The sequence below is a fragment of the Macaca fascicularis genome, chromosome 11 (genome assembly GCF_037993035.2).
Source record: "Macaca fascicularis isolate 582-1 chromosome 11, T2T-MFA8v1.1".
Taxonomy (NCBI): domain Eukaryota; kingdom Metazoa; phylum Chordata; class Mammalia; order Primates; family Cercopithecidae; genus Macaca; species Macaca fascicularis.
Window position 1 is genome coordinate 36,034,600 of NC_088385.1, and position 144,179 is coordinate 36,178,778.

Here is a 144,179-nt window from a genome sequence, read left to right on the forward strand (position 1 = left end):
TTTCCATATCTATGTGGCATGTTTTTACTCTCTTTATTTTGTCAGTTTGCCTAAGTTCATACTGTACCACACTGTTTTGACGACTGTAACTTCAGGAGAAGACATGATTTTTTTTTTTTTTTTTAGGTGAAATCTCAACTCCTCTTCTTCCTTTTCAGCAGAATGTCTGTTCATAGACCTTTACTTTTCCATATGCCATTTAAGAATCACCTTATTAGGTTATTCTTAAATTAAATTAATTAGGTTAAAACAAAAACAAACAAACAGAAATCTTGTTGCAGTTTTGATTAGAGTTGCTTTGAAACTCTGAGTTCTTTGTGGTCCATCTGGAGGAAATTTAAATCTTTTCTTTTGTTTGTTTCTATAATTGTCTTTGCTCAGTTCTAAGAAACTAGAAACTTTTGGCCAGGTTTACCTACTCCAAGGTCACGAAGATATCCTGCTTTGTCATCCAGAAGATTTATAGGTTTAAGATATCCATTTAAGTGTGATGTAGATGAAATTAATTTTTATGTATCATATGAGGTAGGGGTCAAATTTTATTTTCTTATGGATTTCCAGTTGTTCCACTATTGCTCATTTTCTTTTAAAGATCCATATAGGGTTTTTGAGTAAAGATATGGGATGCTCAGAGATGCATTTTCTGGAGATGGAGCTGTATAGTGGAGAGTGAGTGGCCTTTAGGAGAATCTAGACATTTTTAAACCAATTAGCAAGAGTTATAAAATTCAGAAAAGAGGTTTCATAGCCTCAGCTATGGTAGTGGCAACGGGAGAGGTTTTTTTTCTTTTTTCTGAAGATGATTAACAGGAGTCTATAGAACTTGAACCTATTGTCTAGGCTCCTTCTCTACTCTTCATTGGTTTTTTTCTTTTTCTTTTTTTTTGGTCAGGTCAGGGTCAATTTGGCATTTACTCCCTTCTTAGCCACTTCATCTGCACAAACACCTATCTTACGGCTTTTAAAAATATCCCATCCATGGGTTTTTCCTATTAATGACAGGAATGAAGTTGGTGCAAAAACTAGTACCTACTATTTGCAGAATATTTTACATATTACAAGATGGCACATACATTAACTAAGTGGTAGGTCAGACAGAAATTACTAATCTCAATTTATAGATGAGTAAAGTAAGTGTTAATGAGGTTTATATAACTTTCATCAGTGATTTATCTAAAGAGGCAAAATACCTTTAAGTCTTATTTGGTTTCATAGTATGAAGGCAACCAGAAAAGCAACAGGTCACAAAATGTGCATGTAGTTTGAGGATCAAAGACCTAGATTTGAGGCCCCATTCCACAGTCTACTACAATACGTTGGACTTTCATTTAAACTCTATTAACCACGATTATCTTCTCTGTTAAATGGGGGTGATGAAATCCACATGGCTTGTGGTAAGAATTAAGAAGCAATATATGTGAAAGTATTTTAAAATTGTATCAGTATTAGTTGTTATATCTCATGTCCTGTAGAGATTAAAAGCCTTGATTTAGGAATGAGTTAGCCATGTTTGCAAGATTGTACTCTGCCATTGACTACAGGTGTATCCACTTAATCAATCTGAGCCTCAATTCCCCCATCTTTAAAAAGGTCACAATAATACATCACAGACATTTTGTACACATAGATTTGGAATACAATAGGTAATAAGCACAGTGCTTGGTGCATAGCATGTATTCTGTATGTTTTAGGTAACATGTCCAATAAAAAACAATCTCTCCTTTAATTCTCAACTCTAGCTTTCAATTTTAGCTTCTGGCTGAGTTAACTTTGTACCTATTAGTGCTACTTATATCTTATTATTTACTAATTAGAGGTGGTTAGAGTTGTGTGTTCCTGGAAGCACCATTTACATAGACTACAGGCTGTTTTATTCCTCCTGGGGTTGTGCAATTTTGTGGCCTGTTTGTGCCTTGTGTTCTTTGTATGATTTCTATCTATTAGCTCTTTCACTTTCTGGCTTGAGTTTCTGTTACTGACTCAGGTCTAGCTTCCCATTTAAGGTAAGTTTTTTACTCATGTATGTTCTAAAATTAATTAAAAAATTAGTTGCTCATGAAAATGCACACGATCTAATCAGACTCACTAAACGCATTCATAGTGGGAATTCATTTCTCTTCACACAATTTATACTCATAGCTGGAACTTGAATGACTTTTTTTCACTTGGAGAACTTTTTTTTTTAATTCTAACTATAGCATGAAAATGGAAACTTCTTGTCAAGTGTCCTATTTGTGCTTTCTATTTAGATTTTTGGTTTTATTCTCTGTGGACGTTACTGGATACAACTTTACCCCATTCTGTGTCATTGTACGAGTGGATAGAATCAAAACTATTCAAATTTAGCACAACAATGGATTTTTAAACAATAGCATAAATAATGGATTATTTTTTTCTGCTTCTTTCAGACACACTGGTGGAAATCATCCTGGAAACTGTCAAGATAAGAACTTGTGCTTTTCAAGAGAAGATAACTTTTGTTTAAACTTTGCTTTACATTTCCTCATACATATATTTAATATGTATTTTTTATTGATATATAGTATAAATGTCCTTTATAGAGTATAACCTAATATTTTGACATCTACTTTGAAGAATGATTAGTTTGAGATATGCTTATATGAAAAATTTATCTGCTTTCAAAAATGAAATAAAAACCTTTAAAAATAAATAAGGAAGAAAATCCCAATGGAAGAATGGGAAAAGACTTAATGAAATCCAAATTGCCAATAATTATGTAAAATATGACCTATCCCACAGGAAAAAAAGGAAATAGAAATTAAAACATTTTTTCATGTTCAAATTGGCAGATTCAAATAATAATGCCAATTGTGGATGAGGGTACCTGGAAGCTCTCATATATTGTTAGTGGGAATACACATTTTAAACCAGTGGGATTATGAACACTTCCTGGGGAGAAATTTGGGAACACTACCAAGAAAATCTTTAAAAGTGGCAATCTGGCTCCTTTTCTAAAGCAGTAACTTAGATTTCACTCAGGCTCATCATACTGCTTGGATATACGGATTTAAACAAGGCCAGACAGGTCAGGTCATTGAGTTTTTATCCTGCATCATTCTGGGAAGAGGCATATATATATATATACACACACACATACACACACACACACACACACACACATACACACACACACACACACACACACATATATATATATATATATATATATATATTTTTTTTTTTTAGGCGGAGTTTCACTCTTTGCTCTTGTTGCCCAGGCTTGAGTATAGTGGCGCAATCTTGGCCCACTGCAACCTCTGCCTCCTGGGTTCAAGTGATTCTCCTTCCTCAGCCTCCTGAGTAGTTGGGACTACAGGTGCCCACCACCATGCCTGCCTAATTTTTTTTATTTTTTATAGAGACAGGGTTTCACCATGTTGGTCAGGCTGGTCTTGAACTCCTGACTTCAGGTGATCCACCTGCCTCAGCCTCCCAACGTGCTGGGATTACAGGCATGAGCCAACACGCCTGGCCATATATATATATATATTAATAAACAATGACTCTAGGTATAGAACATCTGATTTGCCAACAGTTATGATTTTCTTTGAGTTAGTGCCCTGTTTACTGTCTAAAACTAGTAGCTACGCCTATATTCTTGATGAAAATATTTTGAAAATTGGAGGCAAAGCAGAAGCAGACAAATGATCCAGCAAAATATCTGATACACCCCAACTGCTGAATCACCTGCTAAGGTATTTCTAGGGGCTTGGGATTTTTTTTGGAAGGTAAAACAAATTTAGCTAATGTGTGTAAATGGCATTTACGGCTTTTAACACTTGACTCATGATTGTTTCATTGCTTCTTAGTGGAAATAATAAAAAATTTAAATGAATAATTTTGTGATAAAAATGACATATATTGCAGAAGACCTTTAACATATATTCAGTGCCTGAATTATTGGATTATTGATAAACATATCATTCTGCACTACTAATGAATGCCACAAATAATGTCTATTAGAGAAAACCTTAATAATATAAAGGTCACAAAATTAAATCTGCAAAATATATTTTCTATAAACACAGACAAAGATAATTTATAATCACTTTATTTCTTTTGCAAAGTACATATGAAACAGAGTAAAATTATATTTCAAATGCTTTCCATTTTCTTTTACAAAAGTAATCATAAACTGTATACTTCATAAGAGCTTTGAGGTTTAATTGTTACATAATTCATCTGAACCTGACAAATATAGTCACACATTCTAAAGAAGACATTGTAAAAATACTGCATTGTGTAACATCTTTTAAAGGTGGTTGCAAAAAATTTGTTCTAAGTAATACAATTATATGCTGTCAAGTTTCACAAATGACTGTTTACAATGTACAAAAGCCAGAAACACGAATTTCAAAAGATTTTAACATTTCTGTTCTATAATACGGAAATCAAAGATACTGATTTGAACAATGGCCAAGTATCAAATCACAAAATTCAGCTGAAAAGTCACCTAACGAACAAGGACTAAAGGTACAAAAAATCAGATATAATGGATCCAAATAATTTGATGTTATAAGTGAAATGACGGATTTTAGTGGTTCCTGGCAGTTTAGAATAATTGATAATTGGCAACATCTTGGACTATTCGTTAGTGGACTCATCACATTTACAATGTGAGGCAGTTCTTTTCGACTTTGACTTCTTCATCCTGAAATAAAGGTTTCGCTTCATTGTCCATAATTTCTCCATATTTTGCAGGTGAACCCGATCACTTCTTTCAGTCGGAAAGGTCAATAACAAGCTACTGTGAATGACACCTTTTGGGCTGGACATTTTGTCAATAAAACAAACTATAAATGCAAATATTTTGTATATTAGAGTTGGTCTACCTGTTTATTCATACAGTGATAAAATTTATGAAGCTATTCACACTGGAGATTACTATGTTGTTTAAGTGGAAAACTTCCAGGGTATTTTTAAAGAAAAACAAAAATTACAATGAAACTCACAAAATGATCTATATAAATATAGATAGAACAAATCATGCAATTTTTATACAGAATAATTCAATGACGAGTTTGTAAATAACCTAGGGATTATAGGTTGTTTTGGGTCCACAAACTTTATTCTATGGAAAAATCATAGCCAAATATAATTCATATATGGATGCTCAGATTAGGAAAATTAAACAAAAAATTTTGAAAGGGTTGATGAAATAAACAGCTAATGCATTAACCTTCCAACATTGAGATTTATTTCTCTTAACACTTTTGGCTTATATCTATAATATTCATTAATATCTAATAAATTATTTTTGAGGGAACAAAAACGTGAAATTGAATAACTGAAATCCACTACCCTGTGCAGTAAATAAGGGGATCTGTATACATACAACCGATTACACTTACAGCGAAATTTCAGGAGAAAATGGCTTACTTTTACTCTCTGGTGACAAGATCAGGCATAACTTTGCTTTTTGGAGAGGGTTCTCATGGTCCAGGTGAGTTTAGAAGAAATTATTGTCAGTTTGAGATAAAAATATTTCCATACAAATGTGTCTATCAATAGCAAGTCATTTCTAGTGTCGCAGTATAGTATCATCCTAATCAATTCCTCCAGGCAGGAGTGTATTTAAATCATTTCAGGCATGAAAAAGGCTACCCTTTCTCTTAAACATTGTCTACTTATTTTTCAGTCACCACTTTTAGTATTCAAAATGTTTGCATTCAATAAACTGTTAAGTCCCACTTCCACTTCAGCCTTTAATTGAGTGCTTTATTTTTTTAAGTCTCTGTAGCATGATGTCATGCCACCAAATTATACCCTGGTTTCTTATGTTCAAGATGAACAGGGTGAGAGGGAAAATAACTTTTTACTTTGATGAGAAGACACTTGAACTGAGTATTAATTAACTGCCACTGTTCAAATACACATCTTTTTGGTTAACTGTTAATGGTAGATGACAACTAATTATTAATACATCTTTTATTAAATTACCATTCACTTTAATTAACAGAATATTGAGTACATATATAGAAGTCTTTTAATAAAACATAAAATTCTTACCTAAAAGGGTATCACTGAATAATGTATTGGAAACAACATTTAGTTTAATTAACTGTTTCTCATAGAAAATACAAGCTCATTCTTTTCTTTGAAATAACGGGTCTTTACAGCAGGTTCAGATGAATGGTATCCTGACCCATGTCACTGAGTTAACAATTAAATGCTCTGTCATAGGTATTTTGGGAACAATGTTAAATTATATACATTTCTCTAAAAGTTAAAACACACACCTCTTTTGATTTTGCATCTCAATATCATATTTCCATATGCTTTAGCTTCTTTTCTCAACTGTCATGTAATTATTTTACTTTCATTCTTTGAATCATGTCTCATTGACAGCAATATATTTTAAGCCTAAAGTTTATAAAAATTTAGATCAAGTAGAGTACCTCAAAACAACAGAGCAGCTTCAAAAACAAGTGAAGAAAACTCTGCATTTTCTTTTTATTTAGTAGAGGTCAAATGACGCTCTCAAATCCTTAACAACTTCGGGTATTCTTTATTATCAGGCAATTAAATTACCTGGTAAGTATTACAACTAAGGTGGCAAAAAAAAAAAATCAGACTAAATTCTATAAAAATATACATTCTTAAATAATTTCAAGTACTCTTTTTGAGGAGCTAAAGAAATTACCACATGTTCAATGTTAAGATTTTGTGTCCCTTTATTTGTAATAGTCTTTGGCTCTTTTGGTAACTGATCCTCAAATAAGGTATATTTTGTTTTATGGATAGTGAAAGTTGACCACAGGGTTGGAAGTCTGGCTTTTTCAATTTTTAGTAATTAATCATTAAATGAATTCTTTAGGAGATTGATACCTCTATATTGAGTTGCAAAAATTTATAATAATAAACATCAGAGGAGAATAAACACAGTTGGGAATGTCAATGAAATATCACCACCAAATAGGTTCAAATATATTTGCTTTTATTTATCAAAAACCTGAGTCAGTATTGATCAGTTGTGATCTCCCTGCAGTGACTACACCGTGCACACACTTCCCAAAACTGCATCAGAAAGTGAGTGCTTGGCTCTGCTTTCCTGTCTTTATTCCCCTAGCACTAGTCTTAATGATATTTGTTGCTGAACTGTGAATATATTCAATATGGAAATGTTTACATGTTAAATGAAGTATCAGAAACACAGGGTTGGCCTGATAAAAACAATTGTTGGGAAAAATATTATTAGGAAACCAGTGTGAAAAAAACAATGTTTTGAGTTTTATGAAAAGATATACTCCACAAACATGAATGTTCTTTTCATATTCAATTTCCTCATCCCCGTGATTGCCTGGTGAATCAGGTAAAAACAACAACACATCCCTCCCCTAAAACTAAAAAGAATATCAGTGTTGTTATGCTAATGAATCAACCCTTACTCTTTTTTTCCCTAGATTTATATTTGGTAAGTCCCTGAAGAAGTCCCTGAAATTAGATATTCATTATATACCTGAACTGCAACTTCATAATGTGTCAGTACTGTCATTAAAATGTGATGTCCCACACAAATGAGAGGAGATTTGTAATATCAACCTTATTTTAAATACTGAAACTAAAAATATTTCATCTTCACTTACAAGCAGAAAGATGGTAAGTTATGTGTATATGAATGTGTGGGCTGTAGAGAGTGAGGGTGTGTTGTATTAAAAGTGTTAGGATTACATTTTAATAATATGAACTGTCATTTTTAACAATCATGCCTTATTAATCTGAGCATAAACCTACCTCCTGAATTACATGAAAGATCAGTTGTGGTGAATTTCCTCTTCTTAATCTCTTTCTCAGGATTAACACATATCCTTGCATGATGAGTTTATTCTAACTTCAAGGAAACATTTAAAAAATTATTTTAAAAACTTATTTTAATCTACAATTCCCATATTAGAGTCTTCTGATTGGCCAATGGGTTCACATTTTTTCATCACAAGCATTGGCTTTTTCTCCTTAGGAAGTAAAGAAAAGCGAGTTTCTAAGAATCAACAAAAAGTCCTTCAAATATGTTTTTGGGTGAAAAGAATTATACTCACTTAGGAAATGTAATTGTTAATTTACTTTAAGCTTCAGTTATATCTAGTAATAAAACAATTGTCTCTAAAAATGTCATTCTATTAATAGTATAACTTTGTCTTCCCATTTGAAAAGTTTTATTTCCCAATAAAACAAATAATTTCAAAATGCAAGTGTCATCTTTCATTTTACCTATAGCAAATAATCCTTTTAGGCTTGACAAGGTAGCCAAGTGTTTCCAAACAGCTTTCTTCTATTATTTTAAATGAGAAAATGTTAGCTAGGTGTACCTGTTTTCCCTTAGGGTGGTATAAGCATTCTTGAAAAATCTGAGGCAGAACTATGTTTGCCTTTAAAATGTTAATGTGCAAAATATTTACCTCTTAATTAATAGTAATGCCATCACTACAAGAGATGTCAACAAAATGTTAATGCTTTTAAAACTTTTTTTTTTAGAAACAATGAGATTTTACAAAATAAAAATTTCATAACCGCTGATAAAATTTTCTCATCCAGGTAAATATGTTTTTATTTTCTTGCCTTTTTTAAAAAAACCATCAATTTTGAAATAAGCTTGAAATATATACTATCCACACCACACATCTCAAAAGTAAGGATGGGGTAATTTAGTATAGATACTTTCCAACAGGGCCTGAAAATGGGACAAAATATGTTGACCTGATTTAAAAGAAAGTTCTGTTTTGTAAAAACATTTGCATAGTTTTTACATGTAGTGGCCTGAACCTTGATCCTTATGAAGGCAAATGCCTTTCATGCAAGGACTGGAGGCCTGGGCCTTTAGAATTAATGTGTTTATTATTATTAAGCGTTGAAGGTGTATTATTAATATTTATGGTATATTTCTATATTTTGCTGAAAATAAATCATCTTTTCTTTATGAAAGTACCCAATTCCAATGATTAGCTTCTGACTGGGTTTAAGAGTCACCATTACCGTGTACAATCTAAACGATGATGAACACAGACAGTGTTGTTGTTCCTTTGGTGTCTGTTAGTATGGTCTATCCGAAATACAGGATCTATATGATAGCTTCAAGTCACAAAAAATACATGTCACAGTACTTGAGAACCTTACAAACACTTAAAAAATGAACTTCTGATTCTGTTCACTTAGAAATACTAATGCTACATTTGAGGTGAAGATTATTCGAATTAAAAAAATATCAGTTAAACAGTGCAACAGATATTTGAGCTAATGTTACAGTAAAACAGTATAAAATGGTAGCCACAATGGCTCAGCCTCCATTTTTCAGCCAATAAGCATTACTTCTTAAATTTATATTCAAAATGATTCTTTAAATTTACAGCTTTGTCTGTGTGTTTTAAAGAACAAGCTTGAGAGACAAAGTTTTGAGTTTAGCAGAGCCAAACCTCACCAAGAAAGTAATTTTCTGGGAATGTAAGAAAGTATTATCAGAGAAGTAACATTAATTTGATTGTGCAAGGATTTGTTGTGTAAGTTAAGTTCAAAATCTCCTTTTAAGTTTATATAGAACCACATGCACAATTAGAAATGAACACAGTATAACAAAATCAAACCCATACATATGTGACATCTGCTACTTTATACAATAGCAGCATAAACTATATTTAATTTTAGATAAATATGAACTGTTTAAAAAACCATTTCTTTGCTTATGTAAAGAATTACAACATAGTAAAACACTCTGTGCTAACAGGCATTTGACGCGAAGGATAAAATGCCTTATGCAACTAAGGACTATATGTATTCAAGTAAAATGTATTGATGTTCAAAGTTAAAAAATCAACAATAAAAGTAAATAAAAAAGTGCACATCAAGTTCGTTGATTACTATGGATATATTTTAAATGAGGAAATCAAACCTTCCACTTTTTTTTTCTGATTCAATGAGCACATGATCCTAGGTTCTTAATATCATGGTCTTATTTTGGAGGCATTATGGTGTGGAAGGTGGTTTAGGAGAAGGGCAGGATCCTTGACTATCAAAACTGGTCGCCCGGCCAGGTAACTGAAAGACAATAATTTCATAACATATGATCTAGTACAGAAACAGAATACAGTGGTTAATCATTGCTCCCTTTTAGTAGTGAATATTCAACCATAATATGTGAATCTCTGAAGAAAAGAAATACATAACTCCCTTTGGCCTTCAGAACTTACCTTCTCTGCTACCATGAAGGGACATGGATGTCTCATAGAATGTAGGCAGAGCATGGTACACAGACGTACATGGAGCAGCCCTGTGTAGACAACTATTTACAACTGCAGAATAATTTCAAATTTTACAACAGGGTTTTAGCTTTTCTCCTACAAAAAATAAATGGTTTACTTTAGTAAAGTAAAGCCCGGCTAATTTTCGTATTTTTAGTAGAGACAGGGTTTCACCATGTTGGCCAGGCTGGTTTACTTTAGTGAGGGGCAATTTCTAGGAAAGAGCAGTAAGAGACTAAACACAAGAGAACTGAAGTAAACACAAGATACTGCATTCCACTTGCTCTAAGGCAGGAGGTGATCATGGGGGCAGTTAATGAGATGAGAACTGCATTTGGCAGATGGGAGCCCCAAGTGACAGCGATACTTTCGCACAATCCTTCAATGCCTATGTGTATTTAAAAAGTTTAATTACAACAAAATGAATGATTATCTAGATTAAAGGGAACCCGATTTTCTTTTTCTTTTCTTTTTTTTTTTGAGATGGAGTCTCACTCTTGTCGCCCAGGCTGGAGTGCAGTGGTGTATCCTGGCTCACTGCAACCTCTGCCTCCTTGGGTTAAGTGATTCTCCTGTGTCAGCATCCCAAGTAGCTTGGATTACAGGCACCTGACACCAAGCCTGGTTAATTTTTGTATTTTTAGTACAGACGGGGTTTCACCATGTTGGCCAGGCTGGTCTTGAACTCCTGACCTCAAGCGATCCACCCGCCTTGGCCTCCCAAAGTGCTGGGATTACAGGCATGAGCCACCGCGACGGTGGAGGAACCCGATTTTCTACATGATACTTTAGTCTTTGTTGTACCAATGGACACAACTCTCAAATAACTCTTCCCTTCTCATATTTATGCCTTCTGTGACAACAACATATATAATTACATACTTATTTTTCTTATAATGCACAATCCAGCTAGTTCTTAGGTCCCTAGTCCATATATTCTGTTTGACCAATGAATATAGAAACAGGGGTTAAAAGGAGCTATTTTGCTGGAGAATGTATATTTACACAATCTTGTTCTCAATAACTATCTGGGATCTTTTTCTGATGACTATATTGTAGCTTATCTTCCTGTATATTCTATTATGACAAAAAAAGTGTCCACACACTCCCAAACACAAATATGTGCCTATTACAGAATCCCCCTTCATCAGAGAAATGTAAAGCTGCTTATTAAGCACTAATAAATAATTACTATGCCTTGGTCATAAAGCACCTTTCTCTCATTCCTTAAGAGTTCTTGCTCACATTATCTCATTTCTCCCTGCATCATCCCTGCGCAGCCTGTAGAGGCATGCAGTTCTATTTTTGTGAAACATGGAGAAGTATAGTTGGGGGCGGAGTAAACAGCCTGCTCAGAAGTAGACAGCCAGAGAAACAAAATTAGAATCCACCTCTCCACTCAGAGTGAGTTCCTGCCCAACATGGCTTTACTCTCCTTTTTAGATTTTTAGAATTAATGTTCACTTTTCACACTAAAGATGAGAATCAGGAAAAGAATACTAATCATACAATAAGCAGTAAAGTGTACTTTAGGCAACATTCACCGTTTGAAACAAATAATAACTTTCTAAGATGTGAGCTACTCAGAGAAGACACGTCTACACTTATGAAGTTCTAGGGGAAAACACCAAGTGACTGGGTATCTCTCTCTCTGTGTGTGTGTGTGTGTGTGTGTGTGTAGATGCATTTGTGTGTGTGTGTGTCTATCTTTTATGATTTATACTGAATTATGAAGTCAGATAAAGACTTGACACATTCACATATAAACAGATACTGACGACGACAGTTCACCTGTGTGAACATGCAATGCTCATTCGGTGTTCATCCTATTTCCCTTACAATGGCCTTAGTAACACAGCCGGGGTCGCGTTTTTTTTGTGACCAAACTGAGATTAGAACCTGGTCCCACTGATACTTAGTCAATTATACTGCACAGTCTCTCCCATTCAATCCAGTCCCTAGTGCTGGAACAGGAAGCACTAAGCACTTAATATTCAGCATTTCTTTAGTTTTACTCTGAGTTTACCACTATTTCAGAGTCAGAGCAGAAACACAGAGGGTAAAGCAACTTGCCTGAGGTTTTACAATAAGCAGTCACACAGCAGAGCCAAGCCTTGAACTCGACTAAACTGACACCTCAATATTTTTAAAACCTGTGGGCAGTTTTACTTCCTGATCAGAGTTGAGGGAGACATATCTTCCCCGTTACGCAGAAAAGTTATATTAGGTGACAGCACTTTTATTTAGGGATTGTGGAAAACTCTGGGTAAGGTGACTGTTTCTTACAGAAGAGAAGGACAAAAATGCAGTTTCCAGTTAGTAATAAACTTACTAGATTGCTCCAGCATTCACAGATGTAAGTTTTCAGACTATGCAAAAAAACAAAACAAAACAAAAAAAAACAAAAAACAAAAAACAAAAAACAACTTGCAAATGGCTTACTGTCCAAAAGAATACGAAGCCCAGAAAATGTAGTGTTTTTTAAAATCCAAGAAGGCACACAGAACTTTGAATATTAAATGTTAGAGAATGTGGGACAAAAGCAAGAACAATCTTTTCTATTTTTTTTAACCAGGATGAATACATAAAATATCAGATAAAGGTTAGCAGATAAATACTATGTAAGTAAAAGAGACAACAAAAAGAGCAGATGTAAGGAACTCACAAACTTACCTCCAGCAAGGGGTGCCAGTGTGTTATTGGTTTTCGATGATAGGCCAGCATTTCATTCCAGTGGTCTCGCCCAAGACCCTCAGCATCCAGTCCTGTTCTGCATACTCCTATGACCTCATTGTGTCCTACCCTATGATTTGTGGAATATTATACTTTCATTTCCAACATTCAAAGATAAAGGGAGCTTCATAAATCTTGGTAGAATTTTAAACATATGATTAAAACATTAGATTCTATAATTTTGCAGATTATACTACTTCAGACCGAAAGAAATCTCTTAAGTAAATCAACATTTACTAAACAGTATCAACATTCAAAAAATGAATGTGTATAAGAGGCACACACAAACCATTTCAGTGCTTTGTAGTTTAAGCATATTTCATCATAATAAAAATGGCATGAATGAGAAATACCAGTAGGTCTTTAGCTATATGAGTGTCTTTCTTGCAAACAGTCTTATTTAATATAAGTGGTGTGAAGCAAATCTTGTTCTTTCCACGAGGCTTAATGTTTTATAACGATGTTTAGATTTCTCACCAAGAAATACAGTACCAATTTTCTTTAATTGGCTCTAAATGATATGTCAGTGTGTTACCACTTGTATTACAATTAAATAGGGCAGGATTATGTTCAGTTGCATGGCATGTGATTTATTTTTGCATAACAGAAAACATACTGGACAACATTTGTGTTTTCTATTCAGGTCCTGCTTTCACAGCAATGAATCAAGATGATAATAATGACAGTTAATATTTTTGAGAGCTTATTATGTGTCAGTGTTCTAAGTAGTTTAAATGTACTGACCCACTTCATTCTCCCACCATGACCATGAATATCATTATTATCATTCTCTCGTTTTACAAATAAACTAAATGCCCAGAAGGTTAGGAGCTGGCCTGACTTTACAACCTTAGTAAGAGGCAGAGACAGGAACTGAATCAAATGAGTTGTTGACTGAAGAGCACATGTGGTTAAGCTGCTTCTCAAGAATGGAATGTCATTGGAAGGAGCTTTCAATTTTGACAGACATCTCCAAAGATACTTCTGAGATGATTTTAGAACAATTTCATTACTTTTTTCCCATCACTGATGTAGATATGTATATGTAGTATTATTTTCTTTAATATGAAATTTCCCCAACAAGCATGTTTTTAGGTACAAAAATTTTGTCTTCCTGTGCATATCTTGTTAGCATCCATTTCCATAAAACTGCCCAAGTGACAAATGCTCAGTTGCATCTACCTGCACTTACTGCTGTGAGAAATCAATGGAGGTAACTGGCAAAGCAGAATGGGGCTCCTGACAAAAACATCTGCAGCTTTTTTAGGTTTGAAATTCCAACTACTTCAAGAGTTCTCTCTCTTTCTAAATAGTAGTCACAAGTGAACTTTTTAAAAATTATACATTTTTTAAAAATTATAATTTAAATTTTAAATTATAAATGTTCTAATAGATGGTGCTTGCAAATGTTATTTTTCAGTGTTTTTTCCCCCTAGCTCTAAGCCAGAGCTGAGCACATTAATTTCTCTCAGTTATAGGGTCCTGGTGATGATACTATAAAATGGACACTTCGTGTTTGTTTGTGTGTTTTAGAACAAAATAAATGTACTAAGCTACTCTTTATGCGCTGATAATTTTGTAGGTTAAAAACATAAGCATTCATTTCCAAAAACTGTATAAATCTAAAAGGCAAAATAATAAGAGGAAGTATACAGTAAGGCCCAAATAAGAGACACAAACTGTTGATAGGACAAGAGTTCAGAGGAAGAAGAGGATTGGTCAACAAAGCAAGACTTACAGAGGTGCTGACATAAGCAAGGATGTGGGGTGTTGATGGGACAAGATACACGAAGCTGGAGGACAGTCCAGGCAATGGGGAGAGTGGGAGGGCAAAGGTAAGAGCTGCAGTGGGAAGGATCTTCAGAGCTGCATAGGGGAGGCTGCAATGTTTTCGTGAAAGCAGGAGTGACTCAAACTGTGTGATCTGGAAGCACTATCCATAAAGCAATGCTTTAAGATTAATGTGAAGCCATCAAAGCTGTATCCTTATGGCTACTATTCACTTGCCACTCTTATTCCTCATTGTTTACAGTTCTATAGGATGCTTAAGTTTTACAAATGGGAAAAGTGATTCTCAAAGTGATTATGTAACATGTCCTCTCATGCGGCTAGTTAATGAGAGAGCTCGGGTAAGCACCATGATATTCATATTCCAGCCTAGTTGGTAAAACAAATTCTGTTGATTACAATCTCTGTTGTTACTGTAAAAAGACTCCACGATAGTGCTTTCCTGAATATGTTCTATATCACTTCTGGACCCATTCTTTCACCAGTCCCAGGTGAATTTTAATTTAAAGATGACTTCTTTTGGAAATGAAAATCCAGAACTCTAACACAGAAAACAACGAATTTTGAAGGAATCAATATTCCCTCCTCCAATTTAAATTAAAACCGTTGTAGCAGTAAATGACCTGAAAAGCTGAGTTTGGCTTGTGCATGACTACACGTGGCTGCCGTTCAGTGAGTAGAGAGATACACATACCTATCGTAATCCATGACTGCAATGGAGAGGCTGACCTGGTCCACGTTCTCTGGAGGGATGTCAAAAATAATGGCCTCATTGTACACAGGGTTTAGAGTGTTTTTCTTTGTAGTTGTTTTCCTCTTTTTTAATCTTCGACCTTCACACATCAGGGACACTTTGACATAAGGATCTAGGAATAAGAAGATAACTTTATTAGAATAAAAGTAATAGTCCAAAGTATGAATAAAACTGCAGTTTATTTTTACTAAATAAGACATACAGTACTAAGGCCTATGTTAAGACCTTTAGTATTACCAATTTTAAATTTGTCTCCAAAAACAGAATAATTCTAGTAAGGTTAGTTTCTTTCAAAATGGTCTAGAGTAAGAAGATCAAAACTTGGGAAAGACTTAGCAACACTATACCTAGACAGATAGAGATCACAATAAGCAGCAATTAGAGAGCAAAAAATATACTCGGAATTTCCTTCAAGTACTGGAAAAGGACCTAAAATTAAAAATATCATTTGCTTAATAAGGAACTTCGATTGAAAAAAATGATCCTTACAAGTGATTTATTGCACACACAGCAGGAAACGATAAAAAAAGGGATATTTGGTTTAAAGATGGCCACACAGGAAGAAGTCTCCTGATAGGACATTGTCTACATCATGCCAATTACAGGAGAAAAATTTAGTTGGGCTACATTTTTATAGGCCAAAGGGAGCAGATAATTGTTAACAAGTTCTGCTACAGCTGACTTGATATCTCTCCTATTACCCTTACCATCTTAAATTGTAAAACTGCTATAGTATTATAGAAAACTATATGATGATTATACAAAATTTCCAACAAGCCTTACTTTTGCACCTTCTATTCAAAGCAGGTATGGTTTTGGGAGGTGATATTGACATTGGGTTGAGCACACTAGATAGTTAAACAATCAATGTCTGCTATCTTATTTTTTCTTCATTCTGACCATCCTCTACCTGTAGCACCAATATTTCTTTTTCCCTATTTCCACAGTAATACATTTTATTTCCATAGAATAAACCAAAATGATGACAATATTAATTTATTTGAGCATGTGAATGCTTCTTAAACTCTTGAAATATGTATCTGTATATTTCCAAAGCATTCCCATCAAGAAGCAAGGTATTCGTGGCTGGAAATGGGGTATATAGAGGAAAACAAGATAACAGGGTAATGTTAATCTCTGTTTCCTATTTATTTTTAAATTTTTAAATAACAGGAAGTACATCCTAAGGAGAAGCTCATTTCTGTGATACAGCTTTGTGTTTGAGCCCACAGGCCCAGGCCTTCTAATGAACCATGGGAATGAGAGGCATGGATTACCCTTTGTAACTCCCATCACGTCTCCGACTGCATTTCTCTGCTTGTGACAAGGATAATTTACTGGCTCTTTAGTGGATTCACAAGCCTGTTGTGAGGATTAATGAGGAGGTGCTCTCAAAGCAAGCGTTTCTCTGATGAAAAGTTTCATATAAGTAAAATGTAATCTTGCACTTAATTATAACTTTGATGTTGTTTTCTTGTCTCAAAATTTGATCTCTTTTCATACACGGTAAAAAAGAGTAGAATAAACAATTTGCAGAGTACACTGTTTATCTTCAATTCTTCAACATTTACTGACCCAAGACTTTTTCACCAAAATTAATGTAGAATTTACTTGTTGTTCTACTTTCACATGCACACTATGTATTGCAAATTTTAAAAAATGAACATCATGACATAGTTCAAAAATCCATGATAGATATACAATAAGTAGTCTCTCTCCCATTTGTCTTCATCCCTCTTCATCCCTTAGTTTTTGTATATCACTTCAGTATTTTTAATACAGATATTAGCAATATGAATATATATATTCCAAATTTCCCCATTCCTACACAGAAGGGTGCATAATATTCATGTTAATTTTTTACCTCTTTTTAAAAATCCACTTGTACATCCTGGAGCTATTTCCACACTAGAACTTATAGTTCCCTGATGTTTTTTGTGATGCAAATTTAGATTTTGTTGTTGTTCTGCAAAACCACAAATTATAGATCTTCCCCAAATGTCATCCTTTATTTCCACCACTATTTCTTATTTCTGTTTAATACAACAAATGCCTACCAGTCTCCCTACTCTTCGTTTATCATTTTTCTTCCACAGAGTTGTGCCAGTGCTTATGTATTAAATTCTAAATAATTACCCAGAACTGCAGTGAATTAAATAAAGGGATGAAGAAACACGATGTGTCTTTATCTTTTTATCAGAGTTAGCACAAGAGGCATTTCCTTCAAGAATTTCTTTCAGAATCTTCAAGAAGCATTGATTTATTGTATTATTTATTTCAGACACTAGAGATGCACACATTTTTAGTTAGGTGGCAAAAATGCAAATGCAAATGATGGTCGTGGAACATGGTTATTTCTCTGCAGATCAGGTGAGGGGAATAAGTTCAGACTAAAATATATCTTCAATGGCCTCACTCACCACTTAAAGCCTAAGAATCTTCCTTTATAAACAACTGACTAGCTGAAAGTAGGGGAGTAGATGGTAAATTACGTATTTTTGAGACAGTACTAAATTGGTAGAGGAAGAAATAGAAACCAGAACCCAAATTCACATCTATTTGATAACATCTTTTAAAAATTTCATATTGATAATGTAAATAAAAGAGATGAATTGGAACATTTAAATTTGTAATCTTGTTTTTTCTTTTGTAGTACCCCATTATAGACAAATAATTCAACAGTCATGTATCATTTTAGATACATGAAATATTTTATTTGGGATTGTGCTCTTGGTCCTATGGCCATTGTGTACATACCTGATGAGCCAGTAATATCCATCGCCTTCAGATTTCTGCACTTAATGACTGTCAATGTCATACGCCCTGCTGTCGGCAAGTAACAAAGGGAAAACATGATTTCACCCAGGTCTACGCTTTCCTAGAAAGGCAATCGGAATGTTAGCAATTTCAAACACTGAAGGGTGAAAACAAAAAATAATGAAAGATGTTGAATACAAAATCACTTTAGTAGAATACTGGAGTGTCATTTTAAATTGTTTTATTGAGGATAATACAGATAACATTGCAAGAAAGCTATTCTGAATGCAGTAAGCAAAATGATTGTATCCCAGCTGCTTATTTGCTATCTCCACTTGTATTTACAACAAGAATCTCAAACTTAACATAGTCAAAACCAGACTACTGATTCCACCCGTGCCCCATGATCTTCCAAAACTGATTCTCCTGTCAGCATTTCCACAATCAACAAATGGCATCACGATTCACCCAAAGGCTGAAGCCGAAAACCCAGTAGTGACTATCATTCTTTTATCCTCACCCCTATGAGCAACCTATGGGTAAGTCCTATCTACACTATCTACAAAATATATCCCAAATCAGTGACTTTCTTTTCGGCTCTATTACTGCCATTCAAGCCACCATCACTGCTTGCCAGGATTACTTCACTAGCCTCGAAAACAAAACTCTCATTCCAGAAGTTAATCTTCACACAGCAAAGTGAACATTTATGAAATGCAAATCTCTTGCTTAAAACTCTCTAAGGGATCACAACTGTAGTGGAATAAAATCCAAACTCCTTACTTCGGCATATAAGTGGAATAACTTCAAGTCCTGGTGTGCCTGGGACATTCCTGGTTCATACCTATTATTATGGGGGTAATTATTAAGAACATCCCCATCCACATTTGTTTTTTGAGACAGAGTCTCGCTCTGTTGCCCAGGCTGAAGTGCAGTGGTATGACGAGTGATTCTCCTGTCTCAGCCACCTGAGTAGCTGGGATTACAGGCATGTGACACCACGCCTGGCTAGTTTTTGTATTTTTAGTTTCGACTGTTGGCCAGTCTGCTCTCAAACTCTTGACCTCAAGTGATGTGCCCACCTCAACCTCCCAATCTGTCCACACTTAAATATGTCTTTGTGTGGCTAATACATTAGAACGTCACACATAAGGTTTATGTCTTCCGGGCCCTACCTTTCTCTCTAATATTTTCTCATTCCTCTCCCCTCCAAGGTCTGATGCAGACACAAATGTCTTTCTGTGTGTGTGTGTGTGTATGTGTGTGTGTTACTCAAACAAATGAAGTTTGTTCCTGCTTTGGGGCCTCTGTTTGTTTTTTTCCCTTTGACTAGCACTTCTTTCTCTTAAATCTTTATATGGCTGACTTCTTACCATGCAGAACTCAATTCAAACAGCATTTCTGTACTTGGGCCTTCCCCCATCATTCATTCTGACACTGCACACCCTTCATATCCTATACTCACCCCACTCCCAGACCCTTCACATACTTTTGGTAGTACTTATTGTCTGATATCATCTTTTAGATTCTTTTTTGTTTCCCTGACTCTCACATATAACACCCAGGACAGCAGGGTTCTTGGCTGTCTTACTCTCTACAACGTACTGAAGAGTATGGTGCATAGCTGGTACATACTAGTACATATTTTTTGAAGAACTGAATATATTATTTAATTAATCTGGATAAAACTTGACCTGTTTTGTTTCATTTTTATAAAGCAGAACGGTCCACAGTACCCTGATGTCGATTTATACGTGGTCTTTTACTGCATAGATGGTGGACAAATGAAAATGAATGTGACAATGGACAATTTAGGATGCCCCTTAAAGAGCGGTTTACAGGATTCAATGAAATCATGCCTGGTAAGAAATTCGTGGCAGGTTTACTTTTGAGGGAAATGACTTGCTGATTATGCACCCAGGTCCACAGAGCTGGGGTCTTAAACTTTTTTCATGATACACTATTAACATCTATTGGGCTTACTCATATAGCTTAGGTTCTGATTTACATGATTCTCATTTCTTTATTCATGGTCTAGAAGTTGGAAAGACAAGTAATTCAGAGAAATAACTTTAATTAAATTTGTGTTTGACCCCCAGTTTTCTACTTTCTAAAAGTGAGATCCTGGGAAATTCAATTAAGTTGTTAATCTCCAAAATTTCATTTTCAAATTGAGAAAAACACCCACTTCACAAGGGTTGTAAGCATTAAAGGAGATAATGTAAATAAAGCATAAGGCATTTTATACAGTGTTTGGCATGTGATAAGGAATGATGTTTTCTTTACTACTGTATTGCTAGCACATAGAGCAGTGTCTTACATATATCAGGAGTTCAGTAAGTACCGGATAAATGAAAAGCTTAATAATGGAAGTGATTATTATTTTGCAAGAATATTAGCAAATAAAAACTAATTTGAAAGAAAGGTATATCCAACTGGATATCCTTTGGGCTAGTGGATTGCTGTAGACCAAAAATCCCATAGAAAAGCATTGAGGAAAAACAGGAAGAGCACAACCTCCTGCTGAAGAAGGAACATCCTCCTCCTTCTAACCTTTTTTTTTTTTTTTTTTTTTTTTGAGACAGGGGCTCTCACTCTGTCGCCCAGGCTGGAGGGCAGTAGTGCAACCATGGCTCATGGCAGCCTCAACCTCTCCAGCTCAGGGGATCCTCCCACCATAGCCTATCTGGGATTACAGGCATGTGCCACCAAGCCCGGCTAATTTTGGTATTTTTTTATAGAGACAGAGTTTTCCCATGTTGGCCAGGCTGGTCTTGAACTCCTGGGCTCAAACGATCCACCTGCCTTGGCTTCCCAAAGTATCGGGGTTATAGGGGTGAGTTACAGCGCCCAGCCACCATCTAACAATTTTTGAGCATTATTTGCCAGGCGCAGTGGTAGGTGCTGCAGACACCAAGATGGACATGGCATGGTTCGGCCCTTGGAGGTCTCAGTTGAGAAGGAAGTGAGTAGGCTTTAAAGGGCTAAGAAAATATGTCTGAATGCCATTTTTATCTGTTGATTCTCTCCTTGTTTCTCTTTCTGCTTCTTCGTCCAAGTGTTTCTTCAGGCTCACTCTAAGGGCTTAAATTTTCCGCCTGACAGCCATTCCCCTTTCCCTCATTGGGTATGTCTCTTTTCAGTTACTATAAATAAGTGTAGGCATATTTTGTTGCCAGCTGGTCAAATAAACGATCTCTTAATGAATGTAGATCATGACACCAAGTTCTACTGAGAAACATGGTGGGGGTGGTAATGGAGAAGCCAGAAACAAAAAAATAGGAGACATATCTCAGGCACGAAATGCTTAGATTCCAATAGGATACAAACCACATGAAGAGAGGGGAAAAAAAGCACACAATGTAATCTATAGGAATTAACAAATAAAACATATTTCACATATCTGACTTATATGGTTTTACTTTTGCACGTTAAACCATCTATGAATGGGATTTTTTTTCTCCTCTAGATACATTACATGCTATTAGCTGGAACAAAGAAAGTTCACTATGTTTAGTTCCATCTTTTAAAGATCTTTTATATGGATTCAGTTGCAAGTTAATTTTGACCATCTGCTATTAACAGGTATTTGATAAACATGGAGAAGTTTGAGGATTGGCCAAAACACTAACCCAAATAAATTTAAAGCACAGATCATCATTAAGGGGCATCTTCCAGCAGCTCTTTAGTACAAGGTGGTTGGCTTTACGCCTATAGCACTAGGAAGAACTCCACTTAAATATTAAACTCGGCTGGCATGGTGGCTCATGCCTATAATCCCAACACTTTGGGAGGCTGAGGTGGGCTGATCACTTGAGGTCAGGAGTTTGAGAGCAGCCTGGCCAAAATGGTGAAACTCTGTCTCTAGTAAAAATACAAAAACACTAGCTAGGTATGTTGGTGCACAACTGTAGTTCCAGCTACTCAGGAAGCTGAGGCAGGAGAATCGCTTGAACCCGGGAGGTGGAGGTTGCAGTGAGCCGAGATTGGGCCACTGCACTTCAGCCTGGGCAACAGAGTGAGACTCCATCTCGAAAAAAAAAAAAAAAAAAAATCAGTTAGAGACCAGTCTGGCCAATATGGTGAAACCCTGTCCCTACTAAAAATACAAAAATTAGCTGGGTGTGGTGGCTCATGTCTGTGATCCCAGCTACTCAAGAGGCTGAGGCAGTAGAATTGCTTGAACCTAGGAGGCAGAGGTTGCTGTGAGTCGAGATCATGCCCCTGCACTCCAGGCTGGGGAATAGAGCAAGACTCCATCCCAAAAAAAAAAAAAAAAAAATTCAAACTCCGTGTAGTCAGGAGTTTTTAGAAAATTGAAATGAATTGGGTGGTAAAAATTAACATAAGGGATGCATACATAATAACTACACAAAAATTTAAGTCTTCATTAAACTAATTTTTTATTTCAAGAAGTGTGAATGTGAAAGAACAAACTGCCAACATATTGCAAAGGACAGAGTACTCTCTAAGGTAAATATCAATATTCTTAAGCTTTCAAAATCTGGAAGTGATCTAAAAGATTGCCATGAGAAAATGAAATTAATGAAGGTAAGTGGCTGCATGACCTTAAAAGGGCCCTATAACATATGTAACGCAGAACTCTAGAATTTGGTAACTGCTCTGAGCTACTATGTGAGCTTATTCTCACTACCCTCCACTAAGTCTGTGCCCTTATTGATAGTTCAACTCCAACGAACAGGTAGAGTCTTAAGGGCTGCCTCTTCTGTCTGCCACATACCACTGTGGTTTAAAAGGTCATTCTCATCCCCAACAATCCAAGCACTTTAGTGACCAGTCAAGAACCAAGAAACAAATTGAAGGGTCTCTAAACATATAGCATAAATATAAGGAAATTATACAATAAAGTTATTTATATAAGGAGTTTATATCACTTTTTTCAACACCCATTTGCTATTATTTTAGACAAAATTATAGCAAGAATGTTTACTTGCTATATCAATCTACTGCAGGTCCAATCTCACACATGCAGTGTGGAGATGGGGAAATTAACAGCAGTAGGTCTAGTGCAGACAGCAAGAAAAAATAGCTACAAAGACACAAAACTGCTAAAAAAAGAAAAAGCAGATATTCTAAAAAGAATAGCAAATTGGAATCATTTTGTATTGGGGTATTAAACAATAATAATGCCTCAGCAACTTGAACTCAACATTTTATTACAGACTTGAACAGTAATTAATATTTAAAGTAATGACCTTGAGTCATCAAGGTAAGGAAATATATCCTATATGTTCTGTTCAAGAAAATAGAGACATGTACACTATTTTTCAGGATTATTTTTATCCAAAATGCTTAAAATGTTTAAAGTGGTATTATATTTCAGCTCAAAATGAGTAAGGCTTTGAGTTTCTGAAAATTGTGTGTAGTCTCATTTTTCTACAATTTTATATAAACATGAGTTTTCCATATCAACCTCTGAAAAATTCTTGTATTTTGGGGCAAATAACCATTTGAAAGCCTATTACAAAGTCTAGGATGCAGTGTTCCATAAAATTTATTTCGGGTAAGAAGATTTTTATTCCATTCTCATACACATTAATTTATCTGGCTGAACAATCACAATAATAATCTTCAGAGTTCCTACTTGGAAAAGGGGCATATGAAAAAAGGGTAACACTGAAGCTGGTTTAGAGGTTATAAATTTGATTTCTTCATGCTGGCTCCACCAAAATGGAGTTGGGTAGATAAAGACCATTTTTTGATGGTTGGCTAGTCAACCTCACAGACCGAGTCACAGTTATACAGTGTTTTCCATGTAGTCTTTTTCCAAAATAAAAATAAAAGTCACTGGAAAGACAAATTGACATGCAAATATTTGCACTGCACATCCTATTACAGGACTAATAGTAAAATCAAGCTGTAGCAATGGAGTGTAAGAGATGGAGAGAAGGGAGATTAAAGGCTCCATAACTAGAAGGTCTATGAACCAAGAGAAGTATTCCTGGAGGGCAATAATGATTAGGTTGGGCTTGAAGAATTAACCAGATGGGATTTCACAGGGTAATGAGGAATAATGTTGTATGTGAGTACTATGATAATACTCAGAAATAAAAATGGTCAGTATGCATTGAGAAATATGGAGTTTGGAAACATGTTGGAGGAGGGTTAAACTTGATGTAGTTGTTTGATGTCTTCTGTGGGCAATAGGGATACCAAGGTGTTGGTGACATGAAAGTGCGGGAGCTTGGCAGAGTGGAAAGGGCGTAGGTTCCTGGGTCAAAAAAACGAGTTAAAAATAGCAAATCTTCCATGTTCTATTCCCAAGTACATGGCAAAAATACTTGACTTCTCTGAGCTTGAGTTTAATTACAAACAAAATGGAGACAATAATAAGTAACTTGCAAGGTAGATATCAAACATGTAAAGTGCCTGGTGTAAACAGGTACTCAAAAACAATAATGATGTTAAAGAAAATAATATTTGAAAAAAATTTTCTTTATCTTAAGTAGGCTAGATTAGAATGAAAAAAGACATGAGAGAGAGAGAGAGAGGTCATTGAAGTAAAGTTGGCGTGGGAAGATGTTGGCTGAGGAAAAGTTTGAATTCAGTGATATATTAGGAAGTTAGAATCATTAACATGTATTAAAAAAACTAAACAAACAATTGGTTGCTATGGTGATAGCAGTCATCACATCAACTTAGCATCTTAAACACAGCCTGTCGTCCACATTTCCTTGGTGGTAAGAAAACAGATGGTTTTCTTCACACTGTTAAAAGTGAGATGTAGAACTAGATCAAATGAGCTTCTTCATCAAGTTACTAGTCCTTCATTCACCTGCCCACAAAATAAGCTACAACAAAATACAGACCCAGAGTGGATCTATTGGATTCAAACTACTGTAAAATATATTTCTCCCTGACCTACACTTCTCATTCACCTGAGAAAATCATGGAATTTAACCTTGAACAATCTACTTAACCTCACTTGACCTCAGTTTCCTTGGTATAACATGAGGTGCTCAAAGAGATGAGCTAATTTATTTTCCAGCTCTAAAATTCTGTAATTTTAAGCACTGGTGAAAAATGAGAACTAAATAACACATATAGTTTAGGCATGTTCGAGAATGTCTGGACAAGCCCTTTCAGGTCCGGTTTGTTATAGTCTGGGTGGAGCCTCCTTGAAAAGACCACAAACAATCATTTGGTGTGAATAGATAAATTTAAAGGTCAAGAACAAGTAGTCATAAAAATGGCTATCATTTAAACTTCCAGATAATATGCTAGAGGAGGAAGGATCCAATCCTCAAGGCTGAGAGTGTCAGGCTTGATCTAGTTGGGGATTCATGAGGAAAGGCCATACAGGATAATAAACGTGCGATGTCATTTATATTATCTTCTGGCTCCACTAAAATTCTCAAGAGGATTATCTGATGATGTGTGCTGAACACACAGAGCATACAATATAAAGTCCAAACTATTTGATATGACACATGTGGCCCCTACTAATATGGTCTCTACATTTTTTTTCTGCCTTCATCTTACAAATTTTTTGTTATGCTCCCACAACCCAAAACCTCTGCTCTCCATATATATAAAATAAGTAACTTGCAAGGTAGATATCAAACATGTAAAGTGCCTGGTGTAAACATATATATATGTATGTATATATGTATGTGTACACACACACACACAATGTCTGGTCAATCTCTAAACTTTCATTCGTTCATTAGCACGGTCATGTTTACTGAGTGCATAAATAATGCCAGGCACTCTTCTAGTCATTGAAGAAACACTGATGACGAAGACACAATTTTTCTCCTCCTAGGGCTTATATGTGATTTCGGACAAGTTGCTTAACCTTGAAGAACACCGTACAATTAATTAGGGGACAAGCTTTAATGGTAACATAGGTCTGCATAATTTTAAATTACTTTTTTTTTTTTTTTTTTTTTTGAGACAGAGTCTCCCTCTGTTGCCCAGGGTGGAGTGTGGTGGCAAGAGCTTGGCTCACTGCAACTTCTGCCTCCTGGGTTCAAGCAATTCTCCCACCTCAGCCTCCTGAGTAGCTGGGATTACAGGCACATGCCACCACACCCAGGAAATTTTTGTATTTTTGGTAGAGATGGGGTTTTGCCATGTTGGCCAGACTGGTTTTGAACTCCTGAGTTCAGGTGATCTGCCCACCTTGGGCCTCCTAAACTGCTAGGATTACCTAGGAGCCACCACCCGGCTGCTTATTTTTTAATTTAATTTAATTTAATATAATTTAATTTAATTTATCTTGTGTTGTAAATGTTTTCTAGAGAGATGCTTGGATTTTAATTATGGGAACAGTGATGAAAGATATTTGATTCTTTCCACGACGATCGAGGAGGGCATTAGAGGTGGGTAACAATCTAAATGTTGAAAAATGAGTAAAGGCAAAGGGAATTAAAAACAGAGGGGTCAGCTTATAAGAAGGCTGTGAGGGGAGGCTTACAGTGCTCAGTGATGACCAGAAGGCCAAACAGAAAGCATTGGCTCTGGCAATGCCAGACTATGATTCGAATGGCAACACAGTGGCCTTATTCGAAATGGCCTCTCCTCAGGAGCACATAATCAAATCACCTCTGCAGTCAGGACGAGATCCATTTTTATGGCTAATAACAATTACGTGGAGGGGTTGCGGTTATATTTAAAAGGGATAATACACAAAGATAGCATACGTCAGACTACAGTTTGCAGCCTGACACACAGTACGTGCCAGAAAACATACGGCTTTTCTTTTTTGCTCAAAACCATGTTTCTGAGGTCAGTGATTAGCATAAGGTGAATGTTCATTCAAAAGCTTACTAAATGAGTAAATAAATAATAAGGTGTCAGGCCAGGTCATGATTTCCGTTAGTTGCAGGAGAGGCATCTACTGCTTGAAGGAGTGAAAGTTATCGGCAACTAGACAACAAGTGACAAAGACACTTTTTACGGGTGTTGTGGTTTGTGTGAATGAAATTGCCTACAATTGTGCAAGTGCTTGCCCACACAGGATGACCTTGAGAATACAATAAACCAGTCATAATAGTTTTGAGCCATTTAAAGATACATGCAAGGTTTGGGGAGCTACAGTTAGAGGATACTTATCTATTAGCTTTATTGGACCTTATTTCTCTATAGAGCTCTCTAGTCTTGTGTGACATGGGATTATGTTTGCTGTAATTCTATAGCACACTAAAATTTCAGAATCAAATGCATCCCTAAGGTCTGTAAATTGCTCTTTTTCCTTACATATCTGGTAATTTCTCCCAACCAGCCAGCACATGCAGCCTAGTGACTAAAGATGGCAAATGGGAGGGAGGAAGAAGCAATTTGATGGAGTACAATTAGGAAATGTAATTAACCTTGTAACCCTTTTCCAGTTTCTAGCCCACTTTCTCTTTTTCTTTCAAAGAACCACAATTTTTGCACAACAAGCCCTCCCTGCCTTTCCTCTTCCTCCCAGTGATTCTGATTCAATCAGGTTTCATTGTGTTCCACAGAGGTCAGGGAAGAAACAGGAAAAGGAGGCTTCTATCACAAAACCTAGTGAGATTCCTGGATTTTTACATCATATTTTCATTATTCACTCTTTTCTGCCTTCTCTACTTGAAGATAAAGAAAATGCTCACCAGGTGCCTTTTAGCAGGACTTCCTTGTATTTCTGCATGAAAGAAGCAATGAATTTTATACTAAGCACATAATCTTAAGCATTGTGCTTGGCCACGGCACTAAATTCAGTTGAAGCATAGCTGAGGTCAGGGCAGGAACGGGGCAGAGAACATGGCTGTGTTAGAGACAGTATAATTACAAAACCCCCCTGGACATTAAGCGATTAACAGCAACCACCCAGAGCTACTATTGCCAGCACACTGTTTAAGAGTGCCTGTGTCACTGCTCAATGGGAGATCCATTTTCAGTTCCCTTCCAAATGGGAAACAACTACTAGTTTGGTGCAAAAATAATTGTGGTTTCTGCCATTAAAGAAAAATCGCAAAAACTGCAATTACTTTTGCACCAACCTCATATATGCCAGAATGGCTTAGCTTTTGTCCTATCCAACACAACCACGGACTGTAGCTATCGGGAGCCACAAAGTGACAGAGCTGAGGCCTTAAAACAATCCTTCCTTGATTTAACTAATCAAGTCTCAAAATTAGCTGTGTAATGAAGACAGTGAAGTAGGAGGGAATAGCCCCACATGGATACTGAGACAAGAGCAACTTGAGACACAAAAAGAGGATACAAATTTCGTAACAACTCTTCCCTTCATCATACTGGATAAGAGATAATCATAAGCTTATTGGTGCAAAAAAACAGAGACTTATTCTCAAACTTCCATCATCATTTAAACAAGGGCATGAAAACCTGTGCAATCAACTATATACAACTCTCCTTAGAGTGTTTGATGCTTTTAAATATATTTACAAAATTGTTAATTAAAGGAGTCCCTGTAAGTATTGCTGTATATAGACACCTAGACTGGATGAACTTGGCTTCACTATTTTAGAGAATTGATTGACATTGTTCCACTTCTGGCTCTCAAAGTTTATTCTCCACATAATAGCCAGAGATCGTATTGATTCCAAGGGAGTCTATGGCTCACTTCCCAATAAAAGCCATCAATGGCCTCAAACGTAACTCAGAATAAAACCCAAAGCTCTTTCCATGGCCTGAAGACTCTAGATGACCTGACGCTCGGCTATCTCTCTGATTTCATCTCCCATCACACCCATCTGAGAGTTCTTATCTGAGCACTCTATCTAGGGTGACCTCCACTCCACTACCACTGCTTACTTCCTACCCTGCCTCATGTTTCATATAGTACATGCCTTCATTCATGTGCATATTGTATATTTGCTTCATTATTATCTGTCTTCTTTTCTAGAATGTTGGCCTTCTAGAAAAGGAACACTTTATGTCCTGAGATGCTGGGAAGAGTGTCTGGTAAACAGGAGAACTAAACAAAAGTTTGCTGGGTTGATGGGGGTAAGATCCTTGCTCCTCTCTATATAAACAGATGCAGTCTACTTGTTATGATAACATTGTGTTTGGGCACAATTTTCTGTGTCCAGTTATCTACATTTTTCTGTAGACTGGTATTTGATAGGGGCCAGCTTCCTTTTACTTACCATAGGATGTGAGACGATAGATATTGAAAAATCTGAAAGCACTGTAAAAGCATGAATAAAATGGGTATCCAGTCAGTAAGGTCTCTGGTTTACTGAATTAAATGTGCAGGACTTAATGCAATATATTTCATGGCATAGTCTTGAATAATATTGTCACATTTTGTTCTATTTTTAAGATTTAGGAAAAGAGTTAAGGCATCAGTATCTCTCATTCATTTTTTCAAAATATGAGGGTAATACATTTAAGAAATCTAAATACTATGGCAAGAACTTTAGGACGTAGAAGTAGCTGGGATATTAGCAGTTGAGTGGATAACAAGGTGTTTTCTTTGTGTGCAGTATGGTAGCATGTCAGGGATAACTGACAATTAGAAACTTTAAATTTTACAAATATTTTACATTTATCATCTAATTTTACTTTCAAAATATTCCTGTTGGGTTGATATTATTATAAATCTCTTTTGGTGGATGAAGAAACAATTTCAGAAATGTTCAGCAACTTATTCTAAGTGATACAGCTAAAGGTAACCATCCCAGGATTCTAATAAAAGTATACTCATTAGCATTTTAACTCCTGTACTTTCCTGCTTCACTCTGTGGCTTTACCTAATAGAAATGGTGCCTACAATTTTAGTGGCCAGAAAAATAAAATTGTTTTTGTGGTCTTAGATTTCAAAGTCAGCAGATAAAGTACCAAAAATTTTTTTAGAAATTAGAAAATCAGATACTTAATTTATAGCAAACTCCTTACTGCACTCTGTTATAGAGAAGGAGAAGAATTATTCTGAACATTTACATTTAAAAAGCATCTGCATATTCTTGTCACTATATAAGAGTGTGTTAATAACTAATAATTATACCGGTTAAATGCAAAGGAGATATAGAACAACTTTAAACAGTATCTTTGGAACCACACTAAATTCCTAGAACTTATAACAGGCCCAGCTATGCTGCTGGAGCATTAGGGAGCTAAATATCTTCTCTTTATTTCCTACAACCTTCAAGCATTAACATATACCAGGACACAGCTGATAGAATAATAACCCAAATATGAATTTTTTTGTTAATTCCATCTAAGAGAGAAAAATTACCTGGATATTTTCTGAAATAATATTGACTCCAATTGATTTTTAAAACAAGGCAAAGAGAAGCATTGCTTAGTTCTCTATGCATATCAATCACAGTTTTACAAGACAGATTTGACAGGATTACAAGTTTTAAAGGCCTTATGCATACGTTTTTGCCACAAATATTATGTTACAAATTTCTGTAATTCAAACTATATTAGTTTTAGCGATTCCAATTCTGTAAGCCAATAGTTGAACTTCCGTGTTTCACAAAAAAATTCATTTCTTTTCCTTTCTCTTTAGTACATTTCAAGTATGGTAAAACTCTAATATCATTCAGGGTGAACAACTGAACTAGGAATGAAAGATGTAAAACCTAGTTCTGGCTCTTCTACTAATCAGCTTTGTGAATTTAAATTATTTTCTTAACATCCTTGGGCTTCAGTTTTCTAAACTATAAAAAGAAAGGATTAAACGTGGACTCTCTACCAATTCTAAAATAATGATTATGTGATCTAAACATAAGACTCTCAAAATCCTGCCCAGAATATGCCCATGAACTTTTAAGGTAGTATGAAAAGACTTCTGACCGATTACAAATCTTACGTACTTTACTCTGAGCGCAAGATCTCAGGTCATTATTTAAGATATTGATCTTATTTATATACAATTATATAATTTGGGTATTTGATTATTCAACCTGAAAGCAATGAATTGGAGCAGTAAGGAATGCAGGAAGCGTGCAAACTTAAAATAGAGATGAGATATTTTAAATATAAGAGAGCATTGGACAGAAATGAAAATCTGCTTTTTAAATTTATATAGTTAATGGTCACAAAGATCACGACTGTTAATAAAAGGATAATTTAAATTCAGAATACTCTAATTAAAAAGCAGAAACATCTGTGGCATTTTATAAGTATTTATATTTTAAATTTCTAAGATAAACTGGGAACATAAAAATATGTTTTGGAACCTATGAAATTAACATAGAGAGCTATTTTTCCAGGCTATTGTATATCTGTGTCTGAAATCTTAATTTTAAGAGGCATAAATTCTTACTTTTTCAATTGCAATGAAATGTGGAATTCCACTTTTTTTTTTTTTGAGATGGAGTCTCGCTCTGTTGCCAAGCTGGAGTGTAGTGGTGTGATCTTGGCTCACTGCAACCTCTGCCTCCTGGGTTCACGCAATTCTCCTGCCTCAGCCTCCCAAATAGTTGGGAGTAGTAGAGAAGAGGTTTCACCATGTTGGCCAGGATGGTCTCAAACTCTTGACCTCGGGATCCACCTGCCTCGGCCTCCCAAAGTGCTGGGACTACAGGCATGAACCACTGCACTAGGCCCAGAATTCCACATTTAAGGAGATCCTTTGAAGTTCTTTAGTGTTTTAGGAATGATCTAAAACACTCTAAGAGTAGAGTGTTTTAGCAATGATCATGGCTCTTTCTTACTTTCTGTGGTTGAAGCCTTGTCTTATCATCAGCCTTTACAGGACTAATTTGATTTCTCCTAAGGTAACGAGCATGTAGACGAACAGTCAGATACACAGCATGGTTCAGAAAGGTTATAGGAAATTAACCTGTTTGTAATTAGGAAACATTTTCTTTCTTTAGAGTATCAGTGAGAGATCCAGTGGGAAACAGATGGCACACACAAATCGGAGTAATTCCAGAGGGCTTCAGGAAGGGCTATTCACAGAGATGTGAGCTGGGAGGAGGAACCACAAGAGACAGCTACCCTGGAGTGGTAACAGCAGAGGTTGTCTTGACCACTAGCACTTAAAGAGCAAGTGGGGACAGTTACCTGGATTCAGAAAGAAAGTAGTCAGAAGAAAAGCCTGCTTTGAGAAAAACCATACCCTCAGATGAAGGGCAGAGACAGCCTGAGGTTTTCTTGCAGGGGAAGAGAGCAATGGACAGAAATATATTTCCCAAGGTCATTCTTCCGCCTTCATATTTCTTGCCAGAAGGCAGAGACTCTTGCCTCAGGACAGAAAGTCTGAACCAAACCAATCAGCCTTTTGAGGCACCAAACAGGGTGGAGAACAGCAGACACTGAACCTAAAGACACACCTAGGAGATATCCAGCATCTTCAGCTTCTGAGGTTTTATAAGATGCAGACTGGTGAAGGAACAAAGAGAGAACAAAGTGCCTAACGGAAAGGGAAGAAGCCCAAGGAGCCCTCTTCCTTGGGAGAAGTCTGACTCTCAGAATATGAATCTGAATTGAAAATGAAAAGATGAGTGAGGCTTCCCAGGCAGAAACAGCGACAATGGACATTTCAGGCAGAGGTATCAGTCAGTAAGAAAGCTTGCGGGCCTGGAAACATATTGCTTTGAGTGAGGTGAAACTGATGCAGAGAAGTCACATAGGAGAGTGGTGGAAATGAGTAGGGAAAGTTAGAAGTATCTGCCAGTTCATAAAGAATAGGTAGAGTCAGAAATCGGAAGGGATAGGAAGGATAGGCAGTGGAATATGCTGCTCAGGAGGGTGATACCTGGAGTGGAAGTGGAGAGAAATGAAGATGCCAAAATAATGAATGTGTGAAAAATAACTGAAATACTGTCTCCAGGTGGGAGATGAGGTCCAGGCCAGATGGCATTATGAGTATATACATCAAACCAAACACCACATGTTCTCACTCATAGGTGGGAACTGAACAGTGAGATCACTTGGACTCGGGAAGGGGAACATCACACACCAGGGCCTATCATGGGGAGGGGGGAGGGGGAGGGATTGCACTGGGAGTTATACCTGATGTAAATGACGAGTTGATGGGTGCTGACGAGTTGATGGGTGCAGCACAGCAACATGGCACAAGTATACATATGTAACAAACCTGCACGTTATGCACATGTACCCTAGAACTTAAAGTATAATAATAATAATAAATAAATAAATAAATAAAAAAGAAAAGAAAAAAAAAGCAGCAAAAGTGTCTACTCACTGAATCACAGCACACAGTAACTAAAAAGATGTAAAGGAGCTCTAACTCAAAACTTTCCAACTTGAATAGAAAAATATAAGACCTAAAATTATCCCTCATGATATTACTATAAGTTTTAGTATCAAGGTCTTTACTCCTATTTAATATGATGCTACCTAAACAATAACCAAAAACCCACCATAAAATACATCCTATGTCATATATGGAACATTTACAAATATCCGACGGTGCTAATCACTTATGTTACTTAGTCCTAACAACCAACTATGGTTAGCCTTCTCATAATTCCCATTTTACAGATACTATAATTAACACTTAAAGAGATTTAGTAACTTGGTCAAGCCATACACAGGTTAAGTGACACAGCAGGAATATAAAGCAATGTGGGTTTGTTACAGAGACTTCAATGCTTCATTAAGCACTTAGAGGCTACATTGCCTCTTAACTCCAGACACAGAGAAAGGGATAGTCCCAAGGATATAGTGGGGAAGCTTGATGGGAGTTATAATATTTACCAGTACAACCATGTAGGAATTTAAATGGGAAATTATACAGATATGATGAATTTAGGCAAAAACCGTCCTCTTGTTTTTCAAACAACCCCAAATATTATGACTAAAATATGATTGGGAGCTATTCCTTAGGTGGCTGCTTGATACTCATTTTTGAATGACACCCTTCCAATGTGTCTAAATATCATACAGTGCTTACCCAGCAATTCTAGATTTATCTAAAAAGTATGGCATCACTGCTGAATTACATTTAAAACTGGTGGCACAAATTTAAGTTCAGATTTGCATTAACTTTGACTTTTTTGTTTTGTAAAACAGAAGCCTGTAATCAATGTTACAGGAAGCTGCTGTTTAAACTGCTAATATAAGGCTAATACAATAATTGTTGTGGGCTATTTTATAGCCACTTACCTGCAATCTTTCCCATGAAAGTAAAAGTAGTCAAAACACACTGATCAGACAACAAAACCTTGTTCTCTAAATTGCATAGATGTGATCTAACATGAAAATAACATAATAAATTATGATGTTACTTAATATTACTCATGAGACAAAGCTCCTTTAAGTAGGCTGGCTGAGTTAGGCACATGTTAAGGCCAAGAAAAATCATACTTTGGAAACTGAATTCCCATGGTCTTATGATAGTATGTGAAGGACTCTACTATTTTTAAACTGAAGTTAAATTTAATTCTAAATTAACATAGATGCTTCCCATCAATTCTAGCAAAATAAAAGACCGTACATACAGGTTCATGGAATTTACTTGCATCATTTGAGTTAAATCTATCATCAGTTACTGGTGGCCCATAAGCAGATGTGTAATCTGTGACACACCAAGGCCAGGTTTATTGCAGAGATGAAACAGAAAACTAGGAATGTTCATAGAGGAGCAGATGTGGGTTCATCGTCCCAACTTGCAGGTCAATAGCTACAATACTGTCTGTTACACACCAGGAAACCTGGTAAGACAGACAGCCCCTGACTAGAAAGGTTTGCTTCCTACTGCCCCACTTTCCATCATACTCTTTTCCTTAAAATAAAACTGGAATTTCACCACTCTTTAAAATGTTCTTAGCTGACACATATTTCATAGTTAATGAACTTTGGAAGACAATTCATTGATAGCTAAATGTGAAAAATATATAGTATTCTTCTGATCCTATGATTGATCCAGGATGATTGAGGGTAGAATTAAAAAGACATCTCTATATTAAAAAGAATTTTAAATATTAAAAAACTTTAGTAATGTGTAATAAAATGTGTTATTTCAAACTGAAGCTCAGCAGGTGCATCCAGTACCCTGAATGGCTGATACGATGAATACAACAGTTCCTTTGTACTTGTCCTGTCAAGGTCTACTCTTTCAAACAATACCTGGCAGATGCTTAGTTAGAATATACTAGATTCAAACATTTTATACTTGTAATCAGGTCAATGTGATATACACAAGCAACTTCCTCACTTGCAAGAACTTTAAAGTGTGTAGAACACAGTTGGTGCAAAAAGAAAATTTCATTGAATAGGTAAGTAAATAAATATGCAAATGAAGGTAGTTCTGCTCAAGAAAAAGGAAATCTTTTCCTTGTCTACCTATCTTTTCAATGGCTTCTTGAGTATGCACAGGAAAACTACATTCAAATATTCCAAATACATTAGTCTTGGTTGGCTGTGGTGGCTCACGCCTGTAATCCCAGCACTTTGGGAGGCCGAGGTGGGCAGATCACCTGAGGTCAGGAGTTTGAGACCAACCTGGCCAACATGGTAAAACCACGTCTCTACTGAAAATACAAAAACTAGCTGGGCATGGTGGCACATGCCTGTAATACCAGCTACTTGGGAGGCTGAGGCAGGACAGTTGCTGGAACCTGGGGGGGTGGAGGTTGCAGTGAGCTGAGACCACACCACTGCACTTCAGCCTGAGGGATAGAGCGAGACTCTGTCTCAAAAAAAAAGAGAAAATAGTCTTTATAGTGATTGACATTTTAAAAAAATTCAACATTCCAATAATATTATGCATAATAGCTTAAATATAAAATGTATATAAAGCAACATGCTGCAAATAATTCTTTTTCTATAGTCATTCATCCAGTTACTACCATATATTCATTCTATCTGGTTGCCAATAGCTAACTCCCACTACTAAATTCTTGTGTGTCTTTACACAGACTTTTTTTTGTATATATAACTGAATATGAATATATATTTCTCCTTTACATTTCAGAAATAGCAGCATAGGGTACACACTGTTTTTTAATATCTATTCTATAGATGTTTCTATGCTAGTATTAAAGGTGGTTGGCTTGCCAGATTTGTGATATATAGTAAGATGATTGCTAAAGTGAAAATGAAATTTTTGCACAGAATAAAGATTCACCTTTATGGTTTCTTTTGTCAATATCAAATTTCAAAACAATTGCTGCTTCCTGAAAAATATTAATCCTTCTTATATAATTTATTAATGAAATCATAAATATGAAATATGTGCCTCTTGTTTCAACCTGATAACATTTTTGTTAATAAATTTAAAATGTTCCCGCTTTATTTCATATATATATGGGTGCCATACCCTGAATATTAAAAAAAAATTGTCTACAAAAAGTAGCTAACATTAGCAAAGTACACCTAAGCATATCCTTGTTTACTTGTAATCAATAGGGTACAACATTGCATTGTTTTCTCCTCTGGTAGTGGCAGATCTGTATTTATACAACTCTATACTTAACCCGATATGAAAATTTGCTATGTTATTTATTCAAAAAGCATTTATTCATTAACCACTAAGCGCTCATATTACGTAAGGGATGCAAGAGATATACAAGATGATTTCTGCTTTCCAGAAGCTGAGAGACTAGTGGCAGACATAAGACAAACATCTGCAGAATGTTTAAATAAGTGCAGCAGACAATGCTTTCATTAGCATATATTAGCTTCTTTCCATTCTCATTGCTACCAGCCTCAATCAGGCTTTGCTCATCTCATCTAGTCTGTGATGTTACATTCCTACTGAGCACCACATTTCACAATCGCCCACTCTGATCCATTGTACGCACGGGTTGCCATATGAGGTAATGGCTTCACTGATTTCACTCTTCTAATAAAAAACAGAATAAATAGAAACTCCTATGACATTAAATGTCTTCTTGATTATAGATAAAATATAACATTCTAGTTTGGGTTCCCTTTAGTCTCTTCATTTCATATTCACACTTTACTTTTCTGCCCCCTGAAAACACGTTACAGTCCCGTTTATTTCCTTTTCCTCATGCTGTTTTTTTCTTTGAGAATCACCCAACTCTTTTCTTCAGAAATCTATCATCATGGAAAGGCAATCTGAAATATTTTCATATGGGATACAGTCAGTACCAAAAAGTGTGTGTGTAGACAAGACCACATTTGTGGAGGCTATCAGGAAACGGTTATATAATAATTTACACTGAGGCACATACTCTATTTCCTTGCTGTTTGTCTCCTTTGTTAAAGTCCTTGCGTAAAACTTGTATTTTACTAGTCTTTCAGTTTTAGAACTAAATATAAACTTCATTCATAGAAAGTTCTCAGTAAATATTTAATCAAATTAAAGTTATTTGAATCAAATGCTGTAGAACAGAAAATTTTGGGGGATGAACTGTTCTAGGAAGATTTTTTTGGATAAGGCCTTGGACAGGCCTTTGCACCTGTGGAAAAAAACATGATAGAGACTCTGTAATGAAAATTTGTGGGAATGCGACACCTAAGACCCTTAAAAACAACAATCACAAAAGCCGCTAGGTCTGATTTTCACTGAGTCTTCTCTGCAACAATTATGAGATATAATTATATAATTAGCATGAAGAAGGAAAAAGACAGCCATGGCATTTACAACAATATGATAATAAAGCAAGTCTTAATGATTCTAAGAAGAATCATAAAAAATTAAAGATACACCAGCTAGTGCTTTTCAAACTGATAGCAAAATGGTATTTTTTTTTTCCCCAGTAAATTTTGGTTTAAATTAAATTGGAGATTTGCAATTATATAAAGGCACTCTTTAAAAATCTCATAAATGATTATTTCAAATAAAAACTTTAGTTATAAGAGTTCTTACAATTACAAAGTTATAAGAATTAAAAGAATATTTATATTTGTCATCATTGTCTTCTAATCTGATAGTTTTTTTTGTTTGTTTGAGACAGAGATTCACTCTGCTGCCCAGGGTGGCATGCAGTGGCGCCATCTTGGTTCACTGTAGCCTCCCCTTCCCAGTTCAAATGATTCTCCTGCCTCAGCCTCCCAAATAGCTGGGACTACAGCTGTGTGCCACCATGCCCAGCTAATTTTTTATTTTTAGTAGAGACAGGGTTTTACTCACCATGTTAGACAGGCTGGTCTCAAAATCCTGACCTCAGGTGATCCACCTACCTTGGCATCCCAGAGTGCTGGGATTACAGGCATGAGCCATCGTGCCCAGCCAATAGTCTTTTAATCCAGTATTTATTTTATTTGTTACATAAACTCTTTTATATCTGTGTCTGCACAGTTTGATTTGCCTTTGTAGGTTTCCACAAGACTTAAACAAGTGAGAGCATATCCTACATTGCTTTTTATTTCTTTCCTCTTATTCCCCATTTTTCTAGAAGACTCAATAATTTCTGCATGAAATTCTTAAAATTAATGATGTGTGAATAGAAAAAGAAAGTTTCTTAATGAAATTTCCACCTACATCTTTTTTTTTTCATTTTTACTAATAATAAGATGTAACATTGCTTAATGATTTTCAAAGGCTGAACAGAAATTTTAATTAAATACTACCCTAACCATAATATTTGGCCACATGGTCTAGAAATTCAGGTTTCATTACTATATTTCCAAGCAAAAATCCAGAAGCAATATTCCGAACAATGTGTGGTTCAATATTCTAGTTAAAGGAGAATGCTCTTTTATTAGAATAATCTAAAAATACGTTTTATTTTCTGCCAACTTCTTTTTATATTCAGAATTCTGAAATGAGAAAGTCTGCAGAGGTGGCAGGTGGAATAAAGGTAGCCCCAAAGATGGGCATACCCTAATTCCTGGAATCTGTGAGTAACGTTACTTAAATGGCAAAAGGGGCTTTGTGGATGTGATTAAGATTATGGACTTTGAGATGGGGAGATTTTCCTAGATTATCCACTGGGGCTCAATATAAGGCAATGAATGCCTGTGGCCTCTAGAATCAGGAAAAAGCAAGAAAATGGGTCTCCCCAAGAGCCTCCAGAAAAGAATGCAGCCCTGTCAACCACATTCATTTTAGTTAGTAAGATCCATGTCAGATTCTTATTTTTATTTTTTTTTTGAGACAGAGTCTTGCTCTGTCGCCCATGCTGGAGTGCAGTGGCCTCGATCTCTGCTCCCTGCAACCTCCGCCTCCCAGGTTCAAGCAATTCTCCTGCTTCAGTCTCCCGAGTAGCAGGGATTACAGGCATGTGACACCATGTCTGGCTAATTTTTTGTATTTTTAGTAGAAATGGAGTTTCACCATGCTGGCCAGGCTGGTCTTGAACTCTTGACCTTGTGATCCACCCACCTCAGCCTCTCAAGGTGTTGGGAATTACAGGCATGAGCCACTGCACCTGGCCCCATGTCAGGTTTCTAACTAAACTGTAAAATGTTTGTGTAAGACTAAATTTGTGGTAATTTCTAACCAAACTGTATTTCTAACCAAATTATAAAAGATTTCTAACCAAATTGTAAAATGTTTGTGTAAGATAAATTTGTGGTAATTTTTATAACAGAAGTAAAAACTAACATTCAAGCCATATGGGAAAGTTGAAAATAAATTTAAGTAATTTATTAATATTAACAAACAATGAATAAATATTATTGGCAATGAGAAACTAAAGTTTCCATAAGGAATCCTACTTTTTTCTAAGTAGAACCAGTTTGGAAAACGTATGAATGTTAAAAAAAAAAAAAAAATTCACTGTCAATCTCCTAGTCGATTGTACTAATTTTTAGATTTTATTGGCAGATTATATACCTCTGAGCCTGAATATATGTACAGAACATACTTCACTTTTTAATAAAAAAATGTGTTTGTTGCAACCCTAGTACTTAGAGCATACCAAACATAAATAGGTACTCAGTAAATATTTGTTGAATAAATAAAAAGTAATAATAAGACTGAGGAATCAAGAGAAATAATCTAACAATTAACTGCCATCTGCATTTCTAGAATTCTAGAAGGTGTTATTTTTAAAAACAATAAAAATCATGTTTTCCCTGTGGGAATATAGGTAATAAAATGAACACAAATGTGAAATCAAAAGAGCCCCACTGTGCATTTGAAATATGATCCACTTCCAAAATTCCTTCTTTGTTCCCTAATAGATATCACAATAGAGATTACAACAGAAAAATTCAACAACTAAAAATGTTATGATGCTGGAATACAATATTGAACTGGCAGCATAAATTTTCAAATTAATTTATCCACATAATTTACAATGACAGTATAATTATCCCACATACTGATTGTAATTAGTAAAACATTCATAACTGGAAAAACACAAAAGGACCTATTTTGAATACAAAAGTATCCTTATGTTTTAAATAATCCCTTGTCTCTGTTCAAAGCTTCAACGCTTTAAACTTATAAGATGTATTACAACTCAAACAAAAGATGGTAAATATGTAAAAACAACCTGATGATAAAAAATTAAATGTCCCCATTTAAAAGCTAATAAACTAAAGCAAGCAATCTAACTTAAGAGATCACTTCTCTAATTCCACTTCTATAATTCTATACCGGATGAATAATCTTGAAAAAACCAGATTTACAAAAAAAGAACACAATTTTTCATATAACAAAATTTATGCCTAACTTAAGTGTCTAACAGTAAGAAAATGGTTAAGTAAATGGATCATGTATTTCAACATCATGCGCTAAAACGAATATAGAATGAAAGAAAATTGGTGTGAAAAAAATTAAGCTTAGTATGGTCTTAATATTCTAAAGTACGCATAGCAAAAAGTTGGAAAGCAATATGCCAAAATATTATATATAATTGGTAGCACTGTAGATTAATTTAATTTTATGTTATGTGCTTTTACTCTGTTTTTAAAATTTTCAATACTGAAGTTGGTATTATTTTATAATCAGAAAAAGCATTTTGTAATGAAAAAGAAAAGTTTTAATGTAAACAATGATTATTTCTTGATCATTGATCATTTCATATATTGTAATTGTGTGTACTCTATGAAAGCCTGTGAAGTAATGGGTTGTTTCATATCAAACCAAGGACTTTTCAAATAGCATCAAAGTACATTTTCGGTTTGATTTGATGAATTATCTTAAATAATGAAGTCATTATTCTTAAAGAGTGAAATAATTTCTAAAATAATGAAATTAACAAAATTATCTTAAATAATGAAAACCAATACTAACTATGAGGAAACTGGGTGCTGTAGATAGGATATTTATATCACAGATAAATATTTTAAAGGAGAAATAGTCTACAAGTTCTGTTAATTTATAAGAGTTTTTTTTATTTACACAATCACTAGGGTTACCAATATATTCAGCATTAGGTGACTGAATTATTAGTAGTAGAAATGAAATCCTACCTTTGCAGGATCTTAGACATAAATTCCATAACTCTGTAAGACTTATCCCAATAATTTGGGTAATAATTAGTCATATATCATTGTAAGTCAAATAAAAAACAATATATTGGTGGAATTACTACTTACTGTGGTAGCACAATGAATATCTTTCCATACTGTGGCTTCCCTGGAGAGATCAGAGACTTCAAACAAATTATCAAGAATCACTTCCCCAATCATGTCATGTCTAGAAAATCTGTCAAAATCATATACACTGAAATGTAGTTTTCGGTTGCTTAGTTGATCGTATGCTACAGGAAATTGAAAAGTTTCATCAAATAGAGGATTTAAAGTCTTTCTGTGCACGCGGGTCTGAAATTTCTTTTTCCTGTCTGGAAGAAGATACATCTTCACATAAGGGTCAGAAGTTCCTGTGAAGTCTTTAGCAGGGAGATCTAAGGCTTTGATAATTTTAACAACTAGAAGTTCATTTTCATAATCATACTGGAGGGTAAAGTTAAGTTTCCCACAGGTTTTGACATCTTCTTTTTGGTTGCCCTCAGAGTCAACTGATCTCTGTTTGTAGAGTTCTGGCTTTATCCTCCCAATGCTGGTTGTTGTTTCTCCTCTTTGTAAAACAGGTTCCGTGCCCATGCTAAAATCAACACTGGAAACCTGCATTTGCCTCGGCAGATGTCTTCGGAAGGAATTGTGGCTGAACACACACACATATACACAAAATCATTGAGGGAGATCATTTCGATGAGAATGTTATACAGTGGCATATAAACTCTCCCCCACCCCCAGAACAGTGAAAAGATATCTATATCTACATAGATAGACACAAACATATACTCAAAGAGGTACTTTTGAAGAAAAATAAAGAAGTACAATATTCAAAGAGAGGTCTCCTAAAATTCCAGAACACCCAAAACACTTAAATGTTCTTTGTGTGTGTGTGAGTGTGTTTGTTTTTTTGAGACAGGTTCTGTCACCCCAGCTGGAGTACAGTAGTGCTATTATAGCTCACTGTAGCTTAAAACTCCTGAGCTCAGGCCATCCTATGGCCTCCACCTCCTGAGTAGCTGGGACTACAGGCATGCGCCACCTTACCTGCCCAGTTAACTTTTAAATTTTTTGCAGAGACAGAGTCTTGCTATGTTGTCCAGGCTGGTCTTGAACTTCTGGACTCACAGAATCCTCTCACCTCAGTTTCCTAAAGTGCTGGGATAACACATATGAGCCATAACATGTGGCTGGCAAATGTTAATTTTCATATGCTTTTGGAATTTTGTACTCTCAATCATAAGCATATAATTAAAATTAAGCACAAAATTAAAAACAGTTCTAAAAAAACCTGATTAGCAAAAAAATTCAATATTCCACAGAAAATTGTGAATGTTATCAATCATCTGGGTCTATCTAGATTGTAAGCATTATACAGACAAAATCATTCAGATGGCTGGTTTCTTTTCATCTGGATATTTGGGTCTCATGAATTTTCACGTTTTAGTGACTACAGTATTAAAACAAAAACATATTATAAGTCCACATTTTCTTATAATGAGTTGTTTCTAATTCTTAATCTTACTAAATTAATATTTACTTTTAAAAAGAATATATGGTTGTGACTGCCAAAAATGAGTACATTTTCTTTTTTTCAACATGCTGTGGTCTTCAGAAACTCTAAGGATAAAAACAAATGTAGAATTTTAGAATTTGAGCCCAACAAAACAAGTTTTTAAAAATTCAGACTGAATTTCCTACAGTCACTATTACTACTCATCTAGTCAACATTTCCAGAATATTAAATATATAAGCTTACTAATGCCTTCTACATGTGACTTGCATTAAAGATCTGCTTCTTTTATACTTCCTCCAAGCTTTCTGGCATGAACTGTGCCATATCTCCTCAAAGCTTAGTCCCAGGTCTTTTGTTACATTTCTCATCAGTCTGTCCATCAGACTAATCATCAGTTCTTGGACTATAATTATTGTCTTGAATCTGATGGTTTCTCAGATAAATCCCAGCTACATAAATCTCTAGTCCCATATGTCTAAATTTCTAAGGAAGATTTCTAAACAGATGTCTTCATTTTGCCCCAAATGCAAGAAAACTCATCATTTTCTCCCTTTTGCTTGCAAATTCGTTCTTTATCCCACAATCTCTGACAATAGTAGTAACATTTTTATCAGTCACTCATGCTTCCAAGCATGAAGTATGCTTTGAATCATTCTCCCTTTACACATAGCATTTACTCGGTTTTCTAAATCCTGTTGCTTTTCCTTTGAAACAACTTATATAATTATTCACTCCACTCCTTTTCCATTGCTATGGAGTCCGGATCCTTATCACTATATACTTTGCTTTCTCCTGTCACCTTCAGCTGGCTTTTTTTTTCCTTCCAGCTCTGTCTTACACTTAATATCCAGTCAGTACACCCTCAGAACACTGATTTCAAAATACTTTGTTCACTTCTGTTGTCTATTGCAGCAGGTCTACACCTGTTACAGCACTAAGTAATATGGATGACATTGCATGATTAATATTTGATTCACTGATGCACAAATGAAGCTCGATTTCTTTTTTTTTTTTTCGAGATGGGTTCTCACTCTGTCACCCAGGCTGGAGTGCAGTGACATGATCTTGGCCCACTGCAACCTCGATCTCCCAGGTTCAAGCGATTCTCCTGCCTCAGGCTCCCAGGTAGCTGAGATTAGAGGTTCCCACCACCACACCTGGCTCATTTTTGTATTTTTAGTAGAGATGGGGTTTCACCATGTTGGCCAGGCTGGTCTCGAACTCCTGATCTTAAGTGATCTGCCCACCTTGGCCTCCAAAGTGCTGGGATTACAGGCGTGAGAAGATTGATTTCTTTTTTTTGTTTTGTTTTTTTGGGACGGAGTCTCGCTCTGTCGCCCAGGCTGGAGTGCAGTGGCGCCATCTTGGCTCACTGCAAGCTCCGCCTCCCGGGTTCATGCCATTCTCCTGCCTCAGCCTCCCGAGTAGCTGGGATTACAGGCACCCGCCACCACACCCGGCTAATTTTTTTTTTTTGTATTTTTAGTAGAGACGGGGTTTTACCATGTTAGCCAGGATGGCCTTGATCTCCTGACCTCAAAGAAAAGTTTACAAATTAGTGACCATCCAGAAGTGAGATGCCTGGGCACAATACCATTTGAGAAGTAGTGACAGGAGCTGAGGATTTTGCACCTAGAAAGGAGAAGCAGTTGAAGAATAGGGTAAAGATGGATTAAGGCTAGCTGTCTTCTAATGCCCGAAGGACTGTCATGACAGCATTTAGGAATTTATGGAAGGGACAGAAGATAAACTTTAGCTTAATATAAAGGAACGTTTAAGATCTAGAGCTCTCCAACACAGTGAAGTAGTGAATTTCCTCAAGCTGGAAATGTAGAACAAAGGTTAGATGCTGTAGAAAAATATTCCTGCCTCAAGTAAGATTTGGCCTCAAGTCTAGCATCACACTTGAGGCAGGAAGCATTAAGTGTTTTCTAACCTTAAGTTTATTCTGTGATTCTCTGTCATTCTACAGTCCTTCAGTAATTTTACGGGCCTAAATGTTTACAACGCAGCATCAATATTATGTGCATAAATACAATGGAATTTGTTAAAATCAGAATTATAATCTAAGGTGTTGCCAAGTTCATTCTCTTACATTTAATTTACTTATTTACTTTAACTGTACTGAACTGTTGAGCAGTAATTCAAAAAACACCATAGAAAATGCTTAGGGCTGTATTGAAACTAATTCAACCTCTCTTTATGGTCCCCTTTCATACAGATAAGGAAGACAAACCAAAATGAGCCGTGAGAGTATCAGTAGCTCTGCTTGTTTCTACTGTACTATTCACAGACCTCTCAAACATGGACCTATGGTTCAGTACATACATTGCAAATTAAAGATTCATACAAGTAAAGTGGTGGAAGGGTGTCACAAGTGAAAGTAAACTGCAGTGTTTTTGAAAGATCTTGTCCTCCACATTCTGCTCTTCACCCCCAGAATGAGAAGCTTTTAGTGTGCTATCACAGAGAATTATATGGATAAAAGGAGAAAGCCTACGGAAAAATGATATTCCAATATCAGATTAGTGCTGAAGTATGCCAAGAATTAGAATATGAAAAAAATAATGTCTAATACAATTTGGAAGAAAATAAAAAGGAATAATAAAAGATGGGAAAAAAATAAAGAAATATACACTACAACATTTTCACGATAAAAAGTTAGGATGCCTTTGCTCTTCAGATTTTGCCAGTAAAAGCTAGTACTTATGATGTTGCAGGTACGGGTGTAAATTCTTTATCAATTCAACTGAGCCTCATGTAACCCAATCAGGCACTCACTATTATGTTCCCAAATGAGGACACTGAGGCACAGAGAAGTGAGTAATGTATTCAAAGTCTTGCTGGTAGGCAGGTGCTAACATTAAAATTTCACTGAGGCAGTCTGGGTCTAGTGGCCACACCCTTAGCCACCATGCTATATATACTGTTATATTAATGGTTATCCTATTTGAATAAATTACTTCAAAAATCAGTTATTCTACTAAATAACCATATAAAATATTAAAGTATCAATTTATATATATTTATATGTTTTCCACTTAAATATTATATATAACATAATTATGTAATCCACTAAGATCTGAAGTTTATTTGGTTAAAATAGCTTGAGATATCTTTTTAGAGGTTTTAACTTATTTGACTTGTTACCAAAAATTGGAACGGAGCACAAGTGTTTAATTTGTAAATGAAAATGATCAGACACTGTGTACAAATTTCTTATTGAGTCTATAGTTATGATACATTTTATTAGAAATGACATATTTTGGAAATAGCAACAAAGTAAAATTTGTAAGGCGATTTGTGGTATATCATATATTAAAAATGACTTTTAAAATTTGACTATAATTGAAAAACTGTTACTATATAGAGAAACATACTAGAATTACTTTATCTCAGGTGAGAAAATTAGCCCCTAATTTAAACTACACTGACTTTATGACTAAATATTTTAGTTTCTGTATCTAAATGAGTATACATGTAAAAAAGTCTTTGCTAAGTTAAATCTTGAAGTGATTTGTTTCTTCAGATATATGTCAGTCTATTGCATTAGGCATGACATGAAATGTATTTTGACCTTGAATCTACCCCAGATATTAAGGATCCGGAGCTTAAACTAGGGTTAGCAAAGGTCAGAGAGAATTTATGAAAATGAAAAGAATAGAAAAAGGAATATAAGTGGTATATATTACTGTGAAATATTAAAAGGGTCTAGTATAATCTAGTTTGCATATTCATTATTCTTAAAATATTTAGGATATTTTATTGAACAGAAAATCAAATATTCTTGCTAAAGTCACTTTTAGTTATGCAACAAGCTTTTGATTTTTGGGAGCAAAACCCCTAAGAAGTTAATTCTTTATTTTTTTTAATAGATTTATTCCATCATTTCACACTCCCTTGTGCTTTTCAATATTATAAAACTTCAATTTTCTATCCTCTGTGCCAAAATTAGTAATTTCTTCTTTATGACTCTGATTATATTTTTGCAGCTGTAAAGCCCCTTATGAGAATAAAAAACTAGTAACATTTTTGTTCTAGTAAGTCAGTGTCCTAATTATAGGGTAAATAGCACATATTCTAAGTCACAGTTTAGCTAGTCAGTTAAGACAAGCTTTAATGAGTACAATGTTAAACTATTGCCATGACAACACAGATCTTTTTCTTCTGGCTTTTTTTTTTTCTTTTATAATGACAGTGATTAGTGGCTATACAGTCTCACACAAATATCCAACCAATCACAGTGCAAGTCATTTGACTGTTACTAACCCCATTCTTATCCTTCAAACCTAGTATTAGGTTGGTGCAAAAGTAATTGCATTTTTTGCTGTTGAAAGTAATGGCAAAAACCGCAATTACTTTTGCACCAACCTAAATTCCATCTTATTCTTCAAACCTAGCACTGTCCAAGCATTCTCCCAGTGAAGGAAAAACTTTCCCCATCTAACCTGGAACTCTGAGGGTAGCTAGATATCGTCAATATTAGTTGATGGCACTGGAATATAATGTATTAATATGGTCACTTTCAAATATTTACTACCAATAGATCCTTTTCTTCCAATAAAATCTGAGGATAGAATTTGACTATGTAAAGACAGAGCTGCTTTGGTTGACATGTGGTTAGAGTCCTGGAAACTCACTGGAATATGAGCAAATTCTTCCCAACTATGAGAAGCAAGTGTTTAAAGATTTTTACAGAGAGATGAGGTGGAAAAAGTGCTGGACTAGAATCTGACTACAGTGTGGTTCCAGCTTCCCTATGTAGTGAAGGCAAATTTGGCACATCACTTAACTTGTTTGAGCTTTATTTTTCTCATTTATAAAATGGTTCTTTTACAGTTTTTGAGAAGATTAAATGATATACTGTATATGACTTTCCCAGCTATCATTTTTCATATTGATATTAGTTATTACTATTATAATTCAGGACACAAGGAGCTGAAGTGCAAATGCCATAATGAACTCTAGTTTTGACAAAGTCAAATCTAGGCTTCCTGGGGATGTACAAAGTCATTTCTATGTAAGCATGTCCTGGGCCACTACCCTGGGCTAAAGAGACCACCTGACTTCAAATCTCAGCATCTAATGGGAAACCTATATCCTCTTGCTCTAATTTGCAATGTCTCTACTATCTATTAAATCAACCTTAGATATTGCTTAAGAAATTACAGAAGAAAAGTAAAAATATCTTTAGCAGCTTTCTATTTATTTAATAATTAAATGTTTAAAAGAAATTTATCTCCATTTTAATATTAAAATCTGCATCAGAAATTCTCATTATATATTCAGTTAGATCCCGATTTCATAGTTAAAGAAGCTTGAGTAGCAAGAATAAATCAAGTTTCTGGTAAACAAAGTTTTTATTCTCAGTTTCCTATTTTCTTCCATTCAGCTTGAAACAAAGACAAGGTGATTCATTCATTACACAAATATCTGAGCATATACCATGCAAAAGACCATAAGGAGAGTAAACTGTATAAAATGCCACAGTGGATTTTTAAAAATAACCCATTGACCTCTATATTCTTAATCCCTTTTTGGAATGTTTTTTCACCTTATTTACCTGGTAGAAATTTGGCTCTTCCCCAAGGACATCATTTCCTATGCGTTCCTCTCACATGGTGGCTGTTATTTCCCATGGCCCTTATTCCACCAGCTTGCCAGTGAAGTAACTGTTTCTTCTTGACCCCCATTATCACTTCACACCATTCTCTTTTTTGTTGTTGTTGAGACAGAGCCTCACTCTGTCACCCGGGCTGGAGTGCAGTGGCATGATTTCAGTTCACAGCAATCTCCACTTCCCTGGTTCAAGCAATTCCCCTGACTCAGCCTCCCAAGTGGCTGAGATTAAAGCCACCACACCCGGCTAATTTTTTTGTAGTTTTAGTAGAGACGGGGTTTCACCATGTTGGCCAAACTGGCCTTGAACTCCTGACCTCACGCAATCCACCCGCTTCAGCCTCCCAAAGTACTGGGATTACAGCTGTGAGCCACCAAGCCTGGCTCACACCATTCTCTTTTAAGCTACCACTCCCATCTCTGAAGCTCAAGTCAAGAAATCACACTCCCATTACCATTTACTGTTAGTGATCTATTGATATCCAAAACCCTCTCTATAAAGTCTTCATTATCTTAGTCTTCTGGTTCATGAACATTCTCTTTTACAATGTTTCTGCTCTAATTCTGGCAATCAAAGTATTTCTTCCAACCCTTTGGCCTCAAGGTTCAATGAACTCCTCTTTTCCAATGATGTTCTCTACTTAACCTCAGTCACTATTATGTAAATAGCCAGATTTTGTCATCATCAACTGCAAGCTCTCCACAACCGCAATTTCAGGCATGCTTCCCTCTGATCAACACTTCCTACCTTTTCAGGTTCCTTTAAGATGGAAGAAATAATGGTATGCTCTTGTGCTGAGAGTACCAATAAAAGAGAGGGGGAGAATTAATAATGCAAACATCAGAGAGGAGGATTCTTAGAAGTGACAGGAGGCAAAATGGGATCTAACATGAAAGTGGAGGGATTAGTTATAGATAGGTGCATTGATAGTTAACATAGTATCAATCAGGAAGGCAAATATATGGGATAGATGCTGGTAAGAGGGTTGATGATGTGGTGGGAATCTGTGGAAGGTTTCTGCCCTTTGCTTCAATTTTCTTAGTAAAATGGGAAATAAGGTCATTAATTAAAACTGAAAACTGAGAATGAGGAAGAAGGTGATAGAAGTTTGAAAAAAGGTGAGAAGGTATAAAATGATGTGGTTTGAATGTTCCTTCCAAAACTCACATGGAAACTTAATCCCTGATGTGGCAGTATTGAGAGGCAGAGCCTGTATTGTAAGATGTGACTAGGGCATATGGGCTCTGCCCTCATGAATGGATTAAATCCATTCATGAATCAATGGATTAATGAGTTAATAGATTTGTGGATGATCACAGGAGTGCAGCTGCTGGCTTTATAAGAAGAGGAAGAGATTGCTGAGCTAGCATATTAGCATACTCTGCCCCTTTGCCTTGACATGTTCTGCACCACCTTGGGACTCTGCAGAGTCATCACCAGCAAGAAGACCTTTGACAGATGTGGCCCCTCAACCATAGACTAAAGCTTTTCTAACTATAAGAAATAAATTAGTTTTCTTTATAAATTATCCAGCTTCTGATATTCTGCTATGAGCAACAGAAAATGTATCAACACAATAGTCTTGTGACTCTCAAAGATTGAGAGGGAAAACAGATTTTTGTTTTAGCACTAGATAGCTAAATGAGGAATGTGGTCATGAATTTCAAGTGGATTCATGAGAGTTGTTTATATTTTTTTCCAGTCACATTGCACATGTGCAAGTGTACAGGTGACAGAGCAATGAATTCAGGTAGGGCTGTGGTTTTGCCCTACAAATACAAAAATAGAAAGCAACAAGATAATTGAGGATGTACACAAGAGTGACTCTGATTGACCATGGAATTGAAACTGAGTAAAGAAGAAAAAATAATAATATCAAGGCTATAGGAATTATGACATAGTGACAGAATCAATGGATTGGAGGTTTTGGTGAGTTGGAAGGGTTGTCTGAATTGGGATGTAAAGTTAAAAGAACTTTCTATTCACCCCACTTTCTCTGTGCTGCTCTGTTTCTCTAATATATTTGCAGCAAAACTTTTTGAAAGAGTTAATTACAGTATATTCACTGTCCAGATTCTATTTAAACTTACTCTAATCAGCTTTTCATATACTGTACCACAATTGCTCTTGAAAATGTGAACAATGTTGCCCCCACATTGCTAAATTCAAACGGGTCCATTCACAATCATTCTACCCAGCCTTAGCACACTCCCCTGACAGCTACTCCCTCCTGGGAGCTTACTTACTCTCCTCATTTGGCTTCCGGGTTCCACCCTCCCGGCTTCCCTCCTACTTTACTAGCCTCTACTTCTCAGTCCACCTGGCTGTTCCCAATCTCTCAACACTCAGAAATTTATCCTTTTTCTTCTTTTTCCCATCTACTCTCAACTATTTGATGATATCATCTCCTGGCTGAGGACATAATCTACATGCTCAGGATCCCAAATTTATATATATATTATAGATTCACTTCAGAGTTCCAGAGTCATTACCTAGTTGCCCACTGAACTTGTCCACTTAGATTTCTAATAGAATCCTTAAATGCCACAGGTCCAGACCTCCTCTTCTTGCCTCTCAAACTCACTCCATTCACAGTCTCATCTGTCTCAACTTGATTTTCTCAGATGCTTAGTCCAAAATCTTCAAGTCATTTTTGCTCTTCTTATTTCACTCACATGCCCCAGCTCATCTATCAGGATAGTCTGTTTCTTACACCCTCAAAATATATCCAGTCAGTTCTCACGAACATTATTAACTACCACTTCCCTGGTCTGAAACATCATCACCTCTGACCTGGATTAGAGCCTCCTTAGCGGACTTTCTGCTTCTATCCTTGTGCCTTCCTCAATGTCTCTTTTCAATACAGCAGGCAGAATCATATTTTAAAAACAGGTCATGCCACTCCTTTGACTTCCTCTAGTGGCTTCCCATATTACTCAGAGTAAAAGCCACAAATAATGTAGCCCCCTCTACCTCTGCTTTGTCTCCTAGATTTCTCTTGGTGGGAACATGTAGCACAGGTTCTAGCTTCAGGGCCTTTGCAGCACCTGCCTCCTCTATATGAAAAGCCCTCCCAGACTCCTCAAGGCCTACCTCTCTACCACTTTGAGTCTTCGCTCAATTTACCTTCTCAGGAAGATCTATCCTGACTACAATGTTTAAAATTGCAACACTGCCTCCCACTCAGACTTTGCAACCCCTTTGTTTTGTGCTATAATTTTCTATAGGACTTATTACCTATTATAACCTCATATAATTTATAAGAAGGTGTGTGTGGGGGGGAGACTTTTGACAGTTTTGTGCCAAATGTGTATCAAATTTCAAGAAAAATGTCTATGACATAATAAGTGTTCAATAAATATTGTTGAAGAAAGAAAATATTTTCTCTGAAAAATTTAGCCGTGTGACTAAATAGCAATTGAATAATAATAATAAAAGCTAGAGAAACAACTAGTTTTCTTCTCAATTATTTAAAGAGATGGCTAAAATCCATTCAGTAATTTACCTTTATTCTATTCAAGAATTTACAGGCAATTGGTTCTTTAATAAATTTAATGAAATAAATGTTCACTTATTCTGAACTTAAAACCTTCAGATTATGAGAATAACATACTGCCTATCGTGCTAAGGAGGCAATTCAGTTATTCTCAAAATACTTACTTTGACTTCTCTCCATGTTTAAAAAAGATACAAGATATAAACATCATAAAACAATGATAAGCAATTGCTTTTGATGTAGCATATGTTTAAATAAATGTGTATGAAGTAATTAGCTTGGAAAATACTTCTTCATAGCTTTTGATCTACAGATAATGTTCTGAGAACATAACATATATATTACAAGAAAAGAAGTAAATATAGACTGAAGCCTTAAACCTTAAAAAATTCTCAATAACAACTGGTCAAAACAATAAATCCAAGAACTTATATTTTAGCATTACTTGATTCCTAGAAGGTCATTTGACCATAATTCTAGCTCTGGATTTCTATGCTCAGTGTGCAATTTTATGCCTTCTTTTACTTTGTAATATGTTTCTGACTCTCATGAGCTTACCTCCTGGTGAGCTCAGCTAGGTTTTGGAGAAAAATAGTCATAGCTCTATAACCGGGTTCATGTACCAGTCTTGATGACCCTTCGTCTGTGCCTCCACATCTCCTTGACCTTACTGCACATAGTGTATTGAAATTACCTGTTTTCAGATTTGTCTTCCACTCTCCAAGACTTTCTTCTAAATTGTGGTCTTTATCATAGCAGAGACTAAGTATTATTCATCTTTTAATGTATTTCATCATAAACATTTGCTAGGAACTAAGAAAATGTACGTTGGAGTTTGTATGAAAATAATTCACCATACGATTCCTGTGACTAATAAAACCAAACTTCCCAAGCATTATTCATATTATATAGAAGAGACTAAGAAGCTGAGGTGGGAGGATTACTTGAGGCCAGGAATTCAAGACCAGCCTAGGTAACATTTTGAGACCTCATCTCTACAAAAAAATTTTTAAAAATTAGCCAGACCTGGTGGTGCGTGCCTGTAGTCCTGGCAACTTGGGAGGCTGAGGCAGGAGGATCACTTGAACTAGCAGCTCAAGGCTGCAGAGAGCTATGATCATGCCACTGCACTCCTAGGCAACAAAGTGAGACCCTGTATCAAAACAACAACAACAACAACAACAGCAAAAAAGAACCGAATCAGTGTTTGTGTATAAGACAATATTTATAAGTGCCAGAAAACAAACTTCAAATTTCAATCATTTTGTTAAGGTTGTGACTCTGGCTTTAGTTCAAAGAGTCATCTCTTTTCAGAAAAGAAACAAGGGTGTACACCTAATACATTTCTTTCATGAAGGGGATTATTTAACCACCTCAAGTTCCTGCAAAGCATGTTTTATGAACTTCTATTTCGGGGAGACAGATCTCAAGTCTTTCCTTTGTTCTAGGGAAGTGTTGCTACTTGATACCCTAGCTAGCCATACATCTTTTAAACTCCTCCTTTTTGTAATATCTCATTTTTCATTCCTTACAGTGTTTTAGCATAGATAATTTCAATTTTAGCTATCTTTTAAGAGAAATTCAATTTTTAAAAAACATTCTTACAGTAAAGTTAACTATGGAATCTCATTTTATGTATTTTTAAATAATTTTTCATTTTTCTTATAATAATGTACATTAAGCATTCTTTTGGATACTATGCATGATGATTTTAAGCATTACTCTTCTAATCAACCATAGCTAATTGTAAATATTGTAAATTCATCAGCACATATAAGTCAGTGATTTCTTCCCATGTACATTTTCCTGCTTTTGTTTCATGCTCAATTGTTTCTGCTATTACAGTTCCTAATTATCTTCAATAAGTACTTAGAGTCCTAAAGGTCATAAATCTACATAATTCCTCATCCTCAATACATTATTTTGCCAGTTACTATTCACCTTGTCTTTACACCATTAATAAATGCACATAAAATTGATTCTCATACTCATCCCTGTGAGAATACTATCATTAACCTCTTTCTAATATGAACACAGTGTATCTCACCACTCATCAGCTGGTGTGGCTTTTAAAGACGATGTATTTAAAAAGGCAAAATAAGTGGAAGATGATCAATCAATCAAAAGCATTCAATTGACATTATATACCTACACATTGGTGGAAATTAGGAGGGCATAAAAGTAGGTTATACACCCTTGTTCTCTGAAAATTTAGCATCTCGTTTGGAAACAGCTGGAGCTCAATATTAAGATACAAAATAATTGCTAGGTTGTAATTAGCAATTACAGTTTTAACAGCATTGCTGTTTTAATATAGCAATTTGTTATTTAATATAGCAATAACAGCTTTAAATAATAAAGGATAATAGTTAATAATTGGGCAGATAAAGTTGGACTCTCAGATGCATTTTCCTTAAAGATCTTATAGTACATAAAAACGAGGTTGTTACTCCACACAAGGAAAGCAGCATGAACAAAAGCACACAGGCAAAGAGAGTCAGGTCTTTAGGAGGATGGTAAAAAGACCAAGCACCCTTCTAGTGAGCAACCATGGAAGATCAATGGGATAAACAAGATGAGGTCATTGAATTCATTTATTGATTCTTTTAATTCAGTAAGTTCACTTTGAGCTCCTACAGTGTTTTGTTAAGGCATCAAAAAGCAATATAGAAGTGAATACGGCAGATTTTCTGCCTAAGAAAGCAGCATACAACTCTATATGTGGGGGTATATAGAACCAAAATGCTAATGGTAGCTTGGTATAATCATAGTATAACAGCCTTGAATGACTTTTAAAAGATTTGGACGAGACATGGAATTACTGAATTGCCACTTAATGTTTTTTTTACAAGGGATCTTAGATTTTCCTTTACAAATTTTCTTAACGTTTCTTTTTTGTTGTTGTTGTTTTCTATTTCCTGATTTTTATTACGCTTGAACATAATAAAAAGTAATTACAAAATAGATATCTTCTCCTATAGTCTGTGTTATAAAATGTTGCCAGGTGAATTATCCTAAAACATAACACTTATCCATAGAACTCCTCTGCTACAAATACTTTTTGACAAGAGAGACTCTGAACATGTTGGCCATGATTTCAAGGTTTCACTATATTTCAATTTCAGCTGATTTTATCGTTCATTATTCCTTCACTTTACTCTATTTTTTGATCAGAGTACCTTACCTGCTGTTTTCTTAGCAAAACTTCCTACTCTATGATTTTTCACATAATATGTTTCTATCTAGGATGCACATCCTTTCCCAATTGCCACTTACATGAATTTCCAGTTTCCTTCCACTCAGCTTAATGGCTCTTCTCCATGCCTTAGCTGGAAATAATGTTTCAATGTCCTGAATTCCACATTCTCCATCACATAGCTGGCATTTGTAATTCCTTATATTGGTATTGCATGTATTGTCTCCACATTATATTATAAATTTACAGAAGTGGTCACAGATCCTTAGAGTTTTCAGAGTGGAAGGAGTAGGATACATTGACTATACCCAGGATTAAATATATGTTGAATAAGGTTATTGGATGCATAAACGATCAATCAAGATGATGCTTAAAGAATATTAGTAACGAAGAAATACATAAATGCCAGCTGGGTTGTTTGGTTGCCTGGCAGGCTGATAGGGCAAAATGTCCAGGTATTTGAAAAGGGAGACGAGAATTTGAGAAATGTGTGTTTCTAGCGATGCTGCTAACTTCTAGGCCCATCAGGATGCTATTTAAATATAGAGACAAGTAAAACTTGAAAGACTATGATGTCTAAGCCAAATTAAAAGGAGTCCCACAGACTGGAGCTGTGACATACTAATAAGGTGAGGAAACCAATTATTAAAGTTAAATTCAGTGTGTGTGTGTGCGCACATCTGTGTGTGTCTGTGTGTGTGTGTGTGTGTGTGTGGTGTGTGTGTGTGTGTGTGCCTGTGCATGTAGGTTTGATTTTGCTACATCTCAGTGAAAAGTTGGCATATGAGCAGAATAATTTGACTCATAATGTACCCTCGATCTCCGTGTTCATGTGGACTACATAATGAACTCAGCAATTTCCTCTTCCTCTCTCTATAAAGGTAATTTCTAGTATGATTAAGTAATTAATGTAGATGAGGGTTTTGAGAACTAGAAATAATCATGTTTTCTGCAAGGAATTCATCCCAAGGCTAAACAGATTCAAATCATGACTCTAGTCATTCATGATAATCACATAAAATTCCAGATTTTTAATTGAGTAGGATAAACAGGAAGATGCTTTTCTCCAACCTCCCAACTACCTGTCCTAAGCATACTTTGTAACCAACATATTTAATTGCAGGAAAACTACATCCCTGTGGCATTTATGCTTAATTTGTGTTCTTCCATCTGGATAAATTTGAATTTTTACTCTTCCCAGCTTCATGACTTCAGGCAACTTTTTAAATCTCTCTGGGTTTCATTTAACTCACATGTAATGGGGATAATTAATAATACTTTCTTCATGCAGGTTGGGGAAGGATTATCAGGAAGGGTGCCTTGGCATAGTGACAAAATTTCAAGGGCTCAAAATTCTTTTCTTCTTCTTCTTTCCCCAATTACCCATATGAACAATGAAAGTCAGAGGCAGGTGAAATGATGTCAAATTTCTAGCAAAACTCTGAATGCGTGTTGCAGTTTTTCCTCTTAGAAAATATCAGATATATACAATCTAATTTTTATGATTTTAAGGTTGAAATTTTTATGTTTTTCTGAGTTGTTCAATTTCACATAATTACTGAGAAATCCATAGCTAGCAAAATGAAGCCTTCACTCACGTGTTTTCATTCTCCTCTAGCTAGGGATAATCAGACAAGTGGTCTCTTTATACTCAACAGAAAATATTTTGGAGACAGTATTTTGTTTTTCTGAGGTTCCAAAGAAACACTGATTACCTGAATTTGTCTTCATTGAGTATCTTTATATAATCTGTACATATCAGCTAAAGAGTTGAATAATTCTGAATGCTAAGCTAATATATATTCACAGGGGTTGGTATTTTTAAAATGTTTTGCAGATTAATTGAAGATTTTTACCCTGAAATTTCTGAGTGTCTTAAGTCTTCGTGGCTATAAAATATCATATTTGGCCAAAGTTTTCAGGGACGGTAGTGATAATCAAGTAAATACATCAGGTAATTTTACAGAGGTTTTCCCCTATAAGTATAGTGAGATCAATGTCTTGGAAAAAAGGAAGTTCCTCCCAAAGACATTTTTCCCCTATTTGTAAAACATGTAAAAAAAAGTGGTTTATTGGACAATTATTTTATAGTTCAATAAATATATATATAATTCAATAAATATGTATATAGTTCAATAAATATATAATAAAAGTTAACATGGATATTTATTGGGTTACATTACACAAAAATTATAAATAAGAAAATTTAAAATGAGCCTAAATATCATTGCTCAGGAAAACTTGTCAAAATAAAAACAAAATATGAGGCATTCCTTAGTTATAAAATTTAAGTAGCACAGAAAAGTGTAACATGAAAAGGACACCTCCATCCATCCTCCTTATCCCAAAGTTCCTTATCTCAAAGGGAACAATTATTCTTATCCCTCTAGAATACATTTGAGTAAGAAGTGGATTTATTTGTAGATACAATTCTCTTATTTACACATAATACATATTGAACAGCCTTTCAATTCTAGTAGCCAATATGTCCCAGTTTTTCAATTTGATAGATTTCGAAGCCCACAAAGTATTACTATGTTGGAAAACATGGATGCACCTTCACTTTAGAGAGATAAAAAGGTAAGGTTAGGAAGTCAATCAGTTTGCAGGAAATAGCAGTTTCCTGTCAATAAGAGATCATTGATTTTACCCTACCCTGGAATAAAACTAGTTGCTAGTTTTGGCAACCCGAGAAAAACTGCTCTCATGCAATTTGTTTTAAGAATTGATGCCTATACTTAGCAGAAAAAAATGCCTCTTTACAAGAATCATTTTTTCCTGTACAGTTAATACAGTTAGAATATACTGTGGTGAATTAATTCCAACAAAGTTTTGTTGATTTTCTCAGGCTGAGTTAAAATGTATTTCCTTAAGGAAGTCCTCTTCTTCCTCCCTTTTATGTACATTCCTCCATATGCCCATGATATTTGGCTTCTTGTGGAACTTATACTTTGCCCAGTTAAGAATCTGGTCTACATGAGCTCCAACACACAATGAAGTTTCATGTTTTTGGTATATGTGTTAAATAGCTGCAGACTAAATATGAATCTGTTAGTTGTGATTGTGAAATTCTAGATGATTCCTGATTGTATAGAGCCTCCATGATATGCATTTCAAATGGCTTTCTTAATATTTATTGGTTGAATTAAATTAAGTTGAAAGACCACAAGTAGCAGCTATCAACTGATGATATTTCAAAGGAGAAAGTTTAACAATAATCTGTAGTTACACGATTTTACTGAAACCTCACAGTCTGCTAAGCCCCTCTCATAGTCCTGCTCCCTATTTGGCTTCTTTGTCCTTAGTTTCTCTCTCTCTGCCCGTATGTACTCTGTCCTACCCTTTCTCTCTTTATTTATCTATTTCCTATGTCTTTCCCATTTCTCCTGTTTCTCTTTTCTTCCAACTAAAGTTTTTCTCTCTTATGAAATTTCATACACACACACACCCCCCCCCCCCACACACACCAGTTTTATATATTTAATCTTTCCTTACCGAGATGATGACGTAGGCTCAGTAATTTGTCTTTGCACACGTGCATGTTTAATTAAATGTTCTTTTAAAGCAGTTTGGACTTCTGCTGGGATGTCAGGGGAAGTGTGGCTGATTTTTATTGCAGGCTCAATAGCTTTTACAGCTGGCTTTTCATTTTCCTTAATTTCTTCTTTCTCTTCAGTCTCAAAAACTTCAGTAGGAGCACTTGAAATGCTCTGTGGAAGGGTAGTGACGTTGGAAGTCACAGGTTTGCTTTTCCAGCATGGCCAACACAGCTTCCAGAAGACAAAAAGTGAGACAACCAACAAGGCCAGTCCACAAAAGCTGACAACGACTGCTAACAGGCTGACTGAAATATCTGGAAAAATTATAATGTAAAAATGATTAATTAATATTGTACATTAAAAAGCAGAAATGAAAAGAAAATTTTACATCATAATTGTTATTATTTCCTGAGTTAGAGTTTCAAAAACTCAATTTTAATTTATCTTTGTAGGAAGAAAAAGTTAATAATCATTCCTGGAAATTCTCAAAGGAGATAATCGAAAAGTTCCACCCAAGTAAAAATTCTAATTATATACAGGAAAATTATGATGTATGCGTATCCAAGATTTTGCAAACTCCATTGATTCTTTCTGATAATTTTGTATTATTTTTGTTCCTAATTTCTCTTAATTTCTTGAGTCCTAAATTAATCAATGAATTGTGCTCTGGTCTGAATTTTTGTATCATCCCCAAAATTCATATGCTGACATCCTAATCCCCAAGGCCATAGTATTAGGAGGTGGGACCTCTAGGGAGGACATTAGGTAGCAGGGGAAGTCTTCATGAGTAGGATTAGTGTCCTTATAAAGTAGGCTAAGGGAGCTCTTTTGCCCTTCCACCATGTGAGGACATAGCAAGAAGGTGTCATCTATGAACCAGGAAATGGGCCCACAGGACTAGTGCAGGCATTCTCCATGGGGACTTGACCCTGTACATTTTGCAATATAGAGAAGCAGAAAATTTTCATTTCTTGAAGATGTCAAGCTTTTTCCTCAAAGAAGGGGAAATTGATATATCATTTCTTAAGGATGGGGGTTGGTCAAAATTCCATCATAATTACAATCTTGTAGCTTCTTGCATCCAGAGACATAAGGCATGGGGGAAAGGGAATTCCGCTTAATAGAAAACAGTGCAAGAAGTTAGATTAAGTAGAATTTTATCCTGAAAAATAAAACTAAAATTATGTAAGCAAGCTTATTGTCTTTTATTTATGTTTTGCATTGCTTGCCATAGCAATTATGACTAATCATTAATAGTATTAAAAATGAAATCAAGTGCATAAGGCATTCTTTGTGACATATTTTTTCCCCCAATAACAAGCCTTGTTTAACAAAATAAAACGAACCTATCAAAAGATTGAGTGAGGATCTAGGAAAATTTATAAAGTCAACAAAAATTTTTAAAGACATTTTCATATTTGTGATTCATTTAACTATGACATGGAATACACATTTAATTCAAAGAAAAATGAGGGGTCCCAGAAACATTTTAAATCGAGGTGTTGAAATGAAAATTTGCATTTCAGAACTAACATTTTGGCTAAGAAGAAGACAGAAGTGAAGGCAAGACTGGAAGAGGAAATACTAGTTAATAGATTACAACAGCTATCCTTGTGAGAGACTGTAGTGGTTCTGAACCAGGGTTGCTGAAATGGGAAAGAAAAGATTCCAGAGAAAATCAAAGCCCTAGTGAAGGAGTGTGAAGATTAAAAAGGACAAGAATGTGACTCACTGGGATGATGAAGTAAGGAACACAATGACTTCAATTTTGGTTGTATTGAGTTTGAAGTACTTACAGTCATGCAAGTAGAAATTTTGAGTAGGCTATTGGTCATGCATAAATGCAAGTTAAATAAATTGCAACTAATTTAACTTCCTTAAGTAGTGGGATCTGAATCCGTAGAAGATAAATGCTCTTTAACAGAATTCTGAGTACACCAATATTTAAAGAAAGAGAGTTTTAAGGAATAAGAAACCTGTACAGAAGAATGGGGGAAAGGAGAAAGAAAGATATGGAAAAAAATCAGGTCAGTCGGTTTTCACAGAAGCTAGGAGAATATTTTAAGAAATGATAGTGTAGATCATTAAAATAAGTTCAATTAAAACAAGAGTTGAGAAGTGACCATTAACTTTAACAAGTATATCTTTAGTGAATTCTATGAGACCAGTGAAGCAGACGTTGTGTTAATCAGATTACTGTGGATTAAGAAATGACTGGCGGCCGGGCGTGGTGGCTCCCGCCTGTAATCCCAGCACTTTGGGAGGCCGAGACGGGCGGATCACGAGGTCAGGGGATCGAGACCATCCTGGTTACCGCGCTGAAATCCCGATTCTACCAAAAACACAAAAAATTAGCCGGGCATGGTGGCAGGTGCCTGTAGTCCCACCTATTCGGGAGGCTGAGGCTACTCGGGAGGCTGAGGCAGGAGAACCCAGAGGGCGGAGCTTGCAGTGAGCCGAGATTGCGCCGCTGCTCTCCAGCCTGGGCCACAGAGCAAACTCCGTCTCAAAAAAAAAAAAAAAAAAAAAAAAAAGGAAGTGACTGGCAGTGTGGAAGTGGACTCTGTGAGAGTAGATAATTCCTTCAAGAAATTATACCTAGGAAAGGAGGAGAGAGAGGGAGCAATAACTACAGCAGCACAGTTGATGAAGGTGTTTTTATTCCAATGTGCAATACCTCACCATGCTTCAGAATAATGAGAAGGAATCAGTGGACAAGAAAGGATAGGCAATTAAGCAGAATAATTAAGAGTTAAGTCCCATAAAAGGTGACAATGGATGAGATCTGAAGCAAAGATCAAAGAATTGGATTGCTTCTTTCTTTGTAAGAAAGAGAATTGTTCTGGATGCCAGTAAGGTTATAGGTCTGGAGGCAGGAAGTCAAGTGAATTCTTGTTTATAACTAGTATTTTTCTCTCCAAAGGAGGAGTTAGGGTTAACTGCCAATTATGTTGGAATATTTGGGAATAGTTTGGGATATCTGAAGAGCATGACAACAATTTGAAATAGGAACTCTAGAGAATAGGAGAAAATTGACTAGGAAAACATCAGATGCCTGGTCAGAATATACATTTCTTTCGAAATTAGAGACTAATAAAGTGATGCTAGTCTGCCTGGTTTTAAAATCTTCTAAACATTCAGCAGCTTTGGTGTAGGGGCAGAGAGACAAATAAATTCATCCATTGATGAGGTTTTTGGTTTGTTTGTTTTTCCAGAAGAGTGTGATAGACCACAAAGGAGAGAGTGTATTGGACAGATAAAATGATGCATCATGAGTAGGATGCCATATTTATTGAAAGAAAATTCAGAGATAAATAGGAAAGTTAATAGACTGGAGTTTCTAAATGAGAAAGATGAACTCATAGGAGATTTTGGTTGGGGATTGAAATATTTGGATTTACAATGCTATGGTAGTATCGTTCACCATAATGACAAGGGTTTGAGTATGATCATAAAATAAAAGAGGTAAGGTAGACTAGAGAAGTCACTGGAGGAAGGTGGCCAATCACCAGGAGGCCAGGGAGATGAATATGAATGTCCTGGCTTTTCTACATGGACTTTCAAGTTACCCATTCCAATGGGCAAACTTGGTGACTAGGCTCTCTAGCTCTAATTTTCATGTCTCCAGATAATTCAAAAGAATCCATTACATAACATTCATCCTATTATATCTGGAAAGATTAAGAGTTAATGAAATATACAGAAATTAGATTAGGCTCTGAGATAATTAGGTTTAAAATTGCTCAGACTCTGGTTTGATTACATACATATGCATAAACATTATTCTGCCACTGTCTGTCCATATGTCTGTCGGTCTGTCTGACTATATATCTCTAACTAATTTTAGTTAGAAACATTTTACTCTTTTATCATGTCTTAATATCCCAAAATCAAGTGACACAGTCAGGAAAAACTGAGAAAAAGATCACTGTCATCAGAAAATACAGGGAACATCTTTTTTTTATTTTTATTTTTATTTATTTATTTATTTATTTTTAAAATTTATTTATTATTATTATACTTTAAGTTGTAGGGTACATGTGCATAACGTGCAGGTTTGTTACATATGTATACTTGTGCCATGTTGGTGTGCTGCACCCATCAACTCGTCATTTACATCAGGTATAACTCCCAATGCAATCCCTCCCCCCTCCCCCCTCCCCCCCCCTCCCCCCAATACAGGGAACTTCTAAAATGCGACTTCCTCAGAAACTTTTAGTATGGCACAACTTTGCTAAAGTCTGTAAAACCAGGCCATAACATTTGCATGATCTTGTCCACTGAGACTTAAAAATACTGCTGGGTCCAATTACCTACTACCCATACAGCTAACTATGATCATGCAGAAAAGCACAGGCCAAGTGTCCCGTTCTCAAATCCAATTACCACTGCTTGAATTGATACTCTTCTCTGTGTCTCTCTGTATCTTTTTAAAAAGTTTGAAATTCTAGTTCATTTTTAACTTTTCAAAATGTACAAAAATGTGATTTCCAATCATTAATCAGAAATTAATATAATTTAGTTCACCGATATTCCAAGCCTTTTGTTTCTTTCCTGCTCCCGGTTGTTGCCTGACCACACTACATGTTTGCTTATGGCACCATTTCACAGAGAAAGAGGGGCAATAAAACTCAAATCAGCAACTCTTAGTCAAAGATGAAATTTTGGGATTATCTCTGAAGTTAATTTATTTATACTATACATCTGATATTACCATTATAATAATTAGGGCATGCTTCTGATTTCTATAACGTGGGACCAAATTAATAGTGACTGAAACAAGATGGTTTATTTCTCTTTCATGTGAAACGAGACTGTCCCAGCATAAACAGGCCACAGCAGATTTATCACCTCCAAGGTGCCTGGAATTCTGGTTTGTTTTACATTTTTGCTCTGCTATTAAAAGGTCTTTGCTTCTCTTTAACGTCCAAAATGGCAAGGTACTATGTCCATATTTCAGGCAGCTGGATGGAAGAAGAAGATAGAAAAAGGGAAGGCTATGACAATATTTCAGGCAGCTAAATGGAAGAAGAAGATGGAAAAAGGGAAGGTGAAGGTATGTCATTTCATTTTAAAAGTACAAATTTGAAGTTGTGCACATCACTGCTAACTTCCCAAGGGTCAGGACTTAGTCATGAAGCTATACCAAACTGGAAGGAGACGGAAAAATGTTCTTTTAAAATGTTTTATGCTGCCATATTCTTAAAAAAAATAAGAGATCCTATTGTTGTGAAGTAGAAGCAGGAGATGAATATTGGGAAGCAACTAGTAGTCGCTTTCTCATCGATAAATCTAATACATAATATAATCAATCACCAACAATCCTTGCATGTTGCCTCTTATAATGCCCATTTTAAATGTATTGATCTTTGCTTTTCTCTTGGATTTCAATAAATGATAAAAATTATATTAATACTATATTTAATCCATTATCAAATAAATACTTTAATACATTTTGCATTTTTGAAATCAGGATGTTATCTTAGTATTGATGGCTTGTCACAATAGCTAATAGCCAGGCAATAATTGTGTCATAATTTTCGTTATTTGTGTATGTGCTAAAGCAAAAACATCAGCATCAAAATTTATAGAAGTCCAAGTGGCTCGTAAGAGAATATTGGAGAAAATCCTGAAGCATATCCTTTAACCTTACAAGTCAATTTTTTGGAAATGTGTGGTGAAGGTGGTGAGTCAGATGTATTTAGAAATACTGATAACATCCCACATATTTGCACAGTTAGCTTTAGAGCACAGTACCATTGGCCTGTGTATCTTTTATGAATTCTTTTAAGAAAAAAATGTATCATTAACACTTTTTATGGCATAGAATATGAAATGTATGGAAAAGCAAGGGCATCATTAATTCTGAATCAAAAAGCCGTTCAGAAGAATCAGACTCAGAATTTTAGTTTTAAAATCACTTTTAACGTATGTATTTATTTTATGTTTTCCTTCTATATTTGTGCCAGAGTGATATAAGACTTCTTTAAAAGTCTAATTAAGTTTTAAAAGAGGTTATTTCTATACATATAAAATAAAATCCCATGTGATTAAAAAGCATTGTGCCATAGTTTATTTGGCAACATTCTCTTTCCTTTCTTGGTGCCACATAAAATAATGGTGCATCTTATAATAAAGGCATCTCCGATTTGATAAAACATGGTACCAAATATGGTATTCAAATATCTAAATTTATTAAAAAGCTTTACATATGCTCATAATTGAGTAAATTATAATTTGTGACTGTATATTACTCATATATTTACATTAACTTGAACATCACACATAGCATCACATACATTTAATTGATGGCACTAGTACATTTAATGCTTGGCACAGTGGCTTTCACATCGTAAGTGCTCAATAAACATTGCTTGAATAAAGGCATAATGCTAACCCCACTTCTCAGGTACATTAACAGCTCATATTGTAGCAGATTAGAAATGATAGGCTTGTGAATATTGTTTTGTCCATTAGTCCTATAAATTCATGACTACTAAAACATCACTAAGGGAATAAAATTAATAAATACTGAAGAGAAAACAATAGTCCTTTTTAATTAAGACAATTTTGTGGTATGGACAAATTGACATTTACAAGGTTTTAAAAATTGACTGTTTTCTAATCGACAATGGAATAATAAATTAGATACTAGATCATAACATACATCAAGGTCCATCTAAGTAAAAAAAGGTCATTAATATCAGTTCCTTTCTATTCTCCTTAAGATGATTCCCCCCTTCTGGCTCCAAGGCCATTACAGCAGAATTCCATAAAGAAACAAAGGTGTTAAAGACTCTTATTAATTTCCGGTAATAAACCCATAAGAGCTTCCACTTTTTTCCCTTGATAGTCTACGTGAGGCATGTTGATGTCAGCTCTTATAGCTTCAGTGACTACTTAGGATGTATTTAACATTATGAAGAAAAAGAAAATTACCCTATAAAATAATAAAAGAAGTCATCTGTTTAGTCAGCAACTCTGTTTGTAAAGCTTGGTCAGTGTTAGGTGTTCCCCCAACAGAGGAAACTGGCATTGTGCAAGTTAGACGAAAGACCTACAATCGTAACACTCCTTATCTGAAGGTTCAGTTTCTTTGATACATTCATACTAATGATGCTCTGAGATCTTTTAGTGGGTGACTCTCAGCTCTTTTTCCTTGTCATATTTTGTCTCCAATGCCTCATAGTACTGACTTTTTAACAGTATACACTGTTAAGTACTTAACTTGACCAAAATATGGTAGGAAAATACAGTACACAAGATTTTAATGAGTTATTTTTTCTAATTACAAATTAACAAAAACAATGTAACTGGTAATTTAATATCTGTTTTCACTACAGACTTATTTATAAACATATGAAAGGAACCATATTTGGGGTTATGAGTTCAAAGTTGTGCATTTCAAACACACTAAAAACCTTTTATGTGATTTTACAGTTGACACAAATCAATTGTATTTGGCCAAGAATATGTAAACACCTACTCATAGACTGAAGTACACATGTGAGCATATAGTCAAGTTAAGAAAAATGAAAAACTCTGCTTGTTATATTTGGATGACAGAAAATCTAATAAAAATGTTTCGGATTTGGGTCATAATTGCACACTAAGAAATTTTATTAGCCAGTAATTATAGCCAATAATATAATAATAATAAGAGCTTATCTTCACAGACATTTTTTCCAATGCCCTTTGGCGCCAAGGATGCCCCCAGAATCTCCTCTTCCTGTTCCTACTCTTCGTTAAACCTAGGTTAAAATCTAAGAAGCCCTGGTTTCTTAGCCTATCTCCAACACTAACTAGTTGTGATTTGAAGGGAAGTTAAATTTCTTTGCCTTGGTTTTCACATCTGCAAAATGATGATTCCCACTTTCAACTGGAATGATTAACAGCAATCCGAATAATGAGATGGTTACTTTTCCCCTGTCACTTTCTACTTAGCACACTAACAATGCTGTCCTTTTACTGCCATACATGAATATATTGAACAGAGATTCTAGAACTTGTAGACCCAGCGCTTTATGCAACACTTACAAATTTGCCATGGAATTATAGCTCCACCTGAACACACTCTGAAGAAAGTCAATGGATACCTATATCAAGTTCAGTTGCTTTTTCATGAGTATATTGCTCACTGAATTGTAGCTTTTAAATGTTTCAAATGCTCTAATTTCTGCTGTTATCATAAACTAAATATTCTGTATGTCTATATAGCATATTAGACACTGGTGACACAAAAATACAGATGTATACAATTTAGTTGCAGAAGGGATTTGGAGGTTATTAAGACAGACTCATTATTTTACAAATAATAAATTTGAAGCTTCTTGATAATAAATCCCAAGATGCATTCATTCATTTAAAAAATATTAATTGGGCTGGGTGCGGTGGCTCATGCCTGTAATCTCAGCACTTTGGGACGCCAAGACGGGTGGATCACCTGAGGTTGGGAGTTTGAGACCAGCCTGGCCAGTATGGAGAAAACCCCCGTCTCTACACAAAATTAAACACAAAATTAGCTGGGTGTGGTGGCACATGCCTATAATCCCAGCTACTCGGGAGGCTGAGGCAGGAGAATCGCTTGAACCTGGGAGACAGAGGTTGTGATGAGCAGAGATCCCACCATTGCACTCCAGCCTGGGCAACAACAGTGAAACTCTGTCTTAAAAAAAATAAAATAAAAATAATAAGCAAATAAATAAATAAATAAAGTAGCTAGTATGAACCACAGATTTTTCTAGGCACTGAGGATAAAATAATTAACAAGTCCCTGCCCTCAAAGAGCTGACATGCTATTGACTTAATGTGTACATCGTTAGTGGAATAAAACGTAGATCGGGAAGAATATAATCATATGTTCAAAATAGAAATGATTTTAATTGACATTGGAAATTACATTAAACAGTTATGGTAATGATTGTTTTCTGCCGGAATTTTGTATTTAAAAAAGCTTGTAAATGAATGCAGGTGCATCTCAAACAATTACCAATTTTTTTCAGAAAACCAAAATTTAAAATTTTTTAAATGTGATTTGAACTTGGTATACAAAATCACTCATGAGAATTAGATGTCAGAGACTCATAGTTCATAGAAAAAGGAAATACAGCTTTTAATTTGTCACAAAGGAAAAAGAAAAGGTTAAAGCCAAAAGAAATTCCTGCCAATACTGCTAACATACTGGGAGTTAAGAAGAATAAATGTTTGCCGAGACCTCTTTGGTTTTGAAGATAGGTCTCCATTTCCGTTTGAAGTAAATCAGACCAAGCACAAGGTGTATTGATGATCATGTGACAATGAGGCTAGACATAGCAGAAGCTGGCCACTCTGCAGTGGAGTGACAATGTGGAGGAAGGAAAAATACCCTCTTATATATCCTTCTTCAAATGGGCCTATCATTTTGAATTCACTGTGGCTCTATTATTCTTTTACAGACCTACAAGTCTCAAGGAAAAAATTCTGCTGATAATATGTTTGTAAATTGGAATTCTTTATACAATCACTAGGATGTGTAAAACTCTGTTATGGTGATTAAAAAAATGATAACTCAATTAATTGGGTAGTCATTTGGTTTGTCCCTCTACTATGAAGTCCCTCTACTAATTTTAAACCTTTATCGTAGACCCACTATGCCTTGATCTTAGAGGGAAATTATGATGTAATTCTTAAAATTTTACTTAACTATCCCTTTTCTTATCAGGTAAGTACTTTAATAAAATTATTTGCCATATACCTACTTATTATCCCTACCTCTAAGAAACGGAAGAACACACGTATGAATTTAAAAGAATTTTGTATAAATTTTTATTTTAGAAATTTTAGTCCCAAATTAAAATTGTGTAAACATGCAAAATTAGAACATGAATGAATTAAATGCTTACGAAAATCTTTACATTAAGGTTAGATCTATACAATTGTGATGTGAGCTCAAGTGAATGAGCTTAAGTGGGCTTGATGAGCTGTGATTTATGAGGTGTGCCTTTTAAGCAACATAGGTTCCTTGAAATTGATAAGCATTCAAGCAGCAATTAAGGAGTAACCAGACATTAAGCTAAATCCAGTTTAAAAACGATTATATATATTCAGTCACAGTATGCCTGAAAAATAACTTTTGAGCCCAATATATTGCTTTGTATTTTCCCTAAGCATTCTAATATCAAATCATATTGTGCATTGAGATGAATTTAGTGGGTGATATATTTATTTGGGGAGAGGGAGAGAATCTGTGGTAAAAAGACTCAACATATCTGATATTCTAACAATTGCACATGGTGAACTTTCTAGAATATTAGTAATGCTGGCACATATAATGACTCTGATAAACTACGTCAAAAGAGTAAATGTACCTGTGTTGGCAACTTTAGTGTAAGTCTTCACCAATTTCATTAAAGTATGAGATTGGTCATATTGCGATCATAGTGTGATTGTGAAATCCTCAATGGCAACAATACTGCTGCTGCTTCTGCTACTGCTGATATGGTAAAAAGAATGGTGATGCTTGCACTTCACTGACATTTACAAAACCAGTAAGATAATATCTTACTTATATATGTGATTTGTAACTCCCTTCATGTAGAATGACTTTAACTGGAATTACCTGAATTTCTCTCCCTCTATCTCTATGTGAAGGAATTAAAAATATACACAATTTTGGAGCTTGTAATTATTACTGTAATGTTAGAACAACTAATACCATGTGGGCAGTGCTGATTAACTTTCAAAGTAAATAAGCACTGTGCCATTCAACATTGTTGATGTCTTCCTACCAAAAATGCCCTTCTCATTAAACAATGAGTAGAAGGATCACTGGAAGTGCTTTATTTAGGAACCTATAATAACAAGCATGAGGGCACAAAGTTATAAGAAAATCTACTTTGAAGAACAGTGTGACGCTGAGTGGCTAAGAAATATATATTATGTAGTCTATTTTTCCTCCTAAGGGGAGGAAAATATTCTCGCAATTGTTTTAGGCTAATTTTCTCACTTTTTATTCCCAAGGAGAAAAGTTCAAAAGGAATTCAGACTACAACTACTTCTTGTGGTGATTAGGAAAAACTGAGAACCATTTCTATAATTCATATACTGTATTTTATCTGAAACTGATATAGTTGTGCATATTGGACAGATTTAGAAGTTGGGATTTGGTTTCTAATTTTCACATATTTTCCTCATTACTAGCCAATCTGAGACCCGGGCAACCCCTATTTGGTGTGTGATCACAAAAGGGCAGGAAAGAGGAAAATCAGTAGTTTTATTCACAGCATCAACTATTCAATTACCAAAGCACAGTCTTCAAACTTAAATACTCTAATTTCGTCCAGCGTAGCCTCTTCTCTCAGTGTTACCTTTAGCACGTGTGTCACTAAAGACGTTTCAGAAAAGCTTACCTAATATCACCACAGAGGACTCTGAGGTCACACTATACTGGTCTTTACCTCATACTTAGCAACGATACACACGACACAGAATACAACATGCCCACCAGTGCCTTCCACTGAGTTTCATACATTCCTAGGAATTTAACACCTACTGAACGAATGGAAATGATTATCAGTTGTGTTTATACACTGACAAAATTTTAAAGTTTTCCGTTCCAGGGTCCAAACAGCGGCATCTCTTCAAGCTCTGCCAAGTGCAGACAGAGCCCCCTTGGCTCGCGTTGCCGTGGATCAGAGAATTCCAAATCCTGCAGCTACTCATGTGAACGACGGAACGTAAAAGCTAAACTAAACCCATTCCCGCTCCCCGCTTGGCTTTGACGCAGGGGTAGTGGTGGAGGAGATTCACTAAATGTGCCCAGCTTTGCTCCCTCCCAGCACGCAGGGCTCCATGTTATCCTGCTCTACCCCGAGCCTGGCTGTTCAGCTCTTGTTGCCCTGACTACCTTCAACGCTTCAAATTCCGCCAGGAGATCAAAATGACAGGAAAAGCAAAGGGAAAGAACCTAGAGAAGGAATGGCAACCTTCCAGCCGAAAATCCCGAAAGCAGTGTTTTTTGACTCCTAGTGCAACAAGTGACCCTCCCAAGCGGCTCTGATCCACCTCGCGTGCGCCCGAGCAGCACAGCAGGCTGGACACACCAACCTTTTCCCCAATGGTGACCCAGTGACTCGAATTCGATTCTTTCCACCCCCAAGCCTTGAGGAAAATCCACTTGAGACTTTTTTCCATCTCCAGATTTCCGACGGTCGATATCCTCCTCCATCCAGCCCACTTCCTAGTTTCCTGAAGGGTAGGGAGGACGTCTGTGAGTTGGATGTATGAGAGCGTGCGTGTGCTAGGGATTTTAAACGTTTCCCCTCTCTTCCACTTCTTCGATATGTGTTCTGAGCTTTAGGTGTCGCCTCACAAATGGGATCAATAATCCCTGCTGTTTTACCAACTTTGTCATGAAACCCTAGAAAATCACTTATATTAAAAGGGCTTTAGAAATTGTCAAGTACCCGAAAGGTTGCAGCCGCGAGGTACCTCGGAGGCCAAGACAGCCACCTCTGCGAGGGAGTTCTGCGTCCAAGCATAGATTGTCCGTCCCGCCTGGCCCCCATCAAAAAGGCCGGGACCAGAGGCTGGTTAACGAGCGAGAGCAGCCCCAGTCCCACAGGTGAGCCGCCCCCACAAGCAGCCGAGCCGCGAGCCTTCCCGGCGCAGTCACCGCCCGCACTCACCTCTCCACTCCGGGAGCGAGATGGGAGGCGTGGGAGAGCGCCGAGAGGCGCGGCGAGCCTGGGAGCGGGAGACGGCGCCGGGAGGCGGGAAGCGGACCAGAGAATGGGAGAAGCCCTGCAGGTGGACAGGAGGAAACAAAACCCAAACGCCCCACCCTCGAAGTCGCCAGGAGCTGAGCGAAGGAGGGAGCGAGGTAGGAAAGCGCGGCGCCCCAAATATGCCCCGGGAGCGGCGCGGGAGGCGCAGAACCCCGGAGCTTGCAGCCGAGCGCTCGGGGTCCCAGCGGAGCGCGAGGAGGCGAGCGGAGCCCTCCCGGTTACCTGTGCTGCCTCCGCCCTGGCTGCCCCTGTCCCGAGGGAAGATGCCCAAGCACTTCTCCCATTCCACCTGGCCCGCGAAGCACAGCTCGGTGACGATGTGCAGCGCCTTCTGGCACAGACCGTTCACTCCGTCCTCCTTGTGGAAACTCATCGTTTGGCTTTTCTTTCGTTTTCTCTTTTTTTCCCCAGTTAGCCGTGTTTTCTTCTTCCCGACCTCTAGACTAACCCCTCGGGCGTCCTAAGCCATAGTCCGCCTGCCGTGACTTTAGCTGGAGAGCGCGCAGCTGAGAGCCGGCAACTCTTAGGAGCCCCACGTTAGTCCCATAGCGGGAGCGGAGGGCGCAGGGGAAGAAGAGGCGCGCGAGGAGGCTGCGGCTGCGGCGAGGTTTGCGCCAACTCTCCCGCCGCGCGAGCGAGCCGAGGCGAGCTGGAACTAGAGACCCGGCATGGAGTGCCGAGGGGAGGGGGGAGCCGTAAAAAAGCCAAAGCCCTCGACTCGCAAGCACGCCCCCCTCCTCCCCCCAGCACACTGGTGTTTCTGGCGGGTGCCTGGCGGCGACGCGTCCAATAGCAGCCCGGCGCGGGCGCGGGGTGACTGGCGGCAGAGCGCGCAGACCCAGCTCCCCGCGTCCTCTGGAGAACGGACTCGCGAGGGAGGGCTGGCGGCCCGGCGCCCCTGCCGAGGCTGGAGTTGCTCATCGTTGCCCAGAGCTGGCCCGAGGAGCCCTCTCCGTTTTCCCAGTACTTTTCCCTGCATCAGTGCAGCCATCCCCGCCGCCTTTGTCTCTCCAACTTTTCCACGCATGTATTCTACTTTTTGTGCTATCTGCTTCTGCCCTTCTGGAAAAGTCATCCCAATCGAAGAAAAACTGAAAAAGTTAATTTAAAAAAATGAATGCATGAATAAGCAAACCCTCTTAGGTAGGTCACAAAATAAAATGTTATTTGTACTAATAATCAGATAAGATTCTGTTGATTAATCCGTAATTGGAGATTGAGAATGCACAACTTGACTCTCTCCATCTACCTTCTTAGCGACTTAAAACAAGACATGGGTGTTAAAGGGAACAGGATTAAGTTCAAATCTGTCACACATCTCAACCTAACCTTGAAGCTGCTTTCAGGTCTTGGTGTTCCTCCCACTTCAGCCTCCCTAGTAGCTAGGACTCCAGGGACTCCAGGCGCCATTTTTTTTTTAACTTATTGTAAAGACAGGGATCTCACTATGGTGCCCTGGCTGGTCTCGAACTCCTTTGCTCAATCAATCCTACCGCCTTAGCTTCCCAAAATGCTGGTATTACTGGCACTAGCCACCGTGCCCGGCCTGCTTTCGGGTCTTTGCCTGAGTCTGTGAAATGGGAGATTTTGATTCGTATGTCTTAAGCTCACCTATTCTTACAATTCTTTAATGCAAATGCGTGCAAATCACTAGAACTAAAGCGACAAAATAAAATTAATAAACACGGGCTTCAGGATATAATAATGTGTTTACATGGTTTTTAAACTGTTTTCGGGCGGAGTTTCATCCCATATCATAACCTGAGGATTGATTTAACCCTCTTGTGATGAGGGATTCTTTATTTTTGAAGTGGGATGTATTGAACTTGTTGGCATGTCTATACTAGTAGAATAAGTAGTCTTTTTTAAAAACGGCTAAACAGTTCATGGTAAATTATTTCCTTTGCACGGGCACTACGGTAAACCTACTATAAATATTAGCCATAGCACTCCAGTAGGGAAGCATTCATTAGTTGAATAATTTTGACCTGATCCATAGGATAATTGGTTTAACTAGGACTATTTTTTACCATGAATTAAGACAAACTAAAATCTGCAGTCTCTATCTGAGTTTTGTTTTTATGCACACTGACTTGGGTGGTTTTTCAGTCAGTGTCTAAAGAAATAATTTCACTGTCAATCAAAAAAAATTAAACATCTACTGTATCTACAAAGTTAAGTAACACATTTTAATAAGGCCCTTTCCAATTGCCTTTTGCCCCCCATTCTGCTACAGTCTACACAGACAGACTGGTAGAAAACAACCTGCAATGCAATGCTGTACTTTCATATTTACCATATGAACTAATTGCTGTGTAGGAGGACCAAATGAGTAATTATCTTTATACTACTTACAGAATCTAATTGCTTAAGTGGAGTAATGCAGAAGATCTTCCTAATGACCCTCTTGTGTTTGATTTCAGCGTTAAATATTAAGTAAACAAATTCTGAAAATAACTTTCCTGGTATTTGTTTATGCTGTTCCTGGCCTTACTGTTGTGTTTTCACAACAAAAAGAGTTAATTTCACTTGGATATTCGATTTTCTGAATTCATTTCTCTGAAAAAAAATTTCTTTCATCTAAAATGAATATCACAGGTTTTGATTTTTTTCTTTGTTCTTTGGACTATCTCACAGCTCATTAGCAGGTGAATCAAAACAGTTTTTTTTTTTTTTTTGTCACTAACTAAAAGCTCAGGCAAGAATTTTGGGCAAAGTAAAAACTGCATTGAAGATCATCTTTTTCAATGCTGAAGGATAAGATGACAAGAATTTCAACTTTCAGTCTTTAAATTTTTTTTCCAACTATTTCAACTACCAAGAACCTAAAAAGTAAACCAAGAAATACAGATTTGTATTTACTTCCCCACTCACACTCTGAAGGAATTGGTGAAATAGTAAAAGGAGAGGAGTGCAGGTTAGACTGATATTTACCGAGCACTGTAGGCTGTGCTAAGTACTATAGTAGCCATTGTTAGTCAAAAAAATGCTGGCTGTAATGATCTCTGTCACAGCTTCCTTCTGGATGACCTCTAAGTTATGTAGAGGAGGGACTGGTTTGGAAATAAGGAGCCCAAGAAAAACCCACGTGAGCTAAGCATATCTGTTTAAGTGACAATTTTAAACATTCAAAACTCTGTGATTTCCCTGCTTGCTCAATCCTCTTCCAATTTCTTCTTCCTCTTTCTCATTCACATCGTGGAGGAGTGAGAGTTAGCTTGTTAGGCAGAGATCTCCCTAAGGTGAGGGGAACTTGGGAATCACTCTAAGACTCTAATTTTAAATATTATTTGACCTCCAAGACAGGAACTAAGAGAGTGGGTAAATGAAGAAATCTCAGAGCAGCTAAGCTTAGTCTGAATGAAGATCACAGAAAATTATTAAATTTTAACTTACTTAAAGTGTTACTGCTTTCCTTTTTTGTATTTTATTGGCAGCTCAGATTCATAACATCCCAGTTGTAACTTTCTGTATACACTTGGGGCCGCTCCTGTATTCCTCAATTCAGAAAATGGAATTGCCACTCACTCCCCGCTGGTGATGATGACAAAACTTCTGTCTTGCACAGAAGGGTGTCCGTACTAAGAAGTCCAGTTCTGACTCCAGATCCTTCCTTCCTTCCTTCCTTCCTTCCTTCCTTCCTTCCTTCCTTCCTTCCTTCCTTCCTTCCTTCCTTCCTTCCTTCCTTCCTTCTTTCCCTCCCTCCCTCCCTCCCTCCCTCCCTCCCTCCCTCCCTCCCTCCCTTCCTCCCTCCCTTCCTTCCTTCCTTCCTTTTGACAGAGTTTCGCTCTTATTGCCTAGGCTGGAGTACAATGGTTCGATCTCGGCTCATTGCACCCTCTGCCTCCCTGGTTCAAGCAATTCTCCGGCCTCAGCCTCCAGAGTAGCTGGGATTACAGGTGCCCACCACCACGCCCAGCTAATTTTTTGTATTTTTAGTAGAGGCAGGGTTTCACCATGTTGGCCAGGCTGATCCTAAACTCCTGACCTCAGGCGATCAGGCCACCTTGGCCTCCCAAAGTGCTAGGATTACAGGCAGTAGCCACTGTCCCCAGGCCTCCAGATCCTTTTAATACAACCCAATTCATCACTCTGGAAGATTTGGTGTCTTCTCTTTTTCCATTATGTTCAATTTGTTCATTTTTCCTGATGGATACCCAGTGAGCATTTCAATCTGAGACTCAGTTTTGAGTTCTTCAATTCTGAGAAATTCTATTGATTTATTCCTTCAGTAATGTTCTAACTTCCATTTTTTCTGTGCAGTCCCTTACTAGAACTCCTTTTTTGTTGGATTTTTGACTATCAGGACTAAATTTCCAATTTTCACTTCTCTTCTATTTTCCATTTTTGTCACCCTACTCCTTATGCTCTAATTTTGGGGAGATTTCCTTGACGTTGTCCTCTGAGCCTTCTATTAAACTACTACAATTTCATGTCTTATAGTTCTAAGATCTGCACACTTTTTGGGTTAGTGATTATTTTTTCTTATTTCATGAATGCAAAATCTTTTCTTCTTTCTCTGACCATATTCATTATGTATATTTAACACCCTTTCACCCTCGTTTCAGTCTTGTCATCTTTTTCTCTGAATAATTCTTCTTGTTGTTGTTGTTCTGTTCTTTATGTTGGAGGATTTTTTCTCAGGTGTCTGCTGATCCCTGGGCTTCCATTTAAAAACACTGTAATATGGATTTGCAGGACCAAGTGCATCAGTAAGACATAGAACCAGTGAGCATCACTGAAGGACAATTCATAACTGAGCTGTATTTTTAATTGGAACACCCCAAATATCAGTATCAACAGCTTTATTCTCTGGAGTGATTAAATTCTTTTCAGAGAGGGACTATCTAGTCTCTCACCAGGGATGTAAAGGTAATAATTAAAATCTGCGTGCTTTTACTTAATCCTCCTTCTTCAGTATGTCCCCTGACTCTGTCCTTTTTTGGGTCTGATATCTGAGATCTAGAGCCTTTCAAGGTGAATATTTCTGGGCAAAATAAAACACAAAAAACAAACCTATTTTATTTACAATTTGGGGAAGGGTAATAATTAAGGATGTGTGGGTGGAGACTTAAGCTTCAAGACATCTTAAGAATTACATTGACCCCCAACCCCTGCCTTTTTAGCCTCTTGTCTTACCTCCACCTTCTTCAGAATGAATATGAGGTGTCTCCATCTCTATTTTTTTCTGGGTCTCTCTGGGGTGAATCACTAGCTTCTCATTGCTGTCTGCCTCTAGAGGTTTAAGCTCCCTCTGCTTAGCAAGTTAGTGACTGCTTCTTCACCGACTTCCATCTTCTAAATCTATTAACATCTTTTGTCTTTTTAGTCTTTTTGTTCTTTGGCGTTTATAGCCTTTTATTGCTTTACTGTCATTGCAGTGTCATTTCAGGAGCAGGAACACAAGCACGCAAATTCTTAATTTATCATGTTTAGCTATTTAAAAAGGCAATTCTCATTGTGCCACTATTTAAAACTTTCCTGTGGCTTCCAATTGTGCTTTGGATTTATTGAATACCTTCAGCGTGGTCTGTAAAGCCTTACTGACCTGACTTCTGTCTGTCTTCTTTATTGTTTTCTGAGTTGACCATGTACTTTCTTTTCATCTTCAATTTCTCCTTTGCAGCACAAATCATAAAGTCAAATAATTTCTTGTAAGCTCTGGAAGGAAGGGAATATATATTGCTTTATCACTGCTCTTTTTCTAGTGCTTCACACTGTGCCAGCAGTAATAGTTATTCAATAAGCATTTGTTAATGAGTAGATTAATATGTCACTTCTTAACCCTATCTCTTTCTCTGTAGTTATCATCAGTAATAAGAGCCATTAGTTACTTATTTCAGAAATATATAGTATATTAGTCTGTTCTCACACTGCTAATAAAGGCATACCTGAGACTGGGTAATTTATAAAGGAAAGAGGTTTAATTGACTTACAGTTCCACATGGTTGGGGAGGCCTCCCAGTCATGGCAGAAGGTGAATAAAGAGCAAAGTCATATCTTACGTGGTGGCAGGCAAGAGAGCTTGTGCAGGGGAACTCCTATTTATAAAACCATCAGATCTCATGAGGCTTGCTACCATCAGAACAGTATGGGGGGAACCACCCCCATGATTCAATTATCTTCACCTGGCCCAGCCCTTGACACATGGGGATTATTACAATTCAAGGTGAGATCTGGGTGAGGACAGAGCCAAACCATATCACCAGGGTATGTAATAGAAGCTAGTAAACTGTTCTATTCCCAGGGAGGAAGAAGACCCAGAAGGAAAAAGATGTCCATTTGTATCTCAGGAACAGTCACAAACTCTTGATACCTGTTTTGTGTCATGTCTGTGTTATATGTTTTATATCTATGCTTAATAATCATAATCATAATTATTATTAGATATATAAGCTATAAAAAAGTAAGTACTTTCAAGCTAATTGTTATAGTATTAATATCTTATATATTAGCTCATTTAGAATAGTGACAGACATAGTTCTAAGCTTTTTACATACATTTACTATTTAATTTTCACAATAAACTTGTGTAATAGATATTTTTATTTGTTTTGTACAGGTAAAAAAAAAAACACCTCAGAGAGTTTAAGTAGCCTTTCTTAGGGTATATAGCCATTGATAGTAGAGTCTGGATTCCAATTCAGACCTTAAGTTGCAGAATTAGGGTCTTAGCCATTGCTGTATGCTGCGGCTTCTCATCTATCCTCATAAGGTGTCTACAGAGTAGGCAGAAAGGTATTAAGGGATCAGTCAGCCAGGAAGGTGAATTGATAAAAGAGTGAAATGATAAAAGTATGGCCTTCATCTACTTCTTCATTCACATTAGCAACCAATCCATGACCCTACTAGTTATACCATCTAAGAACCTAGAATGAACCTTGTCATATTCTTTTCCTCTCCCATGTAAGTAAATAAGCATATGGATACACAGATGTATACGTGTTACTCTGTTGTCTATTTTCCAAAATGATGCAGTTTTTACCTAACTATAACTAATGAAAATCCCTTCAATTTAACTGTGGTACTTTAATGAATTATTTTTTCTTGCTTTTTTGAGGTATAATTGACAAATTAAAAAAGTACACATTCAGGGTGTATAATGTGATGATTTGCTATAGCTATACATTGTGAAATGATTACAATTAATTTAAATAATATATCCATCATTACTCATAGTTACCATTTTGTGTGTGTAGAGTAAGTTAGTGAAGACACTACAGATCTCCAGGAATACCTGGGAGATATTGTGGATTTGGTTCCAGATCACCTCAATAAAGTGAATATCATAATAAAGCCACAAAATATCATCAAAAAGTCACAGTACAGTTTTGGTTTCCCAGTGCTTATACAATTTATCTTGACACATACTGTAGTCTATTAAGTGTGCAATAGTACTATGTCTAAAAAGCAATATACATGCCTTAATTAAAAAATACTTTATTGCTAAAACATTCTAATGATCATCTGCGCCTTTAGCGAGTTGTAGTCTTTTTTTTGCTGGTGGAGGGTCTTGCGTTGGTGTTGATGGTTGCTGATTGATCAAGGGTGGTTGCTGAAGGTTGGGGTGGCTGTGGCAATTTCTTACAATAAGACAGCAATGAAGTTTGCTGCACCAGTCAACTCTTCCTTTCACAAAAGATTTTTTCTGTGCTTTGTGATATCATTTTACCCACAGAAGAATTTTGTCCAAAATTGGAACCAATCCTCTTAAATCCTGTTGCCGCTTTATCACCTAAATTTATGGAATATTCCAAATACTTTGTTGTCATTATAACAGTGTTTCCTGCATGTTCGTCAGGAATAGATTCCATCTCAAGAAACCACTTTCTTTGCTCATTTGTAAGAAGCAACTCTTCCTGTGCTCAGGTTTTATCATGAGAGTGCAGTAATTCACATCTTCAGGCTTCACCTCTAATTTTAGTTCTTTTGTTATTTGTACCACATCTGCAGTTACTTCTGCCACAGAAGTCTTGAACCCCTCAAAGTCATCCATGAGGGCTGGAATCAATTTCTTCCAAACTCCTGTTCATATTTATATTTTGGCTGCCTCCATGAATCATGAGTCTTCTTAATGGCATCTGGAAGGATGAATCTTTTCCAGAGGTCTTTATATTTACTTTGCCCAGATCCATCAGAGGTTCACCATCTATGGCAGCTGTGCCCTTATCGAGAGTATTTCTTAAATATTCATGTCCTTTGCAGCAACAAGTATGCAGCCGGAGGCCATTATCCTGAGTGAGTTCATGCGGGGACAGAAGACCAAATACTGCATGCTCTCACTTATAAGTGGGAGCTAAACATTGGGTACTCATGGACATAAAGATGACAACAATAGACACTGGAGACTACTGGGTGGAGGAAGGAGGACAGAAAGGATTGAAAAATGAACTATTGGGTACTATGCTGAGTACCTGAGTGATGGGATCATTTGGACCCCAAACCTTAGCATCATGCAATATACCCCGGTTACAAACCTGCATATGTACCCCCTGCATCTAAAATAAAGTTAAAAAAAAAAAAAAGAACCTCGAGAGCCATGTACAGGAAATGTATCAAAATGGAAGAAGAACAAAAGCTTAATAAATCATCATTTATAAAACCCCCAAACAACAACAACAACAACAAAAAGTATTTCTGAAATAAAAGATTTGAAAATCAAAATTACTCCTTGGTACATGGGCAGCAGTCGTGAAAACAACATTAATCTCTTTGTACATCTCCATCAGAGCCCTTGGATTTCTAGATGCATTGTCAATGAACAGTAATATTTTGAAAGGACTCTTTTTTCTGAGCATTAAGTCTCAACAGTGGGCTTAAAATATTCAAGAAACCATGCTATAAACAGATGTGCTGTCATCCAGGCTTTCTTGTTCCATTTAGGGAACACAGGCAGAGCAGACCTAGTATCATTCTTAAGGATCCTAAGAGTTTTGAAATGGTAAATGAGCCTTGATTATCACTTAAAGCCACCAGCTTCACTAGCCCTTAATAAGAGAGTCAGCTTGTCCTTTGAAGCCGGGCACTGACTTCTCCTGTCTCCTATGAAAGTCCTAGATGGCATCTTCTTCTAATAGAAGGTTGTTTCATCTACATTGAAAATCTGTTGTTTAGTGTAGCCACCTTCATCCGTGATTTTAGCTAGATCTTCTGGATAACTTGCTGCAGCTTCTACATCAGCACTTGTTGCTTCACCTTGCACTTTATATTGTGGAGATGGCTTCTTCCCTTAAACCTAATGAACCAGTCTCTGCTAGCTTACAAGGTTTCTTCTGCAGCTCCCTCACCTCTCTCAGCCTTCAAGGACCTAGAGCCCAAGTTAGGGCGTTGCTCTGGATTAGAGTTTTGATTGAGGAAATATTGCGGAGGTTTGATCTTCTATCCAGACCAGCAAAACTTTCTTCATATCAGCAATAGGCTGTTTTCTTTTTTCTTTTGAGAAGGAGTCTTACTCTGTTGCCCAGGCTGGAGTGCAGTGGCGGGATCTCCACTCACTGCAAGCTCCGCCTCCCGGGTTCAGGCCATTCTCCTGCCTCAGCCTCCTGAGTAGCTGGGACTACAGGCGTCCGCCACCACGCCCGACTAATTTTTTTGTATTTTTAGTACAGACAGGGTTTCACTGTATTCGCCAGGATGGTCTCGATCTCCTGACCTCGTGATCTACCCACCTCGGCCTCCCAAAGTGCTGGGATTACAGGCGTGAGCCACCGCACCCGGCCTGTTTTCACTTTCTTATCATTTATATGTTCACTAGAGTAGCGCTTGTAATTTCTTTTAATAACTTTTTCTTTGTATTCATAACTTGGCTAACTGATGCAGGAGGCCTAGCTTTCAGACTGTCTTGGCTTTAGACGTGCCTTCTTCACTAAGCATAATCATTTCTAGCATCTGATTTAAAGTGAGAGATGCGGCCTGGTGCGGTGGCTCACACCTGTAATCCCAGCACTTTGGGAGACCAAGGTGGGCGGATCCCTTGAGTTCAGGAATTCTGGACAACATGGTGAAACACCATCTCCATTAGCCGGACATGGTATTGCACTCCTGTAATCCCAGCTACTTGGGTGACTGAAGCAGGAGAATCTCTTGAGAAACTGCAATGAACTGAGATTGCACCACTGCACGCCAGCCTGGGTGATAGAGTGAGACCCTGTCTCAAGAAATAAATACATTAAAAATAATAATAATAATAAATAAAATAAAGTGAGAGATGTGTGACTCTTCCTTTCACTTAAACACTTGAAGGCCGTTTTTGAGTTAGTAGTTGGCCTAATTTTAGTATTGTATCTCAGGGAATAAAGAGACCCAATGAGAGGGAGAGAGAGAGGAGATCGCGGGTTGATGAAGCAGTCAGAACACAGAAAATATTTATTAATTATTTTGCTGTCTTTTATGGGTGTGGTTTATCGTACTTCGAAACAATATGGTAATATCAAAGATCACTGTGTTAGGCGATTGTTGCATAGCTATAAAGAAATACTTAAGACTAGATAATTTATAAGAATAGAGATTTAATTGGCTCACAGTTCTGCAGGTTGTAGAGGAAGCAAAATGCCAGCATCTGTTTCTGGGGATGGCTTAGAGAACTTTTACGGTGGAAGCTGAAGTGGGAACTTGCATGTCACATGGTGAAAACAGGAGCAAGAGAGAGGGAATTGGGGGTAGAGGTGCCACACACTTAAACAACCAGATCTTGTATGAACTTAGAGAGAGAGCTCACTTATCACTAAGAGAATGGCCCAAGCCATTTATGGGGGATCTATCCTCATGATCCAAGCCCCTTCCATCAGGCCCCAACTCCAACACCGGGGATTACATTTCAGCATGAGATTTGGTCAGGACAAATATCCACACTGTATCAATCACTGATCACATATTATCATAAAAAATATAATAATTAAAATGTTTGAATATTGCAAAAATTATGAAAATGTGACAGACATGAAGTAAGCACATGCTGTTGGCAAAATGGTGCCAATACACTTGCTCAAGGCAGGGTTGCCACAAACCTTCAACTTGTAAGCAGCACAATATCTGTGAAGTGCAATAAAATGAAGCACGATAAAACAAGGTATGCCCGTCTTCTCAGCATATTTGAAATAAATAATACGGTATTGTTACTGATAGTCACTATGCTGTATATTAAATCTCCAGCATGTACGGCATGATGAATAATTATTTTTAATGACTAGAAACATTTCAAGATGATGATATACCATAATTTATTCAATTATTTCCCTACTGATGCAGTTTTTTTTTTTTTTTTTTACTTTAGCTATTTATCACAATGGGCCATGTTGCAGTGAATTTACTTGTAATATTTACTTAAATACTGATAATTTTATTTACATTATCTATATTTCCAAGGAAGATAATTCTGCCATGTGAAATTACATTTAAATTCACATTTCTACCAGAAACATATAAGATTATCCTTTTTTGTGCATCCCCGTTTATAAAAATAGATGTTAGTACTTTTAAATTCCTGACATTGAGTGCATTATTTTCAAAGACTGCCCTGTGTTTTTTATATGTAAACACTTATGCAAATATATATAATGTATATGCCTATCAAAGAAATTAAAATTAAAATGCAAAATATTTTTATTTTTAATTAAAAAAATAAGGAATCTGAGACTAACCATTGTTTCTTTTCTAAACTTGTGATCTCAAACCTTAGCATGTGTAAGAATCATTTGCAATGGTTGTTAAAACATAAGTTGCTAGGCCCCACTCCTGGAGTTTCTAATTCATTTGATTTGAGGTGGGGACTGAGAATTTGCATTTCTAAAAATTTCCCATGTGATACAGATACTGCTGGTCCAGGGACCACACTTTGAGAACCACTCTTCTAGATGGGTTCTTTAGACCAAAAAGTATCCTTAAGAATTTACGTAGTATACTTACTTACTTTGGGTGTAATATCTGGTCAACTCAAAATAAGCAATCTAAAATAACAATAGATTGAGGGCATTAATTGAAATTAGGTAAAAAACAAACAAACAAACACACAGTTCTGTTTTAAGTTCCATAATTTGCCAGCTGTGTAATGGATAACTTACTCAAACTCTTTGAACTTAGCGTGTCTTTTTTTACTGATAGAATAATATCATGTTTTACTTCATCAAAGGATTGCCCTGATGCTCAAAAGAGGCAGTGAATGTGAAAGTACTCAAAAATGCTATGCAAATATAAATTATAATCGTCACTCTGTGGATTAGGATTATTTGATATATAAATCAGTTACAGCTCAGCCTTTTTACTCTGTGTCAAATATTTTTTCGAATTGGTGCCTCATTAATAAGTAAAATAATTGGGCCCCCTAGAAGTCTTAAGAAGTAGCAAAATACCTTTCTCAAGAGGCAACAAGTGATGAATTACCTCACATAGCACATCATTAACCTCCCTAAAATTCCCATTTACACCACGTTCTTCCTCAATTCTCACAGAGGAAGTTCTAATCATTCTAAATCATATTAGAATATTCTATTATCTCTGCAGCAGTGGCCTCTCTCTGAAATTATCTTGCTGGTTTATTTATGTGTTTACTATCTATCTTTCCCATACTAGATCACAAACTCCCTGACAGCCAGGTCTGACTTTTTCACCACTGCATCCCAGAACTGAGAATAATTATAGGCACAGAGCAGGAATAAAATGACAATTTAGCTTTTTAGTGACCATGTGAAGCGCTATAATAGTTTTTAAGTAGGATTTATCTGGTACTGACAAGTTTGAATTAAGTGCTTAGAATGTACTGTGTCAATTTCTAAACACCAAAATCACATAAACGTTACTGGTTATTTTGAGAAGTTCAATAAAGAGGATATATTGATTAAAATGATTTGTAAATCACTAGGATTACAATTCTTTCACTCAGCAAAGTTATATAATTAATACATGATGATATAAATAGTATGTAAGTTCTGAGGAAATTTTTATTCTCAGTTTCTCTCTTGGCAGAAAGCTGGCCTAGAAAATTTCAATTTAATTTTTTGAGTAAGTTTTCTGCAGAAGAATTTGTAATATTTTTTATTGTAAACATTAAAGAGTAAGTGCTAGAATATGGAATATGACTATAAAGTAAAATATATTGTTTGTCTGCATAGTTGCTTTTATGGACTCACCAACAATTTCAAAATGCTGCATTTACGCACATTTTTTTTGGAGTGCTTCTTTTGGGATTAACTTCAAAGCCAACTCACATGCTACAAAATACAAACAAAACAAAAAACAGAGAACTTAAAAATGATTCAAGCTTTTTAAAAGTTTTTTAAACCTAAATCATAATTGTGTATATTGATTAAATATTTTATTTACCAATCTTGAATTCTGGCTGTTAAATCTTTACTTTAAAAACAAAGGGATTCATGATAAAAAAAAAAAAAAAAAAAAAAAAAAAAAAAAAAAAAAAAAAACACTAAACAAACCAGGAATACAAAGGAACTTTCTCAACCTCATGAAGGGCATTTACACAAAACAAAAACCAAGTATTGCCCTCCTCACAGCTCTCCCACACAAACAAACAAAAATCCCAACTAACATCGTACTTAATGGTGAAAGACTGAAAGCTTTACCCAAAGATTAGGAAAAGACAACAATGTACACTCATGCCTCTTCTATTTAACATTTTACTGGAGGTTCTAGGCAGGACAATTAGGGAAAAATAATGAAACAAAAAGCAGCCAGATTGGAAAGGAAGAAGTAAAACTATCTCTGTTTGCAGAGCACATCATCTTATATACAGAAAATCCTAAGGAATCCATATTGAAACTACAACAGCTAATAAATGAATTTAACATAAAGTTTCAGGATTCAAGATCAATATAAAAATATTGTTGCTGTACAATAGTAATAAGCAATCCAAAATGAAATTAAGAAAGCAATTTCACTTAGAACATTAAAATAGTAAAATACTTATAAGACTTGAGCCTTGTAAAATACAAATATTGCTGAAAGAAATTTTAAAATATCTTAATAAATGAAAGATATGTTCATGAATCCAAGACTTACTATTGTTAAGAAGGCAAAGTCGCAAAGTTGGTATACAGATTTAATGTCATCTATATGAAAATCCCAGCTGCTGTTTTTGCAAAAATTAATCGAATGATCCTAAAATTTAGATGGAACTGCAAAGCACCCAGAATAACTCAAACAATCTATAAAAAAAGAAGAAATTTGAAGGTCTCATACTTCCAATCAAATTTACTATAAAGCCCTAAAGTAATGCAGACAGTGAGGTGCTAGGATAAGGACAGATATACAGATTGATGAAATGATAATCCAGAAAAAAACCCTTATATTTATGGGCAATTGACTTTTCAATAAGGTGACAAACACAATTCAGTAGGGGAAAAATCATTTTTTCCACAAATGGTGATGAGACAACTGGTATACACATGCAAAAGGATGAAAGTGTACTTCTTCCTCACACCATACATAAAAATTAATTCAAAAGAGATCATAGACCTAAATGTAAGAACTGAAATTATAAACCTTTTTGAGAAAAACAGGAATAAATTTTCATGACCTTCAGTTAGACAATAATTTCTTAAATTTGACACCAAAAACTCAATAGACAAAATTTTAAAAAATAGATAATTTGAACTTAATGAAAATTAAACCTTTTTTACTTCAAAAATGCATCAAGAATGCAAAAAGCTAACTGATAGGTCTGGAGATAATATTGTAAAACACTTATATAATGAGGGACTTTAATCTAGAAAATATAAAGAATGATTATAAGTCAACAACAAAAAGACAGATAACTCAATTTTAAAAAAATGAGTAAAGGATTTGAGTAGATATTTCCCCAAAGAAGATATACATATGGTCACTAAGCACATTAAGATATTCAACATCATTAGGCATTAGAGAAATGCAAATTAAAACCATAGTAACATATCACTTCATATCAACTAAGATAGCTATTATTAAAAGACAGATATAACACATGTCAGTAAGAGAATGTAGAACCCTTATGCACCTCTGGTAGAAATAAAAATGGTACAATGACATTGGAAAACCAAGTATAACTTCCTATGAGTTATCTACTGATTCACTTCTTAGTATTTAGCCAGGAGAACTGGAAACATATTTTCACACACAAAAATGTATACACTAATATTCATAGCAGTATTATTCCTAGTTTTCAAAAAGTGGTAATATCCATCAGCTGATTAATGGATAAACAAAATGTGATGTATTCCGTACCATAGAATATTGTTTTGCAATACAAAATAATAAATTACTGATACAAGCTACAACATAGATGAGCCCGGAAAATATTGTGTTAAGTGAAATAAGCCAGTCACAAAAGACCACATACTCTGAGGCACCATTTATACAAAGTCTCCAGGGTACCTAAATTCTTAGAGATGAAAAGTAGATTCGTGGCTTTCAGGATCTGGAGACGGGGGCAGGAAGAACTGGGGAATGGGCAGTGGCTACTAATGGAAAGGTTATTTTTTTTGGTGATAAAATGTTTCAAAGTTAGTAGTGATGTTTACACAACTCTGTGGATACTCTAAAAACCACTGAATTATACACTTTCAAAGATTGAATAATAAATGTGAATAATATCTCAATAAAGTTATCTTTAAAAAACAACAAATGCTTATTTATCACCACACAATTTAATTTTCAATGCCTTATATATTTAAAATTGTAAAAATTAATTCTAAAATAAAAAATGTTTAGATCATTTTTAATGTAAAAATTGAAACCATAACACAGGATAAAAATATACTGAAAAACATTATAAAAAATGAACTGAGGTCATGCTGAGCCAGGGTCTGGCCCGTGAACTCAGCAGCAGCCCTTCAGCTTCACCCACCACCTACCGACCACGGACGGACCCCTGCAAAGTGAAGGAGCTTCCGACCTTCGTGAAAATGTGGAAGCAGGATCCAAGTGTTCTGCACATGAAAAATGCGCTTCCTGAGGGAGTGGGTGAAGAGCATGCGGGGTAAGGTGCCATCTGCTACTCTGAAAGCTCAATCAGAAGAAAATATCAAGGAAGAAAAAGCAGATAATAAGAAGGCGGAGGAAGACTTAAAGACAGACAAACCATCAAATGAGGAAAGCGATCTAGGAACTGATAATGAAGGTGTGATGGAACTAGACACTGATGCCCCTCAAGAAATGAGAAATTCAGAGATAGCAGAGGAGATGATGGATCAGGTAAATGATAAGAAAGTGGCTGCCATTGAAGCCCTAACTGATGATGAACTGTAGAAAGCCATCAACTCATTCATAGATTCCATCAAGCTGAATCCTCCCTTGGCCATTCTGTATACCAAGAGGGCCAATGTCTTTGACAAATTACAGAAACCAAATGCTGCCATTCAAGACTGTGACAGAGCCATTGAAATAAATCCTGATTCAGGTCAGCCTTACAAGTCATGAGGGAAACCACACAGATTTCTTAGTCCGTTGGGACGAAGCAACCCATGATCCTGCTTGGCCTTGCCTTTAAAGTGGATGATGATGAAGATGCTAGAGCAGTGCTAAAAGAAGTTCAACCTAGGGCACAGAAAATTGCAGAACATCGGAAAAAGCGTGAGAGAAAACGTGAAGAGTGAGAGATCAAAGAAAGAATAGAAAGAGTTAAGAAGGCTCCAGAAGAGCATGAGAGAGCCCAAATAGAGGAAGAAGCCAGAGGACAGTCAGCAGTTCAGTATGACTCTTTTCTGGGTGGCTTTCTTGGGGGAATGCCTGATAATTTTCACAAAGGAATGCTGGGAATGGGAGGGGGAATGCCTTGAGTGGCAGGAATGCCTGGACTTAAAGAAATTCTTAGTGATCCCGAGGTTCTTGCAGCGAAGCAGGATCCAAAATTATGGTGGCCTTCCAGCATGTAGCCCAGAACCCAGCAAATATGTCAAAATACCAGAGCAACCAAAGGTTATGAATCTTATCAGTAAATTATCAGCCAAATTTGGAGGTCAAGTATAATGCCCTCCTGATAAATAAAGCCCTTGCTGAAGGAAAAGCAATCTAGATCACCTAGAATGCTTTAGATAGGTATCACAATAATATGAACCAGTGTACTTCTGACCTCCTCATCAAGAGAGCTGGGTCACCTTGAAGATAATCACTATCCCTCGACCCCAAATGCAGCTGAAGCATTTTACAGTGGTTTGCCATTAGGGTATTCATTTACATAATGTTTTCCTACTAGGAATTACAAACTTTAAACACTTTTTAAACTTTAAAACTATTTAAAACAAAAAAAATGAACTGAGAAAAATGTGTGTGGCATACATACCAAAAGATTAGTAACAATAATATCTCAATAATAAAATATTTCATAAATTAATTAAAACAAAAGTCAAATTTTAATAATGAAATAGGTAACATGAATTTTTAAAAAATGTAGCCATGACAAATTAACACATAAAATAACCTCATTAATAGTCAAGTAACTGCAGAATTTAACAATATAATCAGCTTTTAAAAAAATTGTAAGAGCCAGTGTAGGCAAGATAACTGGGTAGTTGTGTACACTGTTGGTAAGAAAATAAGTGGATGTTATATTTCTCTAAATTACTCATTTTTGCATGCTTTCCTTAGAAGTATACTTCTAACAGTTTATCCTAAAGAAAATATCATGAGTGAATTAACTGATTTAGTAAGAAAAATATTTATCAGAACATTGTTTGTAATACTAAAAATGTTAGAGCAATTTACATTTCCAAAATGGGGGATTTATTAGATCATGTGTGTCATATTGGCAAAATTGAACACCATTCACTTATTCAAAAAAGAGCTATTGGTGAGAGGAATCTGAGATGATGGAAACAGGAAACACCAGGAATCTGTTTTCCCACCTAGACAACAATTGCGTTAGCAGAATGGGTCTGATGTAAATATTTTGGAACGCTGGAGTCTGTTGAAGGCTTGTAACTTCCAAGGGTGGCTTGGATGGTAAATTGCAGTTAATTTAGGTCAGTTTTAACTCTTACCACCATAGAATCTGTCTCGCACCCCCAACCCCATGACAGGCAGCTTGCATGTGTTCATGGAACAACCTGCCCATAGTTTGCAGGAGCCGTGTTGGGCAAAACATATCCTGTCTTCCAAACATCAGGTTCTGTGTTCTCATTACCAATTGCTATTTCTGATCACAGAAGTGCAGATGGGGTGGGGGGATAGAGAGGCATTGTTGTTGCATCTCCCCCAGTTGTTGCAAGCCCTCCATCTGTGACTGAAAAGACTTCCAGGTGATTTAAAGGGCCAGTGATTCTTGCCACACCAATTTTTCTCCTTTTCCCCGCTTGGAAGCCAGACATTAAAGACTAGGACGTTAAGAAGCAATTGCATACATGGGGAAAATTAGAAAGTTACCATGCATGTGTAAGGAAAGGTGTGGGCTGAGAAAAGACTTGAGAAGACCTGAAGTTTACACCACAGGCTGATATTTGGCACAGAGACAGCCTACAACAACAGCAACGAAAACTATAATAAAACTGCAAGCCCTGGGAAAGGGAGAGGATTTGATTTCCAGAGTTAACCATTTTATTAGATTCAAATGTCTAGTTTTCAACAAAAATATCAAAAGACATATGAAGAAATTGGCAAGTATGACCCATTCAAAAGAAAAAAATAAATTAACAGAAATTGTCACTGAAAAAGACCTGATGGTAGATCTACTAGACAAAGATCCTAAAACAGCTGCTTTAAAGATGCTGAAGGAACTAAAGGAAGATGTGGAGAAAGTCAAGAAAATGATGTGTGGAAATAAATGGAAATACCAATAAAGAGATGGAAAATGTAAAAGGAAACCAAAGAGAATTTCTGGACCTGAAATTATAATAATGGAAATGAGAGAAATCACTACAGGGATTCAGAGAGATTTGAAGAGAAAGAAGAAAGAATCAATAAAGTTGAAGATAGGACAATGGAAACTATTGAGTCTGAGGAGTAGAAAGAAAAAAGATCGAAGGAAAGTGAAAAGAAACTATAGGACATGTGGGACAGCATCAACCAACATATGCATTGAGAGAGTCCCAGAAGGAGAAGAAACAAAGAGAGAAAGGTAATTTTTGAAAGAATAATAGCTGAAATATTCCCAAATGTGATGAAAAACATTAAAATAGTTATTTAAGCAGTTCAATGAATTCCAAGTAAAATGAACTAAAAAAGACTTACACTGAGGCACATTATAGTAAAATTTTTCAGAGACAAAAACTAAGAGAATCTTGAAAGCAACAAGAGGGATGGAACTTGTCAGATATAACAAATCCTCAACAAGACTATCAGCTGATTTCTCAGAAAATTGAGGCCAAAGCTCAATATAGTCAAAGTGCTAAAAGAAATAAAAAAACCTGTCAACTAAGGATTCTATATCTGGCAAAACTTTCTTTCAAAAATGAGGGAGAAATTAAAATGGTCTCAGAAAACAAAAGCCAAGGGAATTCTTTACCAACAGGCTTTCCCTGTAAAAAATACTCAAGGGAGTCTTGCAAGATAAAATGAAAGGACACTAGTCAGTAACTCAAAGCTGTATGAAGAAATAAAAATGTCAATAAAAATAAGAATGTGAGTAATTATAAAAACTAGTGGTATTGTAACAATGGTTTGTAACTGTACTTTTAATTTTCTACAGAATTTAAGAGACTTTTAAAAAGTAGTCTAAAGGTGAGTATTATTGAAACTTTGCTTTGTAACTCCAAATTTTGTTAGAAAACAAAATTGTGATTTAAGAGACTAATAATTATTAGTGTATGTTTTGGAACACATAAGGTATAAAAATGTCATTCTGTGAATGACATAAAAAGGGTGGAGGCAGAACTGTTAAAAGAGTAGAGCTTTTATATGTTACTTAAATTAACCTGGCATAAATGTCAATTATAGTATTATAACTTTAGGGTGTTAAGCATAATCCTCATGGTAACCACAAAGAAAATAGCTATAGAATATATACAAAAGGAAATGAGCAATGAATTTTAACATTCCACTACAAAAATTAAACTAAACATAGAAGACAGTAACACAGGAAATGGAACACCAAAAAGTTATAAGCCATATAGAAAACAAATAGTAAAATGACAAGTAAGTCCACCCCTGTAAGTAATTACTTTAAATGTAAATGAATTAAACTTGCCAATCAAATGACAGCCATTGGATGAATGGATTGAAAAAACATGTTCGAAATATATGCTGTTCACAAGAGACTCACTTTAGATCAAAGATACAAATAGATTGAAAGTGGACAAAAGGAAAAAGGTATTTCATGCAAATAGTAATCAAAAGAAAGCAGGGGTAGTTATATCAGACAAAAATAGACTTTAAATCAAAATAAACTTTAATCTTCTTAAAGATAAGAAGGAAACTTTATATTCATAAAAGGTTTAATACAAGTAGGAACACACAACAATTACAAACATGTAGACACTTAATGGGACTAAGAAATAAAGAGAGAAGACTCAAACTACTAAAATCAGAATGGAAAGTGGGCATATAATTACTGATTCTACAGAAGTAAAAAGGATTATGAGAGTGCTATGACAAATTATATACCAACAACTGGATAATTTCAATGAAGTGGACAAATTCCTAGAAACATGAAACAAACAATACTAAATCATGAAGAAATAGAAAACATGAATAGATCTATTACTAATAATGAGATTGAATCAGTAATCGAAAAATCTTCCAACAAAGAAAAACTTTAGACCTGATGAATTCACTGGTGAATTCTGCCAAACATTTAAAGAAAAATGAGCACTAATCAATCTGTTCAAACCTTTTTTAAAAAATTGAAGAGGAGGAATTGAAGAGGAGGGAACATTTCCTGTCTCATTCTATAAGGTCAGCATGAATGTGATACCAAAGCCAGACAAAGACACTGCAGGAAAAGAAAATTACAGAACAATGTAATTGTTTACAACAATTGTCACTGAAAAAGACCTGATGGTAGATCTACTAAACAAAGATCCTAAAACAACTGCTTTAAAGATGCTGAAGGAACTAAACAATATAAACAATGATTCAGCAAAATATTAGCAAATGGAACTCAGCAGTATATCAAAATGATTATACATTATGACCAAATGCAACTTATTTCTGAATGCAGTAATAGTTTAATATATAAAAACTGATCAATGTAATGTATCACATAAACGGAATGAAAGAAAAACCTACATAATTATCTCAATTGATGCAGAAAAGTTATCTCACAAAATTCAACATCTTTTATAATTAAAACATTCAACAAACTAAGAATAGAAGGAAAGTACCTCAATATAATACAGGCCATATATAAAAATCCTGCAGTGAACATTATACTCGACTGTGAAAGATTGAACATTTTTCATCTAAGATCAGAAACAAGGCAAGGAAGACTGCCTTCACCACTTCTATTCAATATAGGACTGGAAGTCCTATTTAGGGCAATTATGCCAGAAAAAGAAATAATAGGCATCTAAGATAGAAAAAAGGAAATAAAATTATCTCTGTTCACAGATGATATGCTTTTATGTGTAGAAAACCCTAGATTCCACAAAAGAACTATAGAATCAATAAATGAATTCAGCAAAATAGCACTATGCAAAGTCAACACAAAAATCAGTTGAATTTTTATACATTAACAGTAGGCCATCTGAAAAGAAAATCACAAAAATAATTCCATTACAATGACATCAAAGAAAAGAAAGTACTTAGGTATTAACTGGGCAGTTGAAAAATTTGTACAATGAAAATGATAAAACATTGCTGAAATTAAAGAATACATAAATAAGTGGGAAAATGTCCCACATTCCAAGATTGGCAGACTTAATACGGTTAATATGTCAACACTACCCAAAGCAAACTACATATTCAATGCAATTCCTATCAAAATCTCAATGATTTCTTTTTGTAGAAAGAGAAAGCCCATTTAAAAATTCACATGGAATCTCCAGGGACCCTGAATAGCCCAAAATATCTTGAATAAAAGGGAACAAAGCTGAAGCACTTACACTTCTCAAAAGGACAGATATGTAGGCAAATGAAATAGAATAAAGAACCCAGAAAAATAGCTGGGCGCAGTGGCTCATGCCTGTGATCTCAGAAATTTGGGAAGATGAGGCAGGCGGATCACCTGAGGTCAGGAGTTCGAGATCAGCCTGGCCAACATGGTGAAACCCTGTCTCTACTAAATATACAAAAATTAGCCAGGCGTGGTGGTGGGCGTCTGTAATCCCAGCTACTCGGGAGGCTGAAGCAGGAGAATCACTTGAACCTGGGAGGCGGAGGTTGCAGTGAGCTGGGATCAAGCCACTGCACTTCAACCTGGGTGACAGAGTGAGATTCTGTCTCAAAACAACAACAATGACAACAAAAAACCCAGAAAAATCTTCCCACATATGGTCAAATGATTTTGATATGGTGCCCACACCATTCAATGGGGGAAAAGATAGTTTTGGTTCTAGAAAAATCGGATATCGACGTGCAAAGAAATGAAGTTGGATTTTACCTAGCACCATAATTCAAAAATTAACTCAAAATGAACCAAAGACCTAAATAAATGTAAGATCTAAAACTATAAAACCCTTAGAAGACAATATAATGCAAAAGTTTCATAACATTAAACTTGTCAAAAATTTATTGGATATGACACCAATTTAAACAGACAATAAAAGAAAGAGAAGTTGAACATTATTAAAATTTGAACAATTTTATGTATTAAAATAACAGAGTAAAAAGGCAACACACAGAATGGGAGAAAACATTTGCAATTTGTTCTCTGCAATTGATCACTGATATGATTGGATTATTTTAATTTTTATCCTTTAGCTTATATAGCTATATCATCTAAATTTTATATGACAACCATGTGTTACTATTATAATATGAAAGAACTACTTAGATAATAATAGTTTCAAATAAATCTAAAGTTTAGAAAGGGATTTTTTAAAAGATTGCAATAATTTTTGGAACAGGTAGTCTTAGTCTGTTAGGACTGTTTATACCATAAAATGGATTGACTTATAAACAACAGAAATTATTTTTCACAGTTCTGGAGGCTGAGAAGCTCGAGATAAAAGTGCCGGGAGATCAGTGGTGAGTATCCACTTCCTAGTTCACAGAGAGCAGTTTTCATCTTGTGTCTTCACATAGGAGAAGGGCCAGATATGCTCCCTTAGCCTTCTTTTATAAGACCAAATTACCTCCCACATCCTAATACTATGATATTTGAGGTTAGGATTTCAAAATATGAATTTTGGAGGGACACAAACATTCAGACAATAGCAAAGATTTAATAACTATAGTTTAATAGTTATGGGCTTGGCTCTGGAGTTAGCATAAGTTCAAACCCTAACCCTGCCATGTCTTCCAGCATTTTAAGCAATAACTATTCTAAAGGTTCAGAATCTTCTTCTATTAATTTAGAATTATAACACTTTATTGTATATGGATTAATGATGTAATATATGTAAAGCTCAGATTCCAATGCTTAATATTTTGCAGAAATTCAATAAATGGTGGTAACCTTCCTTTAAACTTTCACAGAGCCCGTATTTCTTTATTTTGATCTTAAGAACATAGGTCCATATCTTTCTTAAATGCTTTGCTTTGAACTTCATTTAATTATAGTAAACCAAAATAAATATAGAAAAATGTAATCTCATTTAAATTAGATGCAAGGAACATTACAAAAATATTAAATGAAAATTGTTTCTCCATGTGAGCTTGTATTTCATTATCATTCAAATTATTTAACAAAACAAATTTTTTAGGTTTAAATGATTTTAGATTTTTTCCAGCCGGCTGATTGTTTCAAATTGAAACAATTGCCAGCCTGGTGTTCAAAATACAGTAACATATCAATGTCTGATAATTAAATTAAAGAGTCTGTGCTTCCTTGGATTCATATGCATAAATAGCACTTAGTAAACTTAATAGTAAATGAGGGATTAAAATGATTTTCCTATGAATCTAAAACAAGGACATGCTTCTGAACTGTTTTCAAGTATCCAGACTACATAGGGTAAATATTACTTTTAAATGAACACCTTAATATTGTGTACTTACACTTTCTGTGATACACACAGATAATTGAAAACTGTCAATGAACTCAGAGCACTTTGTCCAGTAAATCTAATGGTTTCAGCTGATTTAGTTGCAGTCACTTTATTCTTTTGCAATGTTAAGTTGCCTAGAAACAGGAATGTGGGATTGCTGGCAAGATGGCCAAATAGGAACAGCTCTGGTCTGCAGCTCCCAGTGATATCCATGCAGGAGGTGGGTGATTTCTGCATTTCCAACTGAGGTACCCAGTTCATCTCACTGGGACTGGCCAAGCTGAAGCAGGGTGGTGTGTCACCTCACCAGGGAAGTGCAAGAGATTGGGGAACTCCCTCTCCTAGCCAAGGGAAGCCATTAGGGACTGTGCTGTGCATTCCTGCACAGATACTGCATTTTTCCCATGATCTCCGAAACCGGCAGACCAGGAGATTCCCTCCAGTGCCTACGCCACCAGGGCTCTGGATTTCCAGCACAAAATTGGGCAGCCCTTCGGGCAGACACCAAACTAGCTGCAGTTCTTTTTTCATACCCCAGTGGCACCTGGAACGCCAGCAAGACAGAGCTGTTCACTCCCCTGGAAAGGGGGCTGAAGCCAGGGAGCTAAGTGGACTGGCTCCAATGGGTCCTACTCCCACGGAGCCCAGCAAGCTAAGATCTACTGGCTTGAAATTCTTGCTGCCAGAGCAGCAGTCTGAGCTCCACAGACTGGGGATGCTCAAGCTTGGTGGGGGAAGGGGCATCCACCATCACTGAGGCTTGGGTAGGAGATTTTACCTTCACAGTGTAAACAAAACCACTGGGAAGTTCAAACTGAGCCCAGCCCACCTCAGCTCAGCAAGGCTGCTGCGACCAGACTGCATCTCTGGATTCCATCCTCTCTGGGCAGGGAAGCGCTGAAAAAAAGGCAGCAGCCCCAGTCAGGAACTTATAGCTGAAACCCCCACCTCCCTGGGATAGAGCACCTGGGGGAAGGGGCAGTTGTGAGGAGAGCTTCTGCAGACCTAAACGTTCCTTCCTGGCAGTTATGAAGAGAGCAGAGGATCTCCCAGCACAGTGTTTGAGCTCTGATAAAGGACAGACTGCCTCCTTAAGTGGGTTGCTGACCCCCATGTATACCGACTGGTAGACTCCTCCCAGTAGGGGCCAACAGACCACCAGGAGAGCTCTGGCTGGTGTCTGGCAGGTTCCCCTCTGCAACAAAGCTTCCAGAGGAAGGAACAGGCAGCAATCTTTGCTGTTCTGCAGCCTCTGCTGGCAATACCCAGGCAAACAGGGTCTGGAGTGAGCTTCCAGCAAACTCCAGCAGACTTGCAGCAGATGGCCCTGTTAGAAGGAAAACTAACAAACAGAAATGAATAGTATAAACATTAAAAAAAAGGAGGTCTACTCAAAGACCCCCTCTGAAGGTCCCTGACTTCAAAGACCAAAGGTAGATAAATCCATGAAGATGTGGAGAAACCAGCACAAAAAGCCTGAAAATTCCAAAAACCAGAATGCCTCTTCTCCTCCAAAGGATCACAATTCCTTGCCAGCAAGGGAAAAAAAAAAAAAAAAAAAAAAAAACTGGACAGAGAATGAGTTTGATGAAGTAGGCCTCAGAGGGTGGCTAATAACAAATTTCTCCAAGATAAAGGAGCATGTTCTAACCCAATGCAAGGAAGCTAAGAATCTTGAAAAAAGGTTAGATGAATTGCTAACTAGAATAACCAGTTTACAGAAGAACATAAATGACTTGATGGGGTTGAAAAACACAGTATGAGAACTTCATGAAGCATACACAAGTATCAATAGCTGAATCAATCCAGCAGAAGAAAGGATATCAGAGATTGAAGACCAACTCAATGAAATAAAGTGAGAACACAAGATTAGAGAGGAAAAAGTGAAAAGAAACAAACAAAGCCTCCAAGAAATATGGGATTATGTGAAAAGACCAAATCTATGTTTGATTGCTGTACCTGAAAGTGACAGGGAGGATGGAACCAAGTTGGAAAATACTCTTTAGGATATTTTCCAGGAGAACTTCCTCAACCTAGCAAGGCTAGCCAATATTCAAATTCAGGAAATACAGAGAATACCACAAAGATACTCCTCGAGAAGAACAACTCCAAGACACACAATCATCAGATTCACCGAGGTTGAAATGAAGGAAAAAATGCTAAGTGCAGCCAGAGAGAAAAGTCGGGTTACCCACAAGGGAAAGCCCATCAGATTAACAGTGGATCTCTCAGCAGAAACCTTACAAGCCAGAAGAGAGTGGGGAACAAAATTCACCATTCTTAAAGGAAGAATTTTCAAACCAGAATTTCATATTCAGACAAACTAAGCTCCATAAGTCAAGGAGAACTAGAATCCTTTACAGATGAGGAAATGTTGAGGGATTTTGTCACCACTAGGCCTGCCTTACAAGAGCTCCTGAAGGAAGCACTAAACATGGAAAGGAACAACAGAACCAGCCACTGCAAAAACACACCAACTTGTAAAGACCATTGTCACTCTGAAGAAACTGCATCAACTAATGGGCAAAATAACCAGCTAACGTCATAGTGGCAGGAACAAGTTCACACATAACAATATTAACCTTAAATGTAAATGAGCTAAATGTCCCAATTAAAAGACACAGACTGGCAAATTGGATAAAGAGTCAAGACCCTTCAGTGTGCTGTATTCAGGAGACCCATTTCACGTGCAAAGACACATATAGGCTCAAAATAAAGGGATGGAGGAATATTTACCAAGCAAATGGAAAGATAAAAAAAAAAAAAAAAAAAAAAGAGCAGGGGTTGCAATCCTAGTCTCTGATGAAACAGACTTTAAACCAACAAAGATCAAAACCGACAAAGAAGGGCTCTACTTAATGGTAAAGGGATCAATGCAACAAGAAGAGCTAACTATTCTAAATATATATGTACCCAATGTATGTGCACCCAGATTCATAAAGCAAGCTTCTTAGAGGCCTACGAAGAGACTTAGACAATAACACAATAATAGTGGGAGACTTTAACACCCCACTGTCAATAAGAGATAGATTAACAAGACAGAAAATCCATAAGGATATACAGGATTGAACTCAGCTCTGGACCAAGCATACCTAATAGAAATCTACAGAACTCTGCACCCCAAATCAACATAATATACATTCTTCTCAGCACCACATCACACGTATTCTAAAATTGACCACTTAATTGGAAGTAAAACACTCCTCGGCAAATTCAAAACAATGGAAATCAAAACAAACAGTCTCTCAGACCACAGTGTAATCAAATTAGAACTCAGGAATAAGAAACTCACTTAAAAATCCACAACTACATGGAACTGAACAACCTGCTCCTGAATGACTACTGGGTAAATAACAAAATTAAGGCAGAAATAAAGATGTTCTTAGAAACCAATGAGAACAAAGACACAATATACCAGAATCTCTGGGATACATTTAAACCAGCGTGTAGAGGGAAACTTATAGCATTAAATGCCCACAAGAGAAAACAGGAAAGATCTAAAATTGACACCTTAACATTAGAATTAAAAGAACTAGAGAAGCAAGAGCAAGCAATTTCAAAAGCTAGCAGAAGACAAGAAATAACTAAGATCAGAGCAAAACTGAAGGAGATAGAGACGTGAAAAACACTTCAAAAAATCGATGAATCCAGGAGCTGGTTTTTTGAAAAGATCAACAAAATAGACCACCAGCCAAAATAACAAAGAAGAAAAGAGAGAAGAATCAGATAGACGCAATAAAAATGATAAAAGGGATATCACCACCAATCCCACAGAAATACAAACTACCATCAGAGGATACTATAAACACCTCTGCACAAATGAACTAAAAAATCTAGAAGAAATGAATAAATTCCTGGACACATGCACCCTCCCAAGACTAAACCAGGAAGAAGTCAAATCCTTAAGTAGACCAATAACAAGTTCTGAAATTGAGGCAGTAATTAATAGCCTACAAAGCAAAAAGAGTCCAGGACCAGATGGATTCACAGCCAAATTCTACCAGAGGTACAAAGAGGAGCTGGTACCATTCCATCTGCAACTATTCCAAATAATAGAAAAAGAGAGAATCCTCCTTAATTCATTTTATGAGGCCAGCATCATCATGATACCAAAACCTGCCAGAGACACAAGAAAGAAAGAAAATTTCAGGCCACTATCCCTGATGAACATTGATCCGAAAATCCTCAATAAAATACTGGCAAACTGAATCCAGCAGCACATCGAAAAGCTTATCCACTGCTATCAAGCCGGCTTCATCCCTGGGATGCAAGGCTGGTTCAACATATGCAAATCAAATGTAATCCATCACATAAACAGAACCAATGACAAAAACCACATAATTATCTCAATAGATGCAGAAAAGGCCTTCGACAAGATGCAACAGCCCTTCCTACTAAAACTTTCAATAAACTAGGTATAGATGGAATGGACCTCAAAATAATAAGAGCTATTTATGTCAAACCCACAGCCAATATCATACTGAATGGGCAAAAGCTGGAAGCATTTCCTTTGAAAACCAGCAAAAGACAAGGATGCCCTCTCTCACGACTCCTATTCAACATAGTATTGGAAGTTCTGGCCAGGGCAATCAGCCAAGATAAATAAATAAAGGGTATTAAATTAGGAAAAGAGGAAGTCAAATTGTTTCTGTTAGCAGATGACATGATTGTGTATTTAGAAAACCCCATTGTCTCAGCCAAAAATCTCCTTAAGCTGACAAGCAACTTCAGAAAGTCTTAGGATACCAAATAAGTGTGCAAAAATCACAAGCATTCCTATACATCAATAATAGAGAGCCAAATCATGAGTAAACTCCCATTCACAATTGCTACAAAGAGAATAAAATACCTAGGAATACAACTTACAAGGGATGTGAAGGACTTCTTCAAGGAGAACTATAAACCACTGCTCAAGGACGTGAGGGAGGACACAAACGGAAAAACATTCCATGCTCATGAATAGGAAGAATCAATATTGTGAAAATGGTCATAGTGCCCAAAGTAATTTATAGATTCAATGCTATCCCCATTAAGCTACCATTGACTTTCTTCACAGAATTAGAAATAAAACTACTTTAAATTGCATACAGAACCAAAAAAGACCCCATATAGCCATGACAATCCTAAGCAAAAAGAACAAAGCTGGAAACATCACGCTACTTGCCTTCAAACTATACTACTAGGCTACAGAAACCAAAACAGCATGGTACTGGTACCAAAACTCATATATAGACTAATGGAACAGAGCACAGGCCTCAAAAGTAATGCCACACATCTACAACCATCTGATCTTTGACAAACCTGACAAAAACAAGCAATAGGGAAAGCATTTCCTATTTAATAAATGGTGTTGAGAAATCTGCCTAGCCATATACAGAAAGCTGAAACTGGATCCCTTCCTTACACCTTATACAAAAATTAACTCAAGATGGATTAAAGACTTAAACGTAAGACCAAAACCATAAAAACCCTAGAAGAAAACCTAGGCAATTCTATTCAGGATGTAGGCATGGGCAAAGACTTCATGACTAAAACACCAAAAGCAATGGCAACAAAAACCAAAATTGACAAATGGGATCTAATTAAACTAAAGAGCTTCTGCACAGCAAAAGAAACTATCTGCAGAGTGAACAGGCAATCTACAGAATGGGAGAAAAATTTTGCAATCTATCGATCTGTTGAAGGGCTAATATCCAGAATCTACAAAGAACTTAAATTTACAAGAAAAAACAAAACCCATCAAAAAGAGGGCAAAGGATATGAACAGACACTTTTCAAAAGAAAACATGTATGCAGCCAACAAATATATGGAAAAAAACCTCATCATCACTGGTCATTAGAGAAATGCAAATCCAAATCACAATGAGATACCATCACACTCCAGTTAAAATGGTGATCATTAAAAAGTCAGGAAATCACAGATGCTGGAGAGGATGTGGAGAAACAGGAATGCGTTTATACTGTTGGTGGGAGTGTAAATCAGTTCAACCATTGTTGAAAACAGTATGGCGAGTCCTCAAGGATCTAGAACCAGAAATACCATTTGACCAAACAATCCCATTACTGGGTATATACCCAAAGGATTATAAATCATTCTACTACAAAGACACATGCACACATATGTTTACTGCAGCACTATTCACAGTAGCAAACACTTGGAACAAACCCAAATGCCCATTAATGATAGACTACATAAAGAAAATTTGGCACATATACACCATGGAATACTATGCAGCTGTAAAAAAAGATGGGTTCGTGTCCTTTGCAGGGACATGGATGAAGCTGGAAACCATCATTCCCAGCAAACTAACACAAGAACAGAAAACCAAACATTGCATGTTCTCACTCATAAGTGGGGGTTGAATGATGAGAACACGTGGACATGGTGGGAAGGGGGCACCTCACACACCGGGGCCTGTCGGGGTGTGGAGGGCTAGGAGAGGGATAGCATTAGGAGAAATACATAATGTAGATGACGGGTTGATGGGTGCAGCAAACCATCATGACATGTGTATGCTTATGTAGCAAACCTTCACCTTCTTCACATATACCACAGAACTCAAAGTATAACTAAAAGAAAAAAAAAAAAAGAAAGAAAGAGGAATGCAATATGTGGCCACTGCTTAGAGAGAAAGAAAACAACCACCTTTTGTATAAGCTAAAACTTACCACCTTGGTTTTACTGACATAAATACCAACAAAGTTGATCTGGATGTCTCAGGAGCTGGGGATACTGTAGCTGTCAAAAAGTAGCAGTCTTTGTTTTCACAGAGCTAACCATTTTTCAGTAAGTGTTTATTGAAACTGAAAGCTTTTGGTCTATGTTTGAGCAAAGGTTTATCCTAAATGAAATTATTACTGGTCATTATAATTGGAGGACCACTATACAGATATGGGAGGATCTTGCTTGTATAATGTTATATAAAGAGTTTAAAATAAACAGGATAGGTTGGAGTATGACAAAAGAAGAACATTTCCTTCATTTAGGATGAAGAAAATAATCTGGGAGCTTTTTGAAGTATGCTTTTCTATATTTTTACATCAGAATTTCATGGAAGATGACTGTGACCTATGGAAAGTTTTGGGAATTAATTTAGCAATTAATGTCACTTTGTGCCTGTTCTCATATTGGAATATCAACGTACCTGCTGATGACATTTTCTAAAGATTTTGTTTTGGGATAAAATGACCTACAGTGATTTTCATAAAATATAACTTGTTTGTGGAAACAGATGTAAACATTAATGATAAATTAGATGGAACATCTAAATGATTTAAACAGAATAGTTAGATGCAATAAATTAAATATTGCATAATAAAGAAGACATAGGGCTTATGAAGATGTTGAGGTTGACTTATGGTTGACCTGTAAGTTGTTATTTTCATTTCCAGATGTAGGGGTCTGCATTGGTTAGTTTTATGTGTCAACTTGGCCAGCACGCAGTACCCATTTATTAAATCACACACAAATCTAGTATTGCTATGAAGGTATTTTTGTGTGTGTGGTTAACCTCTAAAATCAGTTGACTTTAAGTAAAGGAAATTATCCTCAGTAATTTGGAGTGAACTCATCCAATCAGTTGAAAGGCCTTAAGAGCAAAACTGAACTTTCTCTGAGGAATAATACAGTCTACCTGTGGGAAGCAACTTCAGCTTCTGTCCCAGCTTACCAGCCTTTCTGACAGATTTCACACTAGCTAATCCCTACAATTCCATAAGCCAATTCCTCGAAATAAATATATTTATCATATCTATCTTTCTGTCTATATCTATTCTAATTCTAGGAGACCCAAAATGTTATTGTGTTCTACCAGTCAGAGTAGTGGCTTATGGAAGTCAAGTTAAGGGCTTAAGGAGTCAGAGTAGGAGATTATGGGGGTCAGGTTATCAGTGGGATTTTAGCTCAAGCCTGTGTCTGAGTTGAGCAGGTCCACAGACCAATCTTGTGTTTTTTTCTCCAGTTCCACAATGTGTAATTGGGACAGATGTACTCAGCAACTGGTAGAATCCCCATCTTATTTCCCTGACCTCTGGAGTGAGGGTTATTGTGGTAAGAAAGGCAAATGGAAACCCCTAGAACTGCTTCTATCTAAGAAAACAGTAAACAAAAGACAATATCGCAATCCTGGAAGAATTGCAGAAATTTATGTTACCCTGAAGGACTTGAAAGATGCAGGGTTGGTGATTCCTACCGAAACCCCATTTACCTATTTGGCTTGTGCAGGAAAAAAAAAAAAAAAAAAAAATTGATCGTGTGTGTGTGTGTGTAAATATATGCATATGTGTATGTGTATGTTTATAATGTACATATGTTTATCATTAACTTACAGAATTAAAAATAGAGACACAGAGAGTTTATGCAACTTGCCTGGGGTTACCCAACTGGGAAGTGTGGGGCTGGAATAAAAAAGTGGTTTATTCAGACTCTAAAACCTATGAAGTTTAAACTGCATGAACAGTAGTTTTGTCATGATAGGTATCTGCAGCTGTTCCTTGGAAGTCTGCTCTTTTTTGGTGAGAAACTCTAGGAGTTGTTGTCAGCCTATTCAGGGAGTGACTGTTGCTTCATCATTACACTGATGCCCTTCCAAATGTTCTAGAATTAAGGTTACCCTTCTGTCCCAAGTGGCTACTCTTAAGCTGTTAATAGAGTCAAAATTAGATTTTAATTTTGTATTTACATTCTTATTCGTTATCAGGAGGAAGAAAGGTCCTGGTGCTTATAATGAAATTATACTGAGAAGCCCAAGCAGGCTGTGACAAAGGAAATATTGCTTCCATGTCAGAAATAATAGGAAATGAATCTGATGTACATCAAGTTTTGACTTTTTAGGCAAAGACTCTGAGGTTGGGGCAAACTTGGTAATTTACAGTAAGTAGTTACCGAATGTTCGGACTTGATGACATGCATTTATACATTACCTAGTTTTCTACTTTTTATTTAATCATTAAATAAAAATTTAGCCCACAAAATAAATATATTAAAATTCATGCATTTATTACTATTTTGAAGTCCCCCAGAAGAACAGAGATTAGAATTTTGCCTAATGAAATGGGTTCAGATATATAAAAATAAAGACATCTATCTATCTATGTATCTGTCTATCTAATTTACATGGAACATCCAAACAGCTGAGTCAGCAGTATACACTCCTGGTCGTGCATCAGAGTTGCCTGCAGGGCTTTGTAAAATACCCATGTCTGAATCATACCAAAGACCATGATTAAGAATCTCTCAAGGGAGTACCCCAAAAGTTGGATTTTCAGAAAGTGATACAGGTGGCATCAATTCATGGCTGGGACTGAAAACTATAAAAGTTGGAAAAAAGACTAAAATTGCATCAGTTAGTTGAGTCAATTGATTTTCTAGCCTGCTCACTCTTTAGGAGCCGAATCCCTCATCCTACACATACATTCCTAATCATTTTTATTGGATTCACCTTTGCCTACACTTTTATTTTGGACTTCCTGTTTAACTTCATTGTCCTTCACTGATGGGAACATTTTCTTTAATTCTGGCTTCTTACCAGAATCCTTGTAAGGATTTTGTAAAGCTCTGGCATATATTTATTCTGATTTGGTTAATCTATTTTTTTAAACAAATATTTTTTATTTATATATATGAACATATAAATTTAATGGGTCAGACTAGATTACTTTCTTGAGTTAATTTGTTAGCTTCCTGGTTGGAAAGGAACAGACAGCATTTTTGAGAACAGATACAAATGGCTTATGTTCCATCAGCTGAGTCCTGGAAGAACATCAAAAATCAGTTGTGCAGAGCCACTAAATTGAAGAAGTGCACTCATTCCGAATGTTTTTATTTTAAACATGTATATAATTATTTTTGAATTGTATTTTTATTATGTGTAAATAATAAAATTTAGACACGAACAACATGTTTCCCATGCTTCGTTTTTTTTTTTTTTTTTTTTGGTAATGGGAATGTTGGCAAATAGGAATGTTGTTAAGACATAATCATGTTTACACTTTTAGTCAGATTTGGCTAGCACTAGAAAACAAAATGAAATATCATTTAAAAAAATAATTGTAAATACAGTTCTCTTCTTGAGCTTATTTATCATTTGAATTGAAATAAGAGGTAGAGGAAACAGAATTTTATGGTATACTAGTCTGTGTTATGTGACACCACTATTCTTCAGTTGGGTTTCTCATATTCTCTGGAGGAGTGACATGGTTTTTTAGGAGAGCTTTTAAATATTAGGCTATAATCACTTGTAACCTAAAATTTCAAGATGGCCAGTCTTGGTCTAACCAGAAAAAAACTTGTATTAATGATGACATTAAAGAAAATGGTAAATCTCTTTAAATATTTTTGCAATGAATAGTTATATGTTACTATATTCTTAATTTCAATAAAAAAACTAGAGAACATCAGATCCATTTGAAAAAAACCTGCTTGAGGATATTACTACTTTTAAATTCTACTGGATACATTTTCAGAAAACATCATTAAAAGGGCAAGCATGGAAAATAGCTTGATTACATTATTGAGATCCAATAGTTTAGCAAAGTTTGTTGATCACCTAGATCCTAAAGGTAATATATTTCTAAGTAAGTTATGAATGGAAATAAATCACTATTTTCATTTGTAACTCATGGAATCTGTCTTTATATTTGTTAAACATTTTTTTAAAAATATGAAACCGTTAAAAAACACAACTTAGGAGGGATAACCTAAAAAATAGCAGAGTAGGGAGCTCTCTATTGAAACAAACATTAAGATGAAAAATAGCTAACTGAAACAGCTTTTCAGAACTCTGGAATCTAATAAAAACTAATCCAATAGGAAACTTGTAGAACCAGAGGAGTGCTTAATGAAAGAAAACACTGCTAAATTTCAGCAGTTAAGGAAATCTCTGTCAAGTCACTGGCTGAATGCTGTGGTAACGGAACAGATTTCAGTGACTACACACAGCAAGGAATAAGTTTTTGAAAAAATAGCTTTAAGAAGTCACTAAACAATTGGATAACAGCAGCCCTCAACAATAACGTTTGGGGAGGGAGAATATTATTTCCAGATTTTCCATGTTACAATTTTCAAAGTTTTGATTTTTCTTTTTTTTTTTTTTTTTTCTTTTTTTTTTTTTTTTGAGACGGAGTCTCGCTCTGTCGCCCAGGCTGGAGTGCAGTGGCGCGATCTCGGCTCACTGCAAGCTCCACCTCCCGGGTTCACGCCATTCTCCCGCCTCAGCCTCCGAGTAGCTGGGACTACAGGCGCCCGCCACCACGCCCGGCTAGTTTTTTTTTTTTTTTTTTGTATTTTTAGTAGAGACGGGGTTTCACCATGTTAGCCAGGATGGTCTTGATCTCCTGACCTCGTGATCCACCCGCCTCGGCCTCCCAAAGTGCTGGGATTACAGGCTTGAGCCACCGCGCCCGGCCAAGTTTTGATTTTTCAACAAAAAACTAAAAGGCATACAGAGAAACAAGAAAGTATGCCCCTCACAGGAAAAAGTGTTGATTGACAAAACTATCACTGAGGAATCCAGACATTGGACTTAAATCAACTGTATGCTCAAAGAGCTAAAATAAACTATGGACAATGACTAAAGGAAACCAGAAGAATTATGTCTCATCAAATATGGAATATTAATAAAGACATGGAAATTATAAAAAAGGAAACAAATAGAAATTCTGGAGCTAAACAGTAAAGCAGCTAAAGTGAAAGATTCACTAGAGGAGATAAGCAGTATATTTGAGCAGACAGAAGAAAGAATCAATAAACTCCAATTAAATTATCCACTCTGAGGAGCAGAAAGGAAAAATAATGAATTAATATTAATAAAGCCTAAGGAATCTTTTGGGCACTCTCAAGTATAACATAACATTGTGGGATTCTCAGAAGTTGAAGAAAGAGATAAAGAAGAAGAAAGAATATATAAAGAAATTGTGGTTGAAAACTATAAATTTGATGAAAGTCTGAATTTACCAATCCAAGAATCTTAATGAACTCTGAGTAGAATCAACTCAAATATAGTCATACTGAGACACACTATAATCAATCTTTGAAGTAGCAAGTGAAGTGACTCATCACCTACAAGGAATTCTCAGTAAGATTAATATTTGTTTTCTTATTTGAAATTATAGAGGCCAGAAGACAATGGGGCAACATATTTAAGGTGTTGAAAGAAAAAAGACTGTCAATCAATTTTATATTTGACAAAACTCTTCTTCAAAAATGAAAGAGAAATTAATATATTCATGGATGGACAAAAGCTGAGAGAGTTTATTGCTAGTAGGCCAACCTACAAGAAATATTAAAGGATACTAGATAATAAATCAGAAGCACAAACAGAGATAAATAACTAGTAACGATAACTACATACGTAAATGTAAAACAGTGTTGTTTTGGTTTGTAACACTTCTTTTATTATATATGATTTGAAATATAAATGTATAAAACAATGATTATGGGTATTTAATATAGACACACGAGGCATACAAATGTAACTTTTGACTATAAAAGCGTAAAGGGGGTGATGGAGCCAGATAGGAATAGAGTTTTTTTAATGTTACTGAAGCTAGGTTGGTATCAATTTAAACTAGCTATAAGTTTGTGATTTTAATTGTAATAGAGAAATTACTAAGAAAATTACTGAGACTATATAGAAAAGAAAATGATGAGGAATTAAAATGGTTCACTGGAATTAATCAAACACAAAAAGAAAGCAGTCTTGGAGAAATTGAGAAACCTTAGAAAACACAAAGCATAATGGCAGAAGTAAGTAAGTCCTTAGTTTTTACTTACCATGAATCACTTTGAATGTAAATGGATTAAGCTTGCCAATTCAAGGCAGATTTTAGCAGAATAGATTTTAAAAAATATAATCTAGCTATATGCTGTCTATAAGATATTCATGTTAAATCCTTACCCAGTCTCAGAGATTTTGTAATAGCAGCATAAATGAACTAAGACAAATTGGGACTGATAAATCGGGTGTTGCTATAACAAATATCTATAAATGTGGGAGCAGCTTTTGAACTCAGTAATGGGTAGAGGTTGGAAGAATTTGGAGGTATGTGCTACAAAAAGCCTAGATTTTTGCCCAGTGTGGAGTGTTAAGGGCAATTCTAGTGAGGGCTCAGAAGAAGAGATCTGTACAGAGAGCCTGAATCTTCTAAGAGATTATTTAAGTGATCATAATCAGAATGCTTGTAGAAACATGGACAGTTCAAAGCCATTCTGATGAAGTCATAGACAAAAATGAGGAGTACCTTATTGGAAACTGGAAGAAATGCAATCGTTATTACCCACAATGTGGTAAAGAACTTGGCTGAATCATGTTCATGTTATAGTACTTTGTAGGAAGCAGCTCTTCAGAGGAATTAACTGGGATTTCTGGTGGAAGAAATCTCTAAGCAAAGGTTCAGGGTGCTGCATTGCTTCTCTTAACTGTTTATAGTCAAATGTGGGAAGAGAGAAACACATTAAAAATGGAATTTATGATTAAAAGGGAAGCAGAACTTAAAGATTTGGAGAATTCTCAGCCTAGTCAGGTTGAAAACACATTTGGGAGAGAAAACCAAGGGTGTAGCCAAGTGACCATTTGATAAGGAAATTAGTATTGGAAGAAAGCCAGATATTATCCATCAAGACAATGGAGCAATGACCCTGCAGGCATTTCAGAGATTACTGGTGTCTCTCTGCACTTCCCATCAGAGGCCCAGGGTGCCAAAGCCTAGGAGACATAACTGTGTCCAAAGAGGGGTCCTGGGTACCCACAGGGGCGAAGTTGCCATAGAGAGTCCTCACTAAGGCAGTACTCACTAGAGCCATGGGCTTGGGGCTACCACGGAGAACCTCTAGTAGGGTGATATCTAGTGGAGCCATAGGCACGGGGCCACTCCCAAGATTCCAGAACTGTGGAGCCACCAGCATGCAGCTTCAACTCATGAGAGCTGTGTCATGGGCTGTACCCAGCAAAGCCAAAAAGGCGGGGTCACAAGGAGCCTTGCTGATCCAACTCCTACTCTAGTATGTCCAGAAGGTGAAACATGAAATCAAAGAAGATTGTTCTCAAGCCTTAAGATTTGCCCTGTTGGATTTTGGACTTGGAACCTGTATCACTTTCTTCTTTCGTATCTCTCTAATTGTCATGGGAATGCTTATTCTATGCCTATCCCACCATTGTATTTTGAAAGCATCTAATTTGCTTGGTTTTATAGTGACATTGCTAGAGGGGAATTTGTGTTAGCATGAAACACATCTTTGAGTCTCACATATTGGATTTAGATGATATTTAGATAAGACTCTGGACGTTAGACTTTTGAGTTAATGCGGGAACAAGTTAAGAATATTGGGGCTATTGGAATGGAATGAATGTATTTACATCTGAAAAGAATTTTTGGAGCCAGAGACAGAATGTGATGGTATGTGCCCCCCAAATTTATATGTTGACACTTAATCACCAATATGATAATATTGAGAGGTGAGATCTTCAAGAGGTGATTAAGTCATAAAGGCAGAGCCTTCATGGGTGTTATTTATAAAGGGGCCTGAGGAGGCAAGTTCATTTCTCTCATCTTCACTCTTATGTGAGGACATAGCACACATTCTCTCTGGAAGAAGCAGAATTCAAGATATCGTCTTAGAGGCAGAGATGGAGCCCTCACCAGACATGGAATGTGCTGGCACATTGATCTTGGACTTCCAAGCCTCCAGAACTATGAGAAATAAGTTTCTATTATTTATAAATTACCCAGTCTAAGATACTTTGTGGTTGTAGCACAATTAGACTGAAACCCAAAGACACAAATAGGTTGAAAATTTAAAAAGATGCAAATTTCAATCAAAGCTGGGGTAGGTGTAATAATATCAGAAACATACCATTTAAGTAAAAAATCATTAAAAGAGATAAAGAATGATATTATATATTGTTAGTATTAATTCGGCAAGAAGTTATAATAATTATAGGCATATAGTGATCAAACAACAGAGCCCTAATATATATGTAGCAAACATTGACAGAATTGAAAGGTGAAAGAGACAGTTCTACAATGATAGTTGGAGATTTTAATACCCTACTTCCAATAATAGATAGAACATCTAGACTGAAGATTAATAAAGAAGTGGAGGACTTGAAGAACACTGCAAAATAACTAGATCTAGCAAACATATGTATAACATGCTATTCAACAACAGCAAAATAAACATTATTCTGAACCTCACATAATATTATCTACAATAGACTATAAACTAAGTGAGATATCATGTCTTAATAAATTTAAGAAGTTGAAATTATATAAAATATCTTTACTGACCACTTGGAATGAATCTGGAAATTAAAGGCAGAATAAAAACTGGAAAATTCACAAATAGATGGAAATCAAATAACACACTCTTAAACAACTAATGAGTCAGAGAAATAATCATGAACGAAATGAGAAATTATTCACAGATGAATGAAAACAAAGTCATAACATACCAAAACTTACATAATGCAGGGAAAGCAATGCTTAATAGAAAATGTATAGATTTAAATGAGTAAATTATAAAATTATAAAGATCACAAACCAATATTCTAATTTTGTACATAAGGACTTATAGAAAAACAAGAAAACTAGACCCAAAATGAATGGAATGAAGCAAATAGTATAATGGAGGTACACAAACAGATAATAGAAAAACAACAGAGAGAATCGATGATATTGAAAGTTAGTTTTGGGAAAATATCTACAAAATTGACAAAACCTTAGCTAGATTGACTAAGGAAAAAAGCAGCAACAGAGAATATGCAAGTAACTACCATCAGAAATGAAAATATCGATATTACTGCTGACCTTTACAGATATTAAAAGGATTATAAGGCAATACCGAAAATAATTGTACAGAAACAAATTATATATTATAGATATAAATTAGAACAAATTCCTAGAAACATACAAATTATCAAAATGGACTGAAAAAGCATTTAAAAATCTAAACAGACCCTAGCAAGTAAAGAGATTGAATTAGTAATCCAAATTCTACCTACAAAAACATCTTGAGTCTGATGCCTTTACTGGTGAATTCTACTAAACACTTAAAAAATAATTAACACCAATTCTTCTCAAACTCTTCCAAAAAAATAAACAGAAAGGATAATTTCTAGTGCATTCTATCAGACAGCATTACCTTATTATCAAAGCCAAAATAAGACGCCACAATAAAAGAAGACAATAGACCAATATCCCTTATTAATAAATATGCAAAAACCCTCAAATATGCTAGCAAATCAAATCCAACAGCATATTAAAAGGATTACACATCATGACCAAGAGAGATTATCCTAGGAATGTAAGGATGGTTCAACATAAGAAAGTCAATATAATAAATCACATTACTAGAATGAAGGGGAAAAATTCCATGATCAAATCAATTGACTAAAATAAAGCATTTGATAAAATTCAACCCTCTTTCATGATTAAAATACTCAGCAAACTTAAATAGATGGAAACTTTCTGAATATGAAAAGGACATTTATTAAAAACCCATAACTAACATCATACTAAATGGTGCAGGAATGGAAGCTTTCTCCCTAAGACTGAAAATAAGACAAGTATGCCTATTCAATGTTGATCTCCAACATTGTACTGGAAGTTAAGTCAGGGCAACTAGCAAGAAAAAGATATACAAATTAGAAAAGAAGAGGTAAAATAAATGACATAATGTATATATAGAACTCCCCCCCCAAAATTAATAGAGCTACTGAATGAATTCATCAAAATTACAGGGTACAAGATCAACACATAGAAATTAGTTGTGTTTTTATAGAAAAGCAATAAACAATCTGAAAAAGAAAGTAGTAAATTTATTCCATTTACAATATTACCCAAAAGAATAAAATATCCACAGGTGAATTTAACCAATGAGGTGAAAGACGTTAAAGAAGACCCAAATAAATTGAAAGACATCTTGTCTGTGTGGATTTGAAGACTTAATATTGTCAAGATGGTAATACTATTTAAAGTGATCTACAGATTCAATACAATTCCCATCGAAATTCAAACATCCATTTTTTTTGCAGAAAATGGAAACATCAATTTATGAATTCACATGCAATTGCAAGGATCCTTGAATAGTCAAACCATAATGAAAAAGAGAAATAAGATTGAAGGATTCACACTTTCTGATTTCAAAACTTACTACAAAGCTAAAGTTAATCAAAACTGTGGTACTAGCATAAATATAGACATTTAAACAGTAGAATTAAGAGTCCAGAAGTCAACTCATACATCTATATCCATTTGATTTTTGACAAGGTTGCCAAGTGCATTCAATAGGAGAAATAATAGTCACTTCAACAAATGATGCTGACACAACTGAATATCCACATGCAAAAGAAAAAAAATGATATTTACCTCATACTATATACAAAAAGTGACTCCAAATGATCAATGGCCTAAATATAAGGGTTAAACTGTAAAACTATTACAAGAAAATGTAGGAGTAAATCTTCATGACAGGGAATTAGGCAGTCGATTCTTCAATATGAGCCCGAAGTATGAGCAACAAATGAAAAAGATAAATTGGACTATGTAAGAATTTTAAAACTTTTGTCCATCTAATGACATTACCAAGAAAACAAAAACACAGCCTACACAATGGGAGAGAATATTTGTAAATCACATATCTGAAAAAGATCTATTATCTAGGATATTTAAAGAACACATACCTTACCAACAAAATGACACACAACCCAATTTAAAATTAGGCAAAGAGGGCCGGGCGCGGTGGCTCACGCCTGTAATCCCAGCACTTTGGGAGGCCTAGACGGGCGGATCAAGAGGTCAGGAGATCGAGACCATCCTGGCTAACACGGTGAAACCCCGTCTCTACTAAAAAAAACCCAAAACATTAGCTGGTGGTGGTGGTGGGCGCCTGTAGTCCCAGCTACTGGGGAGGCTGAGGCAGGAGAATGGTGTGAACCTGGGAGGGGGAGCTTGCAGTGAGCAGAGAGAGCACCACTGCACTCCAGCCTGGGCGACAGAGCGAGACTCTGTCTCAAAAAAAATAAATAAATAAAATAAATAAATAAATAAATAAAATAAAATATGGCAAAGAATACATATAAATGTTATATATCTCTATAATTTTTAATCAATAAATAAAAGGTAAATCTAAAAAGAGGCAAAGGATTTGAAGACAGATTTCTGTAGGGCAGATATGAAATCATCAACAAGCACATTCTGAGATGCTCAATATCATATGCATTAGGGAACTGCAAAACGACAATGAGATACTGCTTCACATCCACTAGAATGGCTGTAATTTAAACAATGGAAAATAACAAAAGAACATGGAGAAATTGGAGCCCTTGTATATTGCTGGAGGGAATGTAAAATGGTGCATCTACTGCAGAAAACAGTTTTGTGGTTTGTAAAAAAGTTATACATAGAATTAGCCTAAGATTCAGCACTTCTACTTCTGGGTATATATCCTAAAGATTTAAAAACAGGTATATTCATGGAAGCATTATTCATAACAGATAAAAGGTACAAACAACCCTAACGTCCTTCAGTGGATGAATGGATAAACGAACTTGGTGTATAAAATAGAATGTTACTTAGCTTGAAAGGAATGAATTACTGATACATGCTGAAATATGGATAAACCTTGAAAACATTATGCTTGTGAAAGAAGCCAGAAACAAAAGGTCACATATTGTATGGTTCCGTTTATGTGAAATAATTGGCACATGAAAAGACATACAGTTAGAAAACAGATTGGTGATTGCTGGGGACCTGTGGGGCAGGGAGGGGAAATAGGGAGTGACTGCTTAATGAGTACAGGTTTATCTTTTGGGGTGATGAAAATGTCTTGGAACTAGATAGAGGAAGATGGTGGTTGTACAACATCGTGAAATGTTAAATGTGCTGAATTATAAACTTTAAAATGGTTAATTTTGGTCGGGCGTGGTGGCTCATGCCTGTAATTCCAGAACTTTGGGAGGCCCAGGCAGAGATCGCTTGAGCTCAGAAGTGCGAGGCCAGCCTGGGCAGCATGGTGAAACCCCATCTCTACCAAAAATACAAAAAAAAATTAGCCAGGTATGGCAGTGCGCACCTGTAGTTCCAGCTATTCAGAAGGCTGAGGTTGGAGGATCACTTGAGCCTGGAAGGTTGAGACTGCAGTGAGCCAAGATCCTGCCACTGCACTTCAGCCTGGGTGACAGAGTGAGACCCATCTCAAAAAAGAAAAAGGTTAATTCTATATTACGTGACGCCTACCTCAGTGAGAAAATCTATAAAGAAGCCATTATATTCTGGTAACATTTAAAAATGGATGGGGTGAAATGGAAAGTTGTATTATTCACTGACCAATTAGGACACAGAAGCCACACAGTAATTTTAACAGGGGAGGTTAAATGTAAAGAGTTAATTATGATGGATTACCTACTAATGGAAAAAGAAAATTTTGAAGAATACAGGAAGAGCAGAAATAGGGAGGAGCCCCTGCCTTTATAGTTGAGGCAAAGCAACCCAGGAAGGGACATAGATGGAAGAACCTACCTCTCAGGCCTGAGATCCAGACCTTGTTGAGGAGGATGGCAGTGGTCTGAAGGAAGGTGGAAGTGTTTGCTGAGGTCCCCACATTGTGGAACTCACTGGTAACACTCAGCAAGGGTCATGCATTGGGAGGCTCCCTTCCACCACGACCCACGGTGATGTGTTTGGAAGGTGCCTTCTGGGGGAAGCTGCTCGTAGAGAAGTGCTGTTGACGCTGAACACTGCGGAAGTTTACATGAACTAACAAAGTGCAGAAGTTACACTGCACTAACAGACTTAATATTTTCTCCACTGACGAAGAAATTTTTACAAGGTTTTCCTCCATTATTGTACAGCAGGATTAAAAGGGGGATTTTCAGTTGAGAGACAGATAAATTAATAATTGGCACAAAATTATTCTAATAAAGTGAGTTTAGATAAAAGAGTTTACACAGGGGATCTCTTGCTGCTATAGTAGCTTCCTGTATTCATGTGATTACTGAATTGTCACCTTGGTTTGTAATGTTACCTTCAATCATCTGGAAGTTGAAAGGATACATTCCTTAGAAGAAAAAAAAGTTATTAACAATCATTTTTTTAAAAAATGGGCATATCAAACTATAATGCTCGATTGAAGGTATTAGATTAAAATGTAATAATTAAATTAAAAATATTTGTATCAGTGACATGTTTATTGATAATTAAGAATATAATCTGCCATTCAAACTTTCATTATTTTTAAGGGTGTCTGTATAAGTAGTAAGATGACAGCTAGTTATACTGGAAAGCACACTAAAATAATTATCTCTAAAATGCTAAAAATAAAAGCATCCAGATTTTGATCCAGTTGACTACCCATAGCGTTAACTATTATACAAATAAATGTTAGGGCACATTTGTAGCATCCCTATTAAAAATGATTACTTTTTCTAGCATTTTTAGAGCAAAATATACTGTATCAGAAATACATTATTGCAATAGAACATTGTTTAAAGGTTAATATTTTATGGGTTAAAAATTCCTGTCTCAACTTTGACATTTGTTTTTGAATAATGGGCTTCAGTTCAACATTTATATAGCAGCAGGAGACCGTTATCTTGTGACAACACTTCATCGCATTGACATTATCTGTTAATTATCTTTGCCATCACTAATTTTGAGCCTGGTGTGCTGTATATGCTGGCTCTTACCGTTGTATGCTTGCTCTTTCTTTTCTCACTGATGAGTCTGGAAAAAATACAAACCTTAATTAAAAGTGAAACTCAGACAAAGGTTATACTTTGCACAAGATTTCTGGAGACACTACGGTCACCCAGAGTAGTTTAAAATAGTCTTCAGTATTCAAAATTGCCTCTAATATGCACTGTCTAGGTTGTACTCTATAATTCCTCTCTCCGCAACACATTTTTCCCTTTCAAATGACCTCTGAGTGTAATTCCATATAGCTTTACCTAAATGTCTCCGATTTCATGATTATTCTCTACAGATATTTAATGAGCATTTATTCTTTAGGAGTATAATCAATCATAGGTCATTTTGGGGGATGATAGACCACATCAAAAATAGAAAAATGGATAAGAAAAAACCTGTTCTAAGAAAATTACAGCCTTGTAGAAGAGATACATCTTTTCCAAAGTATATAAATAAATGTATATTGTCCTTAGAATTGTCATCTTGCTTCTGGCAGCCTCTGCTTTAATTCCCCTATCCCATCTTCTTGTCTCTTTAGACCAATTTGTTTGTTCAGATCTTCTTGTTCTCCTTAGGGCAGGATACACTACATCCTTTCACCTGTCATGCTCTCTAGAAGGGAATATATTGTACCATGTTTCTAAATTCTGCCTTCTTAACCACTCATCTCTGCCATAGACAGTCATCCTTGGTGCTCTAATTCTCAACTAAGGGGAAGGGAATGTGATTCTGAGCCTGAGCCGTACACTTGCCAGTGCCTTGACGGGCCCCGTATCCCTCCCTTTATCTTCCTGTGACTGCGTCCTTACAATTCTGTCTCTTCTCAGTTCACATGTCCTTTCCTGGAAGAGACATTACCCAAACGCCCTATCTTAAGTAGCTTATTTTCCCAACTCCCAAGTTTCAATCTCCCTCAATTCCACTATTCTGACTTACATTCTTCATAACATTTATGACTCTCTGAAATGGTAATATCTTTTCAAATACTTACTGATTAATGTCTGTGTTCTTCCATCACAATGTCAACACCACAAAGATGAAAACTTCTCTTACTTGACTTCTCTACCTAGAATTCTGCCTGGCACATGGTAAAAACTCAAATTATGTTTGCCAAATGCATGAGTGAGTGAGCCTCATCCTAACCCCACGAGGGGAATGTTTTGTATTTGGACACAACATCTTTCATGGGTGACTGTGTTCCTTCATGGAGAATCCTTCCCGTTGATTGAAGATCCCCAGAATTGGAAGTCTTTCGAATTAGCACTGACCAGGAGTGTTACTTGCAGAGCAAACAATCCTATCTTAGTCACATGCTGTTCCCAGATTTTGTGGCTGCACATACAGGTTTCGTACATTAACTCTTTTGGGTCCTTCGGAGTACTACTGCCCAGTAGTTCTTTCTGAAGAAAACCTTTAATAGACAGTTCTGCTTTGGAAAAAAAAAATGCAATGAAAGCTGCTGGAGATTGGCAGAAGATAAAGAAAAATAGACACAAGTGCTTGCAGAGTAATCTGAAAGAAAGCTGAATGCGTGGTGGAATGGATTTCATTTCTTCAGTTTATGAGAGTAGCATTTCATACACTAAAATTTCCTTTTTGCATTACTTCCTAAGTTACATTAATGATCACTTTCTTGTTCTTTCATTCAGCACACATGGGCAATGTAGAATTATAGAACATTTTATTTTTAAGAAACACAGTCTGGCCAGGCATGGTGGCTCACGCCTGTAATCCCAGCACTTTGGGAGGCCGAGGCGGGCGGATCACAAGGTCAAGAGATCGAGACCATCCTGGCCAACATGGTGAAACCCCGTCTCTACTAAAAATACAAAAATTAGCTGGGCATGGTGGAGTGCGCCTATAGTCCCAGCTACTCAGGAGGCTGAGGCGGGAGAATCACTTGAACCCAGGAGGCGGAGGTTGCAGTTAGCCAAGACTGTGCCAATGCACTCCAACTTGGCGATAGAGTGAGACTCCATCTCAAAAAAAAAAAAAAAAAAAAAAGAAAGAAAGAAAGAAAAAAAGAAACATGGGTCTTTTTTCATTATATAATACTCATTAGCAGTTCTACAACAATATTCTAATTTTATTTCCTATTTTCTTACTTTCATACATCTTTAGATGAAAACCAGTTGGTTAGTATGCCTAAGTAACTGTGACTCTTGAAACTTGTCTTTTTCAAGCCTTTACTGAGATATTGTCTACATATCTAGAGCCTCCCAAACTGCTTTTTACAATTTCAAAAATCCTATATTGTATATTTTCTAAGACTGTCTATGTTGAATATGGTATGGTAAAGTAACCATGACTATAGGAGGAAATGAGAATGAGGTTTGGAAGGAAGAAATTTATTACACATACAAGTCCCAGTGAGGGGTTACTGCATGCCTGCAGGGCCACCAGAGAAGTGTCAGATTTTGGTTGAGGTGGTGGAAGACAGTGAGGGGAAAGTTGACCAGAGCCTGTATTAAAACTAAAATATAAAGGAAAATGCCTAATTACCAGTATACAAAAACATTTAGTAAAGGAGGAAAACTCTGTAAATACAGTAATAAAGCACAAACAAATGATTGCTATAAAAGGAGATTCATTTTAGTGGACAAGTAGATCAATAAAATCCTGGCAATGAGCCCATCAGTTACTGATGCTATTAAATTGCCCTTTTATCAGTCTTCTCATTACTTGGAAACAGTTTTAAAGAGCAAAGTGTAATTTTTGTGTGTGTGTAATAGTACCTTTAAAACAGGTACAATGGAAGGCTTACTGTGTTTTTCTTATGACTCACATGTATTTAGTATAAACATACAACACCATAGTGTTTTAAAAAGCACTTAGGCTTTCTTAATCTAAGGAATATTCACAGAACAGTATATTTCTCATAAGTTTATATTACTAAAAAGCAACTCGGAAGACTGATTGATATTACTGGTTTTTTAAAGATGAAAAATTTGAGGTAAAGGAAAAAGTCAAATAACCTGCTCGAGTTTGCATAGTTACTGAGATTATACATACACGATTTATAGCTTAGTGCCTGATTCATAGGAAATAATCAACAGATTATAGATAGGCATTATTTAAAAAATAGCCAAGGTATAAAAATGTACTATTTGACCACAAATGTGAAATATTCCCTGGATAGTTAATTGAAGTGCAACTGAACTTTCTTACTTTTTGAGATATATATATATATATATATATATATATATATATATTTTTTTTTTTTTTTTTTTAAATTATACTTTAAGTTCTAGGGTACATGTGCACAACATGCAGGTTTGTTACATATGTATACTTGTGCCATGTTGGTGTACTGCACCCATCAACTTTTCAGCACCCATCAACTCGTCATTTACATCAAGTATAACTCCCAATGCAATCCCTCCCCCCTACCCCCTCCCCATAATAGGCCCTGGTGTGTGATATTCCTCTTCCCAAGTCCAAGTGATCTCATTGTTCACTTCCTACCTATGAGTGAGAACATGTGGTGTTTGGTTTTATGTTCTTGCAACAGTTTGCTGAGAATGATGGTTTCCAGCTGCATCCATGTCCCTACAAAGGACACAAACTCATCCTTTTTTATGGCTGCATAGTATTCTATGGTGTATATGTGCCACATTTTCTTAATCCACTCTGTCACTGATGGACATTTGGGTTGATTCCAAGTCTTTGCTATTGTGAATAGTGCCTCAATAAACATACGTGTGCATGTGTCTTTATAGCAGCATGATTTATAATCCTTTGGGTATATATATACACCCAAAGGATCATATGGTACTTCTAGTTCTAGATCCTTGAGGAATCACCATACTGTTTTCCGTAATGGTTGAACTAGTTTACAATCCCACCAACAGTGTAAAAGTGTTCCTATTTCTCCACATCCTCTCCAGCACCTGTTGTTTCCTGACTTTTTAATGATTGCCATTCTAACTGGTGTGAGATGGTATCTCATTGTGGTTTTGATTTGCATTTCTCTGATGGCCAGTGATGATGAGCATTTTCTCATGTGTCTGTTGGCTGTATGAATGTCTTCTTTTGAGAAATGTCTGTTCATATCCCTTGCCCACTTTTTGATGGTGTTGTTTGTTTTTTTCTTGTAAATTTGTTTGAGTTCTTTGTAGGTTCTGGATATTAGCCCTTTGTCAGATGAGTAGATTGCAAAAATTTTCTCCCATTCTGTAGGTTGCCTGTTCACTCTGATGGTAGTTTCTTTTGCTGTGCAGAAGCTCTTTAGTTTAATGAGATCCCATTTGTCAATTTTGGCTTTTGCTGCCGTTGCTTTTGGTGTTTTAGACATGAAGTCTTTGCCCATGCCTATGTCCTGAATGGTACTACCTAGGTTTTCCTCTAGAGTTTTTATGGTATTAGGTCTAACAGTTAAGTCTTTAATCCATCTTGAATTAATTTGTGTATAAGGAGTAAGGAAAGGATCCAGTTTCAGCTTTCTACTTATGGCTAGCCAATTTTCCCAGCACCATTTATTAAATAGGGAATCTTTTCCCCATTTCTTGTTTTTGTCAGGTTTGTCAAAGATCACATGGCTGTAGATGTGTGGTATTATTTCTGAGGACTCTGTTCTGTTCCATTGGTCTATATCTCTCTTTTGGTACCAGTACCATGCTGTTTGTCTTGTAGTAGAGTTTGAAGTCAGGTAGCGTGATGCCTCCAGCTTTGTTCTTTTGACTTAGGATTGTCTTGGCAATGCGGGCTCTTTTTTGGTTCCACATGAACTTTAAAGAGATATTTTTAATTGTGCATTTTAATGTGTGTATGACTGTGCTTGTCTATTTCAGTCATTTTCAACATAAAATATTTTATGGTTCAATCCTAAAGTAGAAGATACAGGACAGTCTGGTATGTAAGATATAATATTTCCAATGGGAAAATATTTTTCTGTACTTTTAATGAAATGCAGGCATAGTCTCTCCTAATCAGGCTTTATTTAGGCTTGAACTGGTACGTTAAGTGGGAAAAAGTTAGTATCACTTAAAATTACCTGCTTTTACTTACTAAAGGAATATTTGAGTCACTGTGTCATGATAAAATGCATTTTAAAGTAAAAACGTTGTTAAGGAAAGGTCATAATGTAATGTCAACAGGTTCAGGTCTTCATAGACATAATTTATTTCCGAGCATTAAGTTCATAATAGCATAACCTCTGAATATATGCCAAAAAAAGACATAACTATAAACATCGGTGGACAAAGTAATCAACATCATGTGAGATTTCAACATACTCTTCTAAATAATTGACAGATCAAGCAGACAAAATTAATAAGAATATAAGACAATTAATAACCTTAATATAATGGATAAATATAGTAAAAAGTAGGAAGCCCATAACTCTCTTAAGCATTCATGGAATATTTATCATGTTTACCAAAATTGACAATTAATGTGTCATAGATTCTCAAACTTTTCAGATAACTGATAAACATTAACTATAGAAACAATATGCTCTGATTATGTAGTTCAGTTAATTATAAATGAATAAGTTAAAAATGGCATTCTAAATATGTTGTAGAGCAAGGAAGAATTTATAATGCACATAACGTTTTCAGCAATGCACTTAATATACTGCAATACAACATGTGGAGTGCAGCCAAAATAGTACTTTGAAGGAAATATGTAGTCTTCAATGCATATAAAAGACAAGAATAAGTACTCAAAATCTAGAAGGTAAGCATCTAAACTAAGAAGCTAGAAAAAGAGAATGCAACAAATGCAATAATAGAAGGAAAAAGAAAATATAAAAATAAAATTTAATGAAACAGGAATTTTCAACTTCTGGCATGTCAGAACAGTTGGTACTATAGACTTGCCTTCTTATTGCAAAAATAAATAAATAAATAAATAAGTAAACAAACAAACTGGAAGATAAAATGCAATCATATGCTACATTATAATGTTTCAGTCAATGACAGATTGTATATATGACAGTGGTCCCATGAGATTATAATATTGTATATTGTATTGCACTTTTATATGCAAATACTTGACATTGTATTACAATTGCCTACAATATTTAGTACAGTGACATGCTTTATGTGTTTGTAGCCTAGAGCAATAAGGTATATCATATAGCTTAGATGTGTAGTAGGCTAACTGTCTAGGCTTGTGTAAGTACACCTGATGATATTCAAACAAGAAAAATCACCAGACAACACATTTCTCGGAACACATCCTTATTACTAAGCAATGAATGACTGTATATGAAACAACGATTTTCAGACATTAGGCAACAGGCATCAAAAGATTATTCTCCCTGAGAGAAAATAAAGTAATGAGGTGAGTTGCAAAGAATACTTTAAGTTTCTGTCTGAAGGCACTTCCTGAACCTTGGTCCCAGAAGGGCCCAGCCTTGCAGTAAGACTGAACTGATGTCAGAGAAAAGGCAGCACTAGTCTCTCTCTAGCAAAGTGACAAACAAACAAAAGATCAAGCTTAACTTAACTGACTGATAAAGTTTCACACTATTTAAAGGAAGACCAAAAAATCAAGAAACTAAAAAATACACTGTTTAATTCAAAAATTACTATGTATTCTGGATATTTTAAAAAGTGAAAATACTCTCATATTATTTTACAAATTCAGTATAACCTTGCCAGCAAAACCATATGCAGAGAGCATGGCATGTAAAAATTGTAGGCTAATATTAATCATTAAGGTAGGTCCAATTATCCAAAGGAAAATATAAACAAACCAGTAATAAGTGAAAAGGAAAACTCAACAGTACCAAGTAAATTTATTTTAAGAATGGAAGAATGATGTAACATTATGAAAAGCAGCATATTATTGTAATTCCCCACATTAACAAATCAAAGAGAAAAGTATGGGAGGGAGGTGGGGCAAGATGGCTAAATAGAATATCCAGCAATTGTCCCCCACCTGCCAGAGAAACACCAAATTAAACAACCATCCGCACAAGAAAGCAACTGCACAAGAACCAAAAATCAGGAGAGCAATCACAGTACCTGATTTTGACATCATATTAAGGAAAGAGGCACCAAAGAGGATGGGAAAGACAGTCTTGAATCACCTACCCTAACCGCCGGCAGCAACTCTGTGGTGCAGGGAGAGAATCTATGCATTTACAGGAGAGAGAGCACAGTGACTGTGAGACTTTGTATTGGAACTCCAGGTTGCCCTGTCATAGCAGAAAGCAATATAGGGCAGAATTTGGATGGCATCCACAGAAAGAGCATTTAGACCAGGTCTAGCCAGAGGGAAATCTTCCGTTTCAGCAGTCAGAACCTAAGTTCTGGCTAGCTCTACCACCACGAGCTAAAGTGCTCTGAGGTTCTAAATAAACTTGAAAGACAGTCTAGGCCATAAGGATGACAATTCCTGGGCAAGTCCTGGTACTGTTTGGGGCCTGGAGATAGTAGACTTGGCCTGCATATGACCCACCGAGGCACCAGTTGTAGCCAAGGGAGTGCTTGTGTCACCCATCCCTCAACTTCAGGTAGCATGGCTTGCAGCTCCAGGAGGAGAGGGAAGCATAAAGAGGACTTTGTCTTGCAACTTAGATACCAGCTCAGCCACAGTAAAATAAGGGATCAAGGAGAGTCCTGAGGCCCCTATTCCAGGCACAGCTCCTGGATGACATTTCTAGACCCACCCTGGGCCAGAATTCCCTGGCCCTGAGGGGAATGATGCAGTCCTGGCAAAATTTACCACCCACTGACTAGCGAATCGTTGATCCTGGAATAAATATCAGCAGTAGTCAGAAAGCAGTTGCCATGGATGTTGGGCAAGATTCAGTATTGTGCTAGATTCAGATCTAATCCAGCACATTCTCGGCTTTGGTAGTCACAGGGACATACTCTTTCTTTTTGAGGAAAGGAGTGGGAAGAATAAAAAAGACTTCGTCTTGCAACTTGGATGCCAGCTCAGGACGGTAAAATAAAGCACCAAGCAGACTCCTAAAGTCCCTGATTTTATGCCATAGCTCCTAGAGGGGTTTTTAAGATCTAATCTGGGTCAGAGGAGAACCAGCCCTGAAGGGAGAGACCAGGCCTGGCAGGACTCATCACCTTCTGAGTAAAGAGCACATGGGTCTTGAATAAACATCAGTGGTAGCCACACTGTAGTTGTCACAGGCCTTAACTGAGACCCAGTACTGTGCTGGCTTCAGGTGTGACTGAGCACAACCTTAGTGGTGATGGCCATGGGAGTGCTTGTATTTTCCCTCTTCCAACTACAGGCAGCTGAGCATGGAGAATGAGAGACTCTATTTGTCTGAGGGGAAGTAAGGGAAGAGAAGAAGAGGCAATGCATGGTAATCCAGGAATTCTCCTAGCTCTTGCCTGAGACCAGCAAAGTGGTACCTCTATGAGTCTACAAGAGTCACAGTATTACTGGACTTGGGTTATGCCCTAATGTACATATGGCTGCAGTGACCAAAGACTTAGGACACAACAATCAATTCCCTTTGAATACTTGGAAAGCCTTCTCAAGAAGCACCGGTACAGACAAGCCAAGACTATGAAGATTAGAATAAATTTCTAACTCTTCAGTGCCCAGACATCAATAAACAATGATAAGCATCAAGACTTAAGGAAAGAGGCACCAAAGTGACCTCACCAAGTGAACTAAATAAGGCAACAATGACCAATTTTGGAGTGACAGAGATATGTGACCTTTCAGACAGAGAATTCAAAATAGCTGTTTTGAAGAAGCTCAATAAAATCCAACACAGAGAAGGAATTCCGAATCCTATTAGATAAATTTAATAAGGAGATTGGGATGATTTAAAACAATCAAGCAGAAATTCTTGAGGTGAAAAATTCAATTAATAAACTGAGGAATGCATCAGAGTCTCAACAGCATAATTGATCAAACAGAAGAAAGAATTAGTGAGCCTGAAGACAGACATTGAAAATAAGGTCACAGGAGACACAAAAAGAATAAAAAAGAGTGTAGCACACCTACAAGATTAGCAAATAACCTCCAAAGGGCAAATCTAAGAGTTACTGGCCTTAAAGAGGAGGTAGAAAGAGAGAGATTAGGGTTAAAGTTTATTCAAAGGCATAATAACGAGAGCTTTCTAAACCTAGAGAAAGATGTCCATATTTAAGTACAAGAAGGTTACATTGTAACACCAAGCAGATCTAACCCAAGTAAGACTGCCTCAAGACATTTAGTAATCAAATACCCAAAGGTCAAGGCTAAAGAAAGGATCCTAAAAACAGCAAGATAAAAGAAACAAATAACATATAATGGAGCTCTAATACATCTGGCAGCATATTTCTCAATGGAAACCTTACAGGCCAGGAGAAAGTGGCCTGACATATTTGAAGGGCTGAAGAAGAAACTTTTACCATGCAATAGTATATCCAGTGAAAGTATCCTTTAAACATGAAGGAGAAATAAAGACTTTCCCAGACAAACCAAAGCTGAGAGATTTCATCGACACCAGACTTATCCTACAAGAAATGCTAAAGTAGTTGTTTTGTCTGAAAGAAAAAGACATTAGTGAGCAATAAGAAATCATCTGAAGGTACAGAATTCACTGGTAATAGTAAATGCACAAACACAGAATTTTGTAACAATATAATTGTGGTGTATAAAATATTCAAATCTTTGCTAGGAAGGCTAAAAACAAAACTATTAAATGTAGCAACTACTACAACTTTTTAAGACATAGAAACTGTAATAAGACATAATTAGGAAGAACAAAAACTAAAAAAGTGGGGAGATGAAATTAAAGTACAAAGTATTTACTAATTTTCTCTTTGCTTATTTGTTAGTCTGTTTTCGTAATCACAGTTAAGTTATCAGTTTATATAATGAGTTGTGAGATGTTATTTACAAATCTCATGTAAACTGAAATCAAAAAACTCACAGCAGTTGCACAAAAAATATAAACCAGAAAATAAAACACAATGCCCATGAAAAATCACTTTCACATAAAAGGAAGACAGGAAGCAAGGAGGGAACAAACAAAACATGAAATAACCAGAAAACAAATAACAAAGTGGCAGGAGGAAGTATTTACTTATCAATAATAACATTGACTGTAAATTGGTTAGGATCTTCAATGAAAATGCATAGAGTGGCTGAATGGATTTAAAAAAAAAAAAAAGTAAGACTCAATGAACTGTTGCCTAGAAGAAACACACTTCACCTGTAAAACAAGCATAGACTAAACATAAAGTAATGGAAACACATGTCTCATGTAAGCGGAAACCAAAAAAAAAGCAGGAGTAGCTATACTTATATTAGATAAAATAGATTTCAAAGAGAAGAAGGTGGCTGGCAAGATATGGCCAAATAGGATCAGCTCCAGTCTACAGCTCCCAGTGATATCAATGCAGAAGGTAGGTGATTTCTGCATTTCCATCTGAGGTACCCAGCTCATCTAATTGGGACTGGTTAGACAGTGGGTGCAGCCAACAGAGAGTGAGCTGAAGCAGGGTGGGGCAACACCTCACCTGGGAAGCACAAGGGGTCGGGGAGCTCCCTCTCCTAGCCAAGGGAAGCCATGAGGGACTGTGCCACGAGGAATGGTGCATTCTGGCCCAGATACTACGCTTTTCCCATGGTATTCACAACCTCGTAGATCAGGAGTTTCCTTTGGATGCCTATACCACCAGGGCCCTGGGTTTCAAGCACCAAACTGGGCAGCCATTTGGGCAGATGTTGAGCTAGCTGCAGGAGTTTTTCTCATATCCCAGTGGTGCCTGGAATGCCAGTGAGACAGAACCGTTCTCTTCCTGGAAAGGGGACTGGAGCCAGGCAGCTGAGTGGTCTAGCTCAGCAGATCCCACCCCTATGGAGTCCAGCAAGGTGAAATCTACTGGCTTGAAATTCTTGCTGCCGGCACAGCAGTCTGAAGTTGACTTGGGATGCTCGAGCTTGGTGGGGAGAAGGGTATCCGCCAATACTGAGGCTTGAGTAGGCAATTTTTCCCTCACAGTGTAAACAAAGTTGTCAGGAAGTTTGAACTGGGTAGAGCCCACCACAGCTAGGCAAAGCTCTGTAGCTAGACTGCCTCTCTAGATTCCTCCTCTCTGGGCAGGGTGTCTCTGAAAGAAAGACAGCAGCCCCAGTCAGGGGCTTATAGTTAAAAATCCCATCTCCCTGGGACAGAGCAACTGGGGGAAGGGGCAGCTGTGGGCGCAGCTTCAGCAGACATAAAAGTCCCGCCTGTTGGCTTTGAAGAGAGGAGTGGATCATGCAGGACAGTGCTTGAGCTCTGCTAAGGGAGAGCCTGCCTCCTCAAGTGGGTCCCTGACCCCTGTGCCTCCTGACTGGGAGACAGGTGTCAGCAGGAGTCAACAGACACCTCATACAGGAGAACTCCAGCTGGCATCTGCCAGGTACTCCTCTGGGATGAAGCTTTCAGAGGAAGGAACAGGCAGCAATCTTTGCTGTTCTGCAGCCTCCACTGGTGGTATCCAGGCAAACAGGCTCTGGAGTGGACCTCCAGCAAACTCCAGCAGACCTGCACCTGAGGGACCTGACTGTTGGAAGGAAAACTAACAAACAGGAAGCAATAGCATCAACATCAACAAAAAAGAAGTCCACACAAAAACCCCATCGAAAATCACCAACATCAAAGACCAATAGTAGATAAATCCATAAAGATGAGGAAAAACCAGCGCAAAAAGGCTGAAAGTGCCAAAGACCAGAATGTCTCTTCTCCTCTGAAGGATCACAACTCCTCACCAGGAAAGGAACAAAACTAGACAGAGAATGAGTTTGATGAATCGACAGAAGTAGGTTTCAGAAGGTGGGTAATAACAAACTCCTCCAAGTTAAAGGAGCATGTTCTAACCCAATGCAAGGAAGCTAAGAACTTTGAAAAAGTTAGAGGAATTGCTAACTAAAATAACCAGTTTAGGGAAGAACACAAATGACCTGATGGAGCTGAAAAACACAGCATGAGAACTTCGTGAAGTGTGCACAAGTATCAACAGCCAAATTGATCAAGTGGAAAAAAGGATATCAGAGATTGAAGATCAACTTAATGAAATAAAGCATGAAGACAAGATTAGATAAGATAGAATGAAAAGGAACGAACAAAGCCTCCAAGAAATATGGGACTATGTGAAAAGACAAAACCTACATTTGACTGGTGTACCTGGAGGTGATGAGGAAAATGGAACCAAGTTGGAAAACATCCTTCGGGATATAATCCAAGAGAACTTCCCCAATCCAGCAAGTCAGGCCAACATTCAAATTTAGGAAATAAAAGAACACCACAAAGATACTCCTTGAGAAGAACAACCCCAAGACACATAAGCAGCAGGCTCACCAAGGTTGGTATGAAGGAAAAGATGTTAACGGCAGCCAGAGAGAAAGGTCGGATTACCCACAAAGGGAAGCCCATCAGTCTAACAGTGGGTCTCTCAGCAGAAACCCTATAGGCCAGAAGAGAGTGGATCCCAATATTCAACATTCTTAAAGAAAAGAATTTTCAACCCATAATTTCATATCCAGCCAAACTAAGCTTCATAAGCAAAGGAGAAATAAAATCATTTACAGACAAGCAAATGCAGAGAGATTTTGTAATCACCAGGCCTACCTTACAAGAGCTCCTGAAGGAAGCACAAAACATGGAAAGGAACAACAGGTACCAGCCACTGCAAAAACATAGCAGTTGTACAGACCATTGACACTATGAAGAAACTGCATCAGCTAGTGGGCAAAATAACCAGCTAGCATCATAATGACAGGATCAAATTCACACATAACAATATTGACCTTAAATGTAAATGGGCTAAATGCCCCAATTAAAAGACACAGACTGGCTAATTGGATAAAGAGTCAAGACTCATTGGTGTGCTATATTCAGGAGACTCATCTCACATGCAAAGACACACAAAGGTCCAAAATAAATGGATGGAGGAATATTTACCAAGCAAATGGAAAACAAAAAAAGAGCAGGGGTTGCAATCCTAGTCTCTGAGAAAGCAGACTTTAAACCAACAAAGATCAAAACAGACAAAGAAGGGCATTACAAAATGGTACAGGGATCAATGGAACAAGAAGAGCTAATTATCCCAAATATATATGCACTCAATACAAGAGCACCCAGATTCATAAAGTGAGTTCTTAGAGACCTACAAAGAGAATTAGACTCCTACACAATAATAGTGGGAGACTTTAACACCCCACTGTCAATATTAGACAGATCAGTGAGACAGAAGCTTAACAAGGATATTCAGGACTTGAACTCAGCTCTGGACCAAGTGGACCTAATAGACATCTACAGAACTCTCCACCCCAAATCCACAGAATACACATTCTTCTCAGCACCACATCACACTTATTCTAAAACTGACCACAGAATTGGAAGTAAAACACTCCTCAGCAAATACAAAAGAACGGAAATCATAGCAAACAGTCTCTCAGACCACGATGCAATCAATTAGAATTCGGGATTAAGAAACTCACTCAAAACTACACAACTACATGGAAACTGAACACAGTGCAATCAAATTTGAACTCAGGTTTAAGATACTCACTCAAAAACGCACAACTACATGAAAACTGAATGACTACTGGGTAAATAATGAAATCAAGACATAAATAAATAAGTTCTTTGAAACCAATGAGAACAAAACCACTTGAGAAAGTTCTGAAATTGGCACCCTAACATCAAATTAAAAGAACTAAAGAGGCAAGAGCAAACAATTTCAAAGCTAGCAGAAGACAAGAAATAACTAAGATCAGAGCAGAATTGAAGGAGATAGAGACACAAAAACCCTTCAAAAAAACCAGTGAATCCAGGAGCCGGTTTTTTTTAAAAGATTAACAAAATAGATAGGCCGCTAGCCAGACGAATGAAGAAAAAAAAGAGAGAAGAATCAAATAAGGCAGAATAAAAAATGATAAAGGGGATATCACCACTGATCCCATAGAAATACAAACTACTGTCAGAGAATACTATAAACTAAAACCTCTAGAAGAAATGGATAAATTCCTGGACACATACACCCTCCCAAGACTAAACCAGAAAGAAGTATAATCCCTGAATAGACCAATAACAAGTTCTGAAATTGAGGCAGTAATTAGTAGCCTACAAACCAAAAAAAACCCCAGGACCAGATGGCTTCACAGCCAAATTCTACCAGAGGTACAAAGAGGATCTGGTACCATTCCTTCTGAAACTATTCCACACAATAGAAAAAGAGGGACTCCTACATAACTCATTTTATGAGGCCAGCATCATCCTGATACCAAAACCTGGCAGAGACACAACAAAAAAAGAAAATTTAAGGCCAATATACCTGATGAACATTGATGTGAATATCAATAAAATACTGGCAAACCAAAAGCAGCAGTTCATCAAAAAGCTTATCCACGGCCAGGCGTGGTGGCTCTCACCTGTAATCCCAGCACTTTGGGACACTGAGGCGGGTGGATCACGAAGCCAGGAGTTCAAGACTAGCCTGACCAAGATGGTGAAACCCTGTCTCTACTAAAACTACAAAAATTAGCTGAGCACAGCGGCAGGCACCTGTAATCCCAGCTAGTCAGGAGACTAAGGGAGGAGAATTTCTTGAACCTAGGCAGCAGAGGTTGCAGTGAGCTGAGATTGTACCATTGTACTCCAGTTTGGGCCACAGAGTGAGACTCCATCTCAAAAAAAAAAAAAGATTATCCACCACAATCAAGTTGGCTTCATTGCTGGGATGCAAGACTGATTCAACATATGCAAACCAATAAATGTAATCCATCACATAAACAGAACCAATGACAAAAACCACATGATTATCTTAATAGATGCAGAAAAGGCCTTTGATAAAAATTGACACCTCTTCATGCTAAAAACTCTCAGTAAACTAGGAATTGATGGAATGTATCTCAAAATAATGAACACTTTATGACAAACCCACAGCCAATATCATACTGAATGGGCAAAAAAGCTGGAAGCATTCCCTTTGAAAACCAGCACAAGGCAAGGATGCCCTCCTTCAACACTCCTATTCAACATAATATTGGAAGTTCCGGCCAGGGCAATCAGACAAGAGAAAGAAATAAAGCGTATTCAGATAGGAAGAGAGGAAGTCAAATTGTCTCTGTTTGCAGATGACATAATTGTATATTTTGAAAACCACATTGTCTTAGCCCCAAATCATCTTAAGCTGATATGCAACTGCAGCAAAATCTCAGGATACAAAATCAATGTGTAAAAATCACAAGCATTCCTATACACCAATAGTAGACAAACAGAGAGCCAAATCATAAGTGAACTCTCATTCATAATGGCTACAATGAGAATAAAATACCTAAGAATACAACTTACAAGGGATGTGAAGGACCTCTTCAAAGAGAACTACAAACCACTGCTCCAGGAAATAAGAGAGGATACAAACAAATGGAAAAACATTCTATGCTCATGGATAGGAAGAAGCAATATCGTAAAAATGGCTATACTGCCCAAAGTAATTTACAGATTCAATGCTATCCACATCAAGCTACCATTGACTTTCTTCACATAATTAGAAAAAAACTACTTTAAATTTCATATGGAATCAAAAAAGAGCCTGTATAGCTAAGACAATCCTAAGTAAAAAGAACAAAGCTGGAGGCAACATGCTGCCTGACTTTAAACTATACTACAAGGCTATAGTAACCAAAATAGCATGGTACTGGTACCAAAAAAGATGTATAGACCAATGGAACAGGATGAAGGCCTCAGAAATAATGCAACACACCTACAACCATCTGATCTTTGACAAAGCTGTCGAAAACAAGCAATGGGGAAAGGATTCAGTATTTAATAAATGATGTTGGGAAAACTGGCTAGCCACATACAGAAAACTGAAACTGGACCCCTTCCTTACACCTTATACAAAAATTAACTCAAAATGAATTAAAGACTCAAATGTAAGACCTAAAACCATAAAAACCCTAGAAGAAAACCTAGGCAATGCCATCCAGGACACAGGCATGGGTAAAAACTTCATGATTAAAACACCAAAAACAATGGCAACAAAAGCCAAATGGGATCTAATTAAATTAAACAGCTTCTGCACAGCAAAAGAAACTATCATCAGAGTGAACAGGCAACCTACAGAATGGAAGAAAATTTTTGCAGTCTATCCATCCGACAAAGGGTTAATACCGAGAATCTACATGGAACTTAAACAAATTTACAAGAAAAAAACAACCCTATCAAAAAGTGGGTGAAGGATATGAACAGACACTTCACAAAAGAAGACATTCATGCTTCCAACCAACATACGAAAAAAAATCTCATCATCACTGGTCATTAGAGAAATGCAAATCAAACCACAATGTGATACCATCTCATGCCAGTTAGAATGGCGATCATTAAAAAGTCAGGAAATGACAGATGCTGGAGAGGATGTGGAGAAATAGAAACGCTTTTACACTGTTGGTGGGAGTGTAAATTAGTTCAACCATTGTTGAAGACAGTGTGGCGATTCCTCAAGGATCTAGAACTAGAAATAACATTTGACCCAACAATCCCATTACTGGGTATATATCCAAAGGATTATAAATCATTCTGCTATGAAGACACATGCACACTTAGTTTATTGCAGCACTATTCACAACAGCAAAGACTTGGAACCAACCCAAATGTCCATCAATGCTAGACTGGATAAAGAAAATGTGGCACATATACACCATGGAATACTATGCAACTATAAAAAGGATGAGTTCATATCCTTTGCAGGGACACGGATGAAGCTGGAAACCATCATTCTCAACAAAGTAACACAGGAACAGAAAACCAAACACTGCATGTTCTCACTCATAAGTGGGAGTTGAACAATGAGAATATGTGGACACAGGGTGGGGAACATCACACACAGGGGCCTGTCATGGGGTGGGGGAATAGGTCAGGGAGAAATACCTGATGTAGATGATGGGTTGATGGATGCAGCAAACCACCATGGCACGTGTATACCTATGTAACAAACCTGCACGTTCTGCACATATATCCCAGAACTTAAAGTATAATAAAAAATATATTTCAAGACAAAGGTATAAAAAAGACAAAGAAGATGATTATTATATACTAATAAATGGATCAGTTCAGCAAGAGGATATAAAAATTATAGGCACATATGCACCAAACCCTGAAGCATGCAGATATATCAAACAACTATTAGAGCTAAAGAGAGAGCTAGGCCTCAATGTAATAATATCCAGACTGCACCACCCCACTTTCAGCATTAGAAGGATTATTCAGACGGAAGATCAACTAACAAACATCAGATGTAACCTGCACTACAGACCAAGCAGACCTAATAGATATTTGTTTAATATTTTATCTGATGCCTACAGAATACACATTATTCTCCTATCCCATATGGATAATTCTCAAGGATAGACCAAATGTGAGGTCACAAAACAATTCTTAAAAATTCAAAATGATAGAAATTATATCAAATATCTTCTCTGACCACAATGGAATAAAATTATAGATGAACAGTTTTATTCTTTTTCATATGGATATCCCATTTTCCCAGCACCCTTTATTGAAGAGACTCTCCTCTTCAACATATGTTCTTGGCACCTTTGTCAGAAATGAGTTCACTGTAGATGTGTGGATTTAATTCTGAGCTCTCTATTCTGTTCCACTGGTCTTTGTGTCTGATTTTATGCCAGTACCATCCTGTTTTGGTTGCTATAGCTCTGTAGTATAACTTGAAGTCAGGTACTGTGATTCCTTCAGTTTTGTTCTTTTTGCTTAGGATGGGTTGGCTACTCTATGACTTGTAGTTTCATATGAATTTTAGGATTTATTTTTATTTCTGTGAAGAATGTCACCGGTATTTTGATAGGGATTGCCTTAAATCTGTAGATTGCTTTGTGTAGTATGGACATTTAACAATATTAATTCTTCCAATCCATGAGCCTGGAATATCTTTTTATTCATTTATTTATTTATTTGAGGTGGAGTCTCACTCTGTCACCCAGGCTGGAGTGAAGTGGCATGATCTCGGCTCACTGCGACCTCTGCCTCCCAGGTTCAAGCGATTCTCGTGTCTCAGCCTCCTGGGTGACTGGGATTACAGGCAGATGCTGCCATGCCTGGCTAATTTTTTGTATTTTTAGTAGAGACGGAGTTTCACCGTGTTCCCCAGACTGGTCTCGAAATCCTGAGCGCAGGCAATCCACCCGCTTCAGCTTCCCAAAGTGCTAGGATTACAGGAGTGAGTCACCGTGCCCAACCCTTCAGTTATCTTTTAAAAGCTTTATTAATTATTAATTTTATTTTATTGTGGTAAGAACATTAACGTGAGATCTGTGATCTTAACAAACTTTTAAGTATACTATATAGTATTGTTGACTACAGGACTGATGTTATGTCACAGCTCTCTAGAACTTACTCATTTTCTTTAAGTGAAAGTTTATGCCTGTTAAATAATAACTCCCAGTTTGCCCCATCCCCTGCTCCTGGCAACCACTATCCACTCTTAGATTCTATTAGACTGTTTTAGATATCACATATAAGTAGAATGATGCAGTATTTGTATTTCTGTGACTGGCTTATTCCACTTAGCATAAAGTCCTCAAGGATCATCCATGTTGTCACATATGCTTTTTTAAAGAGTGAATAATATTTCATTTTATATATATATATATGTATACACCACTTTCCTTTTATCTATCACTCCTTTTATCTATTCTATCAGTATTATCATTATATTCCTTTTATCTGTCATATTAGAATCCTAATACGTCTTCAAAATGCTGACTTCAGTTCTTCTGGATAAATACCCAGAAGAAGCACTGATAGTCATTTGGTAGTTCTATTAATAATTTTAATTTCTTGAGGAACTTCCACTGTTTTTATAGTAGTGGAACATTTTTACATTTCCACCAACAATGTACAAGGTTTCCAATTTCTCTACATTCTTGTCTACACTTATTATTTTATTTTTTTAATTTAGACATACACTGGTTATCCTAATGTTGGTAATGCAATATTTCATTGTGGTTTTGATTTGTTTTCCCCTGATGATTAATGGTATTAAACAAGCATCTTTTCATATGCTTTTTGACCATTTGTACACCTTATTTGGAGAAATGTCTACTTAACTAATTTGCCCGTTTTTTGGGTCAAGTTACTCTTATTGTTCTTGAGTTGTAGGAGTTTTTTCTATATTCTGAATATTGACTTCTTATCAGATATATAGTTTGAAATTATTTTTTACCATTCTGTCTGTTGCCTTTTCACTCTGTTAATTACTTCCTTTGTTTCACAGTATTTTCTGAAGTTAGATATATTCCCATTTATATGCATTTCGTTTTTGTTGCTAGTGCTTTTGATGTCATATTCAAGAAATCACTGCCAGATATAATGTCATGGAGGTTTTCCTCTGTTCTTTTTCTAAGAGTTTTGTAGTTTCAGGTCTTACATTTAGGTCTTTAATCCATGTTGAATTGATGTCTGTATGGGGTGTAAGTTAAGGGTCTAACTTAGTTTTCTTATGTGTAGATATCCAGTTTTCCCAGGACCATATTTTGAAGAAACTAGTCTTTTCCCATTTTGTAGCCTTGTCAAAGATGATTTGGCCATATGTATGAGAATTTATTTTGGGACCCTCAGTTCTCTTCCATAGATGTGTATGTGTGTCTTTATGTCAGTACCATAGTATTTTCATTACTATAGCTTTGTTATGTTTTGAAATCAGGGAGTGTGAGGCCTCCAGATTCGTTTTCTTTCTCACTGTTATTTTTGATTCTTCAGTCAAAAATAATTTGTTCTTTGAAATTCCACATAAATTTTGGGCTGGCTCCTTTTTAGTCCTGCAAGACTTTTATTTAATTATTTATTTTTTTAGACAGAGTCTCACTCTATCACCCAGGCTGGAGTACAGTGGTGGGATCTCAGCTCACTGCAACCTCTGCCACCCAGGTTCAAATTATTCTCCTGCCCCAGCCTCCCGAGTAGCTGGGATTATAGGTGCCTGCCACCGTGCCCAGCTAATTTTTGTACTTTTAGTAGAGATGGGGTTTTACCATCTAGGCCAGGCTGGTCTTGAACTCCTGACCTCGTGATCCACCCGCCTCAGCCTCTCGAAGTGCTGGGATTACAGTGTGAGCCACCGCACCCGGCCGGTATAAACATTTTAAGACATTAATTCTTCCAATCTATGAGCATATGAAGCTTTTCCACTTATTTGTGTTCTTACTAATTTCTCTCATTAGATTGTATAGTTTTCTATGTATCAGTTTTTTGCTTTCTTAGATGAGTTTATTCCTAAGTGTTTCATTCTTTTTGGTGTTATTGTAAATGGGATTGATTTCCTAATTCTTTTCAGAAAGAACATTGTTAGTGTATATTAACTCACATGATTTTTTGCATGTTGATTTGTATCTTGCAATTTTATTGAAAATTTTCATTAATTCTAATAGTTGTTTGGTGAAATCTTTAGGATTTTCAATATATAAGATCATGGGATCAGTACACAGGGATAATATCATTTCTTCCTTTCCTACTTGAATGCCTTTTTTTTTAAAATTAATTTATTATTATTATACTTTAAGTTGTAGGGTACATGTGCATAACGTGCAGGTTTGTTACATATGTATACTTGTGCCATGTTGGTGTGCTGCACCCATCAACTCGTCATTTACATCAGGTATAACTCCCAATGCAATCCCTCCCCCCTCCCCCCTCCCCATAATAGGCCCCTGTGTGTGATGTTCCCCTTCCCGAGTCCAAGTGATCTCATTGTTCAGTTCCCACCTATGAGTGAGAACATGCGGTGTTTGGTCTTCTGTTCTTGTGATAGTTTGCTAAGAATGATGGTTTCCAGCTGCATCCATGTCCCTACAAAGGACGCAAACTCATCCTTTTTGATGGCTGCATAGTATTCCATGGTGTGTATGTGCCACATTTTCTTAATCCAATCTGTCACTGATGGACATTTGGGTTGATTCCAAGTCTTTGCTATTGTGAATAGTGCTGGATTATAAATTATGCTGCTATAAAGACACATGCACACGTATGTTTGAATGCCTTTTATTTCTTCTTCTTGCCTACCTTCTTTGGCTGGGACTGCCAATACTATGTTTTATAGAAGTGATAAGAATGAGAATCCTTGCTTTGTTCCTGATCTTAGAGGAAAAATTTTTAGTTTTTCACCATTGAGTAAGCCAATGGAAAAGCTTACAGCTTTTCATATATAGTCTTTATCATCTTGAAATTTTTTCCTTCTAATTTTAGTTTGTTGACAGTTTTTATCATGAAAGAATGTTGAATTTTATCTAATATTTTCCCAGCATCTATTGCGACCATGTGATTTGATTCTCTATTCTGTAAATGTGGCATACTAGTTTGATTGATTTTCACATGCTGAACCATAGCAGCATTCCAGGGCTATATCCTACTTGGTCATGGAATGTGATTCGTTTACTGTGCTGTTTGATTTGGTTTGCTAGTATTTTGTAGAGGATTTCTGCATCTAAATTTATCAGGAATACTGGCTCTTAGTTTTCTTGTCTTTTTGTAACTTTGGTATGATGATAATTCTGGCATCATAAAATAAGTTGGGAAGTGTTCTCTCATCTTCAATTTTTTGGAAGATTTGAGAATTGCTGTTAATTCCTTAAATGTTTGATACAATTCACGAGTGAAGCTATCTGGTCCTGGACTTTTCTTTGTTGTTTCAATTGATTAAATCTCCTTGTTGTTATAGGACTTTCTAGTCCTTCATGATTTGGTCTCGGCAGGTTGTATCATCATAAGAATTTTCTTTCATGTTTAGAAAAGTTATTTAGTTGTTGGCATATAATTGTTTATAGTAGTCACTAATAATTATTTTATTTCTGTGGCATCAGTTGCAATATTTCCTCTTTTTTATTTTATTTATTTGAACTTTATTCGTTATTTTTTAGGTAGTCTAAGGATTTGTCAATATTATTATTATTTTTTAAACTTAGTTTTGTTCATTGGTTTTTTTATTTTACCTATTCTCTCTTTTTCATTTATTTATGCTCCAGTCTTTGTTGTTTCTGCTAATTTTGTGCTTAGTTTTTCATTTTTCTAGTTCCTAGGGGTGTAAAGTTAGGTTGTTTATTTGAAAGCCTTATTTATTTTCATATAGGTTTTATTGCAACAAAACTTTTAGAACTTCTTCTGCTGCATTCCATAAGCTTTTGTATGTTTTGTTTTATAGTTATTTGTTTTAAGGTATGTTCCTATCTCCTTCTTTATTTCTATGACACAAGGGTTATCAAGAATATGCTATTCAATTTTCTCATATTTGTGAATTTTTCAGTTTTTCTTTGGCTATAGATTTCTTGTTTTAGTCCATTGTGGTTGGAAAAGATGCGCTGTATGATTTCCAACTTGTTAAATTTGTTAAGGTTTGTTTTGTAAACTAACGTGATCTATCTTAAAGAAAGTTTTATGTGTATTTGAGGAAAATGTATGTTCTACTCCTGATAGGTTAAATTTTATGTATTTGCCTCTTAGGTCCATTTGGTCTATAATGTTGTTCAGAATTTTCTTTCTATTTTCTTGAAGATCTTCTGTCTAGGTAGTATGTTCATTCTTTAAGTTTCTTACAATTATTGCATTGCTGTCTATTTCTCCCTTCAGTTCTGTCAATGTTTTAATCATATATTAGGTGCTCTAATGTGTGTGCATGTGTTTATGGTTGTTATATTTTCCTTGTGGTTTGACCCTTAATCATAAAATGCCTTGCTTTGTCTTTTGTGACAGGTTTTGACTGAGAGGGTATTCTCTTGCTCCCTTTTGGTTACTATTTGCCTAGAATATCTTTTTCCATCCTTTTGCTTTCTGCAAATGTGTATTCTTAAATCTAACATGAGTTTCTTGTGCAAAGCATGTACTTGGGTCTTTTTAAAAAATCATTTCACTTTCTGCCCTTTTGTCAGGGAGTTAAATCTGTTTACATTTAAAGTAATTGTTGATAGGGAAGGGTTTAATATTACCATTTTGTTAATTGTTTTCTCTGAGTCTTGCAGCTCTCTGTTCCACTGTTTCTCTCTTGCTGTTTTCCTTTGTATTTTATTATTTTTTGTATCTCCCTTTTCCTTTTCTGTAAATCTATAGTTTTTTGTACGTTTACCTCTGGGCTTACATAAAATATTTTATAGTTATAGCCATGTATTTTAAGCTTGTAACAACTTAATTTCATTAACAATAACTCTGCACTTTGTCTCCTGCCACACACTTTATGTTATTGCTGTCACAATTTGCATCTATTCATATTGTGGATTTCTAAACATAATTTTTATTTATAGACCTTTGTAATCATTTTGTCCTTTAACTTTTTTACTAGAAGTAAAATTGATTTAGCTACCACGATTACTATAATACAATATTTGGCATTTGTTAATAATATATATGTATTTTTACTATTAACAGTGAGTTTCATACTTTCTTATGCTGTTGTGTTGCTGTTTAGTATATATTTGTTCAACTAAAAGTACCCCTTTTAGCATTTATTGTAAAGCAGTTCTCAAAGTGATAAGTTCCTTTGGCTTTTATTTGTTGCAGATAGCTTTTCTCTCTTTTGTTTATGGAGGACAATTTTGCAAGGCAAAAACTCTTGGTTAGAAGAATTTTTCCTTTAACACTTTGAATATACCATTCTATTCTCTCCTGGCTAATAAAGTTTCTATTGAAAAATCTGATAGACTTGTGGATGTTCCCCTTATTATGACAAGTTGATTTTTCTTGCTGCTTTCAAACTTTTCTCTTTTTTTGATTTTAATAATTTGATTATAATGTTTCTAGGCATGAATTTCTTTGGGTTAATTATTTTGTTGTCCTTTGGGCTTCTTGGATCTCGATGTTTATTTCCTTCCCCTGATTTAGGAAGTAGTCAGTCATTATTTCTTTAAATAATCTTTCTGTTTTTTCTTACTCTCTTCTCTCTCTGTCAGCTAAGAATATTATACTTGGTAAAACTATCTTCTGAAAATGAAGAAGAGATAAAGACTTTCCCAGACAATCAAAAACTGAGTTTATTATCATCAGACTGTTTTACAAGAAATGATAAAGGGAATTCTTCCAGCTGAAACAAAAGGATGCTAATCAGCAGCATGAAAACATATGAACATATAAAACTCATTGGTAAAGATAAATATATAATGAATATAGGATACCCTAATATAATAAATGTGCTGCATATATTACTTTTATCTCTAGTACAAAAGTTATAAAACAAAAATAACTGTGGGCACAATAATTTATTAATGGATACACAATATAAAAAGACATACATTGAACATCAATAACATTAAAAGATGGGAGAGAAGTAAAGGTGTAAAGATTTTGTATATAAAAAAGTTATAGGCTTAAAGTAGACTGTTATAAGATTTATAATGTAAGTCTCATGGTAATAAGATAGAAAAAGCCTGTAGTAGATGCATAAAAGATAAATAGAAGGGAATCAGAGCATAATATCGGTTGAGCATCCCAAATAAAAAAAATTCCAAATCTGAAATACTCAAACATTTAAAATTTTGTGAGCACTGACATGATACACAAAGAAAATGCTTGTTGGAGAATTTCAGATTTCAGATTTTCAGATTTGAGATCCTCAGCTGGTAAATAAAATGCAAACATTCCACAACTCAAAAAAATCTGAAATACAAAACACTTTTGGTCACAAGCATTTTGGAAAAGACATACTCAATCTGTATCATCAGTGACAGATTGGATTAAGAAAATGTGGCACATATACACCATGGAATACTATGCAGCCATCAAAAAGGATGAGTTTGTGTCCTTTGTAGGGACATGGATGCAGCTGGAAACCATCATTCTTAGCAAACTATCACAAGAACAGAAGACCAAACACCGCATGTTCTCACTCATAGGTGGGAACTGAACAATGAGATCACTTGGACTCAGGAAGGGGAACATCACACTCCGGGGCCTATCATGGGAAGGGGGGAGAGGGGAGGGGGGAGGGATTGCATTGGGAGTTATACCTGATGTAAATGACGAGTTGATGGGTGCAGCACACCAACATGGCACAAGTATACATATGTAACAAACCTGCACGTTATGCACATGTACCCTACAACTTAAAGTATAATAATAATAAATAAATTTAAAAAAAAAGAAATGTTCAAAACACAAATTAAGACAGCAGCAGATGAAGGAACAAAGGAATTATAAAACAGTCAAAACACAATGAGCACAATGGCAATAGTAAATCCTTACCTATTGGTAATTATTGTAAATGAAAATGAGTTAAATTCTCCAATGAAAAGACAGAGTGGCTGAATAAATTATCAAAAACTAACATATAACTATATACTGTCTATAAGAAACTCACTTTAGTTTTAAGGGCAAACATGTGGCACTAAAGAGATGGAAAAATATTTTCCATGCAAATGACAACCAAAAGAGAGTGGTGGGTGGCTATACTTACATCAGACAAAACAGATTTTAAGTCAAAAATTGTCACAAGAGACAATGAGGGTCATAATTTAATAATAAGGTAGTCAATTCATCAAAAGGATATAGCAATTGTTAATATATAGCTACCCAACAACATCAGAGCTCATAGATATATAAAGCAGATATTAACAAACCTGAACGAAGAAATAGATAGCAATAAAGTAATAGTTTGGGACTTTACTACCCCAGTTTCAACAATAGGTAGGTTATCCAGACACAAAATCAGTAAGGAAAGAGTGGATTTGAACAACACTGTAGACCAAACGAACCTAGCAGACATATACAGATCATTTCTTTCCAGCAGCAACAGAATATACATTCTTCTCAAGTGCACATGTATTGTTTTCCAAAATTTATATTGTATGTTAGGCACAAAATAAATTTTAACAAATTTAAGAAGATTGAAATCATATGAAGTTTCTTTTCTGACTACAAAGGTCTGAAACTAGAAATTGGCAACAGGAAGGAAAAAAAAAACCTCACAAATACATTAAAATTAGACAACATATGCTGGGACACCAAATGGAACAAAGAAGAAACCAAAAAAAGAAATTTAAAAAATCTTGAGACATATAAAAATTACAAAAAGTACCAAAGCTAATAGGATGCAACGAAACCAGTTCTAAGAGAAAAGTTTGTAGTGATAAATGCTTACACTAAAATCTCAAATAAGCAACCTAAATTTATACCTGAGGGACCTACAAAATGAAAAAGAAACAAATCCCAAAGTTTGAAGAAGGAAGAAAATAATAAAACTTAGAACAGAAATAAATGAAATAGGGACTAGGAAAATAATAAAACAGATTAGTGAAATAAAGAATGAGTTTTTTGAAAAGATAACAAAATTGGCAAACTTATTTTATCTAGGGTATCTAAGAAAAAAAAACAGAGAAGGTTCACATAAAATCATAAATGAAAAAGGAGATGATGCAACTAATTCCACAGAAATGCGAAGAATTATGAGATGATAGTATGAACAATTACGTGCCAACAAATTGAATAACCTAAAAGAAATTGATAAATTTTTAGGAACATACAATCTGCTGATACGGAATCATATAGAAGCAGAAAATATGAACAGACCAGACCGACAATGAGCAAAGAGATTTAATCTGTAATCAAAAGTCTCTCACCCAAAGAAAAGCCCAGGACCACATGGCTTCACTGATGAATTTTACAAACATTTAAAGAGGAATTAACACCAATTGTTTTCAAATTCTTTGAAAAAATATGAGGTAGAGGAAACAGTTTCAAATCCATTCTAGGAGGGGAGCATTACTCTGATAAAAAGCCAGACAGGGACACTACTATAAAAGAAAATTATAAGCCAATATCTTTTAGAAACACAGATGCAAAAATCTTCAACAAAATATGCTAGCAAAGCAATTCAAGAGGATATTAAAAGAAGAATACGCCGTGATCAAGTGGGATTTATCCTGGAGATGCAAGGATGCTTCAACATACATAAATCAATAAATGTGATTCACCACATTAAAAGAATACAGGATAAAATTATATGACCATCTCCATAGATGAAGAAAAAGAAGGTAACAAAATGTAACATCCTCTCATGGTAAAAACTCTCAGGAAATTAGGTATAGCGGGGATGTACTTCAACATCATAATAAAGGCTATATATGATGAACCCACAGCTAACATCATACTCAATGACAAAAAGCTGAAAGCTTTCCTGCAAGATCAAAAACAAGACAAGTATGTTCACGTTCGTCACTTGTAGTCCACATAGTACTGAAAGTCTTAGCTAGAGCATTTAGCCAAAAAAAGAAAAAAGGTAAGATTATCTGTTTGATGATAACATGATATTATATATAGAAAACCCTCAAGACTCCATCAAAAACTGTTAGAACTAATAAACTTACTAAAATTGCAGGATACAAAATCAACCTGAAAAAATCAGTTGTGTTTCTATACCCTATAACCGACTATCTAAAAAAGAAATCAAGAAAACAGTCCCATTTCCAGTAGCATAAAAAAAGAATAAAATAGGTGTAAATTTAAGCAAAAAGACAAAATATCTATACACTGAAAACTATCAAACACTGATGAAAGAAATTAATGAAGACACAAATAAATGATATGATACCTTGTGTTCATGGTTTGGAAGAATTAATGTGGTTAAATGTTCATACTACCCAATGTATCTACAAATTCATTGTAGATCTGTTGAAATACCAATGGCATTTTTCAAGAATTAAAAAAATCTAAAATTTATATGAAATCCATAAAGGTTATCAGTAGCCAAAGCAATTGGCTTCAGAAAGAGCAAAGCTGGAGGCATTTATGCTTCTTAATTTCAAATTATATTACAAACTGATAGTAATTAAGAGTATGGTACTTACATAAAAACAGGCATGTAGACCAAGGGAGAATAATAGAAAGCATATAAATAAACCTACTCATACACAGTCAACTAATTTTGATA

At 36.2% G+C, this 144,179-nt stretch overlaps 1 protein-coding gene and 1 pseudogene across 1 annotated transcript; one reads left to right on the top strand and one right to left on the bottom strand.

Annotated features, from left to right (window-relative positions):
* Positions 1–7,167: 7,167 nt before the first annotated feature.
* Positions 7,168–72,344, bottom strand: SYT10 (synaptotagmin 10). Its single transcript, XM_005570542.5, has 7 exons — positions 71,892–72,344; positions 58,862–59,219; positions 41,620–42,187; positions 18,283–18,403; positions 15,466–15,637; positions 12,924–13,053; positions 7,168–10,047 (listed from the first exon to the last, which is right to left on the bottom strand). The coding sequence occupies exons 1-7, from the start codon at positions 72,040–72,042 to the stop codon at positions 9,976–9,978; spliced, it is 1,572 nt and encodes a 523-aa protein (XP_005570599.1). The 5' UTR covers positions 72,043–72,344; the 3' UTR covers positions 7,168–9,975.
* A 15,029-nt stretch (positions 72,345–87,373) lies between these two features.
* On the top strand, positions 87,374–88,316 carry LOC135966089 (putative protein FAM10A4; annotated as a pseudogene).
* The last annotated feature ends 55,863 nt before the right edge of the window (positions 88,317–144,179 follow it).

Excerpts from the sequence above, each read along its gene's own strand:
- SYT10 (XM_005570542.5), bottom strand. The coding sequence starts at position 72,042 with ATGAGTTTCCACAAGGAGGACGGAGTGAACGGTCTGTGCCAGAAGGCG. Across the intron at positions 59,220-71,891 it reads CCAGGGCGGAGGCAGCACAG|ATATTTCAGTCAGCCTGTTA; the intron begins GTAACCGGGAGG and ends TAATTTTTCCAG. Across the intron at positions 15,638-18,282 it reads GGATATTACTGGCTCATCAG|ATCCTTATGTCAAAGTGTCC; the intron begins GTATGTACACAA and ends TCTTATTCCTAG.